Genomic DNA, 144179 nt, shown 5'->3' on the forward strand with positions numbered 1-144179 from the left:
TCGGCTCCTATTTCATCTTTTTTACAACCTCCCTGGTGCAGTGGTGAGCCCTGTGGTTTAAACTGTGAGGTCCCGGGTTCAATCCCCGACAGGGGCAATTTGGGAATTTATAATTACTGAATTTCTTCTGTTCTGGTCTGGTGGGAGGATTATAACGCTAGTTACAACCCTTTTCCATTTTTTTTTACTAAGAAAATGCCTGAAGCATACCACTCCATTAGGGGAAACGGAGTGGTTGTGTGGGACTTGCACCCACTAAAAACTCTGTGTGTCCCTCGACAGACCTATTTGTGAGAGTACGGGAATATGCAGTTATTCGCATGTATTTTTTTAATCATGCACAAACTGCAGTCTGTTTTCCTGATCCTAAGATTGCCTGGCAGAGATGGCTACTAAGCGATAAGGCCACCTTTTGTATTCTGCTTCTGTCTTTGTAATTCTATTCTTCTTTTGTTTATTTAAATTGTGGTGTGCGAATAAAGAGTATTAAAAAATAAATAAACAAAGTCCACTAACCTGCGTGGTGGGTCTATGCTCTAGAACCGTCTCTCCATGGAGAAAAAAGGTCTGTGCCCATCAATGGGATGCTACACTGCGAATAAATATGATGATGAGTTCATGGCCAGAAAATAAATTGAATCATACCATATAATATTCTAAATGTGAAAGTGTGGATGTTTGTTACTCAATCACGCATGCACTAGCCTTTGACATGGAAAAGAACATAGGTTACTTTTTATCTTGATTCCTTATGAAGTTCCCGAGGGACAATTAAAAGTTTTTTGCGAGCTAAGCCGCGAACAGACAGCTTTGAAATTTGGTATGCATGTCACCTATGCTATGGAAAATGACATGTACTTTCTATACCGAACTCTCAAATAGTTCCCATCCTAGGATTAAAAATTTCTAACGAACAAAGCTTTAGAAAGAATTATGTTGTCCACGCAGACGAAGTCGCGGGCATAAGCTAGTAAGTTATAAATAGTATATGTATTAAAAGTCTACACAGCGCAAACTTAATACATTTTAAACAGCCGCAAGAGTTTCATAGCCTCTATCTCGCAATCCATCAATCCACCGAACTGCCGTCGAACTATCGTAAAACAAGCGCTCTCGTAACAACCGCACAGCGCCAGAAAACAGCAATAAGTAAGACCTCTAGCAATTCACTTAATCTTTGGCTCACTGTGGCTATACGTCCTTACTTGCTTTAAGTGAAATAGAGCGCGCTCTGAATTTCCCTTGAATTTAAGTACCGCAAACATACGACAAGAGTGTCTTACTATATCTTCTCTTCATTTGTAGAGTATACTTAAGAGCGTTATATAACCGGACTTCAAAATACATTTATTTCAAGTAGGAATGTAAGGCAGGAGGGGTTTTAGTTGGTAGCAGTCCGGCACTATCCATAGGGATGTCCATGAGGATTTTCCCCTCCTAATTATTAAAAAAAAAGTAGGAATGTAAGCACTTTTGAAACGTCAATGAATGAATACGTCGTATGTCTGTGTCTAGTGACTCTACCACGGGTTCGGAAGGCATATTCTACTGAGAAGAAGCCGCCAAGAAACTCAGCAGTTGCTCTTTTCTAACATAATTTCATAATTTAACAAACATTGTTATATCTTGTGTGAGATGAAGGCGGAGCTGCTTGCTTAAAGGCAACCTTGTCATGAGGAAATCATCAACAGTAGTAACCTTGATGTCGATTTTAAAGATTACTTAAACTTATGTAATGGTAAATCTAATATTACCTTCAGTGTCATGTTATAAAAGCATATACTCAGACCCACAAAGGGTCCTGCAGTTTCCTAAGACGATATGCTGATATCACTAATTTATGATCGTTTCTTGTAAGTCGATTGTTTATATCCATTTGTTTTTTATAAATATTAATGTTTGGTTTTACAAAGATTAAATTGTTATAATATGATTTGATTTTAGATCGGTGCAAACCAAAACTCCTTCTTAAATACTAAGTAGCATCCGTGCGCTTTCCATTATTTGTCTACATAATATTAAACATTCAAAAAAATAAACAGTAATTTCTTAATAAATAGTTTTTTTATTTCCTAAATTTTAATAAACAATATCGGATAGAAGTAGGCGTTACTTTGCGGAATTACATGATATATTATAAAAATTCAACGTATCGTAAAGTCAACATCTCTTGAGGATGCTCCGGTTTCGGAGCGAAACGAGCGTAAAGGGTACATTGCCGACGATCTTTTTGGTGTGGAGTATAAAGATTGAAGAAATTACGAATTCCATCAAACAGATTCCCCTGTTTTTCGCAGAGTATAGCCAATTAAGCTTAATTTTCATGATATTTAATAAACAACTTAACCTGACCTAAATGTAAATTAGCGTCAAAGAAAGAAGCTTCAAAATAATGTTTATCGAAAAAAATTACAAAAAATAAGGTCGAGAATATAATATAATTTAAAAATAATTTATTTTACTGCGATCTGTAAAATGTATAAAGGTCTGTGATAATTAAAAGATGCAGTACCTTATTAAAAGGTAGTAAACATAAAATAGTCAAAATTAATTTTACAAGGAACGCTTTTCCTTTTACCTTGAACAACAAAAGCTGTAGAGCATTCTCGTATTTCAAAGAGTCGCACAAACTATTTTATTCTAGAAAACAAGGCCCTGATTCTCTTTGATATTGATATCGCAACTGCGAGCAAAGAGCGAAATGCATTTAATGACGTTTAATACCTCTTTATTCGGGCACTTTCGATTTAGATATTTCAAAAAAGGGCCTTATTAAAAAATAAAACACAGCTGTTAAACACTTCCATAAATTGTAACATTGAAAAATGGCGCCAAACAGCCACCATTTTATTTAGCTGGCGCAGTGCGGATAGGTGGACCTTCAGGCATGCCGGTTTCCTCACGATGTTTTTCTTCACCTTTGAAGCTTGGTGTGCTACGGCCTTAATCCCTTCTCATTGTGGGAGTTCATAAGATAAAGCCCTCAGACAGACTGATTACCGCCGTGAAGTTATGGCTATGGTATCATAGGTGGATGTTCCCAGGTTTGATTGCCGGTGGGCACTTTGTAAATTTATAATTAATGAATTTTCTCTAAGCTAGTGAGAGGTAAAGTCAAACTTAAAAGATTGACTTGATTAACATTGTAAAGTCAACATCTCCTCAGTATGAGTATAATTATCAACAATCGACTTACCAGAAACGGACATAAGTTAGTGATATCTGCATAACATCTGCGAAAGGTGCAGAACTCCTTTGTGGGGTTGACTATACGTTTTTACAACATGATTCCTAAGTTAATTCTTGACCTACCAATACATACATTTAGAAAATGTGTAAAAACACATCTAATGTAGCGAGGTTACTATACATTTGATGAATTCCTCAATGACAAGGTAGATTAGAAGCAGCCAGCCTCGCTCTCATCTCCCGCAAGATAGAAGAATGATTGTAAATGATGATGTTGGAAAAGAGCAACTACTGAGTTTCTTGCCGGCTCTTCTCGGTAGAATCTGCTTTCCGAACCGGTGGTAGAGTTACTACAAATATACATACTTGACGTTTCAAAAGTGTTTATGAAGTAGGCCTACTTGAAATAAATGAATTTTAATTTGAATTTTTATGCTCCGGTTCCGGTGTGAAACGTGCGTAGAGGGTACATTGCTGAAGATCTGTTTGGTGTGGATTTTCTTACTCTGCTTTTCGCGGAGTATAGCAAATTAAGTTTAATTTTCATAATATATCATGGAATGCCGCTAAGTAACGCCTTATTCTTTCCAATATAAATAGTCAATTAAAAGAGATTAAAATCAGTGTTATAAATGTTACAATTATGTATACACGAATGTGTTGGTATAAAATAAACACTAATGTAATAATTAAGTGATTATGAAATAACGTGCGAACAAAGTGTCATTACTAACTTAACACATGTAAAACATATATATTAACATATATAACGTATTTGCATACATAGATTTTGGCCCGGATATGCTTGCCAAAAGAGGTTTCACCCGTGGCTAGTTACCATTCTAACAAAGAAGTCGTGCTGCCAAGCGACGTAACGTTATATAGCAATTTGCCATATTGTTAATTATAATTTTGTAATAATTTAGTTCAAGATCTTGTATTAAATATAAATATGGTAATAAAGTATTAATATTATTATAACGTAAAATCCGTAAAAACCTATACCGGGTTTAATGGTCCGCTACTGCATCTTTACTTGTAGAGGAATAAAAAAATTAACGGCGGATGGACAGACGGACAGATGGACAATGGAGGCTTAGTAAATCACTACCGATATGACACGCTAAACAGTTAAACTAGTTACTATAAAAAAGAGTCAATAAGTTTTAACGGAAATTCCGATGCTTTACCTTTGAACAGAAAAAGCTATAGAGTTCTCGCAGATCAAAGAGTTGTACAAACTATTTCAGTTTAGAGATTAATGACTACAAAAATGCACCGCAGCAACCTCAATCGTCACGGCTCGCGGCGAGTTCCAATAAAAATGAAGCGAATATCGATTATTGCGACCGCTTAAGCGAAACGATGTGAAATCGCTTAAGCGGTACGGGGCGGTTATATAAATCACGCTCGAATGGAACATGCCTAAGCGCTCTCTTGATGTTTGCGCCGAGTGCATATCGCGGTGGAAATAACAAAATGGCATATTTTAAACCAATTGCGAAAAAGCTTTTATTGAAACCGGTTTAAAAAATGTTATCCAATGGTGAATCGATTAACCCAAGTTTATTGATATATTTGCACTTCTTCTTTATACTGTATCCCTGAAATTCCTTTAAATGAAAAACCACTACCTCGCCATTGTTTTTCACAAATTACACATAGATTAAAGAAAAAGTACAAATTATATTCCCAAAATTATCTGTCTAAATATGTATAAAGCAATGTGTCATCTCTTGTTTCAAACGTGTCTCATTGTAATATGGACTTTTGAAAAAGTAGATCGAAACTGCAACGTTTCCTACTAGATGACGCTACAGTCGGCATCGACGGTAGGAGAGCCGTAGCTTAATTGGTGAAAGCGCTCAGGCCGCGTTTGCCCGAGAGTCGCAGGTTCAAATCCTGTCGGTTCTGAAATATTTTATATGCATTTTAAAATTTATAAAACTGTCTAAATATCTTTTGAATAACATATACATTATACGTATAGCATGTTTATTACACAAATAATTAAAAATAAAATTCATTATTACATTATATATTTAAATTAGAATTTGAATTTAACTCTATAATGTATGAGAAGTCAAAGGATAATTATTTTTCACTGATTACACATTGATTAAAGAAAAAGTACAAATTATATTCCTATTATTATCCGTCTAAATATATTTTAAATAACATAAGCGCATAGCATGTTTATTACACAAATAAATAAAAATAAACTAATTATAACATTCTATATTTACAGTTTTCTTTCAGTATAAACTATGCTAGTTTACTCAAAAACTATTGGCGTTCCGGTTTCATAGATAAGTCTCAGAGACGGTAAATAATGTACCTTTAAAGCCTGTAAAGTAATATTTCGATTTTCATTTACACGTTGTATATTAAAATTTGAATTTGAATTCAACTCTATAATGTATGAGCGTTGGTAGTTAATATGATGACGAAGTGGCATTCAATCGCGTGACTACAAAATACGTGTACAACAATGAACCAAAGGGTTCGCAAAACGTGTTCACTAACGCCACAAGAGCCACGAAAATAATGGTATGATGTTTACAGCTATAAACACTTTGTATCGCCGGTATTAAGTGTTTTGCGGTGAGAAATATCGCTAATGACGGAACACCGTTTAAAATATACATAAAGTACCCGCAAACACGCAATAGCATATTTTTTTTTTATAGGTAAAGGTTAGCTTTTTACTATTAGGCAGTCAAATCAACGCGTTTGCTATGCAAATGCAAACATTTTTTATTTTTATCAACCGACCTAAAAATGGAGGAGGTTCTCAATTCGACTCTATGTTTTTTTTTTTCATACAAGTTAGCCCTTGACTGCAATCTCACTTGCTGGTAAGTGATGCAGTCTAAGATGGAAACGGGCTCACCTGTTTTGGGTATGGCAGTTATATATCCCGGTTAATAATCAGTTTCTACGCGACATCTTACTGGAACACTATATCGCCTAGCGGCACGTGTTTATCGTTAGACACGGCCGAAGCATTCCACCAGACCAGAGCAGAGAATTTCACAGATTTTTTATTACTCGGAAGAAGTAATAATAAATTTTTATATCTTTTAATTCAATAAAACCTTTTCTGTAAATCAGTATAAAAGTATCCGAAGACCATAACCCGTCTTATAAGCGATCGGCGATTCTTTAATATTGGCTTTAACTTGGCACCGGACGGACGTTTTACAGCCACCTCCCCTGAATGTAAAGTAGGAGAAATATCAAACTTGGTGGGGGCAACAAAAACACATTTGTGGGGATAACTTTGAAATTTCTTTTAACAAATTACTGTGTTGTAGTAAGTGAGGTGTTATTTTGTTTTTTATTTTAAACCAACGCAGCGTCGGTTTTATGTCGTCCGCCGATTTTTTTAGGGAACACCTATTAGGTATTACGTACCTAATAGGTGTTCCCGGATAAGAAGAAGTAATAATAGTTAATTAATAATAATAGTAGTTAGTTAATAATAGTTCCCGGATAAGTTTTGCACGGTAGATATTTAAATAATTGGAACAATTCATTTTTTTTAATAAATAAGTCGCCAAGTTGCTTGCCGACTTCAAAGTACTACAAAGAAAACGTGTTTTGCGAAAAAACTGAAGAGCAAAAAACAGGAAGGCGTTTTGCATATTTATTTAATGTATTATTTGTTTCATTTTCGTAGTTTCGTACTATCGTTAACTTTTGTTAAATTCACTTTAATTTAATTACTGAAACTAACCACAAAAGTAGGGTGAAACTGTGACGAAATAATGTAATAATATCGCTAGAGTGTTGCTTCATACAAATTTCCGGTTATAAAGTAAACTTCCCCCTCCAAAAACTTTACCATTTATTACTAATTGTTTATAATAATTGATTTTGAAATATAATTAATCTTTTTAATTAATGTTAAATCTATTTCCTACGTTTAAGGGTTTAAACTGCTGGTAGGATGTATTATTTCTTCCATCATTGATCCAATAATGTGCACATTCCTCCGTTTTTAAATAAAATATAAATTAAAAATTAAAAAAAAACCCTGACTTTCCGTAATTTGTACATAAGTCTATTAGTCAAACCATTTCAATTGAAAAAAAAATGGTTATTTACAAATTTATGGTGGCAGCCATCTTGGATTTGAAAATTGTCATAGTTAATGTTATTCTACTAGCCAAACCACACATACATCTTGGACCGATTTTAGTCAAACACAAGACAAAATCGAAATCGGTTCATCCATTCGGAAGAAAGATTGAAGAAAATATCAATTACACCGTACAGATTCACCTGCATTTCGGTTAGCGTAACAAATTAAGCTTTTCATAAGTATATTATATCATGGAATGCAATATTTAACACTGACTTTTTACCTTCGGGCTTATACTAAGGATTTCTTCTCAGAAAAACTAATTTGTCGCCTGGCCCAAAAATCTAACCTAAGTCTCGTGAACTGTAGTCAAAAAATTCGAAATTCCTTCATTATAAGTAGGTCTGATAAGAGTACTTTTGAGTCACGTCTAGTCAGTATGTCTGCAGTGAGTATTATTCTTTCTTGCGAGAGATAGTAGTGGATTTGTGTGCAGCAACCTTGTCAACCACACTTAATAAATGTTTTCTAACACATAGTTTAAACTTATTTATTGGCAGATCCAAAGAAGTTGAGCAGACAGATATACGAGTATATAAGCTTTATTCTTATAACCTATCAATGAGTTCATCGCAATTAGCTTAAAAGATTAGCAAAGTTTGAATTAGCAGAGTAGCTTTCAAAAGTTCCGTTAAGTTCACAAAACAAATGTAGACAATCACGCTAATGTAGTTCTCTGCGTAATTAAGGGGTCCTACATACGGCGCGGTTGACGCAGCGTTATATATGGCATGTCGGAAGTCAGTACTTTTACCGATGGGGTATAACAAAGTTGTAGACGTTTAGTAGAAGTGCAGTTGAATCTCTATTAACTGTAGTCTAACAAGAAAACATACTTTAGCTCGTAAATACTTGTAGTTTAGCTGCAAGGACGCCGCATTAGGGAAGTAAGACCAAGAAACCCTTCTAAAGTTTACTTTTTTGACATTGTGTTTTAGGTGACTTTTATACATTGTATGAATTAATAACTATTTATCTTAATCCTAAAATATTAATGATACCGGTGGTAACCTAGTTATCACTTCTCCTTGTCAATTAGTCATAAATGCATTTTTGTAACCATTTACAAGATGGTTATGCCAAATACTAGTTCAATCTTTTAAAATTCGGTGTATCATCATGCTAGAAGACGACAATTAAGCTTGGAAACATCATAAGGATCATGCTTATTCTGGTTGATATGATTTGATAAATTAACAAACACATTACTTATGCATTGACAGTATTAAGTAGGGATTGATATTAATTTTATTGCTCTCAGGAACCCTAATGAGTATTATTAGTAAACAGTAGTAATTTCCTGTAATTTGTAAATTTTAGATTTATATAAAACAGTCTCAGTCAGTCCGTTTTTGTGGAATAAAATATTCTTAATCTGACGACACGCTAAAATCTCAAATAACGCAGCGATAAATATAATAGTGTGTAAGTCACCTATATTGAGCATCTCTGCAGATTCAGTGTTAGGTGAATCTTCAGTGAATTTTCGCTGAGTAATTTACTTATTGATCAAGCCAGAGAGGTTCACGTACGCTTATCTAGAATATAAATTACCTTTCAGATTACAATATTATATGGAATTGAGTTATTGCCACTTAACTTGACTACTATTTACCTTCATCCATCAACTATGTATTTTTCGATCTATGTAGCCTAGTGCGTTTCAGTGGAGGGAAATGCACCACACCACTCTGTTCAGTGGAAATACATACAGCTGCATATTAAGAGTCGTGACTTCCTGATATAACAATAGATTCCTTCCATTAACCAACGCCCCCTGAAGGCTAGGCAAGTAGATAAGATTTAATCACCATTCGAAATTAATTTTCACGAGAACTGACATGTGTTTAGAAAGTAAGACCTTAATGTAACCATCATTAGAACGGTTTGAGTATTTTCATTACTACTATTTACGTATGAAATAGGATAAGACCCGGGACTTGCTTTTAACGAAAGATAGAAACAACTTTGTCAAAGATTTACGTAGCATAAAACGTCCCAGATAATTGGTTTTCTTTAAGACCGACTACCTAATTAAGATTTTGTAAGATTAGATAACTAATTGTATCACTTAGTTGTACTGTCACAAGTTCGTTAATACTAATCTAGGCCTAGATTAGAGGATAAGAAATATTCCAAACCTCATTTAAGGACGTTAACTTTTGGGTACGGACTCATAAGGCATGTAAATGTAAAGTTTTTTCAGCCTATTTTAACTAAGCTATTAATAATGAAGAATAAAATATTACATAAAAAAAAAAAATATATTAGATTTATTTTATATATTTAAGCAACTTTAGTGCTTTAAAGAGAAAACATACAATAAATACACTTAAAAATATCACAAGCAAATTTGTTCTTATCACTACCTATATTATCTTTTTCCGACTACACAGAAACGGCCCTGAGAGACAGGAAATCAATATACAATAACAATTTTACAACATGAATATTAATATTATGTTAGCAAAACAAAGATAAATAGATAAATATATACTACGACAGTACACACATCGATATCTAGGCAAAGTAAGCGTAGCTTGTGTTATAGGTACTAAGATGTAGGTATGATAGGTAATAATATACATAAATACTTATAATATACAGATAAACACCAAGACACTGAAAAACAGTTATTTTCCAGTTGTGGGAATCGAACCCACGGCCGTGGACTCAGGAAGCAGGGTCGCTGTCCCCTGCGCCACTCGGCCGTCGAGATGCATGAAATGTGCAAAAAAATAGTTCACGATTTAGATATAATCGTAAAAAAAAATAAACGTAAACTAACTTTCGAAATACTAATAAAATTAATTTAAGAGTAGTAAGTACAGCTTTTTGCGACCGCACTTGTCGGGAGGTGGTGCCGCCATGCTTATTTCTGCCACCAATTAGCATTGCTGCAATGCCTAGTTCCGGTGTACAGGACGTTGTTGTTGCGGTAATGACAGGTATATGAGGCTTAACACCTACATTTCATGTTGATTGACATAAGGCGGTACGTAGTAGGACGTGTTACTTGCATGCACCGTGTTTCTCTGTTTATAGGCGATGTTCTTGCACTTCATCAGATAGACCGTCTGTTTGATCAGTCAATGGTGTCTCACTGAAGACTAAAGTCTTCGTACAGTTGCCAGTGATGACTTACGGAACTGAGACATTGTCGCTAACTATGGGCCTCATAAGAAGGCTCAGAGTCACTCAGCGAGCGATGGTGAGAGCTATGCTAGGAGTATCTCTACGTGTTCAAATCAGAAATGAGGAGATCCGCAGAAGAACTAGAGTTAACGACATAGCTCAGCGAGTCGCGAAGCTGAAGTGGCAATGGGCAGGGCACATAGCTCGGAGAAACGATGGACGTTGGGGTCTTAAGGTGCTGGAATGGCGGTAAACGGTAATGGATGATGATGAAAATGAACAGCCGCGAATTACGGCTTTTACAAATATTGTGAGAACCGTTTGTTTTCCTATGTTTCTCTCCGTCTTTTCAACTAACACTATTCCAAAATTCAAATTGAAAACAAACAATAAACTTCCGCATTTATAAATATGATATATATAATACTTTAGACAAATGGGGCTTCTAATGCAAATAAATAATAAACCGTTGACATTTAGCTTATCTGTCCACTCGGACAAGAACATGAAATATGAATACGACGTACCACATGACGCAATCATTTTTTCAGGAGCTTATAATGTATGAAAAGAAAAAACTCTTTTGAATTCGCTCTTTTATGAAATCTGAATATTAAACCGGTATATTTTAACAATCTAATATTCCATATTTAAATTTCGCTGTACCTCAGAGGTATCCCGTAACGCGGTCCCGATTTGAATTACAAAGTCAACCGTCGCCTTTTCACCGCGCCACCTGTGACGTCACTTCTCCATTCCCCCCTCCAGCACCGGCACCTTCGAATGCGAAATATGACTCTTTCAATATTAAGACCTATTTACACTGGATCCTTCATTCGTGTCAGTAATAAAAAAAGTACAGACAAATGCAGAGCTGAAAAAGCTTGACATGGACATTTATATATTTAAAATAAAGAGACTTAAGTTAGCCGTTCATTTAAGCAAAAAATAATTGTTATTCACGAGAAACCACCTATCTCTTATTTTATTATTGATTATATATTGATTTACATTTTGTTTTGTTTTATTAGTTTTTCGCATGTGCAACAAAGACTTTTCTATCTATCTAAATTTAAATCAGGTTACCAGTGTAAATGGGTCCTAAACATAAAACTTCAGTTCAGAGTACGGACCTGCTTTTAATAAAGCTATGCAGTGTGAAACTAAAATCTGGGTACAAGCAAGAGAATTAAATTATGTTGTGCTTTATTTTTTGGGAGCAGTTTTATCAAATAAAACTCCCGCTTCTTATTGTGAGATTCATACGGTGTAATTTAAATTTTCGTTTAATTTATTTAGCTAAGCAGGTATTAAATTTTTACATTAAATTTGCATTTCTTTTAAAATTCTATTTATGAACTTATTAACTTACTAGCCGCGATTTCATCCGGGTTTTAGTACGGTTAGTTTTTCTGGAATAAGAGTACCTACTATATGTGCGTCTACAAACAATTTATAGGCGATAATTCACCAATATTGTTTTGGCTGCAGATAAGTCTGAGTGTTTTTGTAATTGAAATTTTAGTTCCTTTAACACTCTAACATCAATCATTGAAAAAAAAAAGTGATCGCGGCGTGTCCAGTTGCCATAAAAGAGTTTAGTCAGAACAACGTACCTACATAAAGAAGATTCACCTAAACATACGTTGAATACAACATTTTCATTTCTTAAGTTCCATTTATTATTCGTAGTACCAGGTTCTTTATGTTTCCTTAACAAAAAGCGATTGAAAAAAACAATATGTAATGTTTGCGAAATTTCCTTAAGCCTAGCATTTGTCTCCTCGAAAGCTACTCAGCAAACAATAACATATAACGCACGGGTACATTCGAGCCCCTGTTATATTGTATTTCATCCCGATTCAACAAGCGGATTTGTGTAAAGAAAAGAGAAAAACATTCCAAATAAAGTGGGTATTACGGGGCCAACCCTACGCAAAATACGCGAATCACTTTGTTACATCAAAAATATATATTGGAAAAGACTTTGCGCTGGGAAGATAAACAATTCGTGTTCATTAACAAAAAAAAAAAAAACAATTTTTGCGATTTAAATGAACCGATTTGAGTCTATACGACTTATAATATCTTAAAGCTGATGTTTCGTTTGTATTTCCATTATGCCCTATGCATATCTATTACATATTGGTTAGAGGCAGGCGTTACTTTGCGGAAATCCATGATATATTATGAAAATTAAGCTTAATTTGCTATACTCCGCGAAAAGTAGGAGAATCTGTATGGTGTTGTTTATAATTTCTTCAATACTCCACACTAAACAGATAACAGATAAGCGTAAGAACTTCGGCAATGTGCCCTACATTGCCGAAGATCTTACGCACGTTTCGCTCCGAAACTCTAGCATCCTCAGAAGCGTTATCCCGTGCTCCTATTATATATAAACTTTAACGACAAGGTCGCCTTTGCACCAATTTTTTTTTTTTTTTGGTTTTGTTAAGTTCGTTTTCTTTCTTTATGGGCAATAAACTAACTATTTATATAAATGGCTGACTGGCGCAGTGAGCAGTGACTCTGATTTCTGAGTCCAAGTTTTTTTTGAGTCAAGTTTGATTCCCACAACTGGAAAATGTTTGTGCGGTGAACTTAAATGTTTTTATTTTCTGGGTGTTTATAAGTATTTATGTACATCAGTCATCTTAGTGCCCATAACACAAGCTAAGCTTTCATTGGGGCTGGATGGCGATGTGTGTATTTTCGTAGTATATATATTTATTTATTTATAATAACAAGTTAAGAAAATATAAACAGAAAATTATTGTTAAATCTACTAAATAACTTAACGAAACTAACAACTGACAGTCAGGGAATGAAATAGATGAGTAGAAGAGTCTCTGAAAGAGTCGGTAAATGTAAGATATTTCAAAACTAACTACGTACTAGTTGGTAACTTTACTATCCTGAAACTAGTTTGCGCTTAACTAAATCGGCAAACAAACGTGCCTGTAGGAAGGTTAAAGTATTTTACCCAAAGTACCCACATGTTTGGAGATTTGGATGATATATGTTTTAATCCCTTCGAGAGCACTGAAGGTGGCTAATTCCAGTGAAACTATTCGCAACTTATCAAACTTATCTCTTATGACCTACATAAAAAGCTGAAGTTCAAAAACCAACGGGACCCTTTTACTAAGCGTACGCAGACCATCCGTCCGTCCACCTGACTTTTTTTTAATCGGTGGCAGACTAACACGTGATAGCTGTGATAACGCATTGGGTAGGGAGCTCGACTTGACTTTCGGGCGCCGAGTTTGAATACCACCTAACCTCTAAGTTATGTGCATTTTAAGTAATTAAATTATTACTTGCTTCAACGGTGAAGGAAAACATCGCGAGAAAATCTGCACGCGTGAGAGTTCTACAGTGTTCTCAAAGGTGTTTGGAGTCCACCAATCCGCACTGGGCCAGCGTGGTAGACTACGGCCTTAACCCCTCCACATTATGGGAGGAGACCCGTGCTTTGTAGTGGGTCGGTAATGGATTGATGTGATGATGATGATGAGACTAGCATGCCTTTACCACAATCTCACCTGATGGAAAGTGTGACCTTAGATAGGCTGCGCATGCCTGGACCATGTATATTCACTATCCAGAAATCTATAGTACTACTAAAAAAAGAAACAAGAAAATCAAAGGAATAGAAGAACTAATTAAATGATTGATATAAAAGATAAGAAAGAAAACACACATTTAACTTAGAAGACTAAAATAGGGAAAATAATATTAATAAATATTGATTAAGCACTCGGCAATAATACGAATATTTCAATTAGCTTGAAGAGTTTTGTTAGTAGTTCTTTTTAGCTACCTTCAGACAGAATGAAGATGGCAACGTTTGAGAAATTGTTGACAATAAATAATAAATAAATAAATATACAACGACAATACACACATCACCATCTAGACCCAAAGTAAGCTTGTTTTTTGGGTACTAGCTTAGCTGATGAATACTTTTATCAATATAATACTTATAATATACAGATAAACACCCAGACACTGAAAAACATTCATCACACAAAATTTTTCCAATTATGGGAATCTAACCCACGGCCTTAGACTCAGAAAGCAGGATCGCTACCCACTGCGCCAATAAGCCTTCATAGTGCAGGACAGATGGGAATAAAGCATTGCAATAATGCTTGACAGTGAAATTAGCGTGGTAGTACTTCCCAGGACGAGCTCTCTCACTAAAGCTAGACTACTATCAAATAGAAAGCAATATTATTTTGGTACTGTAGTACTAAGAGATAAGCTACTCAGCTTGTGTTGTTAACTCAGAATTTTCTTATTTGCTTCGAGTTCCGGCATGATTCACTCGTTAACTGCCTTCAGAGCAGTGTATTGACATTCACAGTTCGTTGAAGCCTGGCATGTTTTATTTTTTAGATAAATCTTGAGCGAAATAACTGCGATTCCACGATTCCCCTTTTGCCCCTTAATTCGTGCGAAAACTGTTTTTTTTACGATCGATATCTTTTATGGAAGACAAATACCTATAAATTATAACTTCACTACTGGGTTTTATATACAGATTCTTGGTAGAATGTGCCTTTGAACTGGTGGAGAACTGATTTCCTGGCTCTGGGTTCAAGTCTTTTTGATCACAAGCCATAATATTTTTTTGAGGAAGTATTGTTTGATGCAAAGAGTATGTAATCAACAACACATTTTTTCTTACTTTTTAATATTTTCGTTCGTGTCTTGTTAATAATAATGAGCTATTCGATGTTTCTAATATCCACAGATATGGATTAAGTGACGGCAATAAAAATAACCAAATATTATTTATTAAAATAAAACAGGGCTTAAACTCGGTCATAAAATAATTACTTTTCATCTTACGCATTTGATTCTACGGGATATAATTGTTATTATTAATCAAACTAATGCTCCTCGTTAGTTTGATAAAGTATTAACAATTTCTTTAATTAACCATACTCTAGCCCCTCCGGGAAATAGAAGCTTTATACTCACGTATCGATCGATTATAGAGATATTTCCGAAGGCATGTTCGAATCGGTTCACCAATTAAGTTTGATTGTTTACGTATGGTTTACTAGTGAACATGGGAACAAATATTCAATTCCAAAATATAACGAAAATTACTAAGAAATCTAGTTGTATTCAAACATAAATAGGTTTCTTAAAATTATATTTCTCAATACGGATTATCTGAGGGATAGATTGAACTTTCATTTCAAATGGGTTAGCTTAGCCGTGGTTTTGTTTCAAAATTTATGTTAAAATACCGGTTGGTATTTAACTTTGACATAAAGTGAAAAAAATTGTCACCATTGTTTATTAGTTTCATAATTCTTGATTTTGTTTTTATAATGGTAGGCATTATTTCTATTCTTTTGATTGTGGTTTTATTTTTATTATTAAACCTCTTACTTAGATTTGTTACTTTTGGTTTTTGATGATGTCCTTCATAGTTAATTAAGTTTTGTGTTAATGATAATATCTTTCGTTTGTTTATATATTATATTCTATTTTATTGTCCCTTTTTATGACTGTTTTGTTATTGTTTAGTCGCGAGAATTCGGTGACGACGAAGACAAAGGGGCTGGCTGGAAACCAGTGCTGCGCTTTTTAGTATGCTATACTGAGCCAGCTCCTTTTTCACACATTTTTATTTTAAACAAATTTATGACACAAATGTAACATTTTACACAAATGTGTCATAATAAAGACGATTTTTCTTATGAAAATTAAGCTTAAATTGCTATACTCCGCGAACAGCAGGAGGATCTGTATGGAGCATCCTCCATCAACAATTATTCATTGTAAAGTCAACTCCGGAGGATGCTCCGGTTTCGGAGCGAATCGTGCGTAGATAGTACGTGTTCATTGTCGAAGATCTGTTTGTTGTAAAGTATACGGATTGAAGTAAAATTACACCATACAGATTCTCCTGCTGTTCGCGGACTATAGCAAATTAAGCTTAATTTTCATAATATATTATGGATTTCCGCAAAGTAACGCCTGCTTCTATCCAATACGATTTTTCTTTCTTTCTTTCAAAATTTAGAAGTTGATCTTCGACCTTCTGACCATTCTTATTTATGTTGTCCACAGAACTACCACCAGATAAACCAACAATAAAAGCCGAAAAGGGCTGGTACGCATCAGGGGACTCGCTGCGGGCACAGTGTACCTCCCCCCCAGCAGATCCCCCAGCAAACCTCACGTGGCTGCTCAACGGTAGAGACGTAAGTACCTATAAATTAATTACACGAATCTTTTTCACGAATATTTGATCAGCAATATTTTAATGGATTGACGGCTGCTGCTTTTGCTAAACATAGATATTTTTTCCACTTCCACTTTAAATGAACCCTTAACCAGATTGGCGCAGTGGGCAGAGACCCTGCTTTCTGAACATAAGGCTGCGGGTTCGATTCCCACAACTGGAAAATATTGTTGCAATACACATTAATGTTCAGTGTCTGGGTGGATATCTGTATATATAGGTATTTATGTATGTTATTTATAAAATTAACCAAGTGATCCTAGTACCCATAACACAAGCTACGCTTACTTTGGGGCTAGATGGCGATGTGTGTATTGTCGTAGTACATTTTATTTATTTTATGGGTTCAACTCCAAAATGTATGTGTTGTATTATTTATATTAATATTTTTGATTCATTAAAGTTTTTAGCACAAAGAGGTCCAACCAACTGGTTTCCTTGTTTCAAAATATTATAATACCTATTAGAAAACACTTTCAGCTATGCATTGTATTTTCATTCACATATTTTGTTCTCAGTTTTTATTACGTAGTGCGCTTAGTTATTGACTTGACACAATGTGTTAAAAGACAGCATATTTTGGAAATAATCAGTATCTTTTAATATTATTCTTATAAAAAAATAATAATATATTAAAAACAAAAAAATAATAATTAAATTTCAATCTTTATTATTTATTTGTTTCGCCGTCCGTATCAGTAGACCAGTAACTAGCCATGGCCGATGCCTGTCAGATCATTCTACTTACACTTACAACTGCGCTGGAAAAGTAATAAGAAAAAAAGAAACCGCATAACTATAGAATAGCGAATTATTATTTTATATATGTAGATATTATGTTTAGAATCTATATATTAATACATGCTGAAAAAACTTTGCACACCATTTTACGAAAATTGGGCGAACCGAGGAGTATGAAATTTCCCACATTTGTAGTTTATACCGAATTAAGGTACAGTAGTGCAGAATACTTTTTTATTTAATTATGTTTAAAACATTTATTAAATCAATAAAAACACACGCTACCATGTATTTAACACATACTCGCATATGTAATATTTTTAACAATTTCACACACATACCATGTAATTGAAATAAAGGTATACTCTTTTTTATTTTTCATGAAAAAACAGGGAAATTGACAGTGTGGGCCTGCCTAAATCTGCGATTAAAGAAGTATATTCGTTGATAGTAGAAGTTATCTACTCGTATAACATTATATTTTAATGCCCTTTTCATCCTTCATATCTAGCGATAAGGCCGCCAAATTGTACCTTCTAACTTACCGATCTATTGTATTAAAATTTTTCGTGCGATTTCTGTGGTGTAGAAAAAATGTTTAGTAATTTTTACAGTGTATTTACCTATACTTGGAGAAGATATCAATTTTATTAAATTTTATATGCATTTTAAATTTATAAAAAAGTATTATATTCATTCAACTATTTATTCACGATTCAAAAAACTTTCAAAAAATGCCTAGAGCTAAAAACCAACTGTTTCTTTTTATTTTACAATTTTAAAAACACGTACTCGAAGTGCACCCTTACAAGCAATTATCAATTAGTCGCTGACGTCAGCGTTGCATGGTGACGTCAACGTGACGTCATGACGTCCCTGATTAATGAGTCTCTCCCCTTTTATCGAAGCGCATTTGTTCCTCGTCTGTACAGTAAAAGTTTTATAAAACGAAATGTTTTTAAGCGCATTTTATTGAAGAATTTTCCAACATTATCATCAACACCCTATTCATGAACCACAGATACGGGCCTTTTCGCATACAAGAGAGGGTTTTAGAGGATAAACCCACCGTACTGCTTGATGGGGGGTGATGGGCTTACAATGATCACACAAACGTGATGATAATCGTGATAGAGGACTTAACGGTCTTTTACTCAGATCTAATAAATTAATAAATAAATATACTACAACAATACACACATCGCCATCTAGCCCCAAAGTAAGCGTAGCTTGTGTAATGGGTACTGAGATGAGTCATGAATCATTTTAAGAATAATATACATAAATACTTATAAAATACAGATAAACACCCAGACCCTGAAAATCATTCATGTTCATCACAGAAACATTTTCCAGTTGTGGGAATCGAACTCATTGCTTTGGACTCAGAAAACAGGGTCGCTGCCCACTGCGCCAATCGGTCGTCTAATTCAATACCTAGCTAATGATAGCAATGGGCAAGAATTGAACTCAGGTCCACACCACATTCTGAATGCGGAAAAACAAAAAAGGAACAAACAATTCAAGAATGTAGAAGGATACAAAAGGCGGCCTTATCGCTAAGTAGCAATCTTTGCCAGGTTATCTGCCAGGATGCTTAGGATTAGAAAAACTAAAAAGAAAAAAAAACTAAAGAGATTTGTTCCAAAAGCCCTCGGTAGGTCGAACGAGCTCAGTCATGAAAAGCTGTACTAGTAGTACTGAGTCTTCTGTAGCTGTAGCTCTTGTGAGAACGTAACTTATAAAACGCTACATTGACTAAAACAAATTATAAAACGTTCCGTTTCAAACTAAAACTGTTATAATACGAAATCGGTTCCCCCTCCCCTAATAACGCTCGATTCGTGTCGAGCGAACTCAATTGTGAATCGTACAAATATTGAGTGCGTCTTTTCTACAGAATCTATTGTATTCTATTCAATGCGATTGTACTATTTGTATCGGTTCATTGGTTTCATTCATACACAGTTTTTGACGATTGTCGCATTTTCAAATCTATATTTCTACAAGCTGTACCACATATATTTTCAGCTTGAAATGCTTGTGTATTCAATCTATTTACCGAATATTTAGTTTATTTAGAAAACCAAACTTACTCACTCACTTCAATACTGCATTAATTTGAGGCAGTGAGTCAGTGAGTCAGAGAATATACTATGTTTTTCGATAATCAGTGGTATTTTTCTACAGTCTATACCATATAATATATTGCCAGTGTGAGACTTTTGTATGTGCAACCTTTTTGTTGAATATATTAAAAAGAAGTACTAACTCTCTAACTCTCTTGCTTTATAGTGAGTGAGGCATTGAGTCAGGGATATTCGAACTTTTTACAAAAGTCAATGGAATTCTGACAATATGATCATTATTTCATGTTTTTGTCGCACATGCGTTATACTAGATCTGTTCTTCCACACACATTCAAATTGCGGAAAGAACTACAATCCGCGGTATTCCGATTAAATTTTAATATGGAATTATTAAAGAGGCCGTATAACAAGCTGTTATTGAGATGTGAATAGAGGATGATTCTACGTATAAACATACAAATGTTTCTTTAAACAACAGTAGCCATTGTTTCTCTTCGCCTTTTTAACCTAGAAACTCTATGCCAAAAACCTGTGAAGGTTTGAAGGAACGAAGGAAGTGAAGGAACGAACAAACGAACATATTCGCATTTTTAGAATTACTGCTGTTTGAAAAGTATCACAGACGAAAGGAAAGTCTGTGATACTTCTCAAACAGCAGTAGCTAACAAATTGAAAAAGTGAGTATGAACATTATTTAAGTCAAAAATCATTTCTCTCTTTCTAACACTTAACAATAAATTTATATTCATTTCCCCGGGCCAAATGTGCTATAACTATATTTTAACGGGTTCATTGTGGAATGAAATTCAGTGTTAAAATCTATTATATCGTGGGAATTTGAAATCGCTTGACCTGGAAAGCCGAAATGTGCGCGGAATTGGATTTCCTTTATTACAAATTCACAGACATGCACGTAAGGACATAGTTTGGGAAATTTTCGGGACTGCAAACTATTATTTAAGCACTGGCTTAAGAGTGCGGCGCTGTTCGCTAGATGTGTCTCTTGTCATCCCTAAAAATTAATGCTTTATTTGGTCGCATAACTTTCAAATTTGTCAATGGATTGGTTTTTTAATTTTTATACAATTGCTTTTCAAAATTTAAAATTCATTTTATTTCCAGTAGGCCTAATATAAGCAGAGCTTTTTAAGACGAAATGTCAAGTATGTCTGTTTGTAGTGACTCTACCGCCGTTTCAGAAGGCAGATTTTACCGAGAAGAAGCCGGCAAGAAACTCAGCAGTTGCTCTTTTCCAACATCGTTAAAATTTGTCAATGGATTTTATGTTTATGTAGCATGGTTTTATATTCTATTATTACTACTGTTTCTAGCTGTTTCCCGCATTCTTTGTCTGCTTTTATAATGGTTTTGTACAAACCCCGTGGAAGCCGTTTGTTTTCCTGAAATAAAATAGCCTACGTTGCTCTCCGTCCTTTTAACTAACTCCATGTCAAAAATGAAGTCTATTGGTGACTTAGTTAGGACGTAAAGGAAGGACAAACAAACAAAGAGCCAGACACAAACACTTACGTATTTACCATATTAGTAAGGATTCAGAGGAAGAGGAATTGATGTTAGATTGAGCTATAGTGAAGTGTTGCCGGGTTTAATTAGGAGCTTATAATATAATAATTTTTAAGCTTCATTGATTAAGGAAATACAAAGAAAGAGAACTTCAAAAATGTACAAAAGACAAATTTAATAAGCATTCTCTGAAAACCTGGAGTATGCATAAAATTGTAGGCGAAGTTCATATACCTGTGGTATATGAAAAAAAAAAATATACTTATGCAATGAAAGCATGAAAGAATACCAATTAATACTATGCATGGTAGGTTTAACTTCCTAGCGGAACAATAAGCATTAATGTATTATTCTGAACACTATTCATTCCATGTGCTGGCTGGTTTATTTTTTTCCATAATAGGATAAGCGTAGCTGTTCATCACGGTTCCTATTTAACCTCAGACGCAATAAAAGTCGGGGTGTTATAAGTTTAACGTGTGTGTGTCTGTCTGAGGCATTGCGGCTCACAATAGGATGTACCGATTTCGATTTTGTTTCTCATGTTTGGAAGATGAATCAGTTGGGTTTTTAGCTATGTTTGATGACAATCGGTCCAAGATAGCCGCGGCCAGGAACTGGTGGATCACGTAATTTTGCACATCTTCCTCAGCATGGATTTCAAATAAAAAGGCTCGACTAACGTAAACTATATCGAAAGTCAAGCGTTTTTAAATTTTTAATTTAAATATTATTACACTTACGAAGTGCTGGCATATACATATCATAGCACGGTACAGCGAATAGCTAACTAATATGCACTTAATAAAGTAGAGCGGTAGCTATTATAAGCTTCGCCAAGTGATTTTATGCACTAAAGTACGATAGTAGATACATAGAGTTCCCTTTATGATACATCTGCTAAGCATAACAGTTTACGAGCTATGACGCTAGGAGACTCGAAGGTGAATATTGTAAATATTTGCACTTGTGACGAGAATTCAGTCTCTATCGATGCTGCAAGGTAATCAGTTTGTTGACAGACACATATCGAGCCGAGATATGTGTCTGTGAACAAACTACAAAATTTACGTGCTGCATCAAAGAGGTCGTCATTAATCTCTAAAATAAACTCGATTATCCAATTTTATTTTGAAAAGTCCCCGGACTTTTGAAACTCCAACTACGCTTTATCTCTTTTTATAGCAAGCATTATCTGTGAATCACAAACTTTTTATTTACACTTAGACAAGCTCAGCAAAAATGAAAACAAAGAAAGTTTGCAGCCTGTCGTCTGCATACAGATGCAAATCTCGACGCGGGACGTGTCACGATTTACGAATCCACATCGCAACTCGGATGCACATCCCATCACATTGTAACTTTTAAATATTTATCTTCTTTGTCGTGCACTCTTGGCAGAATGGGCGTGGCTGCTGGGGTCATACCATACACGGCATCAGTCTTCTCCGGTGGTATTGACTTAATTATTGATAATTTGTACTAACAAAGCTCCTAAGCTCCCAACAACACAATACATTTTACCGTCAATAATGGCAATATAATTTAAACAATTGACAATATTCAGATTATTGATAATAATATTGGAGTGTCTCCAGCAGTCATGAATCTTCACAAGCTGTCGAAATATTTGTCGCAGCAATAGTGAGTGAATATCAACACGTTAAGCCCAATTTTCCGTTGCACAAAAATAAATACAGCATACAAATGTCAAACCCCACTCAGAATGTCTCGCAGCTCGCTTAAATAATCCATTCCGCGATCCGTATGCACATTCTCAAATCGCATAACTCGTAAATATTCTATCAGTGAAGCCAATAAGACTATAAGAATATTGCATGAATGTTTAGAATGGCATCTGGTCCCTGAATGGCTTATTTTTATTCATTATTTGGATTTTACACTTACGGATCTTACTATGGGCCTCATAAAACGGCTCAGAGTCACTCAGCGGGCGATGGAGAGAGCTAAGTTAGAAGTACCTCTACGTGATCAAATCAGGTATGAGGAGATCCATAGAATTAATAGACTTACCTACATAGCTCAGTGAGTCACGAAGCAGAAGTGGTATTGGGGCATATAGCTCAGAGTTCTGATGGACGTTGGGGTCCTAAGGTGCTGGAATGGAGACCCCGCATCGGTAAACGAAGGTGGACGCGGACAGATGACATTAAGTGAGTCGCTGGGTGCCGCTAGTAACAAGCGGCCCAGGACCGTGGTTTTTGGAACACGGACTGCTGGAATTCAACCGATTAAAGTCCAGCAGTGGACTTCAATCGTTTGAATTGATGACGGCGATGATATTGCATTTTTTGATATGATAAGTATTTTTAAATACATGTCTTTGCGGTTGAGACTCAAGCGGTTTGTCTGATAAGTTTAGTCTGTATATCTGTCCGTGGCAAAGTAACGAAGGCAATACAAATAAAAACAGAGCAAATTTTATTAACAGAACTATGCCTCAAAATTCAACATCCACATTGCATTCGATTTTAGTAATTTAGTTATAACTTTTGCTTATTCCCTGTTCCCATTATCTCTGTATGCTAACTAGAGAGCAAAACAGCTTTCAGCGCACAAATTTGTAATCCCCGAATGGTCCCAGGGTTCTAAATTAGTAAATATCGACTGCGCGACAATCGCCAGCGGCTAAGACCAGTTAATAAATAAACTTCCGCAAACAAAGAGATATGGGACAAGGCTTACACGAGCTTTATCACAATATACGGGGGTTCCTCTACAGTCGGTTAGGGTGTAGTAAAATTTAACAAAGTGAAATTTATTTCCATTCCCGCACTAACTGATAATAATTAAGTTGGGCCCTTTATTTGTTAGAACTATTTTAGGCGGCGATTTGTGGGTTAAAATTACTTTGAGTCTTGTAAATATTACTTATTTATTTCGGTTTTCTGGGTCGTAGAGGTTTCGGGTGCTTGGTCACTAGAACTATGATTTGTAGGGATATTACGATCGCTGTTAAATTCAATGTAGATTTTCTTAATAGCATCATCATATCAACCCATCACCGCCCCACTACAGGGTACGGGTCTCGACCCACAATGAGAAGGGTTAAAGGCCGTCGTCCACCAGGCGAGCCCTGTGCGGATTTGGGGACTTCACACACCTTTGAGAACATTATGGCGAACTCTCAGGTGTGCAGGTTTCCTCACGATGTTTTCCTTCACCGTTGAAGCAAGTGATATTTTAAATACATAAAACGAACGTAACTTAGAAAAGTTAGAGGTGCGGCTGGGATTCGAACTCGGCCCCCCAACAGAGAAGCATCAAAGAAAGCAAGCTATCACCGCTTCGTGACTTAAAATGAATTATTAAAATTATTAAAAACCTACGCGCATAAGGGTTCCTTGTCCACAAAGGAATAAAAGGAAAATTTGAATAAACTAATAGTTACTGCCCAAATATTTAAAAATTGGTTCAGCGTTCCAAGTTTGATTCCCGGCACGCAGTAGTCTCATTCCGTGAACCGTGAGCCGTGTGAACCGTGCCTATAGGTTGATTATAATGAATCATGGTAAGCTGGTACGATTTTCACTCGGTCATTTATTTAAGTGATAAAAAACATACCTTAGACTTAACATACCTTCAACGTTAATAATACAATTTCAAAAGTGAACATTTTATGAAAGAGGCAATCGAGATAAGGCCTCTCGGAACAGTGAAGAATCAGATAAACAAGCCAGATAGAGCAGATCTCTACCAAATAAGAACAATTTGTTGGTAAAACAATGAAACAGCGCAAAGATGCTGGAGCTGAAAACTTTTATTTGTGTTTCGAAGTTGGTAAAAGGGTGCTATTTAATGATAAGAAAGTTTCCTCTACCTTTGCTAGGAAGGATAAATATGAGCGCACACTTGCGATTTCCTCTTCTTCTTCGTCGTTTACTTCATTACTGAAGGTCGGGTCCGGATTCAAGTTCCTTAATAGCGATTTTTATCACAGCCACATCCTTTTCTATCCACGGCCTTTTTGATAGCTTTTGTAATATCCCGGCCTGTGAGCGACTTTACCTGGTCAGGCCAGAGACAAGGTGATCGGTCACGTGGTCTTTTACCCTCCACTTTACCTACCAGTATTACAGGACAGGCGTCGAGCAATGTGACCAAAGTAGCTAAGCATATTCTTGTAGCACACTGTGGAGATCCTGTGGCCACCAGGTTAAGATTCTTCTTAATAATATAAATGCGAATTTGTTTGTTGGTTTGTTGCGTATTCTCACCTTATTAACTACTCCGAACATCCGATCGTTCGCAACATATGCGTACACATAATTAGGGGTACTTAAAAGGACGTAGTATACCTTTTTTCAGAATTACTTTTCCCGAGGAATGGAAAAATATTTTCAGAAAAGGACAATCCGAATTGATTTATAAAACGTTTGACGTCTACTGCTAGACATAAATTTGTAGGTTCCTAAATCCACGGACCTAGGCTGTTTCCAGTGACTCCCAGTGACTCGCTTAGTGTTGTCTGTCCACCTCGATGGGAGTCGACCAACGCTATGTTTACCGGTGCAAGTTCGCCATTTCAGCACCTTGAGACCGCAACATCCATCTGTTCTCCGAGCTATGTGATCTGCTTATTGCCACTTCACCTTTGCGACTAAATGAGCTAAGTCGGTAACTCAAGTTCACAAAAGGATCTCCTCATTTCCAATTTGGTCAAGAAGAGATACTCCGAGCATATAGCTCTCTTCTTTAAACTCACAGGTGCTTACCGGGGATCAAACACGTCCTCGCTTGGGAGGTCTTCACTTAACACTGCTGTTCAAAATCATCATTTCATCATTTCAGCCTGCTGACATCCACTACTGAAGCTTTTCCCAAGAAGCGCCACCACACCCTGTCCTCAACCTGCCTCATCCATCCACTGGAGTGCTTAATGTTTGTGGTTTCCACTCTAGTTTTCTGATCCAACGGCCATCGCACCTATGGCAAGCATGATCTGCCCATTGCCATTTCAATTTGCTGATAGTTTGGGCTATGCCAGTGACTTGAATTCCCCTGTGAATCTCTTCATTTCTAATTCTAACCCATCACTTCACTCACTCATCACTCACTTCACTCACTTCATTGGATCACTTTTAGTGCTAATGCCGCCTTTGCACCCTAGCACTATGTACTGTTCTGTGTATTTTTCCTATTGCTTTGTGTTGCAATAAAGTTTTTCTATTCTATTCTATTTCTAACCTAAGGGAAACTGCAAACATAGCTCTCTCCATATCTCACTGAGTGGCTTAAAATTTGTAAATCATGGCTCATTTGTGAACGTCCACGTATAGTCACGGGAAGGGCACGTTGGTTGAAAACTTTAGTTTTCAGGCACTGGGGTATCGACGGTGAGAAGACTTTACTAAAGTTTCCCAAACGCTGCCCAGCTCAGCCGTATACATTTGTTTGCTTCTTCATCGAAATTTTTTCTTCCAAGTTGCATAACCTTTCCAAGGTAGTATTTTAAAATAACATCTTTGTCAACATTTTCGACTGTTACAGTAGTCGGGATAACGTGTTGACTGAACTTAACCTTAGTTTGTCCAAGCTACATGTATCCTACAAGTCTGAAAGTATGGCTTAGGCTAATCAGCATTTCCTAGGGATCTTGGGAAGTTTCCACGTCATCATAAAACCGCAGGTGTGAGATGAACTCGCTCTTTATAATAGTACAATAATAATTAAATAATTTATTCACACGATTATTAGATAGTGACAGAAATCATAGCTTAATACTATATTTGGTTGAATCCCTGATATCTAAACTGAGAATAAACTCGTACTATAGATATCAGTGCTCTCCCCTGTATCATTATTTTAGATACAAAAACGTAAGACTATTATGTCATCGTACTTTCCAACCCAGCTATTTAAAGCTGTTTCAAAATAATACATAAATAAATATATATAAAAGAGAAAGTGTGTGGGTATGTTCCGTATAGGCTCCGAAACGGCTGGACCGATTTCAAAGAAACTCTCAGGGAATCTTCGGATTGACCTGGCGAGTAATCCTGTAAAGTTTGGTTATGATCGGAGCACTCCTATTTTTGAACTGTCAAATACAGCTTTTAATAAAATAAAGCAAAATCTATCACGGCGAAGCGGGCTGGGTACGCTAGTAATGCATAAAAAAGATCAAATTAATTGCATTAAATAATATTAACGCGTAAAAAGTTACCTCTAGCAATGAGATTACTTTATTATCGTGATAATGTACGCGTTAAGAGACAGAGAGCAGCATTCCACCGCGAAAAATATATATGATAACGGATGGATAATTCCGTAAAGGAGACTGTAAACAGGGTTTCGTAGCGCGTCGAATAAACTGTGTCGCGAGCATACCAATGAGCCTTTTACAGGAGACACGACGTTCGAAAGATAATAATATATGAGACATCAACACAGATATGTCATGATGGCGATATGATTGCGTTTCAGGCAAATTACTGGTATTTTTTTATAAATCCTTTACAAATTAGCCCTTGACCGCAATCTCACATGGTGTTAAGTTATGATGCACTCTAAGATGATAGCGGGCTAACCTGTTAAGGAGTGATATCCCTAATCGGTTTCTACGCGATATCGTACCAACTTAGCGACACGTTTTTTGTCGGTTGAAAATACGGAAATAATTAATTCCTAAATTGCCTCTGCTGAAAATTGAAACCGGGACCTCCAAAGAAAAGGCGAAACAGTACTCACCGTTTCGCCAGGGAGGTCGTTAAAACCGAAAATATGGTGCCATATTTTGCAGTCATTTTTGAAACATTGGAAATATCAAAAGGATTTTATTTGTGATTATATAATTATATAAGATATCACTGATTAAGTACTTTTATCTCATTATCTATTGTATGAGAGCCCCCTAAAATATTTATTTATAGGGGAATCAGAAATCTGTAAGAATATCATACGTCAAACTATCACGAGATTCATGAGATACAGCCTAGTGACAGACGGACGGATACACACGAACGGAAAGCAGAGTCCCTTTGGGTTCTAAACCCTAAAAAACAGAAAACCACATTAGGCGAAATTACGCAGTGTCAAAAATTGCGCTTAGATTTTCATTTTAAATTCAATTCGATTTTCAAACGGAATATATCCAATGTCTCTTGCGACATATATTTACGAACTCACACCGCACTTCGAGTAGGTAATTCCATAAAGAAAACTGAAGAAAGAGGCGCGTAAATACGACGGCGTAAATACGACGGCCCATTGGCGCAGTTTGCAGCGACCCTGCTTTCTGAGTCAAAGGCCGTGGGTTCGATTCCCACAACTGGATAATGTTTGTGTGATGAACATGATTGTTTTTCAGTGTCTGGGTGTTTATCTGTATATTATAAGTATTTTATGTATATTATTTATAAAAATATTCATCAGTTATCTTAGTACCAATAACACAAGCTACGCTTACTTTGGGGCTAGATTGCGATGTATGTATTGTCAAAAAAAAAAAAAAAATGCTTTGAATAAACTGTGTCGCGCGCATACCAATGAGTCTACTTGAGACAACGTCGAAAATATATGGAAGATATCAACACAGATCTTTAATAATGGAAATATGATTGTGCTTGGGGTGAAAACGATCTGAGGCGTCGTAACTTTTGCACGCTGATGACTATTTGCGTGTGAATAATGGATGTGTGTCTTTAAGGGTTATTTCATTCGGATATCTATATTATTTATTCTAATCAGTGTGAAGTGGCTATAGCCTTGTGGTTAGGGTTTAGGCCTCCCTTTTAGATTCGCAACTCTAGTATTTTGGAGTTATGCGCGTTTTTAATATATAAGCTTTACTGGTGAACGAAAACATCGTGAAAACATCGTGAAGAAACCTGAATGCCTGTGACTTGTCCATAACGCTCTAAAGCGCGTGTGAAGTCTACCAATCCGAACTTGCCAGCGTGACAGAATAAAGCCTACTACACCCTTCTCATTCTGGCAGGAAATTCGGATATATTATTTATTCTAATGAGTACGAAGTGGTGATAGCCTCGTGGTTACGGCTTCCTTTAGATTTACACCCGTAATATTTTGGAGTTAGACGCGTTTTTAATTTAAGGAATTAAAATATCAGTAGCTTTACTGGTGGTACTGAGGTAGCGCAGTACAGCGGTAGCGCATAGATAACATTGAAAAATATAACATAAAAACATAAAAGATCATCTACATTCGCAGATCTTTAATAATTGAAATAAGATTGTGCTTTGCGTGAAAACGATCTGAGGCGTCATAACTTTTGCACGCTGATGACTATTTGCGTGTGAATAATTGATGTGTGTCTTTAAGGGTTATTTCATTCTAATATTTATATTATACTAGCTGTTGCCCGCGACTTCGTCTGCGTTTGATTTTGTTTTTAAAGTATTCAGTATCGCTAAGCCTTAAATGAGCATAGTTGTATATATACATATATATATAACATGTGACTGTCAATTAATTATAGACAAATAATTTGCAATAAAATAAAATTGTGACTTTACTTAAAGATTTAAGCTATCCTATCTCTTAAGTTGGACCAGACTGCTCACGGTGTGCCAATTTAATTTAAAATCGGTTCAGTAGTTTAGGAGTCCATCGCGGACAAACATCGTGACAGGAGATTTATATATATTACTAGCTCTTACCCGCGACTTCGTCTGCGTTTGATTTTGTCTTTAAAGTATTCAGTATCGCTAAGCCTTAAATGAGTATAGTAGTATATATATAAAACATGTGACTGTAAATTAATTATAGACAAATAATTTGCAATAAAATAAAATTGCGACTATAATTAAAGATCTATGCTATCCTATCTCTTAAGTTGGACCATACTGCTCACGGTGTGCCAATTTAATTTAAAATCGGTTAAGTAGTTTAGGAGTCCATCGCGGACAAACATCGTGACAGGAGATTTATATATATTAAGATATATAAGATAGTCCAATGAGTATATAGTATGTAGCATTTCTGGGAAAGTAGTGTCGCCTTGTTGCGCTAGCAAAAAAAGTTCATTGATTGTTTTAACAACGACATTAAATATATACTAAATAAATAAATATATACTACGACAATACACACACCGCCATCTAGTCCCAAAGTAAGCGTAGCTTGGGTGATGGGTACTAAGATAACTGATGAATATTTTTATGAATAATATACATAAATACTTATAATATACATATAAACACCCAGACACTGAAATACATTCGTGTTCTTCACACAAACATTTTCCAGTTGTGGGAATCGAACCCACGGCCTTGGACTCAGAAAGCAGGGTCGCTGCCCACTGCGCCAATTGGCCGTCAAATTATCTCATTAACTTTAACAAGTGAGATTACTTGAGACAATATCGAAAATATAACTCGCAGATATTTAAAAATGGAAATAAGATTGTGCTTGGCGTGATAACGATATAAGGCGTCCTAACTTTTGCACACTTATGACCATTTGTTTGTGGATATGTGACTTTAAGGAATTGTTAATTCAGATATCTATGTGTATTATTTATTCTAATTATGGTTACACTTAATAGCTTATTATCTAAAATTTGTTTGTTTGTTTTGTCTGGTGGGAGGCTTCGGTCGTGGCACCCTACCGACAAAGACGTACCGCTAAGCGACTTAGTGCCCCGGTGCTATGTCTATTTATTTATTTATTTCATTAGATATAACAACGATACACTGTATTATCATTAATCATTTTACATTATAGTTTAATGTCCGAGTACAGTTATCACTTACAGGTATACACAACATTGAAGTAAGTCCGGTTAAAAATAATAATAATAATAACAATAATAAACTTTATTTAGGCCAAAAATAGTTTGTACGCAGAGTTCTAGATTAAGTATATAAAAAAAAAAAAAACATTGCGTTTATGATTTATAAAGAAACAATACTTCTTAAAACATAAGATTTGGTTGCTGGTGCCTTCATCAGAATTCACAGTTTTATAAGTACCAGCGACCTTTAAACCAAAAATAATACCTGCTTACATAATAAATGAGGTTAGTAATTGAAAATATATAGGAATGTACAAAATGTTTGTAAGACCAGGTTCCAGTTACGCCAACTCCTGTACTAGTTAAAACTGTATCACAGTGAGTTGCCATTCCTCGTGCCCAAGTACTTACTATAAGTCTATACGTTTTATTCTATATTATGAATAGGTAAACAATATGTGTGCAGTTTTAAGATAATATAATAATAGTAATAGCGGGTAGGTGGCTAAAATCTTATGAGACACGAAAAATAATTAAATTAAGTCAAAAACAAAAATAGTAAGATTAAACAAATGAAAATAATGATTAAAATTAAAATAAAAAAAAAATTTAAAACAATTAAGAAAAAGAATTTGAAAAATATTACTCTAAGTATAATTTCGCCTTAAAGCTAAATAAAGTGTCGTGAAAAATGTCAATGTCAGGGTTTCTATGTCGCGGTAAAGCCAATAAGGGGTATGACTACCATGCTCCCTGGTTAACCCGCTAGCTTAGACTGCATCATCACTTAACACCAGGTGAGATTGCAGTCAAGGGCTAACTTATAGTGGAATTAAAAAATATCTGGGAAACTGGCCTCGTTGCGGTAGTGCAAATATCTGATTGAATTTGTTTAAATAACGAGATTAAGTGTCATTAGTGTGATTACTGGATACTATATCGATAATATAACATGAAAGATGTCAATGGAGATCTATAATAATGGAATTATGATTGTGCTTGGCGTGAAAACGATCTGAGGCGTCATAACTTTTGCACGCTGACGAGTCTGTGTGTGAATAATGGATCTGTGTCTTTAAGGGTTATTTTATTCTGATATTATATTTCTTCTAACGTATGTTCATTACTCTGTAAGAGGTTGGTGGAACTCAAAGCACGTTAAGAATCGTTTCCTCTAAGCCAGTGTTTATTACTTGTATCTACGTATTTTTCACTATACCGTAGGAAATACAGTGTTTATAAACGACTCTAACAATCTAATACACAGGCTTCGTTAAAAAAGAGTCGTACGCCAATTTAAGATTTTTGTAATAATGAATAAGTTTTCCTGTAAGATTTTTTTTTTAAATATTCGCGTATATGCTATTTCAATGCATCAAAATAGAATTTCAATGATATTGGGATTTTTTTAGGTAAATCGAAGGGTGGCAGGAAATTAGTGTTGTCAGGTAAAAATAAAATTAACAACCAAATCCGTCCATAAACTTTGTTTAATAAAAAACTGTGTTTTAAAGTTTTATTAATTGTTAGTGATACTTTTTTATGTATGGTGTCCTAGTAATATACTTAAACATAAATTAGAACTACACACAGACTTAAAATTATTAATATTATTTTTTATTAACTTAATATTATGCGACATAATATTAGGCGACACTCGTAACTCAATTTACCTTATTGCGAGTGTTTAATCACTCCTTTGTGTACAAATCAATAGAGTATCACTGTGTCCATTAGAAGATTCCTGCTGTATACATTTTTATATATGAAATAAATAAATTATTATTATAATAATAAAATAAATTATTATTATTATTATAAAATAAATTATTATTATTATTATAAAATAAATTATTATTATTGTTATAAAATAAATTATTATTATTATTATAAAATAAATTATTATTATTATTTAAAATTTTCCATTTTCATAAAATCTCCCATCTGTATAATATGCAAAAACTTTCGATATCCTATTAGATAGGCCTCCCACTTCCTGCAACTTACACAATAACGCTTGTCTCGTAAATGGGTTACGAAGATTATTATCGCTTTATCAACATTGGAAGGTTGCCAGCCTTAGATTAGGTTAAAGACTATTTCATATTGCATGAGAATTGCCTAGCCATAAAATACGGAAAGTAAATTAATTTTAAACGTTTTAAGCTGGTGCAGCGAAGTTTTGTCTTCCGACGAGTCTTTCTACTTAAAAAAAAAAAAAAAAGAAAGTCAATTAGATACTGCCGTCGAACAGATTTTATGCTATGCTAAGATCCTCAGGTTGTTATTAGGTTGTTTAATGGGTCAAAGGTCTCTTGATTTAAATAAACAATTATTACGAAACAATTGTGACGGCAGATTGGCGCAGTTTGCAGTGATCCTGCTTTCTGAATCCAAGGCCGTGGTTTCGATTCCCACAACTGGAAAATGTTCGTGTGATGAGCATGAATGTTTTTCAGTGTCTGGGTGTTTATATGTATATTCTAAATATTGATGTATATTATTTATAAAAATATTCAACAGTCATCTTAGCACTTATAACTCAAGCTACGCTTACGATGGCGATGTGTGTATTGTCGTAATATATTTATTTAATTATCATTTCCGTCTAAATACAAAACTCTTATTCAATAAACCTAAGAAGCGGTGACAGCCTTGTGGGTAAGACTTCGGTTTCGTAGAGACCGAGTTCGTGCACTGGCACGCACCACTGACTTTTCGGAGCTATGAGCGTTTTTTTTCATTGAAGAAATTTAAATATCACTTCCTTTGAAAGTGAAGGAAAACATTGCGAGGAAGCCTGCGTGCCTGAGAGTTCTCGATAATGTTCCCAACAGCGTTGCGAAGTCTACCAATCCCCACTTGGCCAGCGAGGTAGACCTCCTAACCCCTAGGAGAACCGCTAGGAGGTAGAACGGCCTAAACCCTTCTCATTATAAGAGGAGACCCGTGCCCTTTAGTGGGTAATGGGTTGATGCTTATGAAGAAGAAACCTAACCCCTTCAGAGCCCTGATTCTGTTATAAAATTCCAGATCACTGGCAAAAACTTCATACAATAAAAGACAATATTTACATCACACAGTACCAGACAAATACATATTTGGCTAAGGCCAAAAAAAATAATATAAAAGAGTAAAATCTTAGATGATGACGTTGTAATCAAGTATGAAAGCATTCTGTAACTTAAAATAATAGTGTTATTATTTCTTACAATTTTAAACTAGTTGCCCATTGTCATTTTCGTATGTTTTTCTCTTCAGCAGTGTATTTGTGAAAATGGCATTTGTGCTTTGCAATTTGTGCTTTCTGCACTGATCGAGCTGAAATTTTAGCATAATATATAATCCGCATCAAGGATTGTTTTTATCTATTTTTACATAAGTCACATATCCGCGACCGCGTAACTACAGTTTTTTTTAACGATCGATGTACCAGTGATTGTGCCATCTGCAGAAAGCGAGAAAAACACTCGCTGACATATGTAATGTATTCTTTGTTTTGTATCTCATTTGTCAACCACTCCATAAAAATGTGCCACGGCGTGGCAGGGTACAACTGGTTATATATATATTTTATATTTTAAAAATGAATTTTTCAATTCTTTGCTTAAATTTTTGGCCACACCCTAACTCGTTTTTCTCACTCGTTCGAAGGTTGGCTGGTAGAAATACTTAAGCATTTAGTCCGGCTTTTGTAAACCTTTTTTATTGTTGTGCAATAAAGTGAATAAATTAATGAAATACAAGAACTGCCAAGATCGTTGCCACGAATTGCAGTTACTATTAAGCACTACTATTTGAGTGTCATATAATAACACACTAGTAACTAAATTTATGGCATTAATATTGTGACGGAACAGAGTAAAAAGATAATTTAAAAAAATTACTTTTTTCTGTTGTACTTAAAGATTGTTATGAATAGCACGAAAAAGGTATTCTGTATTCCCCTAATTAATTTACATTTGGATCGTAATTTTATGTGGAGTGTCTCATTTTACAGGTTTGAGTTCATGTTTTTATAACATCCTTAGGACGACCGATTGGCGCAGTGGGCAGCGACCCTGCTTTGTCATAGGCTCGATTCCCACAACTGGAAAAATGTTTGTGTGATGAACATGAATGTTTTCCATTGTGTGGGTGTTTATTACTTTGGGGCTCGATGGCGTTGGGTGTATTATTATTATTAATAATACACCCATCGCCATTTAATAATAATAATAATAATAATAATTATTATAATTAATTCAAAGGTATAAACCCAGTTATTAAAATACGAAGAGATGAATTATTTAGTAATAATAATATTGATAAATTATTAGTATTGTCGTTGTATATATATTAATTAATTTATTTAATTACCCTAACGTAATTTATGGCCTACCAATGCGTTAATTTAAATAATGTGCTAAAACACACCATTTACAGCGCGGTTACTTTAAAATTAATGAATTTCTTAATGACAAGGTTGCTTGAAAGCACGCCACTCGGTTTTCATCTCTCACAAGACAAAATAATAATAATATAAAACTGCTGATATTCTAAAGATCATCTGCAGATTGTTTTACCGGCTTTGTTTTAGGAGGACCTTTCAAAGTTGAAGAGTCACTTTAATCAGACTTGGTGTTTCACAGGTGCTTAAATTAGGGCTACTCGAAATAGGTTTATTTTGAATTTAAGATTTTTAAGACAACAGTTTTGACAGTGTTAATTTTCAAAATCCTATTTACATCCGGCTTCTTGTAACCAAAGTTGAAACTAGTTAACAAAATTATGAATTTATATTCTTTTTGAAGTTCCGCACACAAAATTGATGGGTGTGCAGAGGTTCTAATGTATCTTAAAAAAATTCTCGGTTCACCGCAGTACTACCATTAATCAAAAATGCGCAGAAAAAATTCGCAATTAATTTACTTAGGAAAGAAAAAATTTCCCTCCATTGTGCAAAAAAAAAACTTTTACTTATTTTCGGTTATTATACTGCGCGCACAATCCAAACGGTGTGGAGGTGAAAGTGTCATGCATGAAAAATTTATTCAAGTCCCATCCGTTCTGGACCTTTGTGTTGCTAATTCAATTTTATTATTTTCCATTCTCTCTGTCATTAACTACGCTGTAATATATTTAGCTACTTGTCCCATTTTTTTATTCGGGGAAATCGTTTTTGAATATATAAAATTTTCAATTATTTCCTTAAAATTTTTGACCACACCCTCTCTCGTTTTTCTTAAGGTCGAAGGTTGGCTGGTATAAAATGTCGAGCATTTATTCCGGCTTGTATAAACCTTTTGTTTTTGGTGTGCAATACACTGAATAAATAAATAAAATACAGGAACTGCCAAGATTTGAAGTTTTGCTATGAATTGCAGTTACTCGTACACACTATAACAACATTATTATTTTTATTTATTAGAGAAAATAATTTATTAAATTCGCAACAGAACTTTTCATTGTTCAATTTTTAAAAAAATATATTTCTTCTTAATAAGTATGAGCATTACTTTATTTATAAAGATAATTAAAATCGTGGAAAGAGGCCAGTAAAGCCATGGTTGAAAATCATTTATACTACAAAAAGCATGAATATCGATTCTTTTGGAAGCTTTTTAAAAAAGGAATATTATTTACTGATACTCGGCAGAAAATAAAGCATTCCAATGTAATATAAAGAAAACTGATCAATGATTATGTACAAGTATGAGTTGGCAACTCGTCAGCCTAGCGTCTCTTCAAACAACATTTTTGTCACATGATAAAAAACCCACAGTTCAATACTATAACTTGAGTGGAGTCGAAGTTGAGGTGATATGTATGACAAATGCCATAAGTATCAAACTCAGACATCAATTTGTTACGATACTCGAAAACAAGCAACGTCAACGTCAGATACGTACTAAGGTCCTGTGTATGTTATAAAATAATATAAATTGTTCCAAAGGCTTTAAAATTGCCCCAATAAATCTCCCTCACATTCCAATAATAGTCAACTCAAATAAATCATTTTTTCACCTAAAAGACACGATACTATTAAATTTGCTAAGAAATGTTCCCCACGGAGATAAGATATTATAAATATCTATCACTGACACTTCTATTTTGTTATAAACTCGATTCAATCGTGAGCGAGGCGCGTAAATGATGACAACGCTCCATCATGTCCTCCGATCGTCGTGGAGCTAATCTCACGAGCCATCCAAGCAGTTTTTATAAACATCTACTAGTTTATATAAGCAGTGATGAGTAAAACCCTGTGAATGTCTACCCTAGGGTAAAGCAGGAAGATAGCATAAAATGTTAAACTCCCCCTTCCTATGAAAGTTAATAAAATAATTAGGACATGCAGTGCTTTTGCGCATGTATGGAGTGCACACGACTGGACATAAGCATCGATTATATTATTTTAATTTACAAAATTCCCAGTAAATGTAATAAGAATTTCAGAATGGAATTCCATCCAGTCAATTTTGATGTTGGCGAGGTGCGCGTCGCGTTTAAATTGTAACTGAAGTGACTGATGCTGAATGTCTCTAAAATTATTTTCTTATAGTTAAAATCTCAACTGAAATATTATATTCTGTCACCTAATAGATGCTTAACTATTCAATTTGCTAAATAATGTCCCCCACAAAAATTTATAATAAGGACATGGATCACTGAAGCCACTATAAACCCGATTTACCCGCGAGAGAGCGTGAATGATGACATCGTTCCATCATTTGACGTCATGCTATTGAAACGCAATAAAACTTGTGAGCAAGTCAACATATATTTATAAACAACCATCAGCTGTCCTTTTTTTTTGACGGAGGGGAAATCTTCTTAAAAGATACCCAATTCTGTACGGGAGGATTTGGGTTAACCATCAGCTGTCCTAAGAATCCATTTACATCATATCATTGACCTACTGAACCTTGTTTTCATGTGTACATTGCGCATTACCGGTGTAATTTTAGTTTCAGCTAGCGACTTCTATTTGTAACTTTTTTTACTTAAATCTCTCATTAGGCGATAGAGAGAGCTCTGCTCGGAGTATCTGTGATCAAATCAGAAATGTGGAGATCCGTAGAAGAACCAGATTTACAGACATAGCTCGACGAGTCGCGAAGCTGAAGTGGCAATGGGCGGGGCACATAGTTGACGGCCGACTGGCGCAGTGGGCAGCTACCCTGCTTTCTGAGTCCTAGGCCGTGGGTTCGATTCCCACATCTGGAAAATGTTTGTGTGATGAACATGATTGTTTTTCAGTGTCTGGGTATTTATCTGTATATTATAAGTATTTATATGTATTATATTCATAAAAATATTCAACAGCTATCTTAGTACCCATAACACAAGCTACGCTTACTTTGGGGCTAGATGGTGATGTGTGTATTGCCGTAGTATATTTAGTAAATTAGTATTTAGTTCGGAGGAGGGGTGGACGTTGGGGTCCCAAGGTGCTGGAATAGCAGCCCCGCACTGGTAAGCGCAGCGTTGGTCGACTCCCGATGAGGTGGACGGATCGCAGGTAGCCGCTGGATTCAAGCGGCGGAAAACCGTGGAATTTTGAACCCCCTACAAAAGACACATACGACGTCTATCGGTTGATATGATGATGATGATGAAATATCTTTATTTGTATACCACTACACAGATAGGAAAATAAAGGACGAATAGAGACAAACGCAAAGACGAGTAGAATACAAAAGGCGGCCTTATCGTTTACTACTGATCTCTGCCATGGAACCTTAGGATTAGGACAACAAGAGCGAGAACAAATAGGTGGTGTAAAATTATTATAAACCTTCATTCAAATAACAACATACGAATACATATAAAAAAAAAATATATATATATATATATGAAATAAATTTAAAAATAATAAAGTAATATAAATCGCCTTTGAAAAATTTCAGATGCAAGAAAGAATCTGCGCTTGCAAGCTCTGAATTGTCTAAACTTGTACTAAACTGAATTTCTAAGTGCTACACCGACGTTATTTGTCATACTTTTTTATCCTCACATAACTTACAATCCTCCAATCCTCGAAATATATCATTCTTTGATCTAAAAGACACGTCACTACCCAATTTGCTAAATAATACCCCCACGATGATAGGGTTGTTATTATTGATATCTGTCAATGACACCACTACTTTGCTATAAACCTGGTTCACCTACGAGAGCGCGTGAATGATGACAACGCTCCATCATTTGACGTCCTCCGATCCGCGCAGCTAAACTTGAAGCAAGCCAAGCTGTATTTATAAACGTCTACCAGCTGTCGAAAGCTACCGAAGCTATCAAATATGTAAATTGACTATACAAAGTGAGTTTTAGAGACGGGCATTATTTGCGAGCGATCCTGAACGTTTGAAAGGAATATACGATACTACAATTTCATAGTAATAAAAATTTATTTGCTAGAAAGTTTAGTAAAACATTAAAGTGATATTCGTTTATAAATACAATCAGTTTAGTGGACATTCTATGAATTATGTTATATAAGTGATAGATTAAGCTTGAATGGGCTAATTAATTACATAGATTTACAATGAAAAAAATTAAAATAGAAAGTAAATAAAGGACACCAAGAAACACATACAAGCCTTACTAGTCTTTACTAGTAAATATAAGTGTTTGTTTGTTCGTTTGTCCTTTACGCCCTAACTAAGAAATCAATCAACTTGATTTTAGGTACATTCGAGTAGTTAGTTGATAATTAGTTGAAAGGAGGGAGAGTAATAAAGCCTTCTTTTTATCCAAGAAAAACAAACGATTTTTACGGGATTTGTAAAACAATTTTTTTTTGACAAAAAGGAACTGACTTTTTATAACTAGTAACCAGCAAGACATAAAATTGAATGTAATCTAATATTATAAAGAAGTCTGTGAGTTTGTGAGTTTGTTACACTGTGAATAATCTTAGCCTCATTTTTTATCAAAGGAAAACAAACGATTTCCACGGGATTTTAAAAAGTTCTAACGACTTCATCTTCACTTTTGGGAGTCCGGGTTCGAATCCAAGCCCGCAATTCTTATTACCGTTTGTTTCCTGTAGTAAATTATTTCAGTTGAATATGACATAGATGTGATTTGCTTTCGATAACGCCAAGAGAGGAAAATATTTGAACCCGAATTAAACGAAATAAATTTCCTCGCAGCAATTTATATTTTGGCCTTTGTATAGGCCTCACGCCTGGAATATAAAAAGTGTATTTTCTTTATATTCTGAAACTGGCAGTGACAATGACGTGTCGGGCCAGAGTGTCACGCACGTCACCAGTTGATTTAGTGACGGTTGACACGCCTGTGACATAATTTGATACGGTGTTGAGTCGCCCTTTTTTTAATGTTATATACGGATTCTGTTTGTTGAACATATAATAAATAAATATACTACAATCATAAGCATATATCCATCTAGCCCCAAAGTAAGCGTAGCTTGTGTTATGAGTAGTAAGATGACTGATGAATATTTTTATGATCAATATAGGTAACTAATAGTTTCACACAAACATTATTCCAGTTTTGGAAATCGAACCCACGGCCTTGGACTCAGAAAGCAGGGTCGCTGCCCACTGCGCCCATCGGCCATTATATACATGTTACCTCATACGATATATTTGAAGTTAAAACTTAATTTTTCACAAACAGTTTTTGGTAGGTAAATAATGGGATGGAATATAAAACTTAGAATGTTTTAAATTAGTTTGTATGAAAAAACCAATATGCTACTTTTAATTTAATATTTGTACAGGGTTATGAAATATACTTATGCAGTTTACAACAGTATTCCGTTACACGTTGTTTATTTATAAATACTGTGGTTGTCATGCTATGTTTGAGATAGGGTTTCACCGCAATGGCCAAACCGCAATACTACATCAGCAACAGGTGCTTCTAATATACTGTTAGCAGATATGCGGTATATATGAGCTACGGTATGCATATACTTCATGATGAGCATATTAACGTCCCATCGCTGATTCCCCTCCCCTTCTTGTAGAAGCATCTAGAGCATACACCCACCAAGCTACACTAATGTGGATTGGTGGGCTTTAACTATTGTTAAAACATTAGAAAGACTAACAGCTTGAGGTGCTCTCTGAGGCACGTGGTTGACCCCGCCAATTTAGTCTTCCTTAGTCATTGTTTTTGTTTCTTTTATTAAATATTTTTGCTTGTAGTGTTTTTGTTTGTATCATAATTTATCTATTTTACTTGGACTCTGAAACTCTGCTTTTATTTTTTTGAGGGAGTGACGTCGTATCGGAACGCTAAATCGCTGATGGTAGGGTGGGTGGTAACTAGCCACGGCCGAATTCTCCCACAAACAACAAAACTCTTTTTCAACATTAACATTTTCGAATTTAACATTCATTTTTATATCGTATTTGAGATAATAAAGTAGTCTGTCTGTTGCCAAGCAGAGATGGTTAGCTACTTATTATCTAGCCTATAAGTGCAAAACCCGCCTTTACACACTAACATAATATACTATGTCTTTGTATTACTTATTTGTGTTTTGTTTTATTAAAGTAATTATATACATATATCTACTTCTGTCTTAGTGTCTCTTAATGTATCGTAATACTACTAGCTGGCGTCCGCGTTCTTTGTCCGCGTTTTTTAAGGTTTTTTTTTTACAAACGCTGTTGAAACCGTTTGCTTTCTAGGCATAAAAACATCATAGTATATTTATTTGTTTATTTATTTACATGTCACTTTCCATCCTTTCAACCAACTGTATGCCAATAATCAAGTTGATTGGTTACATAATTAGGGCGTTAAAGACGGACAAACAAACTTACAATTTAACACACTCACTTTTATGATATAAGAAAGGATTGTATTCTAAATAAAGCCTCAGTCCAGTATATTAAGAATGATCAAATTTAGAATTACAAAGCTTTTTTTCGTTTTTCGTGACATCGTTATATAAATAAATATACTCCGACAATGCACATATCCATCCATCCATCTAGTCCCATAATAAACACCCAGACACTGAAAAACATTGATGTTCATCACACAAATATTGTCCAGTTGTGGGAATCGAACCCACGGCCTTGGACTCGGAAAGCAGGGTCGCTGCCCGCTGCGCCAATCGGCCATCAAATATATGGCATTCGTAAAGTACTTACTCATTGCACTTTTATAGCTTCATATGATTATTTTAGCCCAAAAATGAGCTGAATTTTTGCATTCAAATCCTGAATATACCTATTAGGGCGCCGACGTTCGCCCACGTAATGACAGTAGAATAGAAAAGAATAAAACGGAATTAGCAACACAAAGGTCCAGAGCGGACGCGACTTGAATAAATTTCCCGTGCATGACTTTATACCCCTACGCCACGTCTACGAGTTTTGGGGCTCGCGCGCGGAATAATACCAATCGAAACTTTGAGATATTCAAAGTGTTATTTTTTGCAACGAAAACCTTTTCTTATTTGTAAATAATTGAAAATATCTTAAAGCCCGCGGTTACGTACACGGTTTTTTGGTTTTTCATGAATCCTGCGAGAACCGTATATTCATACTATAGGTTAGTCCAGGGCTAGAATTAGGCAATCAATGTAATAGGTTATTTAATGAATCGGTTAGAATTAAATTCGCTATTCATCACCATAATCTATGTAACAACGTGGAGGTTAACTAGTGAAGTAACGCGGATAAGTTAAGTTTAAAAGTTTTGTTAAGTAGTTATCTGAACCAAACTTGTCCCATCAGGAAATTATAAACGCCCACATAAGGTAGCCTCCCGTACATCCTATACATTCATCCTTCTATTCTGATTCTCTCTTCTGTCCTGCGACATATTAATTAAGGTTTAACCTTCTAGTTAAATAGAAAAAGGCGACTTAAGGTGTACTGGTATTTTGAAACCGGCATAATAAACAAAGAAACTTATGAACCCGAGACTTAAAAATACATATTAATTATTTGCATTGGATTTAAACACTAGAAGGAAATATGTAAACTTCGCGGTGATAGCCTTGTGGGTGAGGCTTCAGCTTTCGTTTCGACGAGACCGAGTTTGAGAACGCACTCAACTATTTATATATTTATTTTTATAAATTTAAAATGCATTAAAAAAATTTCGGAACCGACAGGAACATGAACTTGCGACTCTCTGATTATCACGGCCTGAGCGCTTTAAATAAACATTGCGGATTATATTAAAGCTACGGATCTCCTAACGTCGATACCGAATATAGTATATGCCTTTTACAGTAGTCTTAGCGCTTGTACCGCCATCTAGTAGGAAACATTGCAGTTTCGATCTCCTTTTTCAAAGGCCCATAATGAGACAGGCCCAAATATTATAATGAGACAGGTTTGAATCAAGTGATGACATTTCAATTTATAAAAATTGATATTTCCTACAAGTGTAGGTAAAAAATGTAATAAAAATTATAAAAATATTTATATATTATTTATCACAGATAGCAACATATTAAATCAATGATTTATTAGCCTCGCTTATAAACGTTGTATAGCTACGTAGGTTGAACAGTTACGCAGCCATTCGTCTCTTTCAATCTACTGTATATTGTCAATTGAAAAATGAACACACAACATTGTTTAAATACAAATTCGCCAGTTAACATTTATTAGTTAGGCCATAAATAAACACAATGATGAATACACGAGAGTATCGAGCAAAGCATTCGTAGAAGCCACATAATTTCATTCAAGTTAATAGTATTTTGTATATAAAAGCTTTGTCCAATCCCGAGAGTATCTTAGCACAAAATAATCCCAGCATCGAAGTGAGGGCAAATAATACATGAGGACGTTACAAAATTCTATTACAGTTAAGACCTTGGGGACGTACGACGAGGCGAACCTATTGTCTTATTTTAGATAGCTGGGGAACAATGGAGGCTTAAGTTACAGGCAGTACAAGCGATTATGAAAAGTCTCTTTTAATAAAGAAATAGTCACGTAATCTTATAGCTCTTTACCAGTGGCTATGATGGACGAAAACATAATATATTTGACATTGATATGTATTATTATATAGCGGTTAAAGCGCATTGGGCAGGAGCTTGACTTTCATTTAGGGGGCCGCGTTCGAATCCCAGCAAGCACCTCTAACTTTTCTAAGTTATGTGCGTTTTTAAGTAATTGAATATTAAATTTTGTAATAAACAGTCATTAGTAACCAACTTACAGAAAGGAGAGGTTATAAGTAAATAAATAATTCATATACTAAGACAACGCACACATCGCCATCTAGCCCCAAAGTAAGCGTAGCTTGTGTTATGGGTACCGCTAGAGCGTGTAAAGTTATATTACGTAGATGTATTAACGTGTAAATGTACTCGTATTACACGTTGTAGAGTAAATAAGTAAGCTCCCGTACATCCTATACATTCATCCTTCAATTCTGATTCTCTCTTCTGTCCTGCGACATATTAATTAAGGTTTAACCTTCTAGTTAAATAGAAAAAGGCGACTTAAGGTGTACTGGTATTTTGTAACCGGCATAATAAACTAATAAAAAATAAAACTAATACTATAAATAATTTATTTTCATGAAAAGATGATGATGAATTCAATTTGTTTCAGATCCAAGGCAAACCAATAATTCAACAAAGAATACTACCGAGTCCAGCAATCTCACTTGACCTGCCGCGATATGATAGAAATACAGCAGCCCCGGGCGATGAGAACAGCAACATCATCTTCAGTCCCTGGAAAGCGTTCGGGCCTTTTGTTGATACGGTTCAAGTAAGTGACACTACTGTACTATCTCACTGTGAACTCTGGCTATCTAATATGATACCCGTCGTTGGTCTAATGGTTAGCACGTTCAACTGCGGGCCACGAGGTCCCGGGTTTGAATCCCGGGTGGGGTAAATTAATATGTTAATAATTATGGTATGGTTGGAGGCTTCGGCTGTGGCTAGTTACCACCTTACAAAGACGTGCCGCTAAACTATTAATCGTTCCGGTGCGATTTCGCGTAGAAACCGAAAAGGGTTAAGGGTTTAAATATAACTGGCAACATGTTAGCCCGCTACCATCTTATATTGTTTCATCACTTACCTTTAAGTGATATTGTAGTCATCGGCTAACTTGTAGTGGAATTTAAAAAAATATATATGTATGAGGTTATGTGTATTTTCTATTTAAAAAAATCGGTACCAGCCCGGAGTTAGGAACTTGGCGGTATCAGCACCCGTGTCTCCGAAAGCACGTTAATTTCACTTAATTGTGGTAATATTCGTTAAAGCCCACCAACCCGTATTGAAACAGCGTGGTGGGAATATGCTCTGAAATCGTGTCTCCAATGAGAGACGAGGCCTGTGCCTCGTAAAGGTCTCTTAATCTATACACAAAAATATTATTGAAGCTTTCCAGTAATATTCTTAGGTAGGTTTTAACCAGGTATTTTCTAATGGCGTGCACTTTGCACAAAGCACTGCCTAAGCAAAAAAAAAATCCTACCGTATGCTAACTCTGGTTGAAACCCCTGTGCACGCCACTGATATTAATCTATGATTTTGCGGTTACACTTACTGTTTTTTTTGTATTTAAAATTGTGTTTTATCTTATATAGTTATTTGAATGATGATTCATGGTAAGGTTATCTCTCTTTCTGTCTCTGACATATAACTGAACAAAACCTAACTGACCTTGTGATCCATGGTCAAACATGCTAAAGGTTTGAGGTTATCCTCCGAGTGCAAATCTGGGATACGTTAGCTAATATTTTAATATCAACTATTCGCAAAAATTTTTCTTTATATTTTTATTATTATTAATTGCAAGTAGCCTTAATACTATTATGGTGTAATTAATTTTTTTTTCGAATTTTACCGTACACCACCGTGCAGACGACAAAAGGTAACCTCTAAGGAAATTAATTACACAGCATTAGCACCTACCTACTCACTACATCAATCAAGATATTCCATATAAATAAAAATTCCCTCAATATTAATAGGTCGGTTAAAGTTTAGAATTGGTAGTAGGTAGGCAGGTACATTAATTAACGTTAGCTTAACTTCCATGATGTTTGATTAATGTTTAATGGATTAGGAACTAGTTAAGAACATTCAATATAAGATTTGCATTAGTAAAAGAAAAAGGAAAAGTACATCAGGAATAAAGGGTAAATGGAAAACTAAATCGTATTCAAAGCTAAGATACTCTGTGACTTTGCTTTAAAATTATTAGCCATAATTAATCATGGCCTCGTTTCTATTTTGCGCATGAAAATATAAACAATAGCCCGAAAGTAATCTTAAGGCAGTACGGCTTAACTAAGGGCCACCGTACAACGCTGGACGGGAAGGCAAAGGAATAACTCTCTACCTGACACCTTTTTGCCGAGGGGAAAAAATCTCTTAATCATTACCGTTACCTGGGGCTCGTCAGGTGACAAGCGTGAAAGTATAAAACATAGTGGTTTACTAACCCTTTGCAGTCTCCTCCCTTCATACCATTTTTATCTCCGCCTTACTTTGATATTTATTTGTATAAATGTGTAAATCTAAACATCTAAAAATCACCAAAACATCCGTACAGGATAAGAGAAGAAGGAAGTATTAATTTTCGTATAAGGGAAGATAGGGCTGACATTCTTATGGTTAAGAAAAGTCCCGAATAAATAAAGTATTAAAAAAAAAACCTTCACATATATAAAACCGGGATGTTTAATCGCATAAAAAATATAAAACTTTATTATCTTCGACTTCGTTTCTTCAGATTTCAGTTTTATTGTAATACAGTGGGTCTTTCATTTTCCAGGATTCCATGTATCCCACAATCTTTTCCAGTATGAAATTTATTTATTTCAAAATTGATTTTTATTTTTTTTACGCAAATTTTTTTATAGTTATTTTAATAGATGACGAACCAAGCTGTAGAAATTGAACCACCTGACGATAAGTTGAAAACCATCGCATATTAAGAAGGCGACACTTCGCAGAGCATGCAAGGAGCACTTCCAAAGAAGTTAATCCTCATGGCTGCTAATTGCACGGGCAAGCACACCCTTCAACGCGTGCTACTTAGCGACATAAACAAGAGTCGCCTTAGCGTTTGAGTCGAGAAAATAATAGACAAATTTGAGAGAGGATTCGTACATGATTTTTGGTGGTTTTCATGGAAAGGTTTTCTCTCTCTCTCTCTCTGTGTCTCAAAGGTTAACCATGCTCACTGACATATAACTGAAACCAAACCTAATAGGACCTGGTGATCCGTGGTCACTCATTCTAAACAGTAGACTAACGAGACATACATAATAAATTATCGTTTAAGGTTAAACTACAAATCCGGGATACGTTAGTATCGCATATTAAGAAGGCGACACTTCGCAGGGCATGCAAGGAACACCTCCAACTAAGTTAATCCTTATGGCTGGTAATTGCGCGGGGAAGCACACCCTTCAAACCGGAACGAAGCGTAATGCGACAAAAACAAGAAACGTCTTAGTGTTCGAGTCGAGAAAATAACAGACAAATTTGAGTGAGGATTCGTACATATTTTGTGATAATGATGGCGTCCGATGGTGTGCGCTGGCCCTAATTCATGTCTCGGCGGTATTCGGCGATTCGAGATTTTCTCGCAACAATTATTATACTCTAATTGGTTCCCGACAGTGATTAATGTTGCCGCTCTAACAAACGATGTTTTCGCTCTCAATCATTTCGGTTTCATGAACATATTCATTATCGCCGGTAATGTTCTCATTGTTGTCTCGATGAGTAGCCAATAAAATTATTATTATGATAATATCATTCAGATGAAAAAGTTCTGGAATCTTGAAACTTTCTTCCATGATATATATAAATGTTATCTTGGTTTGTGTACGCTTCAAAAACTCAAAAAGTTCTTGGATTTACACAAAGACAACTTTTTACCGCGGAAAAATCCTAGGTTTCCGCGGCATTTGTCAAAAATGAAGATTGAAGAGAAACTGCATTCCAAACTCAATAAGTTGATTTAAGAGCTACTAGGGTAAATTCTTCAATGTATGATACTCGTACTATGAAAAGGAGCAATAATAATAAAAAAATACCTTGACCAACAAACGACCGGCCCATCTCAAGACAGGTTGCTGAGTAACAGCAATATAAGAAATGAGAAAAAAAAAAGTTGTCAAAAACTAAGTATGTATTTCAAGAGGAAACCAAATTTTCGCGACATTAAATTAGCATTAGCTTTGCTTTGCGGTAACACCTGCGGTAAATAATTCTTTACGCGTAATTGCAATGTATAAACTACTATGTATACTAATAAATAAATAAATAAATAAATAAAATGAATTCAATTAGTTACTTGTTAAGCTGTGTTTTATTTTTGATATGACATATCTATTAGCACGCCTTGGCATTAATATAAACGAGTAAGCCGTCACGGCGGACGGTATGACGCTATCTTATGATGTCATACTTCTGCCCGACAAACAAACTATTAGTATTTATTTAGTATTAAATATGCTGTTTTTTTACTTTTATGAAGAGTTTTAGTAAAGTTGGTGAAAAAGCAACCCCAATTCTTCCGAAATATTAAGACGTCTCGTGTCACCATACGCATATTCGTAAATACAGCTTTATCTAGAATAGTCTAACATAAAATTAACAAGGGCGGGTTTGGTTCTTAAAAAAATGAGAAACCAAAACAACAGATTTGTCTTCAAGTTAGAAGAAAACAAGTCCGACCCCTCATAACATAAGGCTAGAAGAGTATGACATTGAGTCACATATTATAGTTCAGTTAAGTAACAGATTGGTGTTTTTATTTTTATCAGGATGAGGAGATACTGCCGAGTCAAGATACAGTGATGTTTCCAACGCAGAAAGGCCTAGACAACATTGATGAAGACATTACTGATCCCATTCCCACCGTATCGTCTTCAAAAAAGGTAAGTTTGACTCTATTACCTAGTGTTGTAGAGCTACTTGTGACAAAGCTCGTCTGGGAAAGTGCCACCATGCCAGTGGCGTGCATAGCGTACACAGGGTATGTAAATGATATTAAAAAATGAAGATAATCTCCAGTACGAGTTATAAATACTTAGGAGAGGCTTTTTATAACTTTTAAAATGATTATCCATAAGTTTTTTATAACTTGTACTGGAGGTTTTCTTCATTTTATATCACCTGCATACCCTGTGCAGACCCTCTATGCACGCCACTGCGCCATGCTTATTGCTGCGAGCAAGCAGCATTGGTGCGTTCTGGTTTGAAAAGTGCGTTTGCAGACGTTATTTCAGGCACATGACGCTTAACACCTACGCCTCTAGTTGATGGACACAGATGGACACAATTTATAGGACTGTACCTCACCTCGCATGCCCTCGTAGTGTTTGCTCTGTTTATACGGAAGCCAATTTACTTGGTCCGTCAATTATTACTATTTAAAAAAAAAAACCTGATTGAACTTAAAGTTTAGGTATGTGAAGAAAGTAAAGTGGCTTGCTATATTAAAGCAATACAAAAATTGTCTACAACATTTTGCTATAATGACAGAAGGGCCTGTAGAGTTAGCAAAAGCGGTTAAAAGTGCATTTATGATACTTATATAAAACTTTTAGAACATTATCATCATCATATCAACTCATTACAAGCCCACTACAGGGCACAGCTCTTCTCCCACAATGAGGGATTTAGGCCGTAATCCACCACGCTGAACCAGTGCGGATTGGTGGACTCCACAAAACATTGAGAACTGTATGGAGAACTCTCAGGCATGCAGGTTTCCTCACAATGTGGTTCCCTTCACCGTTGAAGCTAGTGATATTTTATTTGCTTAAAACGTACACTAGAGGTGCGTGCTGGGATTCGAACTCGATCTCCCGCTTCACCCCTTCAACAACGATATATCAATATCTATATAATGCAAAAGTATTTTACTGTATCATATAAACCCACGTGCGACCGTACCCAGCTACGCACGGGTGCAATGTACAATTCCATTCAATTCAAATCATTTCTTTTAGTTGTATAAAACATTGTAGGTATACATGTTTAGTCATAATCTATGACATGCAAATCTTTATTTAAACTAATTCACACGTACATAAGTGGGTATGTAATATGAATTTTTTTTCCGAGAGTTTCAATGACGCACCCAACACACGCTCGGCCCCTTGCTTTTCTAATCTCTAAAATTCTCTAAGATCCTTTCATGCGCGCAGCGAGCCGCCGGCGGATCGGGTACAAATAATACTACCAATACGCTCGACCGCAAGGAGCCCTAGGCGGCTCGGGCCGTCCGGACTATTATAAACCACATTTTGTTAATGATGGAGTTGACTTTTGCTAGAACAACTTATGACCATAGACAAATTGAATAATTTTTCTATTTATATCAACAATAAAATGACAAGTGCCAGAAGAAAAATATAAAATAATGCTTGTTTGAATCTGTGTCAGCGCGCCATTTATTTACAACCGTGACGGCGTGTGGAGCTGAGGGTTTTCTGGATTTTATAATAAATAAGTACAGTGTTTTGTGTAATGACTAGGTTATTTTATGTTCATAAAGCAACAAGAAAGCTATTTTATCAATTGGATTTGATAATTTCGTTGTATTTTTATCGCTATAAAGGTCAAATACCGGCACCACGTTTTAGCCATTTTCATGCGATTTCGGTGCAAGTTGACGCATTCTTTACGATTTTTATATATTTCATTGTAGACTTGTACTTCTATAAATAGCACTATGATAAAGATAAATTATTAAGAAAGCGAATGCCGTTTACAGAATCGTGAAAGGTGGGATGGATATTTTTTTATACGCATTTCCCCAAAAAGTGTCGTAAATGTTAAATGCACAACGTATGTCATCTATTTAATTTGATAAATAATACTGTTTTGTTTACAATAGTTTTGTAAATAACCCATATTTTTTATTGTAAAATGTATAAGATTAAACCGGTTTCTGTGGGGTTATCCTTTCGAGATAAGCATATAACACCGTAAATATTACCTTTCAAAGGTGGACAATACTGTAGTATTTTTTTCAGTGCAGCCAGTGTTTGCAATGTAAGCGCAAAAATTTTTATTTATTTACCTCCTAGAATAAATAGAAAACTCTAAAATTATCAGTCTTTCTCTCCTATATCATGCATGTATTATATATACATATGTATATACTTTTCTCTTAAATCATTCTGTCTATATAAATCAGATCAAAATCCGTTGCTTAGTTTTAATTATCTGAGAATAGATAGAAAGACAGATATACCCGCTGGGTAGCGACTTTGTTTTATACTATATAGTGATAGACTGTATCTATAAACGGAACTCAGACTTGGAAATTGAGGCAAAACTCAAAACATAAATTTTTATTATAACAAGGAATACAACATTATTAAAACAAAGATTATGAACCATTACGGGCACATTTAATTAATGAACGGCTTTTGACAAAACATCCCAAATCAAAACTAACCGACGCCTTTGTAAACTTGTGCAAATTGGATATTCAAGTTATTGAAACCACAGAGTTAATCAAACCCGCTCGAACTACTTTAAGACAACAACCAAACAAAACTCAACATTCATGCCGATAATGTCCTTGTATAAATTTAATTATAATTTATGAACATATCAGTAATTAATTGGTTTATATTATATTCAGTAACTCGTTGGGCTAGTGGTTAGCAAGTTTGAATAAGGAATATGAGTCTGAGTTTCGATTCTCGGGTCAGGACAAACATAATTAGCGATTAGGTTATATGAATAACAGAAGCATTAATATGGACTTACTGTAGCTTCACAATTTATTTATAATAATGTAGTATTTGTAAGACAACATATTAGTCTTTATAAATAAAATCTTTGCTTTTGAACGATTTTGACTCCCGAAAACCTCAAAGAAAAAATGAAATCAGACGGTTAACGAGATCACAAGATTTTTTTCATCCAATTTTTTCCCTAACAAAAATCGCTCACGCGGCTAAAGAAGTTTTTACTTCATCAATATCAACACGCAGAACTTTTGAAACTAGATCGGATCTGGTTTTTGTCAATATATTATTATTGTAATAAAAATGGTGAATTCTACCAACCCGCATTGAAAAGTTGTAAAGAGTCTAATGTCAAAATTAGTATCACTGTGATAGGAAAGGCCTGTGTTCAGTAACTCAAAATTGCCATATCCCTATTTAGTGCTTTCATGTAGGTATACATATACAGCACACAATGCTGTAAGTATGATGAGTCTAACGTCTAAATTCCTTCCACTGTGATAGGAAAGGCCTGTGTTACTGAACTGAAAATTGACATACCCCTAACAGGTTAACCCGTTAAGAGAGAACTTTTCTTAAATTTATTTATTTATTGCTTTCATGCATATATATACAACACACGATGCTAAAGTATGAAGAGTCTAATGTCTAAACTCCTTTCACTGTGATAGGAAAGGCCTGTGATTGACATACCCCTAACAGATTAGCCCGTGAGATAACTCCGTCAGGGCATTGAACTGTTGTCGACATTATTTTAAAATTATTCTAAAACAGGTTTTTTAACTAAAGATATTTTGTGTAGGTACGTCAGGAAAAAAATAAGAAACCTATTCGAACGGCCGATTTGCGCAGTTTGCAGCGACCCTGCTTTCTGAGCCCAAGGCCGTGGGTTCGATTCCCACCACTGGAAAATTTTTGTGTGATGAGCATGAATGTTTCCCAGTGTCTGGGTGTTTATAAGTATATTCTAAGTATTTTATGTATAAAAAAAATATTCATAAGTCATCTTAGTACCCATAACACAAGCTAAGCTTACTTTGGGGCTAGATGGCGATGTGTGTATTATCGTAGTATATTTATTATTATTTATTCCATTTGTATTTTGTAAAAGGGCGCATAAAAAAATTTAATTTTCCAATTTTTAATTTATTTAACTAAATAAACGACAATTAAATGTCAGTGTTAATAACCTATTACAGGATTAATAAAGAAAAAAAACAAAATACTTTTTTACTAATATTTTATGCTTCCTTTATTGTCGAAAAAAATCCTTCAAGTAAACCTCCTTTTTAATTTGGATATGTTTTTGTTTTATAATATCTAAATGCAATAACGGTACAGGAAAAAACCGTTTGGAAACCTGCATGCCTACAAATCCGCACTGGGCCAGCGTAGTAGACTACGGCCTGAACCCATCTCAATCTGAGATGAGACCCGTGCCCTGTAGTCGGCCGTATGGAATGTAAAATGCAATCATTTTTCGTAGGTAGCCTCAATAAGCCAGCTGTCCTTCATGGTGAGGCCAGACAGCTTCGAGCGTGGACAGCTGAGGCTAACCTGCATCTCCACTGTCCACTCCGTGTACAACGAGCAGGCGGAGCTCGTGATAAATGAGGAGCGTCCTCAAATCGCCTCGGTACTTGGTACGAGGGACCGATCCTCAGGTACGTAAAGTAGTCCTAAGAAGTTTTAGTTGTTTATTGTTTATTGTTATTAGGTACACAAAACAGGTAATAACTAAAGGTAGATCTAAATATAAGTAATAACAAGTTTTGTTCTAAGCTACAACCCAAAGTATGTGTACACTTGGAATTAAATGAAACAAAAGTAAAGAAACAATTAAGTTTCAAACAAAAATAATATATATATGTATAATTTCACTAAAGTTACGTGGAATAGTGCTTAATAATTTTTAAAAATATTTATCCTTTTGTTTAGGTATTTTAATCACATGAACACTTTAAACTCTATAAGCCTAGCCACGGCTTCTGGTGGTAGGGGTATTCGGCGGCGGGATCTGCGAGCGAAACGGTGGCCATTTTGTTGTACTAGTCAGTACATTTCTGAAGAACTTTATTTTATTTTTTCTCACAACCTTTTTATTACATATTTAAACGTATTCTGTTGGCATCTATATAATAGTTGTCTTTTAAATCAGCTATAAAATCGTATAAAATATTTTGTCCGTCCTTACGCTACCGTGTCGTGGCATTGAATTAGGGTGTGTGTATGTTTGTTCCCGTCATGCCGCACGCCGTCCGTCACTGCAGCGATTCGCACGGCAAAAAACACAAGCTGCAACTCGTAGCGTGATTCAAAATAATAGTGCATTTGTTCTTACCGCTCGCCGGCCCCGCAAAGCTGCCGCTATAAGTGGTGGAATCGTGGTAAGTTTTTATAATTACCACGACATAGTATATCGACTCATCAGAGATTAAACTTCGAAACATAAATAAATTATCTATTTGAAAATTTTATTGAAAATGGAATCACTTAATCAGAATATTTTTATAAAATTTTGTAATACATTACAGTTGATTAAATACATTTCGATTTGAGCCCATTCATCATTGTAACGAGATCGAGTCTATCAAAAGCAATATACCATTCGATTGAAGTTATAAATTATCGTCCGAATATAAAATTGTTAAACGTAGTTCGAAAAGTGTAAAATTATATTCGAAAATGTAATTTAACACAGCAATTTTGTTGCCGTGTTTAAAACGAAATTCGACATTAATCAACAATAAATCACGAATGAATCAGTTAAAAGCTTTATAAATCGTTTAGGTTCAGTGAACAAGCTGTTTAATATATTACCATTAGTTATTTAGAATGCATAGATTCTGACTATTATTAAATGTTACTTTGCATTATATTTGCAGGGGTTGTATTTGTGACTATGTGTTAGCAAACAAAAATAAATTATATAACATTGTGCTACATAAACTTGTGTCACTTGAGCGTACTACTTTAATCCAAATGATTAATGCTGTAAACAGTGATAGCCTAGTGGTAAGAGCTTCGGTCTCGCTTTCGGGGTGACCGATCCCCGATATGCATTGCCGAGTAATGTGCGTTTCAAATTTAAGGAATTTCAAATATCACTCGTTTTAACAGTGAAAAAAGAAATTGTAAGGAAACCGGCATGCCCGAGAATTCTTAAAGAAGTATGGAGTCTACCGATCCGCACTTGGCCAGCGTGGTGGACCTAAACCCTTTCTACGAAGGTTGACTGTAAGAGATTGCTTTCAGCAATAAGGCGGCCTTTGCATGTCTACATTGTTAACTGTATATTTCTTAATGTTTCTCTTCCTGTATGTTATACCTGCTATAAAGTTTTTCTTCTTCTTTCTTCTTCTAAACCCTTCTAACTCTGAGACGAGAACCGTTTCCTGTAGTGGGCCGGTAATGGGTAAATAATGATGATGATAAGGCTAGTAATCCAGGGGAAAATAACAGCTTGTCCTGTGGGTAACTATTGGGAATATTTTGATGTTAATATTTTGGTAGCAGCTGGTCTTATTATTAAGCGACATTGGTATATGGTTTTTGATTAAAAACCTAAAAGGTGGTAGCTAAAATGCACATATTGTTTTTAACCAATTGTTATATATATAATAATACTAGCTGTTGCCCGCGACTTCGTCTGCGTTTGATTTTGTTTTTAAAGTATTCAGTATCATTAAGCCTTAAATGAGTATAGTAGTATATATATATGTATAACATGTGACTGTCAATTAATTAAAGACAAATAATTTGCAATAAAATAAAATTGTGACTATAATTAAAGATCTAAGCTATCCTATCTCTTAAGTTGGAGCAGACTGCACACGGTGTGCCAATTTAATTTAAAATCGGTTAAGTAGTTTAGGAGTCCATCGCGGACAAACATCGTGACAGGAGATTTATATATATTAAGATATGTATAACCAATTGTTTTATAAAGGTACATAGATAAATTCCGTGAAAAATAAACTTGATTTTTTTAATAGAATTAGTTGAAAGGACGGAGATTAACGCGGATGAAGAAAACAATAACTAGTTATAAAATAAACATATCAAATCGCAACTTAATAATGTCCATGTCTTCAAATTCGAGAGGTTTTGGTTTATTAAATAAGAATCGATCTCGCTAGGGTCACTCGCGACTTCGTCTGCGTACAAGTTAACCCTAAAATACAGACATATGTTGTCGCAAACTTTTTTTTAGAACTTTTGAAGGGAACAACTTTGTCAATATATGATTTTATTGAAACTAATAACACAGCGCACGCAGCGGAAGCTCTCAAAAGAAAATAAAACCATTTTTAAAACGCTCTTCAATTGCTTCTATTAATTTTAGAGTGATGTTATATAGCCTGTAGCCTTCCTTGGTAAATAGGCTATCTAACTCTTCTTTTTCAAATCGGTCTAGTAGTTCCTGAGATCGTCGCGTTCAAGTAAACAAACAAATTCTTCAGCTTTATATATTAGTATAAGATTAGGAAAACGTGAGTGCGTGCCAAATTTATTTTGTAGCAAAACAAGTGAGGAAATAATCCCTAATACAAATTCCATTCCAATCGATCTGACAATTCCCTGGGAGTCGGAGCGGCTCCGTAAAATCGACTCTCAGTTCGTGAGGAATTTTTATATTTCCATGTAAACACTGCCTTTGAATAGGTAGAAAGCAAACCAATCCCGCTCTACAATTCAAATATTTACTGCTACTGACTTGCACTGCAATTTTCTTCGAGAACTTTCGGGGTGAAATGCGACTGCTTCCTGGCAACTGAATAAATTCATAAAAAACCGCTTCCCGAAGCAGAGTAAGGTAAATATCATTAAAAGTTAAAATGAGGAAGTTCATTAAACGGTTTTTAAAGTTTATGTAGCATAAAAATGTAGGACTGACTAACGCCCGTTTTCACTTACGACAAACAGGGCAATGTTTAAATAAGTATCGCGTTATCTAAGGGGATTCCTAGGCATACATCAACCGTTCACCAATAGTTATCACCTAAGAGTTGGTGAAACGTTTTCTTTTCTATAGCCATAGTCTCAACTATTAGGCATTCGAGTTAGTGATGCCTAGGTTTAGGTTTTGAAAACGGGCATAAGATGTTTTAAAGAGAAAAGATGCGTTTAACGCACGTAATATAAAAACAAGGTTTCACCGCCTTTCACTATACTATGTCTTGGCTAGTCGTTTTTATTTAATTTCTTTATTTCTTTTAGCGTTAGTTAGCTACAATCTTAAGCACTGTAAATGTTAGAATTGTCTGGTGGAATAATATACTAAATAAATATTTACGACAATACACACATCGCCATCTAGCCCCAAAGTAAGTGTAGATTGTGTTATGGGTACTAAGATAGCTGATGAATATTTTTGTCGTAGTATATTTATTATTTATTTATTATTATTTATTAATCTTTGTGATATCGCTGATTAGTATACCTTGACTGCGGACCGCTTCCACGCCGTCTTTTTACTTGTTTTTTAAACAAAAACGCATTGATAATAACAAAACTAGAAGAAAAAAGCGAAGATATTCTACATCGTCGCTGGACTCCCAAAATGATAACTATATATCACTAGATGACTCAACACATTCAGTTCCTGACCTATCTATAAGACCAGGTAGTTTGCAAATTGAGGAGCTTAAGCACAACTTAGGCATATTACAGGGGGAATCACAAATCTCACATCAAGAAATAGAATTGATGCTTTCAGAAAATAGTAAGTTAAAAAAGCTATATTCAAGAGTTAGAGATGGTTCTAAACAGATAAAACAAACTGAAATAAACTAAACCTTCTCAATAAAATGAAAGCGGAGATGATATTAAATAACGTCACCTTGCGTTATTCTAACGGCTCCATGCACAGCGAAGTTTTGAATGCATCGCGAACTTCGCACGCGGCTGACGAAGTTTGGACTAATTAAACTGTTCATAACACTCTGCAATAGTTCACATGCCCCGCGTAATAAGTTCAGGATTTGGTTGTCCAAATGCCAATATATTTTAATGCACTCCTAATTTAAGAGCAAAGACCAAAATTGTATACCACTTTTACAGGCGACACGCGCTTAATGAAGTAAAAGAATATATTCGGAAATATGTTTAAAATGAGACAACACATTACGTCTTATACTATATATTAAATAGTAAATAAGTACAGAAATAAATAATAAGACTTGTTAAATGAGGGTAACCTGCGTCGTCTATTTAAAAATTCAATATTTGACTTAATTCATGACAGCCTTTTGCGTCCAAGGCCGTGGGTTCGATTCCCACATCTGAAAAAATGTTTGTGTGATGAACATGAAAGTTTGTCAGTGTCTGAGTATTTATCTGTATATTATAAGTATTTATGTGTATATTATAAGTATTTATGTGTATTATATAAATATAAAAATATTCATCAGATATCTTAGTACCAATAACACAAGCTACGCTTACTTTGGGGCTAGATGGCGATGTGTGTATTGTTGTAGTATATTTATTTTATTTATTTATTTTGCGCGTGAAGTTATCTATGTGCTTAATGGGAAAAAGAGTTAACAATAAAGTTAATCTCTTTGGTTAGCGAACTTACACTTTCATCATAACCTAGAAACGGAAATAATATTTAACACCTTGCGTTATTCGAAAGACTATACACAGCGAAGTTGTGAATGCATCGCGAACTTTGCACGCGGGTGTCGAAGTTGGGACTAATTAAATTGTTCATAACACTCTGCAATAGTTCACACGCTCCGCGACCTGGTTAAGGTTGGAGTGTTTAAATGACGCTTTGTTTTAATACACTTATGATGTAGTATGTAACACGCGACAAATTATTTATCTCTTTTGTATTTAACGATTACAACGTTTTCAAATCGTCCAAATTCCTCTAAATGCCTGAAGACCAAAGTCTTCAAAAAGTGCGTGTTGCCAGTGATGACTTACGGATCCGAAACGTGGTCGCTTACTATGAGCCTCATAAGAAGGCTCAGAACCACTCAGAGGGCGATGAAGAGAGCAATGTTGGGAGTATCTCTACGTGATTAGAAATGAGGAGATCCGTAGAAGAACTAGAGTTACCGACATAGCTCAGCGAGTTGCGAAGCTGAAGTGGAAATAGACGGGGCACATAGCTCGGAGAACCGATAGACGTTGGGTTTCCAAGGTACTGGAATGGCGACCCCGCACAGGTAAACGCAGCGTTGGTCGACCCCCAACGAGGTGGACAAACGACATCAAACGATTCGCTGGGAGCCACTGGAAACAAGTGGCCCAGAACTGTGGATTTTGGAACTCTCTACAAAAGATCTATGTCCAGCAGTGGACTTCGGTTGAAGTGATGATGATTACAACGCTTAATTCGTTTATAAAGAAATTCTATAAAGCAACACCTGCTTCTAACCAAAATTCCAAAAAAAACATAGCAGTGGGAAGTTATCTACTTGTCAGGTAATTCTGTACTCTACTCTGATCACCAGAATACGTTATGATGTAAATAAGTATCAGGCTCAACGCTCGATCTTAATATCTGAATTACAGAAGGAAAAGAACGACTTGCATATCGATGCCATTACGGTTTTTCTTTACGTGACGATTACTTCACGACAAAGTTAGCTCCTACAGTTCAGCTTCATTGCAAAAACTTTAAAAGTTATTCTCTCCGCTGCACCATCGTTGGTAGTCAATAACATTGAAACATATTCTAGATTAGGTTGTATACATAGGTATCTTGCATAAGCTGTCGGAAGCAGCCGACAAGGCGACAGAGCACACACGTGAGCAAACCACGCAAATGCCGTATTTGCACACTGCAATGCTGAGCAAACATCGTCGATACATTGTCTATACATGAACTAAACATTACCTTTGCTTACTCGGCCGGAATATTCAGAGTCGGCAAACAGCCTCGGTGTTATAGCTGCGAAGCCAACAGTGGCAAATATTTGAGTGATTGCCTGCATGTGTGACGGTGTGACGGTGGCTTTTATACTCGCCGGTTTGTTGGGGAGTGTACAACGACATTCATAGCTGCATGGCATATTTATGGTTGTGTTTTGCTAACTGATACATTGAATACAGAGTTGGTCATGGAAATATGTACAGTCGCCTAAAAAACTTATTACTATTTCTGCATCGGTGGTACAAGAACAGCAGTTTCGACGACCTGGCACAACGGCGAGCGCCATGGTTTTAAAACAGAGGATCCAGGTTTCATTTCCAGCAGGGGCAATTTAGGAAACTATAACACACTACCTACAAATACATGCCGTTATACAATTTAGCGTTCTGGTACGATGTCGCGTAGAAGACGATAGGCTTAAACATAACTGGCTAAGGGCTAGCCAGGTACTCTTTGTACATAGGTACAATAGTAACCATCTTAGACTGCATCATCACTTACCACCACGTGAGATTCCAGTTTAGGGCTAACTCGTAATGGAATAAGAAATTCGACATGTCATGCGACATTGTCGGATTCAAGTAAGCAGAAAGTTGGAAGGATATAGGCAAATAGTTGGTAGAGAGGATGAAGCCGAGGCCTGATCTAGTCTAGAAAAAACTCATCAAACAATATCCTAAAGGCTTTCACATAGAGAAGTAGTAGCCGCCTTTATTATACTGTTTCTATCTTGGTTTTTTTTTTATTCTTCTTCTGTTTTTTTTTTTTTGTTTCCAAATAAAGAGTATAAATAAATAAAAAAGATTACTTGGAAAAACAATAGGCGATCAAAATAACACATAGCTAAATAACATTTAATTTAAATCATTTGTAAGCAAAGTTAGCCCGAAGAACTCGTGGCTAATTCATTTTTAGCAGCAATTTATTTTTAGGAAATAATTCGTCGTTATTTTACCCTCATTTCCTGAGGTCATAAAACTCGCATACTTTTTGCTATTTGGGGATAGTAGAAAAACGTGTAAGGCGATGAATTAATTACGCAAATTTATGATAAAAGTTCAAAAATGAAAACAATAATTAAATATTCATTACTGGGAATTACCGTGTTTTCTTCAACGAGAAAAATTCCTGGGGTGCCGTAATTTTTTTAGTGGTTTCCCTTTTATAATAATGTTATCGATATCGATATTATAAATATTGTCTAATAATAAGGTTGATTCTTTCCAGGACATTTGATACTTATGCCCTTAGCACTGAAACTATTCAAATCGAGCCAAATACTCTACAAACACCAGTCAGATACCGATAGACCTGTAATTGAACGGACCGTAAAACTTTTACCTTTTACGTTTCTGCTTCCTACCATCTAATCTCTAAACTATAACTCATAACACACAGGTACAGAATATCTCGTTGATCAGCATTTTACACTATGGATACCGAGATTATATCCCGAGATAACTTAAAAATAATGGGTCCTAAGTTGTTGGAATGACCCCGCACGGGTAAACGAACCGTTTGACCAACCCTAACGAGGTGAACCGTGGACCTTGAAACTCCGTACAAAAGAGTTATGATTAACAATGTACGTTAATGATATGATGATAATAATTATTATATCTCAGATAACACGATATGCTATAACTTTGTCGAGAAATCGTGGAGTGAGTGTTGCCGAAATAAATCTAAGGCATCGTGAGAACTCATTTAAACTTAACCTTAGTTGCATCTTTTCGTGTCGTCACATAGAGAGAGTGGAGCTGGTATAAGTAAAACGGATGCTTTTATAAACCAGTTTTGATCATAAAATATACTTTCCATTATTTTATCGATTGCAAAAAGGGAGAAGTGTCTATGTTCAACTGTATGTAAATTGGAATCAATTTCAAAATTAATTTATTAATCGAAAGGGTAGTCCCATTGTCACTAAATCATGACATGTTAAGCGCAACCTCAAATTGTATATACGTCTACAACCTAATTGAGCTCTTTCAAAACAAAATAAATGTACTTTTATTACTCTCAGAGTGTTCGACTCTGAGAGTAATAGAAGACGGTTAATTGTTTATTTTGTGCTAAGTTATATCCATATGTTTATCAAAGCAGGTAACCTTAACCCGAAGATTACTAGACACGTTAGCAGACTAATACTTACACATAAACCCAACACTGCTTTCTACCTCAAAAGTAGTTATGCCATGTGCGTAAGAATATGTAAAAAATTGCCTCCAGGTTTGCGTTACTTACCACTTGAACGCTTTAGGAGGGATCTCTGGCTGTTGTTTTTGAATAAGTGTTATTATTCAGTAAATGAAATGTTGGCTATGAATAAATAAATAAAAAATATTAAGTGAAGCATTTAAAAATAAAAATAAAAATTAATTTTGAAAATGACATTTATTCTAACAATTGACATTAATATTTAATTATATAATTTTCTTCTTCTTCTTAGTCGTTTCAGTCTTGACAGACTGGTCGTGGTCGTCATCTGGGTTTTGTGGCTCGCTTGACAATACTTCGCCACTCTTCTCTAACGGATGCCTTTCTTGCGCATTCATGTAGAGGAGCCTCGATTGTGGCCTTCACTTGGTCCGTCCATCTCATCGGTGATCTTCCGCGTGCTCTGGTACCTTCTACTTTACCTTGAACCACAAGTCGCTCAATGGACACGTCATTACGCCTGGACACGTGACCGAAGAAACTAAGAATTCGCACCTGAACTGCAGAAGAAAGGCGCTGTTTGATTCTGAGTTCGTCAAGAATTGATTCGTTTGTACGAAACATGTTCCAGGTCACTCCCAACATTCTCCTCCAGCACCACATCTCAAGAGCATCTATTCTTTTCTTCTCAGTCTCCCTCAGGGTCCACGTCTCCGAAGCGTAGAAAAATATGGGGAATATCAGTGCTTTAACTAGCCGGATCTTTGTGGCTTTCGTTATATGACGATTCCTCCATATCCTTTGCAACTTGTCCATAGCCGATCTAGACATTGCCATTCGTCTCTTGATCTCGTCAATGCAGCCACCATTATTGGAGATCTGCGCACCTAAATAGATGTACGATTGAACTACATTACAGTTCGCAATTTGTGTTACTTCCGGCGTGTTGTTGTTGATACGGTCGACAATCATCATTTTGGTCTTAGCGCGGTTGATCTTCAGGCCAAATTCAAGACTGATGCTTTCCATCTTTTGCAAGAGATTTTCTATGTAGCTGGCACTAGATGCGAATAGAGTGGTGTCATCCGCGTAGCGCAAGTTGGAAATCTTTAGGCCACCAATTACAACTCCATCTGGCCAGTTTTCTAGAGTGCGTCTCATAATAAGCTCTGTGTATATATTAAACAGAAGTGGCGAGATTATGCATCCTTGACGAACCCCGGCCTTAGGTTGAAAGTGGTTCGAAAATTGGTCATCTGTCTTTACAGATGCAGTACCATCTTCGTAGAGACGCCTAAGTAGGTGCACGAGGTGTTTCGGCGTTCCCATTTCCAGTAGAGTCTTCCAGAGCACAGGCCATTTGACAGAATCAAATGCCTTTGAGAAATCTACAAAGCAGATATAAGTTGCTTTGTTAAATTCGCGAGACTTCTCAATTATTTGGCGAACTATTAAGATTTGCTCCCTGGTGCCTTTTCCTTTTACAAATCCTGCTTGTTCCGGAGCTACTTCCTTGGACAAGTAGGACTTCAGGCGTTCGTTTAGGATGTGCAGTAAAATTTTGCTTGCATGTGGTATAAGAGCAATAAGACGATAATTACTGCACAACTTTGTTGAACCCTTTTTATGAAGCGGAACAAAGACAGTATGAGCCCAGTCTTGAGGCCATATTCCAGTTTGCCACACCTTATTACAAAGGACGTGGAATATCTGTACACCATATTCTCCGGATGCTTTGATTATCTCTATTGGGATTGCATCCCTGCCTAAAGATTTTCCATTCTTTAGGTGTTTTATTGCAGCTCTGACTTCATCTTTAAGAATGTCTGGCTCTATTTCTTCACGACCGGGCTCAGTTGAAGCAAAACGCAGTGATTGTGGGTCCTCAAACAGTGACTGACAATATTTTCTCCAGGTTTCCGAGATTGCTTCTATCTCCGTCACTGTTTGACCGTGAGAGTTCTCAATGGCCCAAGTTTTGGAAGTGAGAGATTTAGTTATAAATCGAATTTTCTGATGGAGGTCTCTGCACTCATGTCTATCTGCATGGGCTTCAACTTCAGCACATAAGTTTTGAAGCCAGGCATTATGATCTCGCCTGCATGCTATCTGTATCTGCGCTGACTTCTGGTTCAATGTCCTCACATTAGCTCCACTAGCCTTCAAAGTTCGTCTCTCTTCCACAAGGGCCAGAGTATTGTCACTCATCCAGTGTTGCCGTTTACGTGCTACTATAGGTGGTGTTGTAAGTTGAACAGCGCTAGTAATAACATTTTTAACCCGGTTCCACATTCTATCAGGACACTCAGTATCATTCATGGACGCCCACTGATCCATGCTTTGTTTTAATACTGCTGTAAAGCTTGAACTGTCTTTTACTTCGAGCCTTCTTTATAATTTTAGTTTTAGTTAAAATATGACTTAATATGCTTTAATACGATTTTATTTTTAATTTTTTAATATGTAACTATTTAAAAGTTAACTGCCTAAATAATATTGCACTCCTGAAATGGCAAACAGTAAGCCCCAAACTTTTAGCTCATAAGACCATTATATGTACAGTTTTTGCAAAAAATGAATTATGAATTATGAATATATATATATATTTATATATAAATGCTAATGAGATATTCAGGCTATTCAAAAAGATGGTTTGACAGAATAAAATACTTCAATAAATACTTTACGAACTCTATACAATATGGCGACAGTAGACAACTAGACCTACAGCTGCCTAAACTCAAGTGCAGTTGCATTGTTGCTAGGTTGATATTGATTCCTAAGAATATCGATAAGATAATTAAGGTGACCTGGCACATCCCTATCGCTCACCATTAACGCTATTACGCTAATTATTCTCGGCGCAACGCCCTCCAAATTGCAAAACAAAGCTTTTTAATAAAGATATTTCTTTGCCGCCAGGCCATTCCCCGCCGGGCTATTGCCTCGGACTGTCGCGGTGTCCTTCTTAATTACATTCCTAGTGGCCTGTACCCTGAGGTGTTAAGTGCTGCTAAATGTATTTATTATTTATTTTATTTATACTTTTTATATACACACTACTACAAACAGGAAGAAAAGAAACACAATGATTGAAGTAGAATACAAAAAGCGGCCTTATCGCTTAATATGGGTCTGTAAGGTAACTTTTGGATTAAGACTACATGAGCAAGAAAGAACAGGTGGTGTAAAATTATTATGACCACATTCAAGTATATAAACATGTAACATTCGACTTCAATTCACATCATCATATCAACCCATACTGGCCCACTACAGGGCACGGGTCTCCTACGCAATGAGGAGTAATTTAAGGCCGTAGTCCACCACGCTGGCCCAGTGCGGGTTGGTGGACCAATTCACATCAAATCAAATCAAATCAATATACACTTTTTTGTACACTACACACAAAATAAAAAAGAAAAGGTACAATAGGCGGCCTTATCTCTTAAAAGCAAATCACTACACAAAATAAAAAATCTCGTAGAGATTACTTATCTTAAGTCATTGTGAAATCAACATCTCCTGAGGATTTTGAGAGAGTTACGTTTAGGACGTTGCAGTTATAATTTGCCCAAGATCTCTTTGGTGTGGAATAAAAATAATAATTAAACATTATTTCGTGTTACTACAATTTACAATACACAATAATATTTCCCTAATCCGCCCCAACTGGTGAAAATGAAAACAATTACCTGGCAGTCGCGCCACTTTTTATACAAATAGGCAATAATGCGCAAGTGTTTGCATTACGAATGCCGTGGAGGGCTATTTATTTGGTGATAGTTATGTTTTATTCTCCTTTGATCTCCAGGACCTCTCCTAGTTTGCATCCACTTCAATATCAGAAAAGGAAAAAGGGGTGTTTTTTCGCGCGTGCTTAAGCTTAGATATTGGATTCCGTTTTTGTTGACCAAAAAGTTGAGTATTTGTGAAATTGTTGCTTTTGATTTTGACGACCTCCTTGGAGCGGTATGAGTGCTGGTGTATCAGGAGTGGGAGGTCCTAGCTCCCGGTTAGTAGAGTAACAACAAGCAGACTGACTTGACATTTCAAAAGTGCTTATAAACGAGGCCTACTTGAAATAAATAAACTTAGAATGTTATTTTCGGAAAATTCGGGGATTCATAAATAATTTGAATTTTGAATTTTGAATTTTTGAATTCTCTGCTCTGATCTGCCACGGCCAGTTACCACCGTACATACCACCGCCCAGCGATTTGGAATTCTGGTTCGATGTCACGTATATATATATATATATATATATAATAAACTCACAATATTGTATATAGATACATCACGGCTAGCATGGGCAGGAGACAATTATTTCCCAAAATGAATGGAATGGATAAAAATGTATCTTCTTCCACAGCATTTGCATTCAGCATTTGTGTGCCACAAGTGAAAAAAATATCCAAATAATATATATGTAATAATAAACGGGGTTATTCTTCTCCTATTGCATGTTTCCGTGATTTAGCAGGAGGACACGTTAATTATATCCCCTGTCACGGGATATAATCGGGGGATATAATTTTTGTCTCCTGCCTGGGCTAGGTCAGCAAATGAGAGAGAGATTGCAGTTAGAGGATAGCTTGTAGTAATAATAAAAAAATCACAAAACTACTTTAACCAATGAAAATACTGTTCACGTTCAATCACGGCTTCCAAATATGCAAAAACCCAGCAAGAAAACTACTCGCTTATTTCCTTTTAATACAGGCACTTTTAAATGAGTTTTGCTACCTCTTTTGATCGTTTTTCTCCGCATAAAGCATCTGGTATACCTTAGTAACAACCTTGAATTTTTTATTTTCCGGAAAATTAAGAATGCACCTAACCTTGACATGTAAACAGAGCTGCAGGAAAACAAACTACCTCCTTTCAATTCCAAAGGTCAAGTTTGAAAATTCGCTAAAAATGGAGTGGAAATAAGACTGCAAAACAAGCTTTTCACCTACGGTTTTTGAAGGCTATGCATGTATAGAAATGAGCGCATCAGTTGTATAATTAAAAATTTCAAACACGAGGCATTTTTATTCTGAGGTTTCAGAGGAAATTAGATAAAAAGTACCTGCTTCAATTTTTTTTTATTGCATTCATAATATTTTTTGACATAATTTTTTTTTTTTGTTATTGACATCGCTGACATCTTCTTCCACTAAGCTTGAATAAACCAGACACGAGGCATATTTATTTTGAGATTATAGACTAAATGAGACGAACTAGTATAACTTGAACTAGAGCTCAAATTCATCCACACTTTTTCAGACAGCTCTGTCGGCGGAATTCTCAACTCTAATAATAATAAAGGCCATATTGCTTTAACCAGCGGCGTGCACTTGACACATGTGTAAAAGCATCGCCTACGTTAATTTTTTTTACTTGTCATTTAAAGGAGGATGATTGTTCCATTCTATACCATCGTCCTGCTTTAAGCCTACCCTGGTCTAAAACTATATGCACGCCACTGGTTTTGACGTCAAAACTTAAAATGATTCTTCCATTGCGAGCGTTCAAATCTTAAACGAACGGTTCAGTAATTCGCCTATCGCAGACGTAATTGATATCAATATATCTTTGTTTTTTTTAGAGACTGCAGGCAAAAATAAATCAAAAAGTAAGGGAAATATCGAGATTTTGTTAGTGTTTTTTTATTTCACTACAAGTGGTAAGTGATGATGCAGCCTAATATGGTAACGGGCTAACCGGTAATTAATCGGTTTTTTCGCGACTACGTACGTAACGCTAAATCACATAGCGTCACGCCTTTGTAGGTAGGGTGGTAACGGCTGTAACTTCCCATCGATAATTCAGAAATTATAAATTTCCATATTGCGCCTGCCGGAATCAAACGGCGGCCCTCCAATTTGAAGCCACAGCGCTAGCCGCTGCGCCGTAGGAAGGTTTGGCAATTTTTTACTAAAATTGAACTAGCTGTTTTGGACAGCAGCAGCAGCAATGCCAGTAACTTTTTCAGATACTATAATGTCATAACGAATAAGAATTTGTATAAAGAGTATTATGACATAAAGGCAATGCCTAAATAAGTAACTCCTAATCTAAGGAGACACACAAGCTATTAAAAAGGCCGATGATAGAACAGGATGGATGGCTGTAATAAAAAAATGCTTCGAAGGAACTTGAATCCGGATACGACCTTCAGTAAACGACGAAAAAGAAGAATCTAAGGAGATTCCTAAGCATTCATTAACTGTTTTCCTATAGTCATCTCCTAAAATACGCATACATATCGCCTACATACTTAACTGGAACCCAAAAGTGCCAAAGCCAGCGCAAGGTCTTGAATCAGTTCAAGACCTTGCTATGGCTTCGTGGTTCGTAAGTGGCCATTATCATTTCGCCGATGAATATAGGTAAGATAAAACACACTGAATCAATAGGTAGAATCAAATACCTAACCAAATACCAAAATGTCTTCTAATAATTTAAAATGACATTGTGAGATGGTGATAACAAAAAAAAAAACACCCGGCTAAGTTTGTTGTGGGCTTCTTCTTAGAACAGGACGCGTTTGGAACCCTCGTAGCTTTACTTTTAAGTTTACGAATGTGGTTATCGCCATCATCTCACTACCGTGTGGTTCTTATGTACGCATCAAAAGTGCCACCTGTGGGCCTACTTGAATAAAGATATTTTTGACTTTGACTTTACCTAATGCATTAACAGAAGATTTTTGATTTAGGCCGTGCCTAAGTTTAGTGAAACGGGCATTAGTGATTCGGAAATGAAAACAATCATCTTTCCATTTCAAAAACTAAATCTTCCAAAACAATATAATTATTGCGGTCGATCAAACCGTACTAAGTACTTGGTTAATAATATCCTGTTGACTGAGGTTGACACACGCAATCAAAACCTCAGCGCAAAATAGTTTTGACTAGAAATTGGGCCTCCCCCGGGAATTAATTTCCGATCCAGGCGATAATGACAGGGAATTTTCGGCCATTTGCGTCAGGGACACACTGAGTTATTTTTGTTGCGAAACATTTTGTCCTGGCGAGGCGATGATTAAGAGGACAGTACAGACGGGGTTTCCTACAACGTGTAGTGAAATTACGAAATAATATTGAAGGATGCATAAGTATATTTCATAAGTAATCAGCCTGGAAAAAATTTTAATCAAAAGAAGTATATTTATTTCTCCATTGAAACTAATTGTAAGCATTCTAAGTGTTTACTTATGACAACCCTATTGAAGATAAAATACCAACACGTGCTTAGTACCTACGCTACACGATGCGTACCTATTGAAGTGACGGGAGTCGCTTCATTTTACTTTTGCATGTGATGTTTGGGCTGTATCTGACTTTTGTCAGTAAAAACTATGGCAATGGTTCACCCAAAAACTATTAGCGTTATGGTTTCAGATATAAGTCTCAGAGACAGTAAATAAAAGCCTCTAAAGCCTCTAAAGTAGAATTTCGGTTTTCATTTACACGTTGTATACAATTATATTGCCTATTTTCTCCCTGAAATATTGTTTTTTTTTGTAAATTCAAAGTCTAGTGACATGTCTCTATTATTTCATTTCCTTCTAAAGCTAATTACATCCAAAAATCTAACCTTCTAAAATGATGAAAAATTCCCCTATTTTAAAGCTCAAAGTAATGTTGTCAAAGATATTTTTTCTCAAATTTTCATACCGAAAATAATTTAAATAAGTTCTCCATAACGTACTCAAAGGTGTGTGAAGTCTACCAACCCGACGTTACAAAAGTGCTTATATACTAGGCCTACTTACTTAAAACAACTGAATTTTGAATCCGCACTTTGCTAGCGTGCTTGGACATCGGCATAAGACCTTCTTCATACAGATAGGAGATCCTGCGTTGTAGTAGACCGGTAATTGGTTTTAATGATGATAATGACATTTATTGACGCGTGTGAATCAATCGTCAATAGCGGTAATGTCGTCGCTAGTGTGTACACCCCACGGTATCGGTAATAGCACGAATTTCGGGTCGTCGGCGTCAATGGGCGTCAATATTTCGGTGCCGTTTAGCGAAATGAGCGCTCGCTGCAAATTGGAACGCATGCCCAGTTTATTGTTCGATGTTATTGCCGCGATGCGTTTTGAAATTGGAACGGTTCATTTCTATTCGGCCAGCTATTTGAACGTTGATGATTTCCATTCGAAATACAAAAGGTAATTTCGATTTTCCTAGATACATTTTCATTTATTATTTATTTATCTATTCTAACTATGAACAATATTTTATGAACTTAAAACGGGTTTTTTCACTTTGAATGGACTTTTATTTTAGGCATAGATATATTTTTTTATGAGGGATATTGGGTAGGTATTTTCAAAGTACGAAATGCTTTCGTTTCATCTGCCGCAAATTTGAAAATGACGACGACGCGCAACTTGAAAATGTGCTATAGATTTGAAATGTTCAGCCAGTAATTACTGCTTTGCGTTCGAAATTCAAATAGATGGCCTATTTCTATCTATTCGGAAACAACTAACATGACAACAAAAAGTTTGTGTTTTATTAGTTTACTAGGGTTTTTTGCTGTCTGCTGAGGAGTTTGTTCTGAAGCTATAATATAAATCGTCAAATGCTCTTATCCGCTCTCCCAAGCGTCCCAAGGAAACTGTACTAAATTACAGTATAAAAAGTATCCTATGTCCTACATCGGTGGTATGAACCCAAATTCAGTAGTTTCGTGAAAAAAAAATCGGTTGAAATTTCGTCAAGGTACTGAATTTTATCTGCTACTGTTTAACTATAAGTATAAATGAGTCTTGCCATCCATTCATTAAAAGTTATTTATACAACAGTGGCACAAATAGTTATTGGTTTTTTTTGTATTATGTAGGTATTACTTGCTTTTTTACGTACGAGTGGGTTGGCTGACCCTACATTTGACCTGGCGCCGGCTGTTGACCACTTTCAGCATTAAATTTAAATTTTATCATTTCTTTTATTGTATTATGTGCTGCCTGTATTTTGTGGCAATTAAGAAAATCCACCAATCAAGTTGCCATAAGAAAGAAACACAAAAAACTTAGCATATAATTGCATTTTACTGCGGCTTGTCTGTGTTTAGCCACCATTATAATAATTGGGTTTTCATTAGTTTGCCCCACAAGAATCACGACTAGACGATCTGTGGTACAAGTTTAGTTTTTAAACCCTATGTGAAATGTTATACTAATGTATAAAGCTAAAGAGTTTGTTTGTTTGTTTACTTGTACGCGATGATCTCAGAAACTACTCGTCCAATTTAAAAAATTATTTTAGTTTTGGATAGCCCATTTATCGAGGAAGGCTACAGACTATATAGTGATGAACAGTATTTTAAAAATCGGGTTTTTTTTCCTTTTGAGAGCTTTCGCTGCGTGCGCTGCGTAATCGGTTAAAGTTTCAATAAAATCATGTATGACGAAGTTGTTTCTCTTTAAAAGTCGTAAAAAAAATCCGCGTCAACATATGTCTATCTTTTAAAGTTGACTTATTCGAAGACAAAGTCGCGAGAAATAATCTAAAATGAAATAATAAAAAAATAGCCCTAATTGGTTTGAGACTGGTACCTACATCTATCCTACATACTGTTCTTATATGTATGAAACGTTTTACAATCTATATCTATACCTTTACTATTTATTCTGTACATTTAATATATTTTGAAAATTTTAACCGGGGGATGCTTTATAATCGATACTGAGTCCAAAACAGATTTTTATTTAATTTTTGTCTTTCTGTCTGTCTGTCTGTCCGGGCATCACGTGAAACTACTGAACGGATTTAAATAAAAATTGGCATAGTGGTAGCTGGTATTCCGGGTCAACATATAGAATACTTTTTATCCCGATAAACAATAAGTTTCCTCTTGGAAACGAGATGAAATTTTTTATCAATTTTACTTCATACCTCCGTTAAATTTGAAACGATTATAATAATTATTTTTTATTTGAATGTTTATACTACCAAGCATGTATTGTCTAATTTTAATGGAGATCTGATTAATATTGTCGGAGATAAAGGACATAACTCTTCACAAATAACAGTAAGTCGCAAGGCATATGGGACAGCGATCGAATGCATGCGTACCATACTACTAATATTATAAATGCGAAAGAAATAAAATAATATAAATATTAAGTTTGATTATATACCTGCAAACTCATTTTTAAATTATTCAAATTGAACCTATCGCTTAGAAGTTGCGACAAATTTTCTCTGGTCCAGTGTGGTAACATGCTTCGGCAGTGGCTAGTTATCGACAAATACGTGCCACCAAGCGACTTAACATGTGTAACCATTTTCAAATAAAAAAGTTTTTTTTCTAAAGAATATACAAAATTACGTTGTGTAGTAATTCCCGAACTTACGTAAAAAAAACATTCAAGTTTGTTTGGAATCTGTTAGTCTAAGACATACATAAAAAATGGACGATTTCCCAATCTCGTACAGCTTAAACAGATACATGCTATGTGATAAGTATGGCCTTGTAATCATGAAACGTTCGGTAGAATTTCAAATCGGTATCTACGTGCAGAGTCAAAGTGCGAGCGTGAAACGAAGCAAGTGCGTTCAAATTTGCACCTGATTTACACCCCGGCGTTCATTTTAGCTAAACGGTATCGCAGAATTGGTTCGAATTACTGCAGGGTAGGTATCCCAAATCAACCGACATTGTCATGTACATCGGATATGAATGTATTTGACCTCTGTAGATTAGTGGAAAAACTAGTAACAGTTCTGAACCTATTGTTTTTAACGCTTTAGCCTTGGCTAGTTACTAGATAAAGGCGTACCACGGTGCGATTATGCGTTCCGGCACGATGTAGCACAGAAACAATGGTAGGTTAGGTAATGTTTATGTATTTAATATAACTATAGCGCCCCTAACAGGTAAGCCCGTTGCGATCTTAGACATGCATGATAACTTACCAGTTGAGATTGCGGTCAAATGCTAACTTAGTAATATTTCTCAAAAGATAGAAAAAAATTACTTTTAAATGGGAAATTGTTGATGTTTGAAAAGAGATTTTCTGACAGAGCTCATCCTATTGGGAAAGATTCCCTTTGTGGGGGACTGAGGCACGCACATCGAACTATACAGAATTATGCTGATTTTAAGAAAACTTACTTACTTACTTCAACGGTAAACGAAAACATCGTTAGGAAACCTGCATGCCAGAGAGTTCTCAATGATGTTCAAGAGCTGTTAAAGAGCGTGTGAAGTCCACAAATCCGCCCCTAGATAGCGTGGTGGATATCCGCTTACATCCTCCTTATTTTGGGGGAAAACCTATGCCCAGTAGTATGCCAGTAAAGGCTTGACGATGGTGATGAATATTTAAAAGTGAATTTATTGGTTTCAAAGGTAGTCTGCAAGCTATCAATCCAGAATAGAGTATGGTATGGTGATACGCTCGACCGTAACAATAGGAAGATCTTCCTCCGAGCGGGGACCGAGGTCCGATTATTCATTTTTGGAAGTTGTATATATAGGCATTCTTCGTGAACACTTCGCTGGCGCGATGCAGGATTTTTGTGGCGCCATCTAGTTGTGTAATGTGGAGACCGCTACATAGTCATTAAATCACGATCTCCACGGGAACCTTAAAATAGAGTTCGTGGCATAAGATAATGTAAAGCTTGAATGTCAGTTTATAAAACTCACTAGTAAAAACTTCTTAAGCATTTCAGCTTTTTGTTAGAAAAAAACTTTTAACCAAGTGAAGTGGAGTGAAGATCAATTAACTCTCAATTAGCACAGTGTGTGAAACTAGTGCCAGTGCAGCTACGTACAGTCGCTAGTATTGTTATGTAGTAACCTATAAAAGCTTACTTCAAAACTTAGTTACTAATTAGCCATATAAATGGGATATATTATAATGGGGGAAGGTTAATAAAACCTACCTTCATACTTCATAATGTATGTAGGTAGGTGCATCAGAATCTACGCTAGTGAACAGTCGCTATAAGACTGATGTGAAAGGCATATACTAATTTCGGCATCGACGGTAGGAGAGCCGTAGCTTAATTGGAGAAAGCGCTCAGGCCGCGATTGCCAGAGAGTCGCAGATTCAAATCCTGTCGGTTCCGAAAATTTTTATATGCATTTTAAAATTTATAAAATACCCTAGTGAATTAGGAAAATCTCTGTAATACTTGTCTTAAGTTGAAAAAATAAATAAAGCATCATTCAAATACTTTATGGTAAGCCTATAAATGCATTTTCAACTACGGATTATCACGGGTTTCGTTAAAATATTATTATATGGTATTTTGTGATAAGAAATTTTCAGTAATAGGCTGGAGTTAGGAAAGTAGAGCTAACCTCGTTATTCTTCAAGCCAGCGTGGTGGGTCTAAACTCTTAATTCCTGTATTATACAAGAGAACAGGGAATATAACGTAATTAGCCGGAGGATACTGAAAGTTGCAAATTGCGATTTTTTATTCAAACGAAACGAGAAGTGGTATTGTTCAAAGATTTTATTCAAAGTATTTTACTTTTTATTACAATCTAAATTGATGATTTTGAATTTAATCTAAAAACTATCTAGGCGAAGTTAATGATATTTTATTAAGACCTATATGATGCGTTTAATTTCCCGGTTCACTTTTTTATTTATTTACTACATATTGTGCAGTAGGTACGTACGTAAAAGTCGCCTACGTTTTTTATACTTTTTGTTTTATTAACCCGCTTACCTTGAGACGGGCGTTTGTTTTTTTAATAAAATTTAATATTCACCATTCTTCGTCTTGCCTTTAAATGCTCATATATGATTTTGTATTGTTTTAATAAGTTTTTATGTTGCAATAAAACGTATTTTGGATCTTAAGAAATCTGAATAAAGTTACGATTTAACATAATATACCAGTAAAGATTTTTTTATACCTTTCATCAACAACGCTTATACCAGAGACTCCTGCTATCGCTAAGCGGTAATCTGTCCTTTATAAACCCAGTTCGTCTACACTTTAGCATCCTTCGCTCGCGTACACAGAACCAAATTATATTTGTGGAAAATACATCTAAAAATTGTATAATCACAATATTAAGTTAATTTGTTTTTTTAGCACTGCAAGTTGCAATTTATGATGAACGAAAAATGCGAAAGAAGAAAATTAAATTACTAGCGCGCGACTTTAGACTTATTTAAGGAAACTAAATCATATATAAAAATAAAAATTAAACATATTGAAAAAATGCAGGCAATGGGTCCACCTCGACTTAGGGGTTTAAAAATAAATTACGACCTATTCTCAGATTATGCAAAAAAAAAATTAATAAGAATCGGTAAAACCGTTGCGGAAGAGTTTCTCCCTGAACACAACACTACACGATAATTATATTAGATTAGTTGCACACTAAAAACAAATCCAGCCAGTTTCACGCGCCACATTACATGTATCTCATCTAAAATCGAACCGTGATCCTTAGCCGAATAGACTACCGAGATAATTTCCAGTAATAGTCATCAGCAAACAGTAGTGCTATGAGCCGAAGCCGCAAAACCACAAATCACCAACTCAATTCCAGCATCTAGAGACCGCACCGTCCAGCGTTGGGAAACTCCGCCTAGGGAGACAGACGACATGAAACGTGTCGCTGGACGCAAGCGTAGCGTAGTACCTACTGGATACTTCGTTAAATAGACATATTATGTTTAGCAGTGGTTGTCCATTGGTTGAGATGATGATGAGTTTTATTCAGTCTATTCCGAAACATCGATAAGTTTCCATTCCGCTAAGTGCTTTGGTTTCGTCATCGGAGCGGTGAGCCCGCGGATACGCTGTGTGCGTGTAAACAACCGCTGAATTATTTAGTGCGGCCCAAGTTGAAAGCGATAGACACTATATACCATCAAATTATCGGCTACCAACAGAACACGGGTCTCCTCATAGAGTTAGAAAAATATAGTCCACCATAAATAAATAATAATAGGTAAATAAATATACTACATCGCCTTCAAGCCCCAAAGTAAGCATAGCTTGTGATATGGGTACTAAGATAGCTAAAATTTTAAGCACCTATTTTTATGAATATAATATGTATACATAAAAATAGGTACTTAAATACTTATAATTAAATTTAGATGGCCGACTGGCGCAGTGGGCAGCGACCCTGCTTTCAAAGCCGTGGGTACGATTCCCACAACTAGAAAATGTTTGTGTGATGAGCATAAGTGTTTTTCAGTGTCTGGGTATTTATCTGTATAATTTAAGTATTTATGTTTATTATTCATAAACATATTCATCAGTCATCTTAGTACCCATAACACAAGCTACGCTTACTTTGGGGCTAGATGGCGATGTGTGTATTGTCGTAGTATATTTATTATTTATTTATAATATACAGATAAATACCCAAAACATTAAAAATATTAATGACACAAACATTTTGCAGTTGTGGGAAATGTTGATGGTCCAAGGCCGTGAGTTCGGCCTTGAACTGAGAAAGCAGGGTTGCTGCCCACTGCATCATTTAGCTGTCAAACATGCTGGCCAAGTAGACTTTCCACGCCTTTGAGAACATTATGGATAACCCTCAAGCATGCAGGTTTCCTCACGATGTTTTCCTTCACCGTTGAAACAAGTGATATTTACTAGCTTAAATTACTCCGAAAAGTTAAGAGGTGCGTAGGGGACCGATCTTGGTCCCCCGAAAGGGAGCCGAAGCCGTAACCATTAGGCTATCACTGCTTAGATACTACATCATCATCAATACTAAATATTTATCCATCACCTACCCAGTACACATATTATCAATAATAATATTCGATAATATACATACTTTAAATTTTTCGTTGTGTTTACACTCTCTAGAGTTTTTTAAGTTTTGACGTAAATTGGTCGAAAGATTTCTAAACCTCTCGACCAATTGACGTTAAAACTTAAAAAAAAGCGATACAATCCTATTGGCGTCCAACTCATGATATTCATGACAGAAGGGCAAATTCACCTTTCTTTAGCTCGAATATAAGTCGCATTTCCTTTCCATAAAGTTAGTAAATTAAATAACTTTTATCCCCTATTTAACCCACCCGAGGTAGAATTAAAAACTAGGAAACATGAATATAACTTGAAAATGACAGATTTTTTTACCCCATTACCCCTAATAGAATATTTCAGAACCTTTCATAGTAGGTACGACCTCTAAAGTTGCCCCAAGTATATTTTCGTAAAATTCAAATTCAATCAATTCTCGCTAAGCAGTTCAGGTCGTCTGTCAGTTAGCCAGGACAATGTATTTTAAAGTTACATGCAATTTTATTTCTGAACGTACCAAACGTAGTTCACTTTACATCGTTTATATAAGATAGCCCTCTCGTAGTTCCTAAATTGCGCCTCGCTCCACTAGCGTAACAGTAATGTTCGGTTGCAACTCTACCTCTATTTGCTTCACACAAAATTTTGGACGAATTCTAGCAAATTTTCAGTTCAGAGCCAAGCTTTTACCGCATTAAATTTAAATGTTTTAATTGAACTTTTGAAAATCGACGGCTGTATTATTTAGTATGCTACATTTTCTTTATTATGTTGTGTAACATATTAATTTGATTTCTTATGCTTTCGTAGAAAAACAAAAGATTGAATTCATAACATTCATATTAGGTGTGCCAATACACACCTATGTGTAAATACTTGACGACAAAGGAGAACATAGCCTAGAAACACGCTGCAGAATAGAGCAAGCATGCAGCCCTTTTTCTAAAATAAAAAAAAGTACTTTATGTTAAACCTAAGCATTGCTCTTTGAACATGCAAAAGCGGTGCTAGATAGAAGCGTAGACGCTGACAAAGGTTATGTTAGATAGAAGCAAACGTAACTTTGCGGAAATCCATAATATTTTATGAAAATTAGGCCTTATTTGCTATACTCCGCAAACAGCAGGAGAATCTGTATGGTGTAATTTATAACTTATTTAATCTGTTCAATTGTTAAGGTAGAGTCACTACACACGGACAGACTTGACGTTTCAAAAGTGCTTGTATTAGGCCTACTTGAAATAAATGAATTTTGAATTTTGAATTTTTTTGAATTTAAGACAACATTTACAATTATTCATTGTAAAGTCAACATCTCCTGAGGATGCTCCGGTTTCGGATCGAAACGTGCGTAGAGGGTACATTGCTGAGGATCTGTTTGGTGAGGAGTATAAGGATTGAAGAAATTATAAAATTACACCATGCAGATTCTCCTGCTGTTCGCGGAGTATAGCAAGTTAAGTTTAAATTTCATGACAAAGGTAATGTCTAAGATACGGGAAGCGTTCGAGATGTGGGTGTGCAAACTTATGCATGGAATATCTTGGACAGATGTGAATGCAATAGGAAAGGAAATTATATTATATTTTGGACATGTGATGCGCAACACCAAAAAGTAAGAACTTCTTGAAGAAGTTCATACTGTATAAGGCAGAAGAAAGCCTAGCCGAAGAAGAATATAATGGATCAAAAATTTACGACAGTGGTTTGGGAAGAGCACTAGACCGTTTTTAAGGCAACTGTCTCCAAAGTAAATTATCTACTTTGGAGCCTTAATCATAGAACATAGAAGGTACCATAAGAACTATGTACTTAGTGTCCTAAAATTAATAAAATCCTGGATGTGAATGGCCAGCTAACGAGTTCAATTGTCCGGAGACCAGCGCGCGGCGACAGCACCGTGTTCGATGGACAAGCTTTACTAGATACTACTAAAATGTATATATGAGTTATGATGACGATGACGATAATGTATTTATTATTATTATTATTACTCTTTATTTGTACACCACATGAAGAATTATGCCAGAATAAAAAAGAAACATAAAAATAGAAGCAGAATACAAAAGGCGGCCTTATCGTTTAGTAGCGATCTCTGCCAGGCAACCTTAGAATGAGGAAAAAAACGTGGAGAACTAACCGCAGGTGGCACGAAATATAAAATAAATACATATGGATAACTAAATACTAATACATAAAATAATATACACAAATGCTAGATGCATTTACTAAATATATGATGCATAAAACATATAATAAATATTAAAAAAAAAACTAATAACAAACTATATACCATATAATAAATACTTACATCATTATAACTATCATATCAACCGATAGACGTCCACTGCTGGACATAGGGCTTTTGTAGGGAGTTCCAAATTACACGGTTTTGTGGCGCTTCAATCCAGCGGCTACCTGCGACGCGCCTAATGTCGTCTATCCACCTCGCCGGGGGTCGACCAACGCTGCGTTTACCAGTGCGGGGCTGCCATTATATGCCATTAACACCCCTTGCCCTGCCGTTACCATAACTGCTGCCAGAGCTAGCTAATAGCGGGGCCGCCGGGAACTAGGGGCAGTGGTTTTATTCTCCTTCCCATTAAGGATATGCCCGATAATGACCACGCTGGGCAGGCGGGTTGGTCATCGCAGGGCTAGACTGATCGCACCGGCGTCGCTGCTGCCCGACACCAATTTGTTCAGCCTAGACAATTCGAAATGGTTATACCGCCACTTGTCGGTCGCCAGAGCCTCGTCAGTAAGTCAGGGTGCACCACGGGCAGGCGAGGATGGCAATTTGGGAGGCTGAATGGTACTAGCCTCCCACTTACACCTCCCAATAACACTTAACGGCTTTTATAAATATCGCTAGTGAGTATGTATGAGTTAGGTGTTATTTTTTTAAGTAGTTGTGGAGCTGAATGTGACAGAACGCCATTCTTATTTTTGCAACTAAGCAGCATTTATTCCAATGCTGTGTTCTGGTCTGAAAGGCGTTGAAAAAAAGGTTGCAGTTTTTTTTTTTTTTTTTAATATTTTTAATTACAGGCTCATGAGGCTCAATACCTAAATTTACTGGAAACTATTGAATTTCTCCCACTAGTGGGTATACTCTCAGATAGACAGACGGACGATATTTTCCAAAGACAACATTTATTTACATAAATTACTGGATATCTCTCGTAAATCCACTTGCAAAAAAAAATACCCATGAGTGTACTTGATGCTACGCGAAATTTCATTTCTAAACTCAAAGAAATTTACTTCTTGGCACCGTTACAGAGGAAATACAATTTATCCAACGCCGTTTTACAGAAAAGTTAAGCTGTAAGCGACACATAAATACCTAATCTAAATGCGAAACTCCGGGGCAGATTTAAGTACCTTCTAGAAACGTGAATAGCTTAAAGTCTACGTGATCCCGCTGCCATAGTGTTTGTTATCACATGTTTAATTGTGATATTCTGAACTTAAAGAAGTAAGAACGAGCCAAAGTCTTATTAACCCTTCTTAATAACTATTTTGAATTAAAGTGACCACAGAACGGAGCTTTAAGATCTTGTTCCTCCGACAGTAATAATTCTTATGTGGTTGACATCGACAATCAACAAATTTAAAGGTTTCGCGCCCGGAAAAAATTATCATCGTTATTGAGACAAAGTGGTATACTGAGACTCGCTCTTCGGGTACTGTGTTTCTATCTTGAATTGCTTCAAGGTGAAGCGGCGATAGCCCAGTGGGTAGAAGCTCGACTTCACTTTCGGGGGGCCGAGTTCGAATCCCAGCACGCACCTCTAACTTTTCTAAGTTATGTGCGTTATAAGTAATAACAATATAAATCACTTGCTTCAACGGTGAGGAAAACATCGTGAAGAAACCTGCTTGCCTGAGAGTTCTGCATAATGTTCTAAAAGGTGTGTGGAGTCCATCAATCTGCACTGGGCCAGCGTGGTGGATCTCAACTTAGGACCCAGAGCCAGAAATGGGTTGGTATGATGGTCGAGAAATACAGCAAATTAAGCTTAATTTTCAGTGTCAATACGCAAGTACTATAATAATCTTAACCAAACGGTCTTTGTGTGGTAGATTTTCTGAAGAAGTTAGCATGTTTAAAAAGTGATTGACTTGGCGCGTAAAAAAAAGGAATCCCTAATAAAAATCACTACATTTGTCACAGCATAGGAATTGGAATTAGACAAATTCGTCCTTTAAATTAAGCCCGTTTTAGATGGGGGAGCGGGATTCGATTTGGGGGTAAATCTCGCTTCTTGGATAATAGGTACATTTTCCTTATGGCGCTTGCGAAGTTGGTCCCGCACGTGATAGTGTGGGAGCTTGTGAATTATTTATTGCTTGCGTTCAAACAGGACCCTGTTTCTCTATTACATTCTAATCTGGAAACACATTTGCGGAAAACCTTCCTGGCGCAGTGATGTGTTGTGTTCTTATAAGTGGGACGTTCTGGGCTCATCATCACATCTGCTAATTTTGATTTAATTAATACTTTAAATAGTGTCTCATGCCAAGAAGAAATGAGGACATAACTAAAAAGCATTCTTGTATTACATCACCACCAATACAATGTTTTTCTGCTTGTAAATATTGAAGAGATCTATGCACCTTAGACCCACTACTCTACTCCGAAGTGGGCTTGTTGGCTGGTATCAAACTTCGACTAGTGAAGTAATGAGTGAAGCAAGGAAATACAACTACAATCTTACCCTAGACAGTCATCACACCTTGTTATAGTCATCCAGTTACCAACGCGAGTGAACGTTTTTTGTCAGCCGAATGGCGCGGTGGCCTGCAACCTTACTTTTTGAGTCCAAGGCTGTGGGTTCGATTCCGACAACTGGAAAATGTTTATGTGATGATCATGAATGCTTTTCAGTGTCTGGGTGTTTATATGTATATTAAAAGCGTTTATGTAAAATTATTCATCAGTCATCTTAGTACCCTTTACACAAGCTACGCTTACTTTAGGATACGAAGTATATATATTTGTCAGTGCAGTGTAGTATTTTCACAATTGAATTAATTGTAAACTAAATAATGTATTAACCAACAATAGCAGTATTTATGTAAAAAACCGGTATCGAGATGAAACTAGGAAAACCATTCAACAGCTCCTAAACTTTGATCGGATGGAATAGAAAGTGTATTTATTTCTAATTTGATTTTAAATTGGATACAAATGGACGTCGAGTTTTCTGTTAATCCAGCGGAAGCGGATTATTTGGCTTTGTCAAGGCAGCGGACTGTTAGGATATATTTATTATTTATAGATAAACTAGTCTGAATCGATAGCCCACTTGCGATGGATCAAATACATCGTGTTCGTTGGTTAGCAACCATTAAACCAGTAGATAAATTGATGTATATGGGACGTTCTTAGTTCAAATTTGGCTTTTCAAGTAGGTTTACTCTGTAAACACTTTTGATTCGTCATATCTTCGTGTTCTGCGTTGTGACCCAACCGGTCTATAGTCAAGCCGCCTGGTACAAGCGGTACTGGGCATTCGTAAAATTTTACATACTGGTGTTACTTTTACACAAGGTGTCTCTTTATATATTTGTTTGTTTTTTATATCTACAAGCCAGCTCTTGGCTGCAAACTCATCTGGTATAACTGATGATGCAGTTTAAGATGGTAGCGGGCTAACATTAGTCATACCCCTAATCGGTTTCTACAAGACATCCCACAGGAACGCTAAATTGCTTAGCGTCTTTGTTGGTAGGGTGGTGGTAACTAGCCACGGCCAAAGCCTCCCACCATACCAGACCTGAGAAAATTCAGAAATTACAAGTTCCCAAATTGTCCCTGCCTGGAATCGAACCCCGGACCTCCTGTTTAAACTCACAGCGCGCAACAGAGAGGTCGTCGAAATTTGTCCGTTCACTGATGTTGCACAACCAGGACTTCTTCCTTCTTCCAACGAATCGTTTGTTCTCTACTTTGCCCATCATTATGAGCCGGAGCAGTTGGTGTCACTCATGTCTCACGACGAGGCCAAGATATTTGATTTTTCTCTTTTTAATGATAGGCAGTAACTCCCGGCTTCTACTTCTTCTCGGTTCTTACTTGCAAGCCAAGATTACCAGTATTCCGAAATACACTCTTTACGCACGTTTTACTCCGATACTATAAGAGAAACCCCCAGTCATGTTGACTTCACAATTCGGAATTTGAAGCGGTAAAGTGAAAAGGTTTGAAATATAATCCGCACACGGTTAAGTGTACGTTTTAGCCCGCGTGATAATGTTTCTTATTAACACGCTGTCTAATCAACATTTATTTTCTTTTCTTTTGTATCCGATTAGGGATTAATTAATAACAAAGCGATAATAGCGAAGCAATAACCCTATCCCCCTATTCAGTTATATAACTTTTTATACAGTTGCTAATATGGTAATAAAGTAAATTATGCGGGAATTAAAAAAACTGATTTTTCCGATATTATGTTGAATAGCCATTTGTTTATTTATTTATACTCTTCATTTGCACACAAAAAAAAATACAGAAGAAGAATTAAAAAAACAGACAGAAGCAGCACAAAAGGCGGCCTTATCGCTTAGCGATCCCTTTCAGGCAACCTTAGGATCAGGAAAATAAAACGATGTTTGTTAAGAGAACAGTTTAGTTGTTTTCGTGGAAAACAGCTAGTACGTGCAACTTTAATATTGGATAGAAGCAGGCATTACTTTGCGGTAATCAATGATATATTATGAAAGTTCAGCTTAATTTGCGATACTCCGCGAAAAGCTGAGAATCCGTATGGTGTAATTAATAATTTCTTCAATCCTCATACTCCACACCAAACAGATCTTCGGCAATGTACCCTCTACGCACGTTTCACTCCGAAACCGGAGCATCCTCAACACGCTTAGTATGGGCAGGAGACAATTATATCCCCGGGGAAAGGAAAAACATTTATCTTCGCCCCCAGCTTTATAATATTTTAGAGCACTGGTGTCAAAGTCAAAATGATATCCAAATAATATATGTGTAATATTCCATCTCCCCGGGCTTTAGCAGGTGGACACGTTAATTATGTTAGGGTATATAATGGGGGGATGTAATTTTTTACTCCTACCCGTGCTAGCCCTGCAGTAGATGTTGATTTTATTATTATTCATTGTTAATTAACAATTGTTAACTAACTATTGTTACTTAACAATTATTCACTGTGTGGTGTGGAGTCAGATTCTCCTGCTTTTTGCGGAGTATCGTAAATTAAGCTTAATTAGTCGTTAAAAACAATATTATTTATCTACGGAGTCATAAACTTATATATTTGCTCTGTATGTATTTGTGTATATTTATATATATATATATAAATAAATAAATAAATATACTACGACAATACACACACCGCCATCTAGCCCCAAAGTAAGATAATATACATAAATACTGATAAAATACATATAAACACCCAGACACTGAAAAAAAATTCCTGTTCATCACACAAACATCTTCCAGTTGTGGGAATCGAACCCACGGCCTTTGACTCAGAAAGCAGGGTCGCTGCCCACTGCGCCAATCGGCCGTCAATATATATATATTTATATGTGTATGTATTTATTTCTGTATTATTTGTATTTGTATTAGCTGTTTATGTATTATTGTTATATATAGTTGTTTCGTTACCATATTAATAACAATCTAAATATCTTGCACCACGAAATTATCGATGTTAGACAGTTTTTATATGCAATAGCAACACAGCTTCAAACAGCTGTCATGCACGTCGTTCTCGTCGGAAGTTGGAGCTGTGCGACTCAAAAGTGACACCAGCTGTCATTTTGGTAACTTCAAAATAACCTACCGTTGAAACGAACACGTCGCGCGTGAACGAAACACAAAAATCATCGCATCTATCGAAAGGTCCCTGTATCTGGTGGAAGATCAGCGAGTGCAAGCAGCAGTCCAAGGTACGTACGTGCATTGTATTGTTGTTGCCTATTCGAATCGTCTAACATCGTCATCGTCAGATTCAAAATTAGGGGTCTGAATTCCCACTGTAGCACAGGCCACCAGGTGCGAGTTGCTACAATAGTAGATGTAGTTCATGTTATATATTTTTAAAATTGCACTATCCCGTTTCCATACTCCTTTTCTTCTTTCATTAAGGGTTGTCTGGAGGAGATCGCTTAAAGCGATAAGACCGCCTTTGCGCATTTTTATTCTTCTTATATTTATGTTTTCAATTTATATTATTAATTGTGTGCAATAAAGAATTTATCTATCTATCTATCTATCTTAATTTTCATAATGCAACAGGAATAATTAAAAAAATAAACAATAAAATTCACAAAGTGTTATCGAACCTCCCGAGAACAAAGGTGCAATAAAAAGCCAATTATGGTAATAGTCGATTATCATACTATAAGTTGAGGACGGCGATCCGATCGCGTACTTGCTACCTTCGCTCGTCGCTGTCGAATAATGTTTTTTTAAAGTAAACCGATTGGCCATTTGTTAACAAAATTACAGATCATCAAGGTAGATTTCTAATTGATTGCTAACACATACATCTTATAGTACAGTCTATTTTGGCCCTAACTCTTTATCATGGTAACAAACTACAAGGACGTACGTACGCCAAAAAATCCTATCCTTACCTAACGTAACACAAATACGAATTTCCATGACAATGATATAAAAGATACTGACTTATGACCGCGACTATTTCTTCGTGGACTTTAGAATTGGGTCTCAGGCTTCGCTCATTAACAATTTTTAATCTTACCCACGGGGTCTATTTGAGAGATCTGTATAGAGAGTGTCATTTCATAGGTGTCATGCATACCAAATTTCAAAGCTATCTGCCCGCGGCTTAGCTCGTAAACAATTGTCAATTTTCCCTCGGGAACTATTGAGAGAATTGGGATAAAAGGTAGCCTATGTTATTTTCCATGTCAAAGGCTACAAGCATTGCAAATTTCATCGAAATCAGTTCAGCCGATTTTGCGTGATTAAGTAACAAACATCCACACTTTCACATTTATCATATGATATGTGATATGTGATATGACCTCATTACCAACTTTCCCCCGTTTTATTAATAAATAATGAATTTTCTAAAAGACTCTTTTGGAATGTACCTCTTTAATATTACATTTTGTTTCAATTATCTAATCAGGTGGTCAGAATGGAAATGCTCAGGTCGCGATTGCCGGAGAGTTACAGGTTCAAATCCTGTAAGTTCCGAAAAAAGTTTATAGCATTTGAAATTTATAAAAATTGATAATTCATCCAAGTTTAGATAAAAACCCTAATAAATATTACAAAATCATATTACTCATTAGAACAGATATAGATATAAATGTAAAGACATGAAATATTTCTCATGTCAGAATAAATAAATATGGCGGAAATAATACATAAAAATGTGTAAAGAAAAAATACCACATAAACCACGCCATATCCCACTTGAAAGAATTTCACATACCAAAAGTGCTTATAGGTTAATTGACCGAATAATAAACTATCTGGCAAGCAATAAATAATCTCACGCTCTATATCTCATGCAACTCCTGGCCTATTCGCAATATTTCATGTAATATTTTGGAGTATTTCCAAAGCATCCGACCAGCGGAATCTCAAATAGTTTTGTGAACTCCTCATAAACATACCGTTTACGCGGTTCAGTTTAAAATACTTTGAGTACTGTCTAGAACGTTGTACACAGTTTCGGTGCACATGGCACATTAAAATTTAGGTTATAGCTTAAATTAGCGGTCGGTCGATGATGTACTCTATATACCAATACCCCTAATAGCTTTTCTTGAAATTATGTAATTGAATTAATAGCGTCTGCTTTTATCACCTATTTTGCTTATTTTGGTTAACAGCCTATAATGACTATAATCATTCTCATCTGGACCTAACAAAGCGGATTTTTTATTCCAATCTGTTTAAGAGCATAAAAAATGTTCCTTAAGCTTAGTTATATTAGTACAGCCGTTGCATTATTGATTTCTAGAGGGAATGGAGACAGTTGATTGAGATAGTTTAACGTTTGGTTTTGCATGTTACCTAATTGATGTAATTTTTGTTGTTTGTACTTACCTGTATGATGTATCATGCAATATGGCCCATGCAAATAGTGAAGATTGAAATGCACCATCAATTAAAACTTTCGGCATTGGCAAAACAACTGGAAAATGTTTGTGTGATGAGCATAAGTGTTTTTCAGTGTCTGGGTGTTTATATGTATTTTCTAAGTATTTATGAATATATAATTCATTAAAATATTCATCAGTCATCTTTAGTACCCATAACACAAGCTACGCTTACTTTGGGGTTAGGTGGCGATGTGTGTATTGTCGTAGTATTGTCGTAGATATTTCGACCCAGTTGCATGGATCGTGGTCACGACGGGGCTTCTTTATTGACAGTCTTTGAACTTAGGACTTAGGCCCATTAGGAAGATGGTGTTTGAATCATAGATGCTTAATTTACTTATTTCGCTGTATGACTAGAAAAATGTGATGTTGATTTTAAAATCTTCGCTTTTCTTAAATTAAGTTTGGAGGTTTCCAAACAAGCCCTTGCCTAAAAACACACAATAAACACAGCGGAGTAGTATTTATGCTATATTTTTTTTTCAGAGAGTTTTAAAACGCAGATTATAAAACCGTTGAACATTTTTAACTATTGCCCTCTACGAGATCATTCATTTCGATGAAATCCATCGCTAAGTTGGCAAACTGTTCAGAAGTTACGTCGTCTATCTATCGCGAATAAACAAACGTTCTACAAACTGCAGTAAGTGATCAAAATAATAAAAATAGTTGTTTATTTAAAAAAAAAAAAATAATATAGGTACAAGTTACATATATACGTTGTATAAAATGTACGTTTATACATTCAGGATGTTACAACATAGAGAACCATGTAGTTAGTGATATTATTTCTTGTCAATTCACCATCAGAACACGGCCAACTACAGGGCACGGGGTTTCTCTCAGAAAGAGACCGGAGTAGGCCTTAGTCCACCACGCTGCCGTCCACGCCCTTATGTGAAACTCTCAGGAGTGCAGTTTCCTCATGATATTTCTTTTCAACTTTAAATCAACCAATATTTAACTGCTTAAATTAAAAACGCACATTACTCCGAAAAGTTAGAGGAGCGTGCCGGGGCTCGAACTCGATCACCCCGAAAGAGAAGCCGAAGCATTAACCACTAGGTTATCATTGTTTTCTTGTAATATTAGCATGCAAATTACGCTATTATGGTCGGATAAAGCCATTATTCAGAACATAAACACCAGATCCCTGATTAATGTACGGTCCCGCGCAAGAATGAGCTCAAATCTTCTTAATACCCGCCCCTTTAGCATTTAACATAAATTAAGAGTGTTAACACGTGTCTCAAGTGTTGAGCGGCGTCGGGTAATCTTAGTTAGGCTGCCATTCGGCAGAGATGTGGGAGGATATGTAACACGGATCAGTGGCTTGCACTGCAAACGTTCATATACAAGTTTTAACATTTAGTTTTGGCGAGACCATGAGATCCTAAAAGCTTACCTAGAATGTACCTTAACATAATCGTACTTGAGTTTGAGGCTTTGGCCGTGGCTAGTTACCACCCTACCGACAAGGACGTGCCGCAAAGCGATTTGGCGTAGCGAAGTAGGGTGAAAACCGATTAGGACGGTTCTTATTATGCCCTATATTCTTATAGCCCGCTACCATCTTAGGTTGTATCATCACTTTCCTTCAGGACAGATAGCTGTCAAGGGCTACAAAAAATATGCCACTACATATTTTCAAGGGTTATTTGAAATATTATGGATATTAAGCTTAATTTGCTATACACCAGGAAAAGCAGGAGAATCTGCATGGTGACATTCATAACTTTGTTAAACTTTATACTCCACACCACACAAATCTTTGGCAATTTATTCTCTATGCACGTTTCGCTCCGACACCAGAGCGTGATCAGGAGATGTTGACTTTACAATGAACAATTGTTGTTGATTATAATAAGGTTCGTTTGTGCTTGCAGGTTGTGGATAGATTAAAAGAAAATACGTATGCACTTTGTCAAAGTTTAATTGCGACTGGTTATTAGTATTTCACATTATTTAATTGGGATGGCTATGCTTGTGTGCGCTGTGTATGTATAAAGGAGAATGTTTGTATGCGTGTTGACTGGAAGTATGAAAGAAGACGTGTAAGTTGTTTGTTTGTATATGTCTAGTTGTCACATATTTAGTACTTAGCCTTATTTAACTCAACAACTGTTAAGAATAAACATTTATAATAAGTAGAAAGTACCAGACAGATTCTCCTGCTATTCATGACGTATAGCAAATTAAATTAATATTATAGGATTCCGAAAAGTAACGCCTGCATCTGTCTAATAGTTATTTGAAACCCCATCGCCAGCACTAAGTAACCCAGTTTCCCAGGTTGGTGAAAATATTATATATAGCAAATTAACTTTTCTAAGCTGGAATACCTACGTGATCCAATTAGAAATTTGGAGATCCGTCGAAGAACCAGAGTTATCGACATAGCTCAGCGAGTTGCAAAACTGAAGTGGAAATGGGCGGGGCACATGGCTCGGAGAACCAATGGACGTGTGAGTTCCAAACTGTTGGAATGGCGACTCCGCACAGGTAAACACAGCGTTGGTCGGCCCCAAACGAGTCGCTGGGAGCCGCGGGAAACAAGCGGCCCAAGACTGTGGATTTTGGAACTCTCTACAAAAGACCTATGTCCAGCAGTGGACTTCAATCGGTTGAAGTGATGATGATGAAACTCGAATTATGATCAAATTCGCGGAATACAAATAATAATTGAATAAAGCTCGTCTCGGAAAATTAAAGTACCTATAAGATAGTTTAATACAAACAATCAATATTATTTGTTTATTCAACGAATATTGCCGTAATGCGGTGGTTTGAGGTGTAAAGGTATGTAAGTATCCCATCGATTTTATATTTTAAAATGAACTATAAATTTACGTAAACTTTTCACTTTGCATCTAGCAGCAGTTCCTAAGCTACGCGGATAAAACTAAAAGCAATTTCGTAAGACCATAATGTTCATCATGAAGTTATTACGCTGAACTAAACTCATACCATAAGTAGTAAGTAAATGCAGAATTCATGATGAAATTAAGAATGTGGAAATATACCACGTATATCCTATCCTACTCCTACTTCCTATCCTATCCTACTCCTACTTCCTATCCTATCCTATCCTATCCTACTAATATTAAAAATGTCAATATAAGTTTGTTTGTTACGTTTTCACGCAAAAACTACTTAACCGATCCTCAAGAAACTTCGTACACATGTTCTTGAAAGTATTAGGAGTAATATAGGATACTTATTATCCCAACATTAAGCTCGTCTCCTTTGGGAGAGGGGATGAGTGTTTGACGATTTTACATCATAACTCCGAGAAATTATAACCGATTTAAATATTTATTTTTGTACTATAGAGGTTATAATATGTGTTTAATTTTGCCCAAACTGTGGTTGGAGATAGAGGACAGAACTCCTCAGCGGACAGCAGCAAACCCCTCATTTAAGGCTTAGCGATACTGAATACTTTAATTTTTTTTAGATCTACAACTTAATTTAATGCCACATCAAAAAACAAAATCAAACGCAGACGAAATCGGGGGCAACAGTAACTACATCAATCAAGGGTAATGTTTACAATGTAAGATGTGCAATATTACTTTAATATTTAATTGATTGTGCATTGTATGGTGTTTTTATTCACTTTAACGTTTGTGGAAAACATTGTGAAACCTACACGCTCCAGTGTTCTCAATGGCAGTCATAGTCATTTGACGGCCGATTGGCGCAGTGGACAGCGACCCTGTTTTCTAAGTCAAGGCTGTGGGCTCGAATCCCACATCTGGAAAATGTTTGGGTAATGAACTTGAATGTTTTTCAGTCTGGGTGTTTAATTTTATATTATAGGTATTTATGTATATTATTCATAAAAATATTCGTCAGTTATCTTGGTACCCATAACACAAGCTAGACTTACTTTGGGCCTATTGTCGTAGTATTATCTACTTATTTATATAATAGACCCATGCCCTCTATCGAATTCCTCGTGATAACGTACCGGAACGTTTAATCGCTTGGCGACACATATTTGTCGTTAGGGTGCCTAAAAACTAAAAATCACCCACTGAAAGCCTCCCACTAAACCAGACCATAGAATATGTAAGAATATTTAGATTTACTAAGTTCTGAATATATCTGGCTTAGACAGGCATGTAGACAAAACGGTAAACCTCACTTGTTGCATTGGATATTAAAGCGTTGGATAAAATAGGCCGGTTAATTAACGACGAGTGGATTGTCTATTATACGTATATGTGCGAAATACACCGAGCTATCTAAAAAGATACCTGGCATCGATATCTTCCACGACACACCCACAGCTTTTAGGAAAAAACTCATCGAACACTTATCGGTGAGTTAAATTGTTTGTCAAATTAAATAAATAAATATACTACGACAATACACACATCGCCATCTAGCCCCAAAGTAAGCGTAGCTTGTGTTATGGGTACTAAGATAGGTGTTGAATATTTTTTTATGAATATAATACACAATACACATAAAAACTTATAATATACAGATAAACACCCAGACACTGAAAAACATTCATGTTCATCACGCAAACATTTTCCATTTTTGGGAATCGAACCCACGACCTTGGACTCAGAAAGCAGGGTCGCTGCCCACTGCGCCACTCGGCCGTCAATTAAGTTGACATGACGCTTCGTCAATGCTATGTTCACTTGTAAATGACGTGCATTTCAGTCCATTTTCTTGCGTGTGTGCTATATATAAAAACGTGTAATATGCTTGTTGTTAGTGCTCTTAAAAAATAAATAAAATGATAATTCAAATACTAAATAAGTATCCGGAAGTTGCATACGGTAAAACATTTAACGCAAAAGTATTAGGGGCGAAGGGGAGGGAAATAAATGAAAAAGTTAACTTAGAGGCAGAGACAAAAAGGAGACGCTTAATGGGTGCAAGTTTTGGAAACACTTTGGCTAAATATTTGCTAATGGAAATGGAAATGGAAGGGAGCCAGCGCTGAACACTCGATTCACTTGTTTTTACACGCATTGCGCGTTTGATGCCAAATCGCTGGCAAGCTCAGTTGCAGCCACCTCTTGCCATCTCGTCATGCTTATTTATATTCTTAACTCATACTCGTAAGTTCTTTATTCAAATAAACCTTGAAAAAGCTTTCCTCACCGTCATCTGGATATCTGGTGTTCCGATCCGTAATATCAGATGAGTTCAGCCACGCATTTGTGAATTGTGAAAATAGCTTTCACAGTAGTTACGCATTTCCATTTTTGTTTCTTTCTAGTAGTTCACTCAAAACTACCATTTTGGGTTGTTCATTGGACGTATAAACAAATTTCATAAAATAAAGCATCGCAAGGATCTTCCTCACGTGCTGCAGATGTTCGTGAACGGTAAACAATAAACATCAGATTACCAGCTAATCATGTATAAAAATCTTGGCGAAAGATTGGCGCAGTGGGTTGATTCCAAGGCCGTGAGTTCGATTCCCACAACTGGAAAATGTTTGCGCGATGAACAAGTATGTTTTTCAGTGTCTGGGTGTTTATATGTATATTGTATGACTAGTGTAGTCATATAAACTCTGCGAAAATAATGTATAATCCACTTATTATTAAAGCTGACAATGCTTCATCTTTGAATAGGGCACATCTGTCCTGGTCTTAAAAGAACTAGGTCTTAAATAAAACTTAGCTGGGGATGTTTAGCCACTGTTGGACACATTATAAAGAAGCGTGGCCTTATAAAGAAGTTTGGGTCAGTGGAAAACTAGAATAGGGCATTTTTTTTGGAGTTTATAATTGACAGTCAAAAGAGATGGCCCGCCTGATGGTAACTGAAAACCATCGCATTGAAACCGAGAAACACTTCACAGAGCATACAAGGACTACGTCCTATAAGTGCCTTCCTGTTTCCATCAACTTGTTAAGCCTCAAGTGAGACAGGCAGCAGAAATAAGCATGGATTTAGTACTTCTCCGGACGAGCTCTGCAGAACAACAAATGACAACGCTTAGGCAAAAAATTCGGACTGCGATTAAAAGATTGAATTGATAGAACTTGACAACTTTTTAATTTGCTACAAGGTAAACAAGAGTCGGGATCGAGATTATTGTAAAAGTTCACGTATAAAAAGTCAAGAGCAATAATTCAGGCGGCCGCGATCAGGTGTTCCTAACTGCCCTGATTTACTCGACAACTTGCCAACTTGATTATTTGTTTTTTCTACGGTTAGAGAATTTCAGGTACAAAATATAGAAAGACAATTTATGAAACCACTAACAATAATGGAATGTGCCAAAAGTGGTTCGTAATCCCGATTCTGCGGATCCCACTTCTGATGTGTCGTAATACTAACATAATTTGTTAAACTTGATTACAAATGAAAAATGTACAGGAGTTTCTGTATATAATATAAAATTAGAACCAATTCTTTAACTAGCTCAGCTGAAGATTAATAATATTATGATTTTAATAATATACTCGCTAATATCTTTGAATTTTTTGGCTTTGCTCTACTATACTATACATGTATACCACATAAAAACCTTCCTTGTGAAACACTATCTATTTCTGAAAACTGCAATTAAAAACATGGAGTAGTAGTTTGAAAGGCCCTAGCGTACAAACAGGGAGGTCTTTTTTGTTTGTAAATAAGCCATAATTCTTCGACTATTATCATTCAAGACTCAAAAAATAAGGCCATTACAACAAAAAGCCTTATCCAACGAGGGTCGTAGGAGGAGGCAATACGTTCTTAAGCCATACATAAAACCTCGCGAAATGAAACGGGTCCGCTATCTGGCTGCCCGTCAATCTTATTGTCATTCAATTTGAATTTCCGCTTAGACCGGTTTTTACTTACCCTGGGCCATGGAGTTGGCGTGCCGAGTATGGCGTACTAAATCTAGAGCAGAATATTGTTTTGCATTACAAATAAAATAAATTAAAATAAATATATTTTATTTCAGAATATATACTAGTTCATATTCAAATTAAAGTATTAAATAATAAAATTTAATTATTATATATTATATGTAATGTTTTTGTTAATATAATCACAAAATATGTGTATTTATGTATATAAATTAATATATATATTTACTAAAGTATACAGCAGAATAGAGGCGCAGGCATTACGTATTTTATACTTTGTAATTCTAGCAAAACCTATATTTGGAAATATCAAATATTATATTTTTAAATACTGATTGAAAATATAATATTAAATATAATATTTCTGAGCTGTTTCCGCCCGCTGATGCTGATGAGTGCTTTAAAGACTGTAAAAAGTCAGATCTTAAATTTCAGCATCTCTTAATTATGTCGTGTGATATAATGATAGCCCGGGAGTTCATTATTGTATCATACGACGTAATTAATAGGAAAACGCTGTATCCATGACCAAACCGTTTTGCTCATCCATTTCGTAAAGCGAAAAACGTAACATTTGTCACTGCATCGGAATCTGTTGAATTAGATGCTTCAGGGGTTCAAGGCGAAAGGGAATTTGATCTCATTTTTTGTCTCCACGTCAAATGGCGCCTCGCGTTAACGTCTGGCGCTTTATAGTTGAACTTGTATGTGTACGATAAAGTATTACGTATTTGTCATTTGTACTTTATGCGGTAAATTGGGGTTTACTTAACTATATATTTGTATGTGATAATATCTAGTGTGGATTCATTAGGACTTTTATAACATAATCAAAGTTTCAAACACGCCATCCTTTAGAGTAATTTTAATATGTTTTCAAAATATAGTATGTAGTAATTTGGCTTCGATCTCTAGTTGCCCAATAAAACAACTTATAAAGCACTCTTGTAATTTTCACACGAAACGAGGTTTGCATTAATTGAAATTAAACATTTGCGCAAGCGGCCGTGACTTTTGCCCTCCCGGGTGAATTGAGCGGTGCCCCGCTTAATATAAACAATTGATGGCAACTAAATGTGCTTGTTCACACAGATTTTGTTTTCGTTGAAATTATGTCATGAAGTAATCTAGAATAGCTTTTATTTTCTACTGACTAAAAGTAAAACATGTTTCACACCATTAATATCTTAATATATATATTTCTTGTGTGCGTGTGTATGTCACTGAACTCCTCCTAAACGACTGGACCGATTTGAATGAATTTTTTGGTATGCGTTTGGGTAGCACCGTGGATGGTTTACATTCACAAAACAGCCCGACAGATGGCGACTAGGTCCGCTAGTTTATATAGGTAATGTTATAGCATTAACTAAAGGTCAAAGATATGCCAATTCTGTTGTACTCAAATAGACTATTCCAACGTTATTTACATTTATATACTTAGCAGAGTTTCTCAACAAGTGGGCCTACGTATGAACATGAGTAAGACGAAAATTATGTCTAACGCTCATGTTCCGCTCCACCCAGTAATAATTGGGAGCTCTGCACTCGAAATTGTAGACGAGTACATATACCTAGGACACACGATTCAGTTAGGTAGATCCAATTTTGAGAAAGAGGTGAACCGCCGAATCCAACTCGAATGGGCAGCGTTCGGGAAACTTCGAGAAATCTTTTCGTCCAAAATACTTCAGTGCCTGAAGACCAAAGTTTGGAACAGTGCGTGTTGCCAGTGATGACTTATGGATCCGAAACGTGGTCGCTTACTATGGGCCTCATAAGAAGGCTCAGGATCACTCAGCGGGCAATGTATTATTCCTGTCACTACATCCTTAGATTATAATTTATCAAGTAAGCATAAAAAACACACTTTAGTAATTTCAGACAAGCTAGGTAAAGGTTTTGGTCCTATTATGAACTGTTACCTAGATCACTCAGTGACTAATAGATGTTCACCGGGGGCTAATTTAGACTATCTTATTGATAGTTTGAACATAGACAGTTTAGATGTAAATAAAAATGTTATATTTTTGTTAGGAGACAGCTTAAATGTAAAAAAGACACAAATTATAAGATGTGTAGAAAAATTGCTGGCTTTGCATGAAAAATCTAAATGTAGATTTGTTATGTGTGCCTTTCCGTACTGTGGCACACTTAGTTCTAAGCGAAATAAGCAAATTTATAATTTAAATTTATTAATTTATAACTTGACATGCCGTCATAGTGAGGCAGTTTTTTATTTTGATGTGAATAAATTTATTTCACCACTATTATTGACTAGGGATACTTTTTATCTGTCAAAAAAATGTAAGCAACATATAGCCTCATTATTAGCTTACAATTTAAATGATACAGTTACAAGTGTTGTAACTAAGTCTATTGACCACTTTACAAATTGTACTTTAGGTACCAATATTTCTGATAATGACCCAAATACTTGTTCAAGTACTAAGAAAATTTCTTATAATTATTTAAACTAGATAGCCAGACAACGGAGAAGCTCTCCAATATGAACATTGTACATCAAAATATACAGAGCTTAACCGGCAAAGAAATTGAAATAGAACTGTTTGTGGAAAAACTCAATATACACATTCTGTGTATTACTGAGCATTGGCTCACTGGTGCACATCCAGCAGTTATCTTAAGGAATTTCAAAATGTCAAGTGTGTTCTTCAGAAGGACTGCAATTCATGGTGGGTCCTTAATTTTTGTACACAATAATATAACTTGTAAGGAGCGAAAAGACATAGTTAGTCTTTCTGTTGAACGCACTGTAGAACTATCTTGTGTGGAGCTGGAGCGATTTATAATAGTGTGTGTATATCGTCCCCCCTCAGGTGATTTTAGCCTTTTTGAGGATGTAATGGAAGATGTGCTTAAGCGATTGTCTGTATCCACAAAAAAAGCAATAGTATGCGGGGATTTTAATGTTGATATTTTACTTAGTAATGCAACTACGACTAGGTTGCTAAACTTATTTAAATGTTTTAATTTAAATTATGCTTTTAGTGAACCTACTAGAATCACAGCAACCTCAGCATCGTGTTTAGATAATATTTTTTTCAACTGTGATATCTTAGGTAAATCGATAATAACCAACTTAAGATCAGATCATTGTGGCCAACAAATTACTGTTTTGAATAATATAAACAAAGATAAACATATCGTCAAGTGTAGGCCGATAACTAAGAGCAAATTGACGCGATTCAAAGGTGAAATATCATCCAAAATTCCTGCCCTTGTCTTTAAGAACGGTCATCCTGACAGCATTTATGGTACGCTCTTTAATATTATAGAAAATGAATTTAACAAAATATTCAATTTCAAACATATAGATTTCAATAAAAAAATAAAGTTTAGCGATTGGGCAACTATTGGCATATACAAAAGTAGAGATAATTTGTATGAGCTCTATGGTGAAAAACAATATAACCATACTCCAGCTTTCCTACAACACGTAAAAATGTACTCTAAAACGTTTAAGAACGTTTGCTTTCATGCTAAGTCGCTATACTTTAAGGATCAAATCATAAAATCGGATAACAAAGTACAAACAACCTGGAAAATTGTTAATAATGAAACTGGGAAAGCTAAATCTCGCAACGTAAACTTTGAATTAATTATTAATGATAATAAAGTTACCGCTGACAGTGAGGTTGCAAGTACCTTTGAAAACTTTTTTCAGAGTGTTCCTATTTTGTTGACTGATTCACTTAATTCTTCACCTACTGCAGCTCAGAGTTTATTGAGGAACAACGTTAATGAGTGCATCGTTTTATTTAATTTTAAACATATATCTGCATATGATATAATAAAGAATTTTAAGTTGTTGAAACAGAAAAAAACCGGTGATTTATGGGGTATGTCTGTAATGGTAATATCTAACATTATAGACGTTATAGCCCCTTACTTAGCCATACTTTTTAATGAATGTGTTGATAGAGGTACTTTTCCAAATTTAATGAAACATAGTAAACTTATACCTCTATTTAAATCTGGCAATAAAAACGACATTAACAATTACAGACCCATTTCAATCTTACCAGCTCTTAGTAAGGTCTTTGAAAAAATTATATTAAATCAACTTTTGAATCACTTCAATGTAAATAACTTACTACATCCGGAGCAGTACGGTTTTACTAAAGGTCGTAGCACCACGGATGCAGGCGCTAAACTTTTAAAACATGTGTACGATGCCTGGGAACGTTCGCAGAATGCCATAGGTGTTTTTTGTGATCTATCCAAAGCATTCGATTGTGTCGATCATAAAACCTTGCTTCTTAAACTAGCCCACTATGGTATCAAAAACGTTGCACTAAATTTGGTTGCCTCTTATCTCAGTGACAGAACCCAAAGCGTTTGCATAAAAGACATTAAGTCGCAGGGGTCGGCTACGTCAATGGGTGTCCCACAGGGTTCAATCTTGGGTCCCTTTCTATTTTTGGTGTATATAAATGATCTACCACACCATGTCAGTGAAACCTGTGACATTGTACTGTTTGCTGATGATACATCTCTAATTTTTAAAACTGATAGAGGTAGAGACAACTCTGACGATGTAAGCCGTGCTATGTCGCATGTGTCGCACTGGTTTACTGTCAATAATTTACTTTTAAATGCAAAAAAAACTAAGTGTGTGGAATTTATTTTACCAAATGTAAAGAAAGTTAATAAAAATATAATAATAAATGGAGAATCACTAAAAATGGAAGATTCCACAGTTTTTCTGGGCATGACCTTGGATTGTAAGCTTCAGTGGGGTACCCATATAGATACACTAGCAGGTAAACTAAGCTCGGCTGCCTACGCCGTCAGGAAAATTAGACAGATTACTGACGTAGAAACAGCAAGACTTGTTTACTTCGCGTACTTTCATAGTGTGATGTCTTACGGGATCTTATTATGGGGCAAAGCTGCTGATATTGAAACTATATTCATATTGCAGAAAAGAGCTGTACGGTCAATATATAAACTTAAATCACGTGAATCCCTCCGTGAAAAATTTAAAGAAATTGGTATACTTACGGTAGCCTCACAATACATTTATAACAATATAGTATTTGTAAGACAACATATTAGTCTTTATAAACAAAAAGTGGATATAAACAGTCGACTTACAAGAAATGGTCATAAATTAGTGACATCTGCATATCGTCTGCGAAAGGTGCAGAAGTCATTTGTGGGATTGAGTATACGCTTTTATAATATGATTCCTAAGGTAATTTTGGACCTACCAATCCATAAGTTTAAAGAATGTGTTAAAACACATTTATTACAGCGAGGTTATTATACAATTGATGAGTTTCTTAATGACAAGGTTGCTTGGAAGCATCCGGCTCCGCTTTCATCTCTCACAAGATAGAAAAATGAATGTTAAAATATAAAATGTAAATTTTTGATGTTGGAAAAGAGCAACTGCTGAGTTTCTTGCCGGCTTCTTCTCGGTAGAATCTGCCTTCCGAACCGGTGGTAGAGTCACTACACACGGACAGACTTGACGTTTCAAAAGTGCTTGTATTAGGCCTACTTGAAATAAATGAATTTTGAATTTTGAATTTAATGTTGGGAGTATCTCTACGTGATCAAATCAGAAATGAGGAGATCCGTAGAAGAACCAGAGTTACCGACATAGCTCAGCGAGTTGCAAAGCTGAAGTGGAAATGGGCGGGGCACATAGCTCGGAGAACCGATGGACGTTGGGGTTCCAAGGTGTTGGAATGGCGACCCCGCACAGGTGAACGCAGTGTTGGTCGGCCCCCAACGAGGTGGACAGAGGACATCAAACGAGTCGCTGGGAGCCGCTGGAAACAAGCGGCCCAGGACCGTGGATTTTGGAACTCTCTACAAAAGACCTATGTCCAGCAGTGGACTTCAATCGGTTGAAGTGATGATGACTTACTAAGGACACTATTAAAGGGCTAATTTATTTATATTCTTTTACAAGTGAGATGCATTAATTGAAACTCGACATTTAGGCGTATGTTTCGTACACCAGGTGTCGTTGGATTCTGCATAATTATATTTCTCCTCTTATCTAAAAGAATTATTTGTATCTCATAGAAATAGGGCGAGAAAATAGTAAATACAATTAAATATCCCGAGCCGTGTACGTACGAATATAAATAAATAATATAATTAAATAATTACTTTTGAAGAAATTGGTTTCGCAATTTAAAAATCCGTTATAATTATACTAAATTATTTCATACACTTATTTTGAAGCCAAGCTTGAATACGGAGGGAACTCGCGTTCATCCGACGTCGAATCTTGGTGTGCAAACTAAATTATGTATTGCTTTAAAAGTTAGTTTGTCTTTAATGGACTACCTATTAAACGGTCAGTTTAGCGGCAAAACAATTTATAAAGCCGTAATAGGGCGCTTCAGTCATGAATTTTTACACAAAACGTGAGGTGCGTTAATTAAAACTAAATATTTCCACAGGCGGCCGTGACTTTCACACTGTTGGATGAATTATATTCCACATCGCCCAGTTCCAGTAATATTACGAGACGGCAAAATAATATTATACATTTAACTATATTATTGTAAATTATCGTACTAGGCCTAGCTTTTCTTTGGCCACTTTTCATATCGGAGTGAGGTATATAGTTTTGACCCACCAAGCTGCACCAATGACATTGGCTTTCGATTGCAATGACAGTGGAGTTTTAATAATTAAGTTTTGGAACTTCCTACAAAATATCTATGTCCAGCTTTAGACGTCAATCGGATGATATGAGGATGAAGACACTATGATTAAAATCTACCACCAAATATTGGTTCACCATCGTTATCATCATATAAACCCATTACCGGTCCACAATAAGAAGGGTTTAAGCTCGTACTCCACCACGCTGGCCCAGCGCGGATTGGTGGACTCCACACTCCTTAGAGATCATTAATGAGAACTCTCAGGCATGCAGATCCTCACGATGTTTTCCTTCAACGTTGAAGCAAGTGAAATTTTAATTTCTTAAAAAGCACATAACTTAGAAGTTAGAGGTGCGTCCTGATTCGAACTCGGGCCCCCAGAAGTGAAGGCGATGTCCACTGGACTATCATAGCTTAAAGATTGGTTAATTAAAGTATAATCTTAGATTGCATCGTCACTTACGACAGTCAGTAGTCAAGAAATAACTTGCCATTGAATAAAAAGCAAACAAAAAAGTGTATTTTCTCATAACGGGGTTTGAAAAACAAATAATCGAGTTAGCGAGTAGCGAAGTAAATCAGGGCAGTTAGGAACACCTGATCGCAACCTCTTGAGTTATTGCCTTTGGCATGGCTTTAGCTTTGATAATAATCTTTTGATTATTGTTTACCTTCTAACCAGTTATCGATTTGTTGGAATTCGTTTAAGTTTTGTACACAAGATTTGATGGCGTAAAAGTCGTGTACGACTTTTCAAGTAAGTTATTTTTATTGGTGAAATAGCCTTAAGTTGTAGTCTTGCGATGATAACCCAGTGGGTAGGACTTGGGCTTCCTTTTGGGAGGACATAGTTCAATCCCCGGCATGCACCTCTTAGGAGAATGTCCACTTTTTAGAGGTATGTGCGTTTTAAATTGAAGTCATTAAAATAACACTTGCTTTACCGGTGAAGGGAAACATCGTGAGGAAGCCTGTATACCCAAGAGTTGTACATAATGTTCTCAAAGACGTGTTGAGGCCACCAATCCGCGCTAAGGTATCATCTTCATCATAATACCAACGCTAATTCGCGCCTACAGCTAGTCATAAATTTTGTAGGGAGCTCCAAAATCCACCCTTATCATACAGAAAGGAAACCTCACCCTGTAATGGATTGATAATGATGAAAGTAAAGTAAAGACTTAAACTGAACTATAGATACTAATACCCGTTCTCACTAAACCAAGGAAATGCCTAAATAGGCGATGCCTAGAGAAATAAACGTTTCACTAACTCTAAGGTAATGAAACGTTTACGTTTGATATTCTGGATTATGATGAACTCATAGCTAACGGAAAAAAGTATCTCATGACATCAATTTGGACGTTCTAACAGCAGCAGTGGTTAGCTCTATTATTAGAAGTGGGAGGTTACGGTTTAAATTTCCAGCAAAGACAATCTAGGCATTTATTATTTCTGAATTATCTGTGTTATTTTAGTACCGGCAGTAAAGTGGCAAAGTTTCAAGGAACTAGGTTAGAGTTTGGTTTTGAGAAAAAAATCTACAATAACAGAATTACCAAATATTTTGGCCGAATTAAATTTCATATGAAACTTGGCATTTATTTTCTCCGCATACAAGTTTCGTACGAAGAGCGATAACTTTCTGATTATGGTCTTATGAAATTGCTTTTAGTTTTATGCGCGTAGCTTAGAAACTGCTAGAGATGCAAAGTGGAAAGTTTACATAAATTGATGTTAAACTTTTACGATATTAATTCTATTGGTGGTTTACGGGAATCTAGCCGCTTCGCTAGTTTCCAATCAATTTTTATAAGCTACAAGTAGATTCTGGGCTATTACTAAACGCAAGTTGCTGACGCTTTTCAATTCTTCCACTAAAAACAACTTTAAGAAAGATTAATTATATTCAAAATACATTTATTCCAAGTAATCTTCCGCTTACACTATAAGCACAATTAAAATGTAGGCAGATTCTACTGAGAAAAAGCCGGCAAGAAACTGAGCAGTTGCTCATTCAGCAGCGCTTTACATTTTAACATCCATTTTTTCTATCTTGTGAGAGATAAAGGGTTACCGAATGTTTCCATGCAATCTGTCATTAAGAAATTCATCAATTGGATAGTTACGGATGGTTACAGTTATAGATGGGTGGTGTTACGTTTTATATAATATTTAACGGAGATTGCGATTAAATACGTTACAAGCTGTTTTCTTTGAGTTTCTAAAAATCTGGCAGGAACCATACATACTCATAGAATAAATAGTTGATCGTTAAAACTTTGTCTATGCAAAATTACATGATAAGTTCAGGGGTCAAGCCGTGCAAAGGCAACAATAATTTTTTTTACGTTCGTATTTTTTACCAGAATCTTTTCCGGTATAAATATTATTTTGGTACGACTTTTAAAAGGTACTTGCAATGACCATGCTTTCTAAGTCCGAGGCTGTGGGTTCCGTCCCCACTACTGGAAAATGTTTGTGCGATGAAAATAAATGTTTTTCAGTGTCTAGATGTTTATCTGCATATTGTAAGTTTTTATTTATATTATTCATAAATATTCATCAGTTATCTTAGTCCCATAACATAAGCAAGCACTTAGGGCCTAGATGGCGATGAATGTATTGTCGTAATATATTTATTTATTGTAGAAACTAAAGTGCTAGTATTCGTAATATATTTTGGAAATTATAAATATTTGGATTAGAATTTTGACTAATTAAACAAATTGAAGGTACTAGCAATCATTACCTACAGAGTAATTCAAAAACAATAAAATTAGTGAAGTAAACTAAAGTATTATTGAAGCTTAAAACACTATGTATTCCTTGCTAATTACAAAATTAACTTGAGAATTATCAAAATATCACTTGTAAATAGGGTGTAGGCGCTGCTAGGATGTTTTTCTCTTTTCATTTGCTAAGTATATGTCTGATACATATATTTAGCAAATGAAAAGGTGTTGGTTATTGTATGCAAATTAAAACATTATAATAATATAAAAGCGTGCCAAAATAATCATAAGTTAGATTTTTTTTCATTGTTGATGGTAATCAACAAATGATTCAAAATTCACTAAAAAATTAAGTCATTTTAAATAAAACGTAAACATCACGTTAATAAATTCATATAAGCACTCTGGCACAAAATGCGCTGAATAACTCCAAAATTCCAAAGCTGATGACCCAAGCAATTGTCACCTTGGCTAAAGCTCTGAACGCATAAATAATACAACGCAATAACACCGTAACTGCGGCGTGCCACTGTTATTGCTTCCATCTACAATCCCCAACCATCCACGGACCGTAGTGAGGCAACACCTCCATGTGAACTTGTCTTATCGATAAGAATAATCCATTTGAAATTGAGATTAAAGTTCTGAAGGCAAGAATAATAATACATCGGTATGAATAATAAGCGCTGTTTATTATTACATGTGTTTGTTTTTATTAACCATCCCCAGCCATTCATGGGTCGTAGTGATGTGACACGTTGACTGTATCTTGGAATTATAGTTAGAAAATTCCAGCTTGTGACCTTTGCATTTATGTTATTATCGCCGTTTTAAACACATAAATACAAAGCAAAGATTACCGTATTTGTGGCAAGCTACATTTTTGCTAACATTCACATTAGCAAACTCAAACTATTTACAAAGCATAGGGATGCGGCACAACCTAGATCTCGGTGTATCGATAAAAAATCTGTCGATTTCCAAAGCAATTACCACTCAAGATCAAGTTCTAAAAACAAAAATTATAACGCAAGCACACCATTTTGACTATTGGGCTGCCTAATAGAGTTAACTGCTTTACTATGGCCTCTCCCAATAGGAGGGTTTGTCGATAATACTGGGCAGGATAAAGGACGCTGCTCCCCGTTTTCTTTTATATTTCTTTTGTCGTGTCTTAGGACATACGCGGGAAGAGGAGGAGTAGTGAGTGATAGTTACCACACGGCATGATTATGATTTTAAACACTACTATTATTATTGTCGGTTCTATTTCAAGTCGGAAACCTATCTACGAACCAACTTTTGCAACAGCTCGTCTACTGTATACTTATTTTTACTTCTGTTTCAATAGTTCTCTATCCAATTCACACTCAGGTATATTAATATAACACAGTACAAAACTAAGTAATTAAAGACAGAATTTTAAAAACAGTTGCCTATATTATAACTATGTTATATTAAATCAAGTATCGGCAGCTTTAGATTTCACTGTATGCAGGAATTAAAAAACGTGGACCATGGTAAAATAAACTCGATAAAATTCTCGAAACAAGCAAGACACATCACTAGAGAATCTCCCGTTCCTAAATGCGACATTCTTACGTGACAACGATTTATCCATGTATTGTTCTCCTTAATTTATTACCTTTTAAATTATCCGAAATTCCGCGTTCAAACAGAGGAAAATTCATTAAAAAAATCTCCAAGCAATGATTGTGTCATGCAAATGGAAAACAGAACTGTATGCGTAGGGATGAGGAATAATGTTGTGGTTATTTTTTATACACGTGAAATTTATGATTTAATAAATTTACACCCCTTTAAAACACATGTTAGATTCTAATTTCGTGAACTAGAGTAAGCGGATAGTTATTCGTGAGCTACATACCTGTTCTTACAAGATACTATCTTAAATAGATAAAGTGATACAATTATAACCAATCCGTATAAGGTATCGAAAGGTCGTAACTTTCTTTACTCATGTGGATCTCGCGTGCAGCTGAACCTCTCGGATGGGCATAATCTTTAATCGCTTGCAATATGACCTCACGTTCTATTGCGCCATTTTCAATACAGCGCTACCAACCTGAATTAAAAAATGCATCGACGTTGACATGACATTTTAGTTCTGTTATCTCTAGAAAAATCACGAAACATACCGATGAAAAATTAATGCTCCCCTTTTATAAAGCACTGGCTGTTGCTTTGTATTTAAAGAATATTTTTAAGGTTTGTATTGTTAAAAAAAAATCAGGTGATCAAACACGCAATAACTTCTACATTAAATGTCCAATGTTTATTTAATTAAACGATTAATTTGAACGAACGAAAAATATTTTTTTCTGTCTTAATTTTAGTCAAATAACAATGTAATTATTAATATTTACAGTAAATATATGACGTCTAACTGTTCACTTATGGGCGTTGTACCCAAAATGCTTGCGCTATTGCCCCTTTGAATTGCTAGACAAATGTCCAATTGAAATAAATTAAAAAGTTCTTTACTGATTTATGTATTTGTATATATCTTTGATCAAAAATATTTATTTGAATCAGAATATAACATTTTTTAAAAATAAATCATAGGCTATGTTATAGTTTACCATTTCAGGTTAAAGACATGGTTAAAATCAGTCCAGCACTGTCGGAGCCTATTAGATACAGACAAACAAACAAAAAAATCAAAATACAATTTATACTTCATATGTGTTGCTGGTAGCAGTGAATTATGGCCAAGATGAGATCACAGACAATACATCTAATGAGAAAACAGAGTCGTTTTAATAGTACCCTCATTTAATGAAAATTATAGGCACTATTGCTAATGACGAAATAGTACCCTTAATAAAACCGGGTAAAATATAATTATAATCCCGGATAAAGGGCCGGATCTGACATGATTATGTCAGTTATTTTCTCCCCACGGCCTCTTCGTAACTACGCTTCTATTTTATCCTTATCTCACGTGATTTTTATGGTAATTGAGTCTTTATCGTCAGCTCTATTCAATTTTTATCCGGCTCAAGAGTTACGATCGTCTCTTTGTATCTATGAGTTGGTTTTGTGCCCGTACATGCGTTACCTCGTAACTCCTTGTGTAGGAGTCTATGTATAGAATCATTTGATTTCGATAAATAAGGTGTCTCTGGTTTGGTTTTATTGTGACGTTAACACAAATCTTAAACGACGTACAAAATGCGCAAAAAAATGATTGAAAACTCAGTCTCAGTTTGTATGTTCTATGTGTTGATATATTTACAGAATAGTTTTCGGATTACTTTCTCAAATTACCTATCTGTTATTTCGTAAAGGTATTTTTAATAAATTTTAGTATCAGTTAATCAATATTACATATCGCAGGCATTCATTCGCATGAGTCAATGTTATTTGACACTTACCTAATGCGACTAAGTGTGTATTGTCGTAGTATTTTTATCTATTTTAGTTTTTTTTATTTATATTATCCATCTGTGGTATGCAACATAAGTTTTCTATTTCTCGCCCCTTCCAAATTTAGCTGATATAAAATGCTTTAGTCCGCGTTTAAGTTGTTTAAGTTTAGTTAATACGGGATTATTTTTTTTCAAATTTCTAACTCTCAGTTATAATAATAACGGGCGACGCGGTTGTATGCTCAGATACTGGAGCAGACTGAAAATCAGCGCTGAGCATTGTTGCCAATGCACATCATAAGGCTGAGTTTGCGACCATTCGCCATATTGTTAATAATAAATTGGTAATAATTTAGTTCAATATCTTGTAGTCAAGCTTGCGTATGAATTGCTCTTACTTTATAGCTCAACATTAACTAGACTGTGAGATGGTGATAACAAAAAAAGAATCTGGCTAAGTTTGTGGTGGGCTCTTCTTAGACCCTAGCTTTAGTTTTAATTTAACGAATCCAATTTTCACCATCACTAACATTAGTGTAACATGTTTAATGTATGAACGCTTCAATAATGCCTGTAATAAGTCTACGTGAATAAAATATTTTTGAATTTGAATTTTGAATTTGTATTGACAACAGAGTATGGCAAAAAAGGATTAATATTATTTTATTAAAACTAAATTGTTAAACAGGCGTTGTAGGGGCAAATCTCAGACAGTTGTCTAATGGGGCTAGGTTTGGAACTTTGGGAATTTGTTCATGTAACTGGAGTGCAACGGAAGCACTCGAGATGGTTTGCGTTAGGAGCTCCCGCACTAATTGGCTTCCAGCGTTGGATGTAAATTGCGTCTATTAAAATGATCGATGCTTTAAATTTCAACATCAAATAATGTAGGTACTAGGTTCTCATAGGTTTCAAAAGGCTTTAAAAAACAGAAGATTCCTTTCAGTGATTTATTTTAGAACGCGGTGCTAATTCGTTTTGAAATTGAAGTTAAAACTGCATTTTATCAAATTACATCAAAATTCCAATCTCTTTAATTAATTTATTTATTTATAGTTTCTATTGGCACATCAAAAATACAGAAGAAGAATAAAAAAAACGCAGATGGAAGCAGTATACAAAAGGCGGCCTTATCACTTAGTACCGATCTCTGCCAGGCAAGCTTAGGATAAGAAAAACAAAAGGATAACGACTGCAGGTAGTGCATAATTAAAAATAAAAATACATACTAATAACTACATACTAATACTTGAACTAGATTACACAACTAAAATCATAAACAATCATAAATACATGAATAACAGTATATACTTTTACAGGTCGTTAATCAACATTTCTTAAATATAGACCAATGCAACTGGGTCGAAATATCGACAAATCCAAAAATACTTTCGTGGTATGTACCCGTTGAACTATAGTCAACCTAGTAAGCTTTTTGTATTATTTTCATCGGAGTTAGGATTTTTTAAGGCATTATAGAGGTTAGTCTCAGATACTGGTCGACTATTAAATCACATTTATCTAATAGGACTACATTTTGTACTTTGGGGCTCATCTTGTTCATTCGGTAAGGTGCTTTCGAACGACTTTCACTTTCGGGGGGCCGAGTTCGAATCCCATCTAACTTCTCTAAGTTATGTGCGTTTAAAGCAATTATTATTATAATTCATTATCAATTTTGGCAATCTATTAACTGGGCCCCACGATACAGATCGCCTAGTGTGGGTCCACAGGTTATCAAAAATAAGAGGCAAATATCAATATAATGTGCATTCAGCTTTGCAAATATGTTTACCAATTTATGTGAATTTTTTTCACCTTTTGTGTTCTAAGTATTTCTTTTTCTATCTACTGTTGAATTGATATTCTGTGTAACATTTTTGATCCAATAAATTATTATTATTAATTATTTCAACGGTGAAGGAAAACATCGTAAGGAAACCTGCATGCCTGAGAGTTCTACGTAATGCTCTCAAAAGTATGTGTAGACCAATCCGTACTGGGCCAGTGTGGTGGACTACGGCCTTAACCCCTTCTCATTTTCGGAGAAGACCTGTACCCCTAGTGGACGTGTAGTGGGTTGACATGATCATGATGAGGTTTAACACCAACGCCTCAGATTGATGGACACAGGTTGGCATTTTGTAAAGTGCCGAAGTGGTTTTTCGGCGATGGATTTCCATCAGATGGGAGAACTGCTTTGTCAGTCAATTATTACTATGAGGAGAGAGGAACGAGAAAGAGATGAGAAGGAAAAGAGAGAAGACGCTTATAGAAGGTCGGCATGAAGTAATGCCCAGCGGTTCCGTGCAGACCTGGCAGATGGGGGGGGGTTGTTTTAGTAGTCCGTGCAAGTCGGACATGCCCTGCCATTAGGCAGAAGTCCGAAGGGAGTTTTTCCTCCTCGATTAAAAAAAAAAACTATGAGAAAAAAACCTATATCAATCTCCTTCACTGAAAAGCTTCGGAAAGATTTCGTGAAATGGTCGAACGCGTCGGCGAATCGACGGCTGTGATGTGTAAACTCCTTAACACGAACACGCGGCCTGCTATTTGGCACCAAAAGTCAACTGCGTGTAAAAAACAACTCCTGAACTGTTCGAAGCTGGCTCCTTTCCATTTCCATTAGCAAATGTTTAGCTAAAGTGTTTCCCCGAACGTGGACCCAAGAATGGCCAGCCATTTGCTTTTTATCTCTGTCCACAACTAACACTTTTAATCTTTTTGACACTACGGTTTAACTGTTTCGAAAGGCATTCAAAAAAGTATCCATTCTGTGAATTTTAATTTGATTCTTTTTTCAAATTTAACTGCATTTTATTTCATCAAAATGTTTATCTCTTTATGACGTCAGCCTAGAAAGTTGTAAACATAATAGAAGTCAGGATTTTTTAAAATAAGGTATAAGGTAAGGTATACCTTAAAAAAGAGGGAAATCACATTAACAGATAGGACAAAATTTTGTATATCGGGACTCACCTTGGTTTTCCCAAGATGGTCTTTTTTAGGTGCTTTCGAACGACTTTATTGGCATATAGATTTTCTTATAGAACTTCAGAGCTCAGCATAATATAACCGAACAATTTAATATATATATATATGTTCTTTATGTATCCACTACAAGTTAGCCATTCTAGTAAATTAAACAACAAATCTCACGTAATGGTAAATAATGGAATCTAAATATGCTGGCGGAATAACCTGTTAGGAGTATGGTTATTTTACTACGATAGCTTGGTAGTGGAAAATAAAACTTTACTATTTCAAATATCCAAAATTCCGATTTTTATTTGCTTAAACGGATTTTGTACAACACCTTTTGACGTTTTATCCGACTCATCTTTTGTTTAAGAAAAGTGACATTCCAATAGATAATTTATCTGCCATTTACATTTTCAACCGCAGGTTTTAATGTACAATTGAACATTATTAAATACCTCCAAATGCTAGTCAACAATGTCAGGTAATATATAAAGACAATAGCCCTTATCGGTTCCTACGCGGCAATTCTAAATGGTTTGGCACGACTATTTTGGTAGCGTGGTAAGAAGCCCGGACTGAAGCTTCTCACTCTTCTTCATTACTAACCACTCACACCTTTTTTTTTACTCTACGGTTTAACTGTTTCGTTAGTCTAATATTTAGCTTTGACAACAGATCATGTTGTACTGCTTTCGATTTCTGGGTCGTGCGAACGTTGAATGGTATCCAAATTTTTTTATTCCACCGCAAGTAAGTCCTCGACTGCAATCTCACCAGATGGTAAGTGATGATGCAGTCTAAGATGGTAACGGGCTAACCTGTTAGGGGTATGGCAATTATATTAAAGCCATAACCCTAAACGATTTCTACGCGAAATCGTACCGAAACGCTAAATCACTCAGTCTTTGTAGATCGATTGGTAACTAACCACAGCCGAAGTCTCACAACCAACCAGATCAGATGAGATACTTAGATTATAAACAACCCCTGCCGGGGATAGAACCCGGGCCTTCAACAGCGACCCCCTCAGGTTGGGACCTGTAAATGAATTCAAATCCAAAATTCATATTTTTTTTAAGTAGGTACCTACGCGTTTTCTATAAGCAAAGAATGTAATCAGTCTTGATGTAATTTGGCTATAAGCCAAATTACATCAAGACTGGTTGAGCCTAACAAAGGTAGCAAACAAACAAACAGACATTTCGAATTAAAAATATTTTTACATCATCAGAATTTTTTGGAAATATTTCAATACTGTTTCCCAAATATAAAACGTAGCCGAAGCTTTATAAAACTAAATTTTAATATTTAGCTCCGCAACTTCCAAGGTAAATATTTATTCGAACCCTTATAATTGCGTCGGAGTAATATTAATTGGCAAATGTCGGTACAATAATATTATTATGTGCCTTTTACATTTATCAATTCAAACTTACGCATATAATTTATACAAAAATCATTTATACAAGTGTTTCAGGACCCTTGACGTCTCAAAAGAGTCTATCAAAAAGGTATTCTCTGTTTGTTTGAAGTGGCCCTACCATCGGCTCAGAAAGTGGGGCCGTAAAAAAATGTGTTGAGAGTCAGCAGTTGCTATGCTATTATAGCTTTATAATGGCTATATTAACGCTCTTGTACTACTGTAGATGTTATAGTAGTAGAGCTGGCAGCTTTATCCAGCTTTACCAGACTAAGTGAGTTTCTTCTGAAACTAACTGCCTTTTCACAGTTTCACAACATCTCTTGCATTCGAAAACTTCTAAGGAAAATAATTATTTATTTACAAATTTTTGACCGACAGACAGACAGATGGACAGACATACAGACAGACTGACAAAAATGTGTGACACAAATACAATTTCACCTGGTGGTAAGTGATGATGCAGTCTAAGATGGTAGCAGGCCAACCTGTTAGGGAGTATGGTATTCATGCCCCTTAACGGTTTCTACGCGACATTGCACCGGAACACTAAATCGCACGTTCTCTTACGTGGAAAATTTCGTTTGAGCAGATTTTAGAAGTTATGCATGCCATATTATGTTACAATACTATGACGTGCTGGCCAAGGAAGCTTCGCAACGCATGGTACAAAATACGGCACCAAAACAGTGGTCACAAACCGAGGATAAAATTCAATACAGTGGAATTTGGATACACTCACTAAAGGATCTGCCTTTTTGTATTAAACTTAAACTCATAGAAAAGTCCTATTATAGTATAAAGGACTACGTAATTGTTAAAAAAGCTTAGGTGCGTATTATTGCTCTAACCAGGTTGCTCTTCTAATAATTATAAATGACAATGTGAGATGGTGATAACAAAAAAACACACCCGGCTAAGTGTGTTGTGGGCTTTTTCTTAGACAATGACGCGTTTGGAACTCTCGTAGTTTTAGTTTTAAGTTTACGAATATAGTTATCGCCATCATCTCATTACCGTGTAATTGTCATGTAATGTACGCATCAAAAGTGCCACCTATCTACTTGAATAAATAAATTTTTGACTTTAACTTATACTATTAATACTACTAACTTATATATTTTTGATTATGTAAACTTCCGTTAGTTAACTATAATAAAATCTTAAGCGCCATATCTCTTGCTATTTAGAAACTTGATTTCATCGACTGTTAAGCCTAACATACAAGCTTCTAATTTGGATGGTAGTTTTATTTTCAGAGAGAGCGGGGAGGTCGGCTAAGATAGGATAATACAAAATTCTACACCCAAAGGTATGAAATAGGGGCTACAAATTATGAAACAAATTTCAGCGGAAAGGCACAGAGATTTAACTGTATTAAGACCAACTGGAATACCAATATTCCACACAATATTTATAAGCTGCCAAGATAAATTGTTAAAAATAAACTACTCGACATCCGTTAAATATAAATTATTGTTTTGCAAACATAGCTTTTATTAATTAACGAAACTCTGTTTTAAATCCGGTACTCGCAAAGTAAATATCATTTAATCCGTACCTTCAAAATAATAATTATGTTAGGGTAATTTTAATTGGCAAATGTCGGTACAATAGTATTTAATAGATATATATTATGGAGGGTAGAGGTAAGGAGAGTCATCTGTGTATATGAAAAAGTGTCGTCAAAATGTATTAAATTAGGATGGCGCCACATTTGCATCAGGGTAACTCTTAAAAGAAGCGCCAAATATAAATATTGTTAGAGTAGGCTTGAAAAATAAACAAGGAAGTATGGAGATACAAGGAAGTAAGGTTATATTTACCACAATATTTTGTACAACGTAAGTTGTTGAAATTCTCAATAATCAACTACTTTAGTCGATAATGACATTAAATTTTTTAACTCGGCACACTTCAATTCATCTACGATTGCTACATTCATACCATAGCCTGTGCATCCACCAGCGCCATTGTGGAGGATTTTTGAACTGTTATTTAGCGCAACAACTGGACACTTTTTCAACTTTTCTCCCATATAAGATGACTCTCCTTACCTCTACCCTCCATAATATATATAAATGGATAACATTTGTTTTACCTGCACAGGTAAACAGGCATTAAGAGCTGAATTCAAAATAAGAATACATACGTTATTTATTATCCTTAGCCAACTTCTGGGCCCAGGCTTTTTTCGCTCAGTATAGTTTAACGTGCTCTCCAAGGCACGGTGTGAACATCAAGTTTTCGACTTTGGGGCAAACGGTATTCAACCTTTAGTAGCTATAACAAAAGCACTCTTGTATCATCTTTAACAAAATAATGGACAGAAGCAGGCGTTACCTTGCGGAAATCCATAATAAATTATGAAAATTAAGCTTAATTTGCTATACTCCGCGAACAGCAGGAGAATCTGTACGGTGTAATTTATAATCAAAGTTGAAAGTCAAAGTCAAAAATATCTTTATTCAAGTAGGCCCACAGGTGGCACTTTTGATGCGTACATAAGAACCACACGGTATTGAGATGATGGCGATAACCACATTCGTAAACTTAAAACTAAAGCTACGAGGGTTCCAAACGCGTCCTGGTCTAAGAAGAAGCCCACAACAAACTTAGCCGGGTGTTTTTTTTTTTTTTTCGTTATCACCATCTCACAATTACTTCAATACGTATACTCCACACCAAACAGATCCTCGGCAATGTGCCCTCTACGCACGTTTCGCTCCGAAACCGGAGCATCCTCAGGTGATGTTGACTTTACAATGAATAAAGATAAGACTTAACAATAATTGTTAAGTAACAACTTGACCCTACAATAGTTGACTTATTTAATTGAGCTTAATTGCACGACTCATGATGCGAAGCATCAGAGAGTGCATTCAAAAATTTTTTTCGCCTCATTTCGGCGGCTATTTTTATTATAGGCTATTCCGTGAACTAACAAGGCTATAGCCTTGTTAGTTCACGGAATCGAGATATTTTGCATACTATTGTCGAGATAATTTTAATAGCTCCAAAAAGTACGAGACTGTACAGCTTATTTTAATTCTTTGAGTTATTATGGGCTCAATGTAATTTTAGACCAACTTTTGTTTATTGAATAATATAAAGTAATTTTTTTTATTATAGTATTTTTTTCTAGATACGTTTGCAAATAAAACTGATACACCAAGTAAATGGAGGGGGAGGGCGATACTCTAGATTGGATCGGATTGAGAAGGCTATCGATGTCTGACAAACTGAAACCACGGAGGATATGATATAATATAATCTATAAAAAACAAGGTCTCCTACAGGTTTCGTTAAATCCATAGTTTCACGCGCGTCCGTACCTACTCAAATATTCGCACAATCGTCCATTACAGTCGCTAAAACACGTGTCAGGCATGTTAAGCGAAAACAGTTAATCTCAGTTAAGGGGTTATGAGTGCGTCGATGTCATGGGTAGAGGAATTCGTTTACGTGTGTTTCCTTCAGTGACATTTGTCATAATTATGTTATTTATGAAAATTAAGCTTAATTTGCTATACACCGCGAAAAGCAGGTGAATCTGTATGGTGTAATTTATAATTTCTTCAATCGTTATACTCCACACCAAACAGATCTTTGGCGATAATTGTTAAGACTTAACAATTATTCATTGTGAAGTCAACATCTCCTGAGGATGCTCCTGAACATGCGCAGAGGGTACATTGCCGAAGATCTGTTTGGTGTGAAGTATAAGGATTGAAGAAATTATAAATTATATATTGTCATTCACAAAGAACTTCTGATTATATTTGAAAGCTCATTTCTAAGTTAAAGTATTAAAATTGGTTATATGTTTTAAACTATACCTAGTGTGTTTAATCAAGTAATAATTTTAGATTTCAAAGTACTTGATAAGCCTTAAGCAGGGAACACATTAACGATTTACACCACACAAAAACCTAGTAGCAGCTCACAACCAAGCTTAGCGTGAGTCTATCACACTAAACTAGGTTGTGCGCTGCTCATGGTGATACACTATCCTGAATAGTGTATCATCTAAAATAATAATCATCTATAAATAGAAAAAAAAGGAAGGTATTTAACCCTTCCTTTTTTTTCGTGGGGAAATCCTCATATATACCACCGCAACGGCACAGTACACTATCCTGAATAAATACCCTCCAATTTTTTTTTCGTGGTTTTATTGTCATTGATACCACCTCAACACGGGAAGGGACAGTGGTTATGTCGTACTCGTACTGGCTAAAACCCCAAGGTGTTCCAACAAATCGCCTGGTGGCTGGGTCACGAGAACGCTTTCGCTCTCAACCGCGACCCACCTAGCGGCGCCCGCCGCCCGCCAGACCCTAAAATGACTCTACAAGTCGCCAAAGGCAGAATTATTTCCAACGGATGACGGATTAACCCCAAATAAATACCCTACCCTAAATAAAATTAACAAAACCGGTATATTGTATTCCCCGAAGCGCATTGCCAACACCAGTGATACGTAACTTCAAGTAAGGGGAATGGTATTTCTGGACATAACAATAGTAAAGTTTTATTCAACTCGAAATACGTCGCGTCACTTTAGGTGAGTGATTTGTTGCCAAAATTTTCCCGATTTAATCTACGGCCTTGCGCGTGTGAACTCAAATCTTCGCACAACGCAAATAAAGCACGCTAAACACGTGTCAAGAGTATTAAGCAAAGATAGTTAATCTCAGTTAAGGATCTACGAGTGCGGGAACGATGCGGGATTGCGGGAATTCGTTTACGTGAGTTTTCTTACACGACATTTGTCATTATTATGCTAAAAGCCGTTGACAATAATTGTAAATAACTTTACTTTTTGACTTACGAGTACGCTGAGATATTCAAAATATTCTTTTAGCTTTCTACGCAGTGCGGTGACGTCAGAGTTGAATACAGTTGTTTGTTAATGTCCATAAAAATATAACAAAGTTTAAAAAGAAAGTGGACTATAACAATATAAATATTAGAAACAAAAATAAACCCGTGGTGCAGTTTACTAGGCTACATAAAATTGCTAATTAATTCAAGGGCAATTGTATATTATTTTATAACACCAATTACCGAATGAAATCTTTGAGATGTCCCTCAATAAGTTCAAAGTTTATATAAAACGTAAGTTTACAGAAAAATCCTATTCTAACGTTAAGGATTACTTAAACGATAAAAAAGCTGGGGTGCGAATTGCTCTAACTTCATAGCGTAATATAAATTTACTGTGAGATGGTGAAAGCAAAAAAAAAAATTATCCGACTAAGTTTGTTGTGGGCTCTTCGAAGACCAGGAACACTTTTGGAACCCTCGTAGTTTTATTTAGGTTTAAGTTGGCGAACGAAATTATCACCATCCCCTTATTAATTTAATTATGTAAATATATTAAATATATGAACGCTTCGTAAGTGCCTGTGATAGGCCTACATGAATAAAGAAGTTTTGAATTTGTTGTCACCATCCGTCCCGTTATAGATGTACGAGTTGACTAAAGGAATATAACGGAGAATGCAGCGTCCTCTGTCCTACAACTACCATATACTGTGATCACGAACCCCTCTGCCAAGTGAGATGATTGTGAGGTCTTTAAGCCAGCAGTGGTCTGTTATAGGCTTTTAATTGATTACCGGTGCGAGGTCACGATTCCAGTACATTGAGACATCAAACGAGTTGCAGGAATCTGCTGGACGTAAGGGGCTCATAACCAAGGAGTTTGGAACTCCCTTCGAAAAACATGTTTTGCTGTTAGAACCCAGTAAACCACCCACCAAATAAATAAATATACTACGACAATACTACGCCATCTAACCCCAAAGTAAGCGTAGCTTGTGTTATGGGTGCTAAGATGACTGATGAATAATTTTATGAATAATATACACAAATACTTATAAAATACAGATAAACACCCAGACACTGAAAAACATTCATGTTCATTACAGACACATTTTCCAGTTGTGGGAATCGAACCCACGGCCTTGGACTCAGGAAGCAGGGTCGCTGCTTACTGCGCCATTCGGCCGTCATATAGTATGTAATAATGATACTGCCTCGGTATATGAAAATGTCTTGAAGTATAACCGACACGTAACCGCTACTCGTTTGTTGACTCAGTCTGCTTGCTTAGCGGATAAGGGAGATAAAACAGTATTTATTACGTATTCCGTTCATATTTGCTTTTGTTATAACACAACATTAACTGTAGGTATATGCAAGCCGATTTTCTGATACAGTTACCTACGATCTAATAAAAAAAAAAGAGTTACTGTGTTGGATCTAGCTAGATAGATCGATAGTTTTAAAAGTTGCTGAATGCTGCAGAATCAATTAAAGGTTACTGTGTCAAATCAAATTAAAAATACTGCACACAAGAACAAAACTAAAATAAATAAAAAAGGACAAAGGTACAAGTAATTTAATTTGTGTAACAAAGGCGGCCTTATCATTTATAAGGTTTTTTTCCAGGCAACCATTATGAGGAATTGATTCAAATATGAATCGTTATAGCGGTGCGTGCCACCGATATCACAGTATAGGGAATTAGATAATAAACCTTAAACACCTTAACCGATGTTAATAAGTTATAGCTAAAAACCATTTGGATTAGTTTAGCTTTCAAATAGAAAAAACCGCATAAAAATCGTTCTATTTGTTTGGGTACTATAATGCAACAGACGTAGACTGCAAAGTAAGTTGCACACGTTAAAATAATTTGTACAAGCTTCGTAAAAATCTGTACCTTTACATTAGTAGGTGTAATTATTTACCTTTACATTAGTAGGTGTACATATTTAATGGGAACGACTGAATTTGCTTCAAGGTTTCAATTACTGTTTTTTATTCCACTACAAGTTAGCCCTTGAGTGCCATCTCACCTGATGATGCAGTCTATGATAAATTATAATAAATAATAAATATACTTTAGGGCCAGATGACGATGTGTGTATTGTCGTAAATACACACATCGTCATCTGGCCCCAAAGTGAGCGTAGCTTGTGTTATAGGTACTTAGATAGCTGATGAATATTTTTATAAATTTAATACACTTAATTAATTATAATATACAAATAAACCCGAACACTGAAAAACATTCATGTTCATCACACAAACATTTTTCCAGATGTGGGATTCGAACCCAGGCCTTGGACGCAGAAAGTCGCTGCCCACTGCGCCAACCGGCTGTCAAAATGATGAATGAAAGGTGGTAGTGAGCAAACCTGTTCCAACAGTTCTATTAAACTTACCCATAACATAACATTAACATACCCTTAATCGGTTTCTAGACGACATCGCACCGGAATGCCAAATCACTTCGCAGAACGTCTTTGTCGTTAGGTTAACAAACTACGGCCCGAGAACCTCCCTCCCGAATAAAAAAAAATTCCACTGCTTTTTGCGTTGGGGATTAAAAAAAACGAAAGTAAAGGTCACGTCTACATAATACTCCGGATAGTGGATACCCTAATATCTTTCTTGCGACATTCGAATCCATTGTTCATTTGATCAAGTTTATTAAATAAAGAGCCGCAACATCTGGGCCCGGAGATTGTTTTATATTAATATTCGCTCGGTTTTATGCCCGGGGTTGTATTGGAAATATGGGTTTTTACCCTCCGTTAACTTTGAAAAATGCTTTATATTATTTTTATACCGTACTATAGATTCTAAGCGGTGATAGCCCAGTGGGTAGGACTTCGACATCACTTGCGGGGGGGTCGGGTTCGAATCCCAGGACGCACCTCTGACTTTTCTAAGTATATTTTAATTATTTGTGCGTTTTAAGCAATTAAAATATCACTTGCTTCTACGGTGACACCGTGAGTAAACCATACATACCTCGGAGTTCTCCATAATGTTCTCAAAGGTGTGTGAAGTCCACCAATCCGCACTGGGCCAGCGTGGTGGACTACGGCCGTAACCCCTTTTCATTGTAGGACGGCCTTAACCCATGCCAGTTAATGGGCCGTTAATGGGTCGATATGATGATTATAAATGCGCAAAGTTGTCTAGATGTGTGTTTATTTGTGACCTATTATAAGCTCGCTAGTTTGTTTGACTACGGCTTAGGACCTTTGGATCTAGCCAAAGTTATTGTTAGGTAATCGATCTTTTAAAATAAAACAAAATATAATCCAAAACTTCCTGGATACCACCGCAACTAAGCCTAGTACCCAGAATGGTAGCTGTCTTACCCCTTTGAATGGCAAAACTAATTAATAATATTAAGAATAAATACACTGCGACAGTAAACAAATTGCCATCTAGAAGAGAGAAGAAAAGAAAAGAAAGTAGAAGATAACTGATGAATACTCTTACGAACATCATACATAAATACTTATAATACATACAAACACCCAGAACTGAAAAACATTCATGTTCATCACACAAACATTTTTCCAGTTGTTCGAATCGAAGTCACTGTCCACTGCAACAATCGGCTGACAAAGTTTTGGCCGAGCTAACTGCAAGCTCTAAGATCTCCAGTGAACTCGATTAACCTTTTTGATATTTATTTACAAAACTTAAGCTATGGATCTCTCGCTTAAGGATATGATTGATATCTTAATATATATAAATCTCCTGTCACGATGTTTGTCCGCGATGGACTCCTAAACTAATTAACCGATTTGAAATAAAATTGGCTCACCGTGAGCACTCTGGTCCAACTTAAGAGATAGGATATCTTAGATCTTTAATTATAGTCGCAATCTTATTTTATTGCAAATTATTTGTCACATGTTATATATATATGTATATATATACTACAATACTCACTTAAGGCTAAGCGATACTGAATACTTTAAAAACAAAATCAAACGCAGACGAAGTCGCGGGCAACAGCTAGTATATTATATTTATTTTTTAAATTTATCAATAGTATTTTTTTATTTGTGTAGTCTGGTTAGAACGGTGGTACGAATGTCTAGACATACTAATACATAAGTATGTCTAGATATTCGTATGTATGTACTAAATAGTGTACCCCACCTATTTGTGTTCTTTTTAGTTGTCCTAATCCTAAGGTTACTTAGCGATAAGGCCGCCTTTTGTATCCTGCTTCATTCTTCATGTGTTTGTTCTTTTTTTTTGTCTCGTTTTTCTGAGTGGTGTACAAATAAAGAGTATAAATAAGTAAGTAAAGTGCCTTGTGGTCCTCCGTGGCTCTTCTTCCCAAGAGAGTCGTACGAGGCCACGCAAGGTATATAAGTGAGAAAGGTTTTGTGCTTCTAGGTCTGTGTGTGCTATCTACTGTGATTACAAACCTGCCTAGCGTGATTAAGGGCAAATCCTCCAGTACCGGCAAGCGGCCCAGGACCGTGCGTTGTGGAACTCCCTACAAAAGACCTATGTCCAGCAGTGGAAGTCAATTGGTTGAGATGATGCTGATGATGATGATGAGGCATCATTGGATTGCATGGCTTCCCGCGCGAGTCTTCACCACTTGGCGGTTGTTAGCGTGTCGAAATTCCCCAACAGTTGTCTGGGTCAGCGATTTCACCGTATCTGTCCAACGAGTAGGTTAGTAGTAGGATAATACGCTACGGTATAAATAAAGGTACTTAAAGGCGCGAAGTGAGTTTCTTGAGGATATTTTCTCATACCATATTAATAAAAGGATTTTTGTTCGCAGGTCCCGCAGAAGCATCAGCGCTGCTTGTGCTACTCAGCTTCACGATCAGAGAAGTTTTAAGGTATAACCTTTACCTTACCTTACCCTAGGTATACCTTTTACACGCTTTTTATTAGTTTCACCTGTACGTTTGTTTTTATGTTTGTAACCGACTCCTTTGGACATGATTTTGACCCCTTCAAACGATCTGATTTCGTTCAATCTTTGTAGGTATATGGAGGACCGATGACAATACACTAATTTGATAAGATTATTCCATTTTTCAAAAAATTAAGATTTTGTGTTAATTTTTATTTTTATTTATTTTTCTTTAATTGGTTACAACAACAACAGTTGTGATTACTAAATAGTTCATAAAATGGTTGACTTCAAAAAATAACAGGTTTCTACAGATAAGTTCTATATAAACAAGGGTAGAGCCCAGTAAAAATGCAGCAAATTATACATAAAATTCAAATTTAGGTAACATGCAACAGTTTATCTAATAGATTGCGACCTACACTATTGATATTACCGTAAAATAAACCAATTTCGGGGTCATTGCAAACAGAATTAGGAAGGCGAGCAACACGGATTACAAAATAATGTAGTTTTCATATAATTTTCGTCTAAAGTCGCTAAGGCAGGAAGAATGTTAATTTTAATTTCCAACCAATACATTTACCGGATTTCTCTATATTTACAAATTTAATGGCGAATGGGTTACCGATTAATTTTGCTCTAATAAACATAAAAGTTTAGGGAAAACAAAAAAAAACAATCTTTAATGAGAACGTAGTGGTTATAATCGGGAAATGCAATGTTCTTCATCGCAGGCCGCGTTGGCTCGGCACGGTCTTTCTTGCACGCCGCTACTCTATAAGAGTATACAAAGAAGTTGACTTGTGTAGCATCATCAGGGACCCAAATTTGCTATGACAATAATTGCATATGTTGTGGTCATTAATGACTAAGTAGCTTTTAATAAAAAATAATAGAATTGACAACGTAAACTTAACAACAGTTAAATTTCCGTCGAAACCCACACCAACAAACCTGTACGCCTATTTAATTTGTGAATACTTTACCGTTATTTTTTTACACGCTGCTATTGTTTACCACTTCTTTTACTATTTGTTGTAGATACATACACATAATAATCGTTTTTTTTTCATTAATGCAATTTGTGATTACTCGATTACCTTAATTATGTCCGATTTGAAAACATGTACTGCTGATTGCATAGAAACTGCTTTTACTATTTTTTGTATGTATCATTTTAATAAACGTTCAACTTTCATTAATACTATGATGTTATTGACCGACATGGACAATCATTGTAATAGCAGAGTCGGCACCTTGATAAAGTGAAATTTATATTAAAACTGATTTGTTTCTATTTCAGAGTAATCCTGCGATGATGACTGCCCTGATGCGATAGTATGATTAGCGGAAGTTTTGTAAATACAAGAGATTTTAAACAAACTATTGTGAACAACTTAACCCGTAGTGATGCATATACATTTTTATTATTTCACCATAAGTCATGAAAATATGTAGTTAGAAATAAGAATATATGAAAAATTTAAATGAATGAAACTAAAATTATGGATTAGATACGGTATGAAGGACAATGAAAGAATTTGAGTTAATCTAAAACTCTCCGGGTAAACCAGGACTCTAATTTTCTACTTAATTCTAATGATAACAGATTTTCCCCTAAAGAAAAATTTACTGTTCTTGAATTTCTAAAATTCTGAATTATTATTTCAAGTAGACCTACCTACGTTTTAAGCTATTTTTTAAAAATTGTCGAGGAGTAAAAAAAAAGCACACAGCTGTTGCTCTCTTCTAACATCACATTTTCTGTGAGACGAATGTTAAACTGGCTGCTTCCTTGCATCCTTGTCGTTATATACTTCTGCATTGGTAGGTTCAAAATTACCTTCGAAATAATGTTATTAAAAAGTTTGAAATCACTAATTTATTTGCATTTTAGTAGGTCCATTACTTAAATGTCCATTTTGCCTTAAAAAGATGCATATGTGACTTTTTGAAGGAGCATCGGCATTTTCGTTTCAAACCGCTTTTTGTGGACAATTAATGTCTTCATTCTAAATAATGTTCAAATTAGTGTCTTAAATAATAAGTTAGAGCCCGACTGTCGAGTGCAATTATTTCATATGATGTGTATTAGTAAATTGACTAAGTGTTAAATCAAAAGGATTCTGCAGTTGGCCCATTAATAATTACCAATAGTTTTAGTATCAACTTATAATTTATTAAACCATTCTTGAAATTTGAATGAAGTTTAAGTTTAGTTGTTGGTTTTTTATTTCACCAACTATGCATTAAAGAAGACGATAAATAAAGTCTTAGTTGATCTATTAGTTAATTATTTAAGATCAGTCGAATAATTAAACAAAAATTACATAAAATATTATGATCAATAACTTATTTTTTTTTATGTGTGATGACCGGTGTTCGGGCTCTGCCATTGGTGACTTTGGTTCTCCTACAAATTTCTATTTCCTATTTTTTTTATGGCTCTCAGAGAGTTTTCTACCATTGTTTGTTTCGTAGCACGCTGGGCGATTCAAACGCCAGATTTTGTGTGCCAGTGTACACAATTTCGCTCTATACATCATTTCTAATCCTAGAAAAACAAAATTATTTAAATAAAGTAACAGCATTCTCTGACTCAACGGTCAAAGACGTATAGCGAATTTTATAAAATATTCTAACTACTCCAAAAGTAACCTTCTATTTATATATCCAATCAATCCTTATATCATATTCTGATAGAATACACATTCGGACGTGGAAGATTTTTAAAAAGCATACCATGAAATACAATTGGGATGAATTAATGTATGCCAACCATATTAAATATGGAATGTTAAATATTTAACATTCCATATTTATACCCATTTATATTGTTGGCATACATTTCATATCAACCGAGTTTTGTGCCAATAGAAATGCGCTTTACAGTAAATCAAATGAAGCGATGATAGCCCAGTGGGTAGGAGCTTTACTGCACTTTCGGGGGGCCAAGTTCGAATCCCAGCACGCACTTGTAACTTTTCTAAGTTCTGTGCGTTTTAAGTGATTAAAATATCAGTTGCTTCAACGGTGAAGGAAAACAGCAAACTGAAACCTGCATGCCTGAGTGATCTCGATAATGTTCTTAAAGGTGTATGGAGTCCACCAATCGCCACTGGGCCAGCATGGTGGACTACGTGCCCTGAAGCAGACCGGTAATGGGTCGACGATGATAATGATAATACTATAAATTATATTGTTTTAAGATTTTAAATAATGTATGTTCTCTGTTTCATTATATCATATTCCATAATACAACGAATACAATAAATAAAGATTAAATTAATTTTATGTTGGTTATCTTAGAGAAATATAAAATACACAACATAAATGGTCAATAGATGACTAGGATCTCACCAAATATCCAGCCCGAATGAAGCTATAGTATATTTACCTAAGTTTGGCTAAGTTTATCTTAGTTTAGCTAAGTTTGCTCGAAACGCAATAAGATGTTATACTAAGCAAGTTCTCAACTTGCTGCAGGTGATTTAGGCGATCTTTGCCTCGCGTAAGTTCTTTTGTTTATTTTAAAACGTGTTTCTAATGATCATTTATTTATTTTATTTTTATTAAGTAATTAAAGGCACACCCACAGCTCGGCCACAATACATTTTAAAGGAAAGTTAATTTTTTTTTATCTCTAATCAGTTTGACTAGCATCATTTACTACAAAAATACCGATTTTAACACTACAAGCTATAATAAAAGATACAAAAAAAAGTTTAAAAAATCAACAAATCATCTCATATTAAAAGCAATAATAAAACCCATTCACCACCTCGAAGTCAGCTCTTTATTTTACATACTACGTTACATCAACAATATTGCAACAAAAAATAAGACATTCATTCATTTCATAGGACTTAACCGTTCTTGGAATCATTATTTTACATTTATTGCAATTAAGTTTAATGGCTTACATTGTTGCATATGAAAATATAAAAATATTATTACTATTATATTATTATTTTATATTTCATTTATATATATATATATATATATATATATATATATATGTGTGTATATGTATTTTAGCTATTGCAATAAAGTAAGTAATTTAATATGGAAATAATAACTATCATTTTCATTGCGAAGTGTATCACAGCATAAAAACGTTGCAAGCTAAGCTGAACTATGTCAGAAAAAATATATATATTTTTATTATTAAACTAATAACTACCAACTTGGTTTATATATTTCGTCTACGGCTTATATTATGCAATGCAACAAACAGTAAATATATATAGGAAATTAAACAATATTCGTGAAATTATTACTTGTAAATAACTATGTAATATAAAAAATAACACAATAGCAATTATTAATATAATGTTTTATGCAATAAGTTATGTTCTTGAACTGTGTAAAGGGCTCATTTTCATTCTCGGTGCGGGATATTTGTGACATGCCCTAATATAAACTATCGTCTGCGTACACATACTATTTATTTGAATTATATAAATATATTTATTTTTCTTCAATCTCTCTTCTCCGCGGACATAATGTGTGGAAAGTTGGTTGATTCCTCCAAATCCATTTTAGGCAGTCATCTTCTTTTAAATTAGTTTATTTTTGAATTTGAATTGTTTGAGCAACTTTAAACAACATATTAGAAGAATTTGACATAAATGCAACCAAATATATTCGCAATGCCCAGACAGGAAATTGTATAATAATCAAGTAGTTAGTTACTTTATTAATAAGAATCAACAATGGATAAATTAAATAATATTAAATGGTGAATTTCACTTGTCGATATGGGTATTGCAACCTGCAGGGGGTGTCTCACATGCGTAGTCATTATTCCATATTTGATGTTTTAAGTTTTTAGTCGAGTTGGCTTTCATTAAAATGGATAATATTTAATAAAAAATAGTAAGATTTCATATTATTTCCGTAAACAATAGTAATAATGTAAATAAAAAATCTGAATGTGCAAAAAGTCTGTACACTGGAATTAATTTTTCTCTTCCACACATCCTATATTTAATATAAGAAACATCCTAATAGTTTATATATAATAATATTATGTATCGAATACTGTGAAATACTTAGTTATAATTTATGTAGTAAACGTAACTTTAAATATAATAAATATTATTAGAAAATTACGAAATATATTATTATAAATTAGTAGAATTGTATATAAAAGTGACTAAATATAAAGTGTGAGCTGAACGGTATCTATATGAATAAAAAATAGAATAAAAGATATACGAACTTTACCAGATGATTGATGATTTGATAGATGATTATTTACATAGACAATAATTTATTTATTATTATTCACATTTAAGCCAATGGACGTAAATTGCTGGATCCTTATTTTATTTTATTTATTTTAATGAGAATAATATTATTGCAACACATGCCGTTGATAGATTATGTTAAACATGACGTCTCTTACAAAAAAAAATACATACAACATGTAAATAAAAACCGAAATAGTACTTCATAGGCTTTAGATGTTCTGTCTCTGAGACTTATCTGTGAAACCGAAACGCTAATAGTTTTTGAGTAAATCACTACCCCAATATCACATGCAAAATTAAGATCAAGTGACTCCTGACACTTTATTAGTCCTGTCGCGTAGGTACTATGCACGAGTCGGTCTTTGATCTTCAATAGGGTTGCCATAATTTGAATTGGTTTGTATATAAAAAAAAAATATGCTTCTTTTGATATAATATTTTTACAGGGCGTTTCGTTATGAAATATTCTTTTATGCACCCTTTAACAGTATTTCTTAATTCGGTTACACGTTGTACACTAGTATCGTTGTATGTTTTTGGAATTAATTATTCCTTTGTTCTCGTAGTTTTGACGGCCGAGTGGCGCAGTGGGCAGCGACCCTGCTTTCTGAGTCCAAGGTCGTGGGTTCGATTCCCACAACTGGAAAATGTTTGTGTGATGAACATGAATGTTTTTCAGTGTCTGGGTGTTTATCTGTATATTATAAGTATTTATGTGTATTATATTCATAAAAAAGTATTCATCAGCTATCACAGTACCCATAACACAAGCTACGCTTACTTTGGGGCTAGATGGCGATGTGTGTATTGTCGTAGTATATTTATTTATTTATTTTTGTACATTTCTTTCTGGGTACAGAATTTATTTATTTATTGCATTTCCTTTCAGTCTCTATTGCCCTGTAGGGGATTTTTTTAGAAAAGTGTAGGTGTTTTACTTATAAATGTATTAAAACCCTAGTATTAAGTATCAGGAATTGTGAAACATAGTATACATTCAGTACCCTGCAAAAAATAATAAAACACTCTGTGCTATAATTTTCGCTTAAATAAATTTATAAAACAATATATTATTTTATACAATGTTTTAATTAAAAGGTAATTTATATTACCCCGTATATTTAATTATTATATTTCTGACATGAAAATATTTATTTTATTATAAACTATTGATTTTAAAATAAAATAAATAATAAAGACAGAGACAACCGGAGGAATAATTTTTTTTTGTTGTTAAAAAACCAAAAAAATATTTACATTTAATACCAGGCGATCTTTTATCTGTAACATCTGCGATCCTTTTCATACATCCAAGATAAGTATGTTTAAGTATTAAAAATATACTCAGTTTACTACTTTGAATCTACGTTTCAAGAAAAATCAAAGTATTAAATGAAGAAAGTATCTACGTCTGTAACATTTTTATGGGGTATTTCTTAATACACCGAATTTATAAACATTTTTCGTAGCATAACATTATATTCAAATGCTATTTTTTCGTCACTAACGAGTATTGGATACCTTAACTGGATCACCGATGTAAGAGATAATTTAATAGATACAGTGAATGTTAAATCCTGTACAAAGTTATAGCATTAAATGCTGAAATAACAAAAATTTAATATAATAATGCCAAATGTGAAAGGCGATCTTTTAAAACTAATATGATTGTATGTACGATGGAGTAGACAATATTTGTGTAGGTAATCTATTAAAAAAAATACAAACATAAGTTATAATTATTTTTAACATTTAACATACATATTTTATAGATTTTATCATAATATTCTACTGCAGCTTGACTTCTCACTTGTGACTGTGAAATGAAGCCAAATAATTAACAATTGTAGCCTACCCACCCTATCCTACGACACATCTCGCACGCAATGCGTGTTGAGACAAATAAACTGTTATATTTTACTAGGGTGTTTGTTTGTGGTCTGGATCACATACTAACACACGACAAGTAGAGTGCTTTTTGTTTGTAGTGGTTTTCCGGACCTATATAATTCTAAGATTTGTTTTGACTCATCATGGTTGGCATAGCGTAGTGTAGGTGATGTAAAATGCCTTAGTGGAAAAGCCATTTTATATGGCCGGCAAGTCGTCGTCAGGTTGTAATATATTGAACCATTTGTATGAAATTGTCAATACTTTACCGACGCTGTAAAAAAATAGATCATAATTCGTAACCTGAAAAAAATAGCTGTCAGATAGTATTATGCTAAAAATAATAAAATAACGATATTAGGTAATGTTAAATAAATTAATAAAAAAAAATTAATTTAACATATTGTGATTAATTCTAAGGATATTATAAAAATAATGTGTAATCTATTTTATTGTTAGAGTTAATCTCTGATGTATTTGTTTCTGTAAAATTAATTTACGATAGCTGTTAATGTATCTAGTGATTATGTTGTTCGAAAAAAAATAAAATTTTATACGGAGTCGATTCTTGCTCTATATTGTTTTGCTCAATAATAATGCGATTTCTTTTTAAGAAGTTAAATAAACTATTGAAAATATCACTGTTTTTCTTTAACGTTGGATTGATAACAATTTGTCGTTTTGTAACCTTTCTTAGACATAGCATCTGGAATCTTTTATCGTCATTGTTATACTCTAATACATTGGACAAGGGCCTCTAATTTTCTCTCATACCTGTTACAAGATAGTTATAATAAGTTGGTAGTTAACGGCCGATTGGCGCAGTTTGCAGCGACCCTGCTTTCTAAGTTGAGGCCGTGGGTTCGATTCCCACTACTGGAAAACGTTTGTGTAATGAGCATGAATGTTTTTCAGTGTCTGGGTGTTTATATGTATATTGCTATTTATTTATGTATATTATACATAAAAATATTCATCAGTCATCTCAGTACCCATAACACAAGCTACGCTTACTTTGGGGCTAGGTGGCGATGTGTGTATTGTCGTAGTATATTTATTTATTTATTATTTATAAGTAAGACGGCTTTACGTGCTCTCTGATGCACGGGAATGGATAATTTAAATAAACTTTTAACTTTTAAATCTTCTTGTACTTAGACTTTTGACAGAAACCCAGTACCCAACAATTTTTGAACCTAGACCTGCCTCCTCGATCCGTATCACTAAATAGAACCACGAAGACCTCCTCTGGCGCAGTGGCGAGCGCTGAGGTTTCAAGTTAGAAGTCCCGGGTTCGATTACCGGCAGAGTTAGTTTGTGATTTTTTTATTTATGAATTTTCTCTGGTCTGGTCTCGTCGGAGGCTTCGGCCGTAGCTCGTAAACCACTCTTCTGACAAAGGCGTGCCGCTAAGCTATTAAGCGTTCCGGTACGATGTCACATAGAAAACGATTAGGGGTATGGATTTAATATAACTGCCTTACTCCCTAACAGCCCGCCCGCTATCATCTAAGACTGCATCATCACTTGTAAGCCATCATTATTTGCAATCAAGGGCTAACTTATAGAGGAATAAAGAAAAAAAAATAATGTCATACATTCTCGTCCTGTTAGTTTTGTTGACAAAAATATAAAAACAAAAACAAAAACTTTTTTATAAAAATACGATTAATAAATGAATTAAAACTGAAAATAATATTTGAAAATTTTTCATAGCATTTTAAACTCGGTACTCGGTGTAATAATACAAAAAAGGGGACTAGTAATTTTTATTTTCACTAACTTTTACTAGTTAGTTAAATTAAAAATTACTAGGCTTAAGTAAGGAGGTACAAACTCAAAAGAACACGTAAACAGGGGCAAATTGACAAGGTGAAGATAAAAGGATTCTATAGTGTAATAATAACAGCCCGGTTTTGGTCTTTAAATATAACAAAGATTGCCTTAGTAAAACCCATAATTACATTCCAGATAACAGAGTGTATAAAATTTGACGTTTTGGCGTCCGCTTGCCGCCTTAATTACATGAATTACGGTGGAATTTACAGGTGATACAGCGGAATTACAAGTAATACGGTGGAATCGCTAGGTGTAATAGAGCGGATATCCGGCCAGTCTGATGTTGATAGTTGCGATGTCAAGGACATTTCTACAATAATTATAGCCTTTATAATTTTTTGGTCAATTTTTCTCACACATCCGAAGGTTGGCTGGTAGAAAATACTTTAGCATTCAGATCTCTTTTATCTTATTTCATCTAACTAAACTTCGCGTCATATAATTCGTAACATTTTCAGTGTGACAAAAATGTTTCATCATCGCCAACATTAATCCAAGCAAGTTTAACTAACATTTATTTTTCAATAACACCAATATTGCCAACGTGAACTGTTCGGTAAAATTTTGACAATTGTAAGTAGGCACCAACTTTTACTATTTTTTGCAATTAGAAAAAGTTACTGGCGTATAGTCACGGTCAAAGTATCTAATCAGGATAATACCTTTAGATACTTTGATTTCAAGCTGATTACGAAAATAGATCTATTAGAACACTTAGTACCTAAGTACTACCGTACGTTTAAAAATATGGTGCAAAGCATTGTTCATCAACCACAAGAGTACGAAATACGCATATTGATAATCCAATATGTGAAATTTTAATACGTATAGATGTTTCAAATTTGGTATTGGTAAAGCATATTACAAGCATATGATCTACCTACGTAATGCATAATAAGCAAACATCAACTGTTGTGTAAGTAGTAAAATAATATTTATCTTTTGATAAAGTTATATTATTAAATCAAGTAAACGTAGCAATGCACAATTGATAAGTAGAAATGATGAAAGCAATTCCAATATATTTAATTATCATAGATATTTCAACATTTGATGCAATATCACGCACAATATGGCAACAAAAGAGGAAGAACCGTTGAAAACTCAAAAAGAAAAGCCGAGAAAGAAAACCTTCAAAGAGAAGATTGCATATATCAAAGATAATATAACAATAGAACCTGTTTTAATGACTTACGTCGTTCCCGGAGTCCTAGCTAGATTAGCAACTCAAAATTTGAATCTTGATAAAGCTTGTCGGGTAAACTTAAAATATGGGGACAAAGTGTGTAATGCTCTTATTGCAAAAGAAGGAACAATGTACCAGAAAGAAGAACTGCTTATACAAGAGCTTATTGCTTCGATGGAAGCATGGAAAAATTTCATTTTAACTGCGATACCGAGTTTATTGATTCTCTTTATAGGAGCCTGGAGTGATAGGACTGGAAATAGAAAGATCTGTGTTCTACTACCAATAGTCGGAGATCTATTGATGTGTTTAAGTAACATACTTAACGCATATTATTTCTATGAATTGCCAGTGGAAGTGACCATGTTTTTTGAGGCATTATTTCCAGCAATAACTGGCGGCTGGATTACTACATATATGGGAGCTTTTAGTTACATTAGTGAAATTTCTAGTGAAGAAACGAGAACTTTCAGAGTTGGTGTTGCAAATCTATGTTTAACTGCCGGAGGGCCCATTGGAACGGCCCTTAGTGGAATATTACTAAAACATATTGGATATTACGGGGTTTTTACTATAAGCTCGCTCTTGTTTTGCTTTAGTATCTGTCATGGATTCTTCTATATTAAGGATCCCGAACGACCGAAAACTGTCAAAAAGGAGGTATGCACAAATAATTCAAAGGCGTCGTAAAAGTTGATTAAATGCATTGCACCTCGGCCTCAGATAAGAAAATTGCGGCAGGGGACAAGTAGTATTGAACTTTGCACCTTGGCCAATTTGGCATACCTTACGACCGACAATGCACCACAGATGAAACATATTCAAAGGTTTTACACTAGGTGTACGGACAAATCCCTTGATTCAAAAACCCAGACCACCCAGCGTCACTCTGAGTCCAGGTTCAAGCCTCACAGGAGGCACCCCTAGGGTGAGGTTCACAGATATCGCTGAGCCATGAGGTTTAAATATGGGAAAACTTTTCACTCATTCCAACCCCTAGTGACGCTATTTTATCCACTTAGTTTCTATCCATTAAGCAAACCCTGGGTTTGAGATCTGCGTTAGAACGTTGGCGGCGTTTCACTTTTTTTTATTATGTTGGTGTCCAATTTTCTCAATTAAGTCACAAGTTAGGTTAGTTAATTTAGTGCCTTATTTACATTAAAGGTCTTAGATTTTGCGGCATTTGCTATTGATATTGGGTTCTTGGTTATTGTACACAAAAAATTTTACTACTACTAAATACGCATCTGGCGACCAAAGAGCTAGCGCACATCTAGCCCAACGGCCAAGTCTAAAAATGCAAAGAAGCAATACTATCATGTTTCTACATATTATGTACCTACCGTGCCCAGAAGTAAACATTGAGATGGATTTTTTTATGATAATCATAAAAGTTTCTTATAAAATAATTTGTTTCAGGATGAAATTGGTATCCAAGGATTCCTCAAGTCATTTTTTGATGTTAAACATGTCAAAGATACATTGGCGGTAGCATTCAAACAGGGACCTAATCGACGCAGAATAAAGTCTATTTTAGTTTTGTGCTCCATTGCTTTTATATATGGACCAGCTTATGGTAAGTGTTATAAAAAAACTCCAATATTACTACGAATTTATATCCAATATTGCTGATTAGTTGTTAATCAGAGCACTCAAAAGTTTTTTGAGACGAAATTTAGGATTAACACTAAGCTTATATCATAATAGCTGTTGCCCGCAATTTCGGCCGCGTTTATATTTGTTTTAAAAGCAAAGTGTATGTTGTGTATTCTTGTAAAAATCAATCGTATCGAATCACTTAAAATAAATGTTTTGTAGGTAGTCCTTAATTTTTTTTTACTCGCGATAACTTCTACATTATATGTCCGATTGGAATGGATTAAAAAGTATTTTACATCTACACAAATACTCTTTATGATAAAACTATTTATTATTAAGGATCTCCATTTTTTTTAATAAATTATAGCTATTGTTACTTCGCGATAGTTTTAGCTTTCTAAATGGTTAAAATCTGTCCTGTACTTTTTGAGCCTGTTGGGTACAAACAAACAAAAAAATCTTCCCTCTTTATCATTTATATAATGAATCATAACAGTAAGTATTACGAGAAAATTTTAATTTACAATAGCGTAAAAGTATGGTCTTAATGTATATATTGTGTACACCTAACAAACAAAATATTTGATATATCTGTGCAGTTTTATTTATATACAATATTTATTTCTTGATAACACTATGCAAGTAAAGCTGATACTACAGTAAAATTGAAAAGCTAAGATTCTGCAAGCTATAGACAAAACTCAGTAATTTAATCATTTGATGCAAATTCTCGAAGGACATGGCAACAAAAGGTTAAGGGGTCACTCCTTTTGGTAAAAAGAAAAATAAAAACTCAGAAAGGAAACATTCAAGGAAAACAATATCACAATTGAACCCTTCTTAGTGAATTATGTCGTACCAGAAGTCCTAGCGAGATTAGCAACTCAAAATATATATATATAGATAAAATTTGAGTTAACTTGAACTTTTATGACAAAGTGTGCGTCGCTCTTATTGAAAAAGAAGGAGCATTGTACCAGCAAGAAGAAGTGATTGTGCAAAACTTATTGCCTCGATGAAAGCGTCGAAAAATTTCATATTTACGGCGATACCGAGTTTATTGGTTCTATTTTTAGGAGCCTCTAGTGATAGGACTGGACATAGAAAAATAATTATCCTACTACCGATATTTGGAGAATTACAGAGTTGTATGAGAAACATACTTAACACTAATAAGTGTAATAATAATAATTATCATTTAATCCTTTGATGCAAATTTATTATATTAATTTTAACAAATTGTCAGTGCTCGAACTATGTTCTTAGAAGCAATTTTATGAACAATAGGTCATTGCTGGAAAATTTACGTGGACAAGCTTTTAGTTACATCAGTAAAATATCTACTGAAGAAACAAGAACATTCAGAGTCGGTATTAGAAATCTTTGCTCAATTGTTAAAAAAAAATATTATGGCGATTTTACGCCATAATAATTTTTTTTAATAATTATAATTCATGGTGTTATTTACATCAAGGACCCATCGAAAAAAATAAACCCAAAAATAAGGTAGCTTGTGTGATGTTTTACGTTCGTTTTTTTTTTTATAATGGCTATCATAAATTATTTATGACAGTAAGGAAATGGTATAGGATTAATAATTATAGGATGCAGGTGGTGTTTGTGGATCTTTCAAGTCGCTCTTTGGTATAGAACGTGTTAAAGATACTCTCACTGTGACATTCAAATCAGGACCATACTACTAAAAACTTAGCCCGTTGCCATCTTAGACTGCATCATCACTTACCAGCATTGCAGTCACGGGCTAACTTGAAGAGGAATAAAAAAAATACACAACAAAGTGTGTTGGGTAATTTTTTGTCAAATTTAGTGGGGATTTTGAAAGCAGTTTATGCCCGAGGAAACATATGGTCAAGGAAAACCAAGATCCACATGAATGGAAAAAGTTGGAAGAGGCCTTTGTCTTAAGACAAACAGATGCAGTTGCTGATAATATTATTTTAGTTAAGTTACATAACCTAAAATAACGTGTGTACCAAAATAAAACTAAATAAAATCGAAAACGTCTTCGAAACCAGCCCAGCGAGGCAAAGTTCCTAAGATGCTGGCAGCATTGCCCCTTTGAATGGCCAAACTAATTCTTTGGCCAAAGGTACTAGCGGGCTCTAGGATCAAGGACTCGCAAACCCTTTTTGGCAAATCTTTAAGAAGAATTCGAGCCCCCGGTACCCACGCTTTCTGCTCTCTTGTTAAGTTATATTGTAAATAAACTAAGAGTATCTGAATAAAGGCCTATATGTATTTATTATTAATAGGCCCAAGCTAAGATTATCTCTCAACTAATTACATAATGTATACCATAATTTTGGCATACTTATTAAATATAATTAAAGCTTAATAAATTCTACATATATGCTAATTTGGTTCGTTTTATACACACGAAAACATACAACTATACTTTTATCAAGTAAACAGTGGTTGTATCAGGTACAACTGTTTTTAGTCTTTTTATTTTCAGTGATTTTCAGTGCAGGACAATGTCTGACGGTTTCTAATATAAGCAATGCTATAAAAAAAATTATGATTTATACTTTTATTTAACTGTATTTCAAAAATGTGAAGTTTCATTATTAGTTTAAATATAATATGAATTAAAACTTTCCAGGAGAGTTTACGGTGCGGTATCTCTTCACTAGGTACCGCTTTAACTGGGATGCTCTCAAATACAGCTTTTATAATACTTTCTACATCTGCATACACGCGCTCGGTGAGTGCAGTTTTATTTGTACTTGAATATATTGTAACGTTTGTATAGAAAAGTTTCCACTTTATTTGTTTGCTCCAAATCTAGCATGAAAAAATACAATTTCTACACGCAAAGTACTTGGAATAGGCATTTGACTAATAACAAATATTGCCTTCTCTTTGACATACATGATTGCTGTCGTATGCTTCAGTTTTAGTAGTAGTTGAACTTTCTGGGGCAGAGCTCGTCCGGGGTAGTGCTATTGCCATGTTTATTTCTGCCGTTAAGCAGTATTGTTACAATGCTGTGTTCTAGTCTAAAAAGCGTGATTGCTGGTGTAATACAGGCACAAAATGCTCAGTGGCGTGCAAAGAGGGTATGCATAGGGTATGCAGATGATATAAAGTGAAGAAAACGTCTAGTACGAGTTATAAATACTTACTTAAGAGTGGGTTTTAATAACTCTTAAAATGCCCATCCATAGGGTTTCAAAACTCGTACTGGCGATTTTCTTTATTTTATATCTTCTGCATGCCCTGTGCATTCCCTCTATGCACGCCACTGATGAGACTTAACATATACGTCTCGAATTGATGGACACAACAAGGTCACAATTTGCAGCGATAGACGATAGCGATAGAGCAATAGACGATAGTATTCTACTTACCATTTGGTGGGCGATTTGCATGGTCCGTCAATTTAAATGAAAAAAAAAAATTGTATCCTTTTTGTTTTATTTCTCTTCATAATCGCAGTCACACTTATAACCGTTTTATAAAATTTCTGTTTTGAAATGACTTCTTTTTTTAAATATCTTATAGGTGCATTAATTTCAATCAGTATATTTAGCCGGAAGTGGAAATGGGGAGATGCAACACTAGGTCTGATATCCAGTTGCAGCAAAATTGTTGGAGGTTTAGCAACAGGTCTTTCTAGAAACTCTTTACACATGTATATCGGTAAGAAATTGTAATATACCGTATATTAATGTATGTAACTGGGGATTTACTACCATCGCATACAGCAGAATTATTTTAAAATTACTAATAAGAAAATGAGGATTATAATGTCGAAACAAAATGTAAGCATTATGAAAAAAATACTGCTTTAAGCGATGTTAGTAAGCTCCTGATTTATCGATTCGTATAAACACATGTGTCGCAACAACTTTATCCATAACAAACTTTATTTATTTTACTAGATGAAATTCAAAAAATTTATAATACAAAAATGTTATATTTACGTAGGCCTTATTACAGGCACTTATGAAGTGTTCATACATTTAACAATAATGTTAGGTGATGGTGATAACTGCATTCGTTAACTTAAAATTCCTAAAGCTAGAATTATTCGTAACGCGCCCTGGTATAAGAAGAGCCCACAACAAACTTAGCCAGTAACTTAACTTTTTTTGTTATCACCATCTCACAGTCGAGTTAATGTTTAGCTATGAAGTTAGAGCAATTTATACCCAAGTTTTTTTTATCATACATATAATGCTTAATATTATAACAGGATTTTTTTATAAGCTTACATTTTATATAAACTTTGAACTTATTAGAGACATCTTAAGGATTTCATCTGGTAATTTTTTATAAAATGATATATTATAATATAGGGTAAGGGTATTTATTAATTACTAATTTTATGCAGCCTAGTAAACTGCACTATAAGTATTTTTACTTCTAATATAAATAATTTACAAAAAATCATTTAAGTTAATCGTCCTTTGTTTTTCTTTTCAGCTGTTTCCATAGAAATGTTTAACGCAACTTCGTTCACCGCTTTGAGATCTATATCTTCTAAATTAGCATCCACGGATGAGTTAGGTATTGTATCGATCTTGTTTGATTTCGACATCAACATTTTATGTTATTAAATTGTACCGCGTGCTGACTGCAGATCAGAATACAGTTGTTACCCCCCCACTTCTTGCGGCGGCCGTTTGGAGAGACCTATAGTCCGGCAGTGGACTTTACTGATACAAAAATTGTGTAAAACTTTTATAGACTACTTTCGGGTTTAAGATGACGGCCGATTGGCGCAGTGAGCGAACCTGCTTTCTGAATCCATAGCTGTGGGGTCGATTCCCACAAATGGAAAATATTTGTGTGATGTCTGGGTGTTTATTTATATGTAAAGTATTTATGATTATTTTGATTATGTATATTGTTCAGAAAAATATTCATCAGACATGTTAGTAAGCGTAGCTTGTGTGATGGGTATCACACAAGCTACGCTTACTTTGGGGCTAGATAGCGATGTGTGTATTGTCGTAGTTTATATATTAATAAAAGTAACATACGTAAGCTGGTTTTTAATATAATAAATAGATGATTTTTGGGTGATAAGGGATTCCAAACTAGTAACCGAAAATATTTGAATGGCTGTAAAGTAAGTAAGTGTAAAGTATTTTTAACGTAATTTCAGGGAAAATGACCGCAGTTTTCAATTTAACAGAAGTGCTAACGTCGATGATATTTGGACCTATTTATTCGTGGATATACATGATGTCCCTTAAAATTGACTCTGGCATTATTTATTACTGCAGTACTGGACTGACGTTACCACCGATTCTTATATTTGTGTATGATTATTTTTATATATTTTTCTATAACGCGGAAATGCAATAATGCATTTCAATCTTTAGAATTCAAGGTTTGAAATAAATTTGAAATACATAACATAAAAGATACTTGCCTATGTTACATTACGGGTAAGATGGTATAAATAAAAACCGGGACACATTTGTACTTTTCTGTCAAGAATTTCTCACCCCTTGTCCACCCTATTTGTTTGTTTATTTGTTTATTGTTATTAGGTACACAAAACAGGTAATAACTAAAAGTAGATCTAAATATAAGTAATAACAAGTTTTGTTCTAAGCTATAACCCAAAGTATGTGGACACAACTTGGAAAACTAAACTTGGACTATGCATATTTAGCCGTGTCGCACCGTCGTCGTCGGTTTAACACGCATCTTTTTTGTTTGTCGTCTATTGATTGGTATTTATCAATTCGCCATAGTCCCCTAGTCGCATCCTCCCCCCCCCCCCCCCTTATCATTAGGTTCATCATCATCATCATAATTATCAAACCATTACTGGGCCATAGCAATGAGAAGGGTTCAGGCTTTAGTCCACCACGCTGGCCCAGTGCGGTGGTATTGGTAGACTCCACACACCGTTGAGAACATTATGGAGAACTCTCAGGCAAGCAGGTATCCTCACGATGTTTTCCTTCACCGTCGAAGCAAGCACAGGGCTATCACCGTTTTTATATTTATGTTACTGATTGAAATTGTCTTTCGAAATATTCTTAGAGTACTTACTAATTGAAATATTAGTATGATAAATCAAAGTCTATATAACAATATTGTTTAACTATAATGGATTATAAATGATACTTATTAATGTTACTTTAACAATTTTTCAGATGGTTCTATATACAAAATAAAAAGGAAGTAATCGACAGTAAAACAGACTCTATAAACGCAACAGAAAAACTAAAGAATGAAGAATGCAAACCTAAGGAAGAGAGTTTAGTTAATAGCATTGATTTGAATGACACACGGTCTGTTTTGTGTTGAATATAGATTAAAATTTGCTAAGTTTTAAGTTATTTTCGTTCTTCCCTCTCATCCCACTTTTGTTGTCCCATTGCTGACCACAGACCTCCTGGACTCAAGATAAGTGGATCTAGATATTAAACCATTACCATATAAAACATTTCTTCAATGATAAAGGACTTTCTAAGCAAGCTATCATTATTAACTCTCTAACTAATCACAAGCAGTAGCCCTAGTACAAGATTGTTTCGCTCGAATCGTGTCGTGTTAGTGGAGTCCACCAATCCGTACTGGGCCAACGTGGCGGCCTTAACCCCTTTCTCATTGTGAGAGGAGACCCGTTCTCTGTAATGGGCCGGTAATGGTGTTGCTGTGTTGATGATGATGAATCGTGGAGTAGTATTGAAATACTTGAATATTTAAGTTAAATAATTATTTGCATTAATTTAAAGCTAGATTTTGACTACATTTCTTTAGCGCGGGCCTTTAGACACAGTATTTGTAAAACAACAGTCAGAAGTACAAGATTTGCGACTCTAAAACGTCCTCTAAATCTTGTAGTGGGCCGATAAAGGGTTGATATGATGAATGATCGAAATTGGCAGTAGTTAAGGTTAACGTATTTGTATGAAAGTTTGACACGTCACGAGCCTTAGACTATACTTCTCACATAAGCAAGGTATATATATGGATCTTAGATCCACTAAGTTGCTGCCCAATGCTAATTCGGTGCTAGCAAAAACATTCAGCTGCCAAAATGTCGAAAACATAAATCATGCTAATAAAATGAAAATATAAGTTTATATTTGAATCATATAATCTTCTGTTGTCGATAGACAAACTTCGTACAAAAGAGACGCGAAGGTGTCACTAAACTTGAGAGTTTGCGCCTGTCTTCATACTTGTAGCAAACTTTTGCGTCGCCGGCGAGATCAGAATTTGTCACGTTGTATACGAAATCTTTTTAATACAAAAAGATTTATATCTGTATAAAACTATACAACCTTTAAAGGTTGAGTGGCATTCTTTTTTTTCGGTTCGTTTTCTATGATCTCTTTTGATGTTTATAATCGAGTAATATATTCCATTATCTGCAATGAATACAAAGGATTACTTAAACAATAAAAAGCTTTGGTGGTTGGTCTTTTCCAATATCATTTTATAGTTTAACAATCTTTAGAATTTTTCTGTTTTGTGAAAGAAGAGAGCGGAGTGGCCTGCTTCCCAGCCTGCTTGCTTAGCAGTCTTTAATATATTTTTTTTTTTTAATATACTACGACAATACACACATTGCCATCTAGCCCCAAAGTAAGCGTAGCTTGTGTTATGGGTACTAAAATGACTGATGAATATTTTTATGAATAATATACATAAATACTTAAATATACAGATAAACAGACAGACACTGAAAAATATTCATGTTCATCACACAAACATGTTCCAGTTGTGGGAATCGAACCCAGGGCCATGGACTCAGAAAGCAGGATCGCTGCCCACTGCGCCAGTCGGCCGTCCTAATTAATAATCAATTTTAATTTTATATTTTTATTATCTTTTAGGAATACATAATTAGTAAGTCTTTTTTTTAATAAAAAATATGGGACTATATATAAATAAAGAATTATTATTATTATTATTATATAAACATAAATTTCTACTTCTCCTTTCTTTATTTTTGTGTGGTTTCTTTGTAAGCGCGTTGACCCTTCACCAAGTAAACATAACAGACACAACAAAGAGCTCTTAGTAATCAATGTACAAACAGTAATGTTACAATTACAGTATTGTTACGTTATCAATTCACGGTCGATATAGTAGCAAAATAATCACCCTGTGTAAATAGTAATTAGCTGGATGTTAAAATAATGATAAATGCTATACATAGAGTGTTCAGCTTTCATCATTACGCAATAACGTATTGTGATAATAGCATATATAGAAAATTAATTATAAAATTGAAACTATTTTCATGTTATAGACATCGTACATCGTGATTGTTTGAATTTGTAGTGAATGCAATTATATATTTCAATTAACTGTATCTTTGTGAGATGTGGTGAAGTGAGTAGTTTATATTTTATTATTTGTATATGTATACCGACATAAACGTGGCGCTCAGCGATTTAGCGTTCAGGTACGATGTGGCGTAGAAACCGATTAGATTTCACGGTTCAATATAACTGTTATAAGTACTTACAAGTCCGTTTTCTATATTCAATCTATCTGTAATCTATTGATAAGTTGTAAAGCAAAGTTGCTATTTATTATAAATTATATGGACATTTTTATAACAACTTTGCTAAGTGATAAATGTAAGGATTACGGATTGATTGAGTATAGAAAATGGACATATTTTAAAATACGAGGTTATAGGATAGAATGTAAATATTCATATGTCCTTAGGTTTTATTGGAAATTTAAACCTTTTTAATATCCGCACCTATCTTAAGTGATCGTGGATTGAGAACTCTATTAATTTATTTTTCAATTCAATTCAAATTCAAAATTTTGTATTTTCCTTTAAGTTTTTGACTGCATTCAGGTATAAACGCAAATTATTGTAACTATACATATATATATACTGTACATATAAACTTTAATCTAGGATTTGATATATTGTGAATCAAAGTCAAAAGGCAAAAATATCTTTATTCAAGTAGGCCCAATAAATTAAAAAGCCCAATTTATATAAATCAGTTGGAAGAAATTTCATGTGTGAATCCCGGTAACAGAGTTATTTACTTATGGACATCTTTATAAATAAACCTTTATGAATAAAGAAGTAGGCCTAGTATAGATGGCACTTATGATGCGATTTTTATCTGAATGGAACGCCGATCGAAATAGCATTAAAAACCTATTCAATGTTCTTAATATAAATTTTATTCCTTATATTATGAAAATTAAGCTTTATTTTCATAATATATCATGGATTTCTGCAAAGAAACGCCTGCTTCTATCCAATATCTTATTCCTTGCAAATATTTAAGACTTGTATCTTGTAGAAAAAGAAATAATATTAATTATTACAAAATGTTGCCACTACGTATAGTTTAACTTCTCATGCATTGGATTTCGTGCATTTTCGCTTAAAATATAATTAATTGCTTAACCTTAACAAAAATGGATCAACCAATACCTTTTTTAATTGCAGAAATCTTATTTTTTTAAATAAACATCTAGCGCAAAGATAAATGATTGACAACGTAACGAACAGATAAATTCAAAGTACACTTTAGTTTATCTTCAACATCCACGCAGGTAACTATTTTGGTCATGACTGAAGACGCAAAGGCACCGTCACCAGAAGAGCAACCCTTGGATGCGAAACCAATGAGTAAAGAAGAATTTGACAACAGGAACTTTTTCAAAAAACTATGGGACATAAAATCAAACATAACGGTGGAACCCATACTGGCCGGTCTCATTATACCATCAATGTTAGCCAGGATTGCGATACAGAACTTAAATTTGGATAAAGCTTGCCGTGTTAAATTAAACTACAATGACAGTATATGCGATGCTTTGATCGAGAGGCAAGGGAACCTAACGTTCTACGAAGGTGAAGTGCAGAAAGTTATATCTTCTATTGAAACATGGAAAAGCGTTATACAAACCGCAGTGCCAACTTTATTTGTCATATTCATGGGCGCTTGGAGTGACCGCACCGGGAACCGAAAGCTTTGCATTCTTTTACCGATTCTTGGAGAATGTTTGGTGTGTATAAGCAACATCCTGAGTACGGTGTTCTTTTACGAAATTTCCGTTGAAGTTACCATGTTCCTAGAAGCTATATTCCCTGCTATAACTGGTGGTTGGGTTTTGGTGTATTTGGGTGTTTTTAGCTACATAGGTGACATCACTGACGAGAAATCGAGGACGTTCCGTGTTGGTCTCGTCAACTTATGTATGACAGCTGGTATTCCGATTGGTACAGCTTTGAGTGGAATATTGTTGACGTTATGGGGCTACTACGGGATCTTCACGCTGTCTTTGCTCATATATTTGATAACCTTCACGTATGGATACGTTTGTTTGAAGGCGAAAACTAAACCCGGAATAGAGAACGAGAAGGTTAGTAAATCGTACATTTATAGGTGCAGGGATTTCATTCCGTGATATTCATTTCGCAACTAAAATACTTTTACGAAAGAAGACTCAGGGTAATAAGTAGAACCAAATTTGCTTAAAAATAATTCATGTTTAATTTTATGTGTTTATTTTTGTCAGTCAGTTAACACAAAATTAAATATCTTCATATAAAGATATATATATTCTCTTCTTGCCATATGGCAAGTGGCTCAGCTTGACATATGCAAGAAGTCTTTTGTAAACAGTACTTTTGTCTGTTTGTTGTGATTATTGAAAACTAGCAGGGAAGAAATTTTGGTGTCCATCCATTTGTCAAGTTATAGTATTAGTAGTTAATGTGCCGATATAAGTGGGATTTTCATTGATTTTCCATAACGATGTTCCTTTCCAAAGCTTGAAGTTGTACAAAGAACAGCGCCACGTTTGCTGGACTTCTTTTATGAAAAGTCTTTACTCTTGAAATGCATGCTTTTAACGATTTAATAACAGGTTTGACCTTGTAAAGCGGTTCTCTTATTTTGCATACAAACTACAAACTCTTCAGTTTTAATATTAGTCGAGATAGATGGATAATAGACAGATCTAGTTGCCTCCTCACCTTTTTACGATCGACCGCGAGGCACCGTAAGGATCTGCATCCCTACGTGGTTGATATACCGCGGACGCGTACTAAGCGTTTTGCGTCTTCGTTTCCGCAAGTATCTGGAATTGTCTTCCAGCTTCCATTTTCCCCAGAAACTACAATATGAGTACCTATAAATCAAGAGTAAATAGGTATCTTCTAGGCAAGCGCGCTCCATCTTAGGCAGCATTATCACTTACCTCATGTGTGATATAAAAGATGTTGCCATGTGGTGACTGTAGTTCGGCGTACAGTTGTCACCACCCCTCCTCTTCCCCATCTTCCCGCGGGAGTCATATGAGGCGTAAAGGAATATAGCGGAGGATGGGTAGCAACGTCTGAAATAGAATTACCAACTACTGTGACCACCAATCCGTCTGCCCAACATGGTGATTATGGGTTATTGAGTCATAGGTCATCCATGTTATAGGTTATTGAGAATGAGATAGATGGCTAGGTTTAGCCATTCTGGTTAGGAACCGCGCTTTGATCTTGACCACTACTAGCAGGTTTTTTTTTGTTATTTAATCTATATATATAAAAGGAAACCTCCATAGTCCAATGTTCCCGAAACGCTGTAGATCGTAACAAGTGGAGGCGCATCGCGGGGGATGCTGTAGCCAAAGAAAATGTATCATCGTCAACCACGACCACTCCGTCAAGAGTAAACGACTACAGAGGATATAAAAGAAAGTTGTGTTAGTTACATCATTTATAACTCAAGAACGGCTGGACCAATTTTTATGATATATAATTTTTTGGATTTTGGATTTCTGTTAGTCCGGAACAGGATAAAAAGTATTAAAATATAACATTCATCAAAAAAAAAGATCCGCGGTACGAAGTACACCGGGATAGCTAGTTATAAATAAAAACAATATGTTATATTCAGCATAATCTGAATTTCATGCTTAAACGGTGAAGGAAAACATCGTGAGGAAACCTGCACGCCTGAGAGTTCCCCATAATGTTTTCAAAGGTGTTTGGAGTCCACCAATCCGCGCTGGGCCAGCGTAGTGGACTACGAGGCGGAGGAGTAGGAGGAGACCCGTGTCCTGTAGTGGGTCGTTAATGAGTTGATATGATATATATGATGGAAGGTTATCTATTATTATATCACACGAATAATGCAACGTACTCTCTAATTTCAGGCGAAACCAGTTGCCCTATCTGACTTAGTGTCTTTAGTAAGAGAGACAGTAAGCATGGCTTTCAAAAAGAGGACCGGAAATACAAGAAAG

The 144179-nt window shown here is 35.3% G+C and overlaps 3 protein-coding genes across 5 annotated transcripts in view; all 3 read left to right on the top strand.

The window, feature by feature from the left end:
- Positions 1–10238: 10238 nt before the first annotated feature.
- LOC120626037 lies at positions 10239–121571 on the top strand. Its single transcript, XM_039893317.1, has 7 exons — positions 10239–10284; positions 16568–16701; positions 44372–44533; positions 48564–48677; positions 52996–53173; positions 120099–120159; positions 121483–121571. The coding sequence occupies exons 1-7, from the start codon at positions 10239–10241 to the stop codon at positions 121496–121498; spliced, it is 711 nt and encodes a 236-aa protein (XP_039749251.1). The 3' UTR covers positions 121499–121571.
- Positions 121572–130210: 8639 nt separating this feature from the next.
- On the top strand, positions 130211–138268 carry LOC120625735 (solute carrier family 46 member 3-like). Of its 2 annotated transcripts, XM_039892905.1 has the most exons (7): positions 130211–131009; positions 131772–131928; positions 134575–134676; positions 135477–135614; positions 136401–136484; positions 137086–137242; positions 138092–138268. In XM_039892905.1, exons 1-7 carry the CDS (start codon positions 130236–130238, stop codon positions 138243–138245), a joined length of 1566 nt encoding a protein of 521 aa, XP_039748839.1. In that variant the 5' UTR covers positions 130211–130235; the 3' UTR covers positions 138246–138268. The 2 variants fall into 2 exon arrangements, with proteins under 2 accessions (XP_039748839.1, XP_039748840.1); XM_039892906.1 differs by lacking the exon at positions 137086–137242 and having other exon boundaries at positions 138092–138224.
- A 1936-nt stretch (positions 138269–140204) lies between these two features.
- Positions 140205–144179, top strand: part of LOC120625807 (proton-coupled folate transporter-like) — a 13162-nt gene continuing 9187 nt past the window's right edge. The window contains exons 1-3 of one of the 2 annotated variants that reach the window (XM_039893024.1): positions 140205–140358; positions 141379–142298; positions 144090–144179. The exon at positions 144090–144179 is cut by the window's right edge and continues 52 nt beyond it. In XM_039893024.1, coding sequence (XP_039748958.1) covers positions 141501–142298; positions 144090–144179 — 888 coding nt within the window. In that variant the 5' untranslated portion in view covers positions 140205–140358; positions 141379–141500. The remainder of the gene's footprint in view (positions 140359–141378; positions 142299–144089) is intronic. The other variant, XM_039893025.1, reaches the window with a different exon arrangement.

This window comes from Pararge aegeria, chromosome 8 (genome assembly GCF_905163445.1).
Source record: "Pararge aegeria chromosome 8, ilParAegt1.1, whole genome shotgun sequence".
In the NCBI taxonomy this organism is placed as follows: domain Eukaryota; kingdom Metazoa; phylum Arthropoda; class Insecta; order Lepidoptera; family Nymphalidae; genus Pararge; species Pararge aegeria.

Excerpts from the sequence above, each read along its gene's own strand:
- LOC120626037 (XM_039893317.1), top strand. The coding sequence starts at position 10,239 with ATGCCTAGTTCCGGTGTACAGGACGTTGTTGTTGCGGTAATGACAG. Across the intron at positions 16,702-44,371 it reads GGCTGCTCAACGGTAGAGAC|ATCCAAGGCAAACCAATAAT; the intron begins GTAAGTACCTAT and ends AATTTGTTTCAG. Across the intron at positions 48,678-52,995 it reads CCGTATCGTCTTCAAAAAAG|GTAGCCTCAATAAGCCAGCT; the intron begins GTAAGTTTGACT and ends CATTTTTCGTAG.
- LOC120625735 (XM_039892905.1), top strand. The coding sequence starts at position 130,236 with ATGGCAACAAAAGAGGAAGAACCGTTGAAAACTCAAAAAGAAAAGCCG. Across the intron at positions 135,615-136,400 it reads CTCTTTACACATGTATATCG|CTGTTTCCATAGAAATGTTT; the intron begins GTAAGAAATTGT and ends TTTTCTTTTCAG. Across the intron at positions 136,485-137,085 it reads AGCATCCACGGATGAGTTAG|GGAAAATGACCGCAGTTTTC; the intron begins GTATTGTATCGA and ends ACGTAATTTCAG.